Source organism: Ranitomeya variabilis, chromosome 4 (assembly GCF_051348905.1).
Source record: "Ranitomeya variabilis isolate aRanVar5 chromosome 4, aRanVar5.hap1, whole genome shotgun sequence".
Lineage (NCBI taxonomy): Eukaryota > Metazoa > Chordata > Amphibia > Anura > Dendrobatidae > Ranitomeya > Ranitomeya variabilis.
This window is the reverse complement of record NC_135235.1, coordinates 219,846,402-219,990,580: the sequence shown is the minus strand read 5'-3', so window position 1 is coordinate 219,990,580 and position 144,179 is coordinate 219,846,402. Positions and strand designations below refer to the sequence as shown.

The 144,179-nt window shown below is 44.8% G+C and overlaps 1 protein-coding gene across 1 annotated transcript; it reads left to right on the top strand.

The window, feature by feature from the left end:
- The first annotated feature begins 66,545 nt into the window (after positions 1 to 66,545).
- On the top strand, positions 66,546 to 122,802 carry KCNN4 (potassium calcium-activated channel subfamily N member 4). The gene is made up of 8 exons (XM_077260027.1): positions 66,546 to 67,152; positions 101,899 to 101,994; positions 112,306 to 112,718; positions 114,463 to 114,589; positions 114,793 to 114,903; positions 120,396 to 120,514; positions 120,755 to 120,824; positions 120,914 to 122,802. Exons 1-8 carry the CDS (start codon positions 66,862 to 66,864, stop codon positions 121,058 to 121,060), a joined length of 1,374 nt encoding a protein of 457 aa, XP_077116142.1. The 5' UTR covers positions 66,546 to 66,861; the 3' UTR covers positions 121,061 to 122,802.
- The last annotated feature ends 21,377 nt before the right edge of the window (positions 122,803 to 144,179 follow it).

The following is a 144,179-nucleotide window of genomic DNA, read 5'->3' as shown; positions in this document are numbered from 1 at the left end:
AAACCACTTAATGAGAGCCGGAAGGTTGAAGCTCAGCTTTATTTAGTTGAGGACAACACCAGGGAGGGGCAGAAGCCGTTAGTAGGCCCTAACCACCATTTTTTTTTTTAAAACCACTTAATGAGAGCCGGAAGGTTGAAGCTCAGCTTTATTTAGTTGAGGACAACACCAGGGAGGGGCAGAAGCCGTTAGTAGGCCCTAACCACCATTTTTTTTTTTAAAACCACTTAATGAGAGCCGGAAGGTTGAAGCTCAGCTTTATTTAGTTGAGGACAACACCAGGGAGGGGCAGAAGCCGTTAGTAGGCCCTAACCACCATTTTTTTTTTTAAAACCACTTAATGAGAGCCGGAAGGTTGAAGCTCAGCTTTATTTAGTTGAGGACAACACCAGGGAGGGGCAGAAGCCGTTAGTAGGCCCTAACCACCATTTTTTTTTTTAAAACCACTTAATGAGAGCCGGAAGGTTGAAGCTCAGCTTTATTTAGTTGAGGACAACACCAGGGAGGGGCAGAAGCCGTTAGTAGGCCCTAACCACCATTTTTTTTTTTAAAACCACTTAATGAGAGCCGGAAGGTTGAAGCTCAGCTTTATTTAGTTGAGGACAACACCAGGGAGGGGCACACAGACAGACACCTTTAGTAGGCCCGAAAAGCCTATTGCATTTTTCAAAATGGTAATTTGGAGCAGAAGGTTGAAGCTCAGCTTTATTTAGTTGAGGGCAACACCAGGGAGGGGCAGAAGCCGTTAGTAGGCCCTAACCACCATTTTTTTTTTTAAAACCACTTAATGAGAGCCGGAAGGTTGAAGCTCAGCTTTATTTAGTTGAGGACAACACCAGGGAGGGGCAGAAGCCGTTAGTAGGCCCTAACCACCATTTTTTTTTTTAAAACCACTTAATGAGAGCCGGAAGGTTGAAGCTCAGCTTTATTTAGTTGAGGACAACACCAGGGAGGGGCACACAGACAGACACCTTTAGTAGGCCGGAAAAGCCTATTGCATTTTTCAAAATGGTAATTTGGAGCAGAAGGTTGAAGCTCAGCTTTATTTAGTTGAGGGCAACACCAGGGAGGGGCAGAAGCCGTTAGTAGGCCCTAACCACCATTTTTTTTTTTAAAACCACTTAATGAGAGCCGGAAGGTTGAAGCTCAGCTTTATTTAGTTGAGGACAACACCAGGGAGGGGCAGAAGCCGTTAGTAGGCCCTAACCACCATTTTTTTTTTTAAAACCACATAATGAGAGCCGGAAGGTTGAAGCTCAGCTTTATTTAGTTGAGGGCAACACCAGGGAGGGGCAGAAGCCGTTAGTAGGCCCTAACCACCATTTTTTTTTTTTAAAACCACTTAATGAGAGCCGGAAGGTTGAAGCTCAGCTTTATTTAGTTGAGGACAACACCAGGCAGGGGCACACAGACAGACACCTTTAGTAGGCCGGAAAAGCCTATTGCATTTTTCAAAATGGTAATTTGGAGCAGAAGGTTGAAGCTCAGCTTTATTTAGTTGAGGGCAACACCAGGGAGGGGCAGAAGCCGTTAGTAGGCCCTAACCACCATTTTTTTTTTTAAAACCACTTAATGAGAGCCGGAAGGTTGAAGCTCAGCTTTATTTAGTTGAGGACAACACCAGGGAGGGGCAGAAGCCGTTAGTAGGCCCTAACCACCATTTTTTTTTTTAAAACCACTTAATGAGAGCCGGAAGGTTGAAGCTCAGCTTTATTTAGTTGAGGACAACACCAGGGAGGGGCAGAAGCCGTTAGTAGGCCCTAACCACCATTTTTTTTTTTAAAACCACTTAATGAGAGCCGGAAGGTTGAAGCTCAGCTTTATTTAGTTGAGGACAACACCAGGGAGGGGCAGAAGCCGTTAGTAGGCCCTAACCACCATTTTTTTTTTTAAAACCACATAATGAGAGCCGGAAGGTTGAAGCTCAGCTTTATTTAGTTGAGGGCAACACCAGGGAGGGGCAGAAGCCGTTAGTAGGCCCTAACCACCATTTTTTTTTTTTAAAACCACTTAATGAGAGCCGGAAGGTTGAAGCTCAGCTTTATTTAGTTGAGGACAACACCAGGCAGGGGCACACAGACAGACACCTTTAGTAGGCCGGAAAAGCCTATTGCATTTTTCAAAATGGTAATTTGGAGCAGAAGGTTGAAGCTCAGCTTTATTTAGTTGAGGGCAACACCAGGGAGGGGCAGAAGCCGTTAGTAGGCCCTAACCACCATTTTTTTTTTTAAAACCACTTAATGAGAGCCGGAAGGTTGAAGCTCAGCTTTATTTAGTTGAGGACAACACCAGGGAGGGGCAGAAGCCGTTAGTAGGCCCTAACCACCATTTTTTTTTTTAAAACCACTTAATGAGAGCCGGAAGGTTGAAGCTCAGCTTTATTTAGTTGAGGACAACACCAGGCAGGGGCACACAGACAGACACCTTTAGTAGGCCGGAAAAGCCTATTGCATTTTTCAAAATGGTAATTTGGAGCAGAAGGTTGAAGCTCAGCTTTATTTAGTTGAGGGCAACACCAGGGAGGGGCAGAAGCCGTTAGTAGGCCCTAACCAAAGTTGAAGGCCAAATGCAGTTTAATTTCTGATACTATAGGCCGAAAGCCAGAAGGTGGAAGTTCCGATTTAGACAGTGGAGGACAATTTGAATTAGGGACTGCAGACAGACTTAGTAGGCTGTCCCCTGTGGACCATGCATCCACCACATTAACCCATTGCGCCGTAATGGACACGTAATCTTCCGTGGCCATGCCTACAGGTCCATGCGTCTGTTGTCAGGTGCACCTTTGTACTCACAGATTGCCAGAGTGCATGGACAATGCGGTCTTCTACATGCTGGTGGAGGGTTGGGATGGCTTTTCTCGCAAAAGAAGTGTCGACTGGTTAGCTTGTAGCGTGGTACAGCGTAGTCCATCATGGCCTTATTAATAGTAAATAAAATATATAACTAGGCTCTATGAACTTTTAAATAGGTTCCAGGGGTACACGGGCAGCATTGGTGTGGTCAGTGGAGGAGTATTGCAAGTAGGGGCTGCAGACAGGCTATCAAAGGCCTAAAATAACAAACAGTAGGCAGTCATGGCAGTTTTACATCGGTTACATGGATACACAGGCAGGCACTCCAGGCAGCATTGTGGTCAGTGGAGGAGTATTGCAAGTAGGGGCCGCAGACAGGCTATCAAAGGCCTAAAATAACAAACAATAGGCTTATGGCAGTTTTACAGCGGTTACATGGATACACGGGCAGGCAGCTTGGTGGTGGTGAGTGGAGGAGTATTTAAAGTAGGGACCGCAGACAGGCTATCAAAGGCCTAAAATAACAAACAATAGGCTTATGGCAGTTTTACAGCGGTTACATGGATACACGGGCAGGCAGCTTGGTGGTCAGTGGAGGAGTATTTAAAGTAGGGACCGCAGACAGGCTATCAAAGGCCTAAAATAACAAACAATAGGCTTATGGCAGTTTTACAGCGGTTACATGGATACACGGGCAGGCAGCTTGGTGGTGGTGAGTGGAGGAGTATTTAAAGTAGGGACCGCAGACAGGCTATCAAAGGCCTAAAATAACAAACAATAGGCTTATGGCAGTTTTACAGCGGTTACATGGATACACGGGCAGGCAGCTTGGTGGTCAGTGGAGGAGTATTTAAAGTAGGGACCGCAGACAGGCTTCAAAGGCCTAACATAAGAAAATGGGCTGGCTGTAGGCACTTTATAATTGGTTCCAGGGGTACACGGGCAGCAGTGGTCTGGTCAGTGGAGGAGTATTTAAAGTAGGGACCGCAGACAGGCTATCAAAGGCCTAAAATAACAAACAATAGGCTTATGGCAGTTTTACAGCGGTTACATGGATACACGGGCAGGCAGCTTGGTGGTCAGTGGAGGAGTATTTAAAGTAGGGACCGCAGACAGGCTTCAAAGGCCTAACATAAGAAAATGGGCTGGCTGTAGGCACTTTATAATTGGTTCCAGGGGTACACGGGCAGCAGTGGTCTGGTCAGTGGAGGAGTATTTAAAGTAGGGACCGCAGACAGGCTATCAAAGGCCTAAAATAACAAACAATAGGCTTATGGCAGTTTTACAGCGGTTACATGGATACACGGGCAGGCAGCTTGGTGGTGGTGAGTGGAGGAGTATTTAAAGTAGGGACCGCAGACAGGCTATCAAAGGCCTAAAATAACAAACAATAGGCTCATGGCAGTTTTACAGCGGTTACATGGATACACGGGCAGGCAGCTTGGTGGTCAGTGGAGGAGTATTTAAAGTAGGGACCGCAGACAGGCTATCAAAGGCCTAAAATAACAAACAATAGGCTTATGGCAGTTTTACAGCGGTTACATGGATACACGGGCAGGCAGCTTGGTGGTCAGTGGAGGAGTATTTAAAGTAGGGACCGCAGACAGGCTATCAAAGGCCTAAAATAACAAACAATAGGCTTATGGCAGTTTTACAGCGGTTACATGGATACACGGGCAGGCAGCTTGGTGGTGGTGAGTGGAGGAGTATTTAAAGTAGGGACCGCAGACAGGCTTCAAAGGCCTAACATAAGAAAATGGGCTGGCTGTAGGCACTTTATAATTGGTTCCAGGGGTACACGGGCAGCAGTGGTCTGGTCAGTGGAGGAGTATTTAAAGTAGGGACCGCAGACAGGCTATCAAAGGCCTAAAATAACAAACAATAGGCTCATGGCAGTTTTACAGCGGTTACATGGATACACGGGCAGGCAGCTTGGTGGTCAGTGGAGGAGTATTTAAAGTAGGGACCGCAGACAGGCTTCAAAGGCATAACATAAGAAAATGGGCTGGCTGTAGGCACTTTATAATTGGTTCCAGGGGTACACGGGCAGCAGTGGTCTGGTCAGTGGAGGAGTATTTAAAGTAGGGACCGCAGACAGGCTATCAAAGGCCTAAAATAACAAACAATAGGCTCATGGCAGTTTTACAGCGGTTACATGGATACACGGGCAGGCAGCTTGGTGGTCAGTGGAGGAGTATTTAAAGTAGGGACCGCAGACAGGCTTCAAAGGCCTAACATAAGAAAATGGGCTGGCTGTAGGCACTTTATAATTGGTTCCAGGGGTACACGGGCAGCAGTGGTCTGGTCAGTGGAGGAGTATTTAAAGTAGGGACCGCAGACAGGCTATCAAAGGCCTAAAATAACAAACAATAGGCTTATGGCAGTTTTACAGCGGTTACATGGATACACGGGCAGGCAGCTTGGTGGTCAGTGGAGGAGTATTTAAAGTAGGGACCGCAGACAGGCTTCAAAGGCCTAACATAAGAAAATGGGCTGGCTGTAGGCACTTTATAATTGGTTCCAGGGGTACACGGGCAGCAGTGGTCTGGTCAGTGGAGGAGTATTTAAAGTAGGGACCGCAGACAGGCTATCAAAGGCCTAAAATAACAAACAATAGGCTTATGGCAGTTTTACAGCGGTTACATGGATACACGGGCAGGCAGCTTGGTGGTGGTGAGTGGAGGAGTATTTAAAGTAGGGACCGCAGACAGGCTATCAAAGGCCTAAAATAACAAACAATAGGCTCATGGCAGTTTTACAGCGGTTACATGGATACACGGGCAGGCAGCTTGGTGGTCAGTGGAGGAGTATTTAAAGTAGGGACCGCAGACAGGCTATCAAAGGCCTAAAATAACAAACAATAGGCTTATGGCAGTTTTACAGCGGTTACATGGATACACGGGCAGGCAGCTTGGTGGTCAGTGGAGGAGTATTTAAAGTAGGGACCGCAGACAGGCTATCAAAGGCCTAAAATAACAAACAATAGGCTTATGGCAGTTTTACAGCGGTTACATGGATACACGGGCAGGCAGCTTGGTGGTCAGTGGAGGAGTATTTAAAGTAGGGACCGCAGACAGGCTTCAAAGGCCTAACATAAGAAAATGGGCTGGCTGTAGGCACTTTATAATTGGTTCCAGGGGTACACGGGCAGCAGTGGTCTGGTCAGTGGAGGAGTATTTAAAGTAGGGACCGCAGACAGGCTATCAAAGGCCTAAAATAACAAACAATAGGCTTATGGCAGTTTTACAGCGGTTACATGGATACACGGGCAGGCAGCTTGGTGGTCAGTGGAGGAGTATTTAAAGTAGGGACCGCAGACAGGCTATCAAAGGCCTAACATAACAAACAATAGGCTCATGGCAGTTTTACAGCGGTTACATGGATACACAGGCAGCTTGGTGGTGAGTGGAGGAGTAGTGCAAGGAGTGTCTGTCCCAGTACTCCCAAAATATAAATAGATGTTAATGTCTCGCAAAACAACCAAAACAAAAAAAAAGGTGGCATACTTAGGTACAGGGGTGGGCTCATCTACTGAGTTTCTGACATAGTAATTTGGCAGTAACTATTTAATGGTGCCAATATAGGACACAGACACAGACTAATTTAAGTTGCATCATAGATGTCTACAAATTTGTATTGTCAGTGCCAGACATTGAATGATGTCAGCGAATAGACTAAAGATTGGTGGAGCTGTGCGACATAATTTTGGACGTGGTAGAGCACATTTTGAGCTGGGGTAGGGGGGAACTCTCTTGAGGCCGGCGGGACCGCCCCAGGGCCCCTCATGTTACAACGGTGTGTCTGACGTTGGGTGCGCACCACCACCGCCAGAGACACTACATTGTACTATGAGGGACCCAGTAGCAATGCCGTCAACCAAAAGCGAGCACACCCACCTCTTCAGACAAACAGCAGTCTCACGGGTGCTTGCGCCAAGTCGCGATACCACGGCCCCGTGTGGGGAGTTTTGCCATTTAGGGAGGTGTAAACATGTCGTATGCTGTACAATCAGCTGCAGCAAATTAGACATTAGAAAAGTAATTCACAGGCAAGAGCTTTTCATAGGAAAGCTAGGTGTCGGCCGGGCAAGGTGGGGCAAAAGATTTCGAAATCCAGTTGTGGTTCATTTTAATGAATGTTAGATCGTCAACATTTTGGGTAGCCAGACGAGTCCTTTTTTCGGTTAATATTGAACCTGCAGCACTGAATACTCTTTCTGATAGGACACTTGCTGCCGGGCAAGCAAGCTCCTGCAATGCATATTCTGCCAATTCTGGCCAGGTGTCTAATTTGGAGGCCCAGTAATCAAATGGGAATGACGGTTGAGGGAGAACATCGATAAGGGATGAAAAATAGTTAGTAACCATACTGGACAAATGTTGTCTCCTGTCACTTTCAATTGATGCAGCAGTACCTGTCCTGTCTGCGGTCATAGCAAAATCACTCCACAACCTGGTCAGAAAACCCCTCTGTCCAACGCCACTTCTGATGTGTGCACCCCTAACACTCCTAGTCTGCTGCCCCCTGGAGCTCGTGTGAGAACGATCACGTGCGCTGTGTGCTGGGAATGCCTGAAGCAAACGGTCAACAAGAGTTGATTGTTTGGTTGCTAATATTAGTTCCAAGTTCTCATGTGGCATAATATTTTGCAATTTGCCTTTATAGCGTGGATCAAGGAGGCAGGCCAACCAGTAATCGTCATCGTTCATCATTTTCGTAATGCGTGTGTCCCTTTTTAGGATACGTAAGGCATAATCCGCCATGTGGGCCAAAGTTCCAGTTGTCAAATCTCCGGTTGTGATTGGTTGAGGGGCAGTTGCAGGCAAATCTACGTCACTTGTGTCCCTCAAAAAACCAGAACCCGGCCGTGACACGCAACCAATTTCCTGTGCCCCCGGGAAAGGTTCGGCATTAAAAATATACTCATCCCCATCATCCTCCTCGTCCTCCACCTCCTCTTCGCCCGCTACCTCGTCCTGTACACTGCCCTGACCAGACAATGGCTGACTGTCATCAAGGCTTTCCTCTTCCTCTGGTGCAGACGCCTGCTCCTTTATGTGCGTCAAACTTTGCATCAGCAGACGCATTAGGGGGATGCTCATGCTTATTACGGCGTTGTCTGCACTAACCAGCCGTGTGCATTCCTCAAAACACTGAAGGACTTGACACATGTCTTGTATCTTAGACCACTGCACACCTGACAACTCCATGTCTGCCATCCTACTGCCTGCCCGTGTATCCTCCCACAAATAAATAACAGCACGCCTCTGTTCGCACAGTCTCTGAAGCATGTGCAGTGTTGAGTTCCACCTTGTTGCAACGTCTATGATTAGGCGATGCTGGGGAAGGTTCAAAGACCGCTGATAGGTCTGCATACGGCTGGCGTGTACAGGCGAACGTCGGATATGTGAGCAAAGTGCACGCACTTTGAGGAGCAGGTCGGAGAACCCAGGATAAGTTTTCAATAAGCACTGCACCACCAGGTTTAAGGTGTGAGCCAGGCAAGGAATGTGTTTCAGTTGGGAAAGGGAGATGGCAGCCATGAAATTCCTTCCGTTATCACTCACTACCTTGCCTGCCTCAAGATCTACTGTGCCCAGCCACGACTGCGTTTCTTGTTGCAAGAACTCGGACAGAACTTCCGCGGTGTGTCTGTTGTCGCCCAAGCACTTCATAGCCAATACAGCCTGCTGACGCTTGGCAGTAGCTGGCCCATAATGGGACAACTGGTGTGCAACAGTGTCATCTGCCGATGGAGTGGTTGGCAGACTGCGTTCTGTGGAAGAGCTGTAGCTTCTGCAGGAGGACGAGGAGGAGGAGGAGGAGGGGGTGCGAACGCCTACAGCCAACTGTTTCCTAGACCGTGGGCTAGGCACAACTGTCCCTAAATTGATGTCGCCTGTGGACCCTGCATCCACCACATTCACCCAGTGTGCCGTGATGGACACATAACGTCCCTGGCCATGCCTACTGGTCCATGCATCTGTAGTCAGGTGCACCTTTGTACTCACAGATTGCCTGAGTGCATGGACGATGCGCTGTTTAACATGCTGGTGCAGGGCTGGGATGGCTTTTCTGGAAAAAAAGTGTCGACTGGGTAGCTCGTATCGTGGTTCAGCATACTCCATCAGGGCTTTGAAAGCTTCGCTTTCAACTAACCGGTAGGGCATCATCTCTAACGAGATTAGTCTAGCTATGTGGGCGTTAAAACCCTGTGTACGCGGATGCGAGGATAAGTACTTCCTTTTTCTAACCAGAGTCTCATGTAGGGTGAGCTGGACTGGAGAGCTGGAGATCGTGGAACTTTCGGGTGTGCCGGTGTACATGGCAGACTGAGAGACGGTTGGAGACGGTATTGTTTCCGCCGGTGCCCTAGATGCAATATTTCCTCCTACAAAACTGGTGATTCCCTGACCCTGACTGCTTTTGGCTGGCAAAGAAACCTGCACAGATACTGCCGGTGGTGCGGAAAATGGTGGCCTTACAGTGACGGAAGGGATGTTGCGTTGCTGACTAGCTTCATTGGCCGAGGGTGCTACAACCTTGAGGGACGTTTGGTAGTTAGTCCAGGCTTGAAAATGCATGGTGGTTAAGTGTCTATGCATGCAACTAGTATTTAGACTTTTCAGATTCTGACCTCTGCTTAAGCTAGTTGAACATTTTTGACAGATGACTTTGCGCTGATCAGTTGGATGTTGTTTAAAAAAATGCCAGACTGCACTCTTCCTAGACTCGGATCCCTTTTCAGGGATTGCAGACTGAGCTTTAACCGGATGGCAACGCTGTGCTCCAACAGGTTTTGGCTTTGACACGCGTTTTGGGCCAGATACGGGCCCGGCAGATGGAACCTGTTGCGATGTTGATGCCTGCTGCGGCCCCTCCTCCACCTCCGCTTCTGAACTACTGCCGCCTGCACCCTGTTCCCCCAATGGCTGCCAATCGGGGTCAATAACTGGGTCATCTATTACCTCCTCTTCGAGCTCGTGTGCAACTTCGTCTGTGTCACTGTGTCGGTCGGTGGTATAGCGTTCGTGGCGGGGCAACATAGTCTCATCAGGGTCTGATTGTGGATCTGTACCCTGAGAGGGCAATGTGGTGGTCTGAGTCAAAGGAGCAGCATAGTACTCTGGCTGTGGCTGTGCATCAGTGCACTCCATGTCAGAATATTCTTGTAATGGGCATGGCCTGTTAAATGTTTCACTTTCTAAGCCAGGGACGGTATGTGTAAAGAGCTCCATGGAGTGACCCGTTGTGTCGCCTGCTGCATCCTTCTCTCTTGTTGTAGTTTTTGCTGAGGAGGACAAGGAAGCGACTTGTCCCTGACCGTGAACATCCACAAGCGACGCGCTGCTTTTACATTTACCAGTTTCGGAAGAGGAGGCAAAAGAGCTAGAGGCTGAGTCTGCAATGTAAGCCAAAACTTGCTGTTGCTGCTCCGCCTTTAAAAGCGGTTTTCCTACTCCCAGAAAAGAGAGCGTTCGAGGCCTTGTGTAGCCTGACGACGAAACTGGCTCCACAGCTCCAGACTTAGGTGGAATATTTTTATCCCCACGACCACCTGATGCTCCACTACCACTACCATCATTACCAGCTGACAATGAACGCCCACGACGACCTCTTGCACCAGACTTCCTCATTGTTTTAAAATCTTAACCAAAGTAACTTTATTTGTTGCTGTCAAACAACTTACACGGTGAGCTATAACTTCAGTATGATTTCAATATCCCTTAACAGGTTGGTGAGACCACAAGGAAAATCAGGCACAATGTTACACACTCTGTTTTCTGTGGCACAAAATCACAGAGATGACACACACGCAGGACTGTCACTCAAGCACTAATGTCAATATTAATCTCCCACCTAATTTATGTTTTTTTTTTTTTCAGGGAGACTTTAGAAACCAAATAATATTAAAAAAAAAAAAAAAAAAAAAAAAAAAAAGGCTTTCTATGGCCCACAATTAGAGAGAGAGAGGTGGCACACCCAGGAGTCAAGACTGGCACACAAGCTGAAAGGGCAATATTACTCTCCCACTGTTTTTTTATGTATTTTTTGTTTTTTAAGGGAGACTTTAGAAACCCAATAATATTTAAAAAAAAAAATAAATAGGCTTTCTATGGCCCACTGAATGAGAGGGAGAGAGGTGGCACACCCAGGAGTCAAGACTGGCACACAAGCTGAAAGGGCAATATTACTCTCCCACTGTTTTTTTAGGTTTTTTTTTTTTTTCAGGGAGACTTTAGAAAGCAAATAATATTAAAAAAAAAAAAAAAAAAATAGGCTTGCTATAGCCCACTGAATGAGAGATAGCACACACAGCAGTGGCACACAAGCCCTGACTGAGGCCAATATTTTTCTCCCACTGATTGATGTAGTGTTTTTGTGTTGAGGTAGAATTTAGAACACAAATCACGGAAAAAATAAATAGGCTTTCTATGGCCCACTGAATGAAAGGGAGAGAGGTGGCACACCCAGGAGTCAAGACTGGCACACAAGCTGAAAGGGCAATATTACTCTCCCACTGTTTTTTTATGTATTTTTTGTTTTTTCAGGGAGACTTTAGAAACCCAATAATATTTAAAAAAATAAATAAATAGGCTTTCTATGGCCCACTGAATGAGAGGGAGAGAGGTGGCACACCCAGGAGTCAAGACTGGCACACAAGCTGAAAGGGCAATATTACTCTCCCACTGTTTTTTTAGGTTTTTTTTTTTTTTTCAGGGAGACTTTAGAAACCAAATAATATTAAAAAAAAAAATAAAAAAATAGGCTTGCTATAGCCCACTGAATGAGAGATAGCACACACAGCAGTGGCACACAAGCCCTGACTGAGGCCAATATTTTTCTCCCACTGATTGATGTAGTGTTTTTGTGTTGAGGTAGAATTTAGAACACAAATCACGGAAAAAATAAATAGGCTTTCTATGGCCCACTGAATGAAAGGGAGAGAGGTGGCACACCCAGGAGTCAAGACTGGCACACAAGCTGAAAGGGCAATATTACTCTCCCACTGTTTTTTTATGTATTTTTTGTTTTTTCAGGGAGACTTTAGAAACCCAATAATATTTAAAAAAATAAATAAATAGGCTTTCTATGGCCCACTGAATGAGAGGGAGAGAGGTGGCACACCCAGGAGTCAAGACTGGCACACAAGCTGAAAGGGCAATATTACTCTCCCACTGTTTTTTTAGGTTTTTTTTTTCAGGGAGACTTTAGAAACCAAATAATATTAAAAAAAAAAAAAAAAATAGGCTTGCTATAGCCCACTGAATGAGAGATAGCACACACAGCAGTGGCACACAAGCCCTGACTGAGGCCAATATTTTTCTCCCACTGATTGATGTAGTGTTTTTGTGTTGAGGTAGAATTTAGAACACAAATCACGGAAAAAATAAATAGGCTTTCTATGGCCCACTGAATGAAAGGGAGAGAGGTGGCACACCCAGGAGTCAAGACTGGCACACAAGCTGAAAGGGCAATATTACTCTCCCACTGTTTTTTTATGTATTTTTTGTTTTTTAAGGGAGACTTTAGAAACCCAATAATATTTAAAAAAATAAATAAATAGGCTTTCTATGGCCCACTGAATGAGAGGGAGAGAGGTGGCACACCCAGGAGTCAAGACTGGCACACAAGCTGAAAGGGCAATATTACTCTCCCACTGTTTTTTTAGGTTTTTTTTTTTTTTCAGGGAGACTTTAGAAAGCAAATAATATTAAAAAAAAAAAAAAAAAAATAGGCTTGCTATAGCCCACTGAATGAGAGATAGCACACACAGCAGTGGCACACAAGCCCTGACTGAGGCCAATATTTTTCTCCCACTGATTGATGTAGTGTTTTTGTGTTGAGGTAGATTTTAGAACACAAATCACGGAAAAAATAAATAGGCTTTCTATGGCCCACTCAGTGAGAGATGGCACACACAGGGATGGCACTGTAGCAGAAATGCCAATCTTAATCTCCCACAAAAAAAAACAAAAAAAAAAAAAAAAGTGTCCTACAATTACTATCTCCCTGCAGTAATGTAAGCCAGGTATGGCAGGCAGCAATAGGAGTGGACTGATGCACAAATTAAATAAAAAGTGTGGACAAACAAAAAAGATAGGTGTGCAGAAAGGAAGGAACAAGAGGATATGTGCTTTGAAAAAAGCAGTTGGTTTCCACAGTGGCGTACACACAGCAATACAGCTATCACGGAGCCTTCTAGGGCAGCCCAATGAGCTACAGCGCTGAGGGGAAAAAAAAAAAAAAATAGCTTCCACAGTCCCTGCACACCGAAGGTGGTGTTGGACAGTGGAAATCGCTACAGCACAAGCGGTTTGGTGGTTAGTGGACCCTGCCTAACGCTCTCCCTGATTCTGACGAAGCGGCAGCAACCTGTCCCTAAGCTCAGATCAGCAGCAGTAAGATGGCGGTCGGCGGGAACGCCCCTTTATAGCCCCTGTGACGCCGCAGACAGCAAGCCAATCACTGCAATGCCCTTCTCTAAGATGGTGGGGACCAGGATCTATGTCATCACGCTGCCCACACTCTGCGTTCACCTTCATTGGCTGAGAAATGGCGCTTTTCGCGTCATTGAAACGCGACTTTGGCGCGAAAGTCGCGTACCGCATGGCCGACAAGCACAGGGGTCGGATCGGGTTTCATGAGACGCCGACTTAGCCAAAAGTCGGCGACTTTTGAAAATGATCGACCCGTTTCGCTCAACCCTAGAGGCAGCCGATCACTGTCACTGTCACTGAGGACTGTCACAGAACCAAACTCTTCTCCATAAACACCTCTCCCCCAGGCATCGCACTTTCAACTGTATCGGCTTCCCTTCATCATCATTCTCACTGAGCGTCTAAACTCTGTCTCAGCGGGCACAATGATGTCACTAGGTCGCACCCGCTCTACTGAGCAGTGCAGGTTTTCAGACCACTTGATATGGAGACTGGGGCAGTGGGGGAGATGTGAAGATTTTTTTTTTAAACATATATAGCTCAATGGGGGTCTGTTATACTCTTTGCAGGGCTATGTGGCGGCCATTATAGCGTGTGGAGAGCTGTGTGGGGGCCATTATAGCGTGAGGAGGGTTATGTGGGGGTCATTATAGCATGTGGAGGGTTGTGGCGGCCATTATAGCGCATGGAGGGTTGTATGGGGGTAATTATAGCACGTGGAGGGTTATGTGGTGGTCATTGTAGCATGTGGAGGGTTGTTTGCTGGCCATTATAGCACGTGGAGGGTTATGTGGTGGCCATTATAGCGCGTGGATGTGACAACCCAGGGTCCTAGTCATCACGGTGGCATTGTTTTCCTCATGGGGAGAGTGATGTCACGCTTGGAAGCAAAGAAAGACCTCTTTTATCAGGTGAACACAAGCATACAACATGTTCACACTCCAGGCCAGAAGGGGGAGCCCTGATCCAGTTTGTGGGTGGCTCATATATATATATATATATATATATATATATATATATATATAAAGTAAAAAAAGGAAGGCAGCACTCCAATTCTTGTAAAGGTGAAAAAGCTGTGACGTTTATTTCAGACCCACATCATGCGACGTTTCGGCTCACACTGAGCCTTTCTCAAGCAGTGGGAGGTTACAAATAAGGTGCTTATATACATGTGATCCACAATCATTTACATATCAGATAGCCATATTAGTGTTTACAGTAATAATTATATAAAATTTTGTATATAAAATTCCATATGTGTCTCATTGGTATACAAAGTGCATAGTGCTAAGGTGCTCCAATGGACTACCTTGACTTCATAATTCCTCAGGTATTATCATTTTTAGTCTGTTTCATTTATGTTAATTATTCATCTATTTCCATAATGAGTCATACTTGCAAATATCAATAAGTTTTGGCGCTTACCCTACCAGATGAAGTGAAGCCACATGGAGGACTGTAGGAACGCCGAACTCAGCGTTCCCTATATCTTACTGCGCATGTCAGAATATCCACTTCCTGATACGCAAGCCAGTGAGATTCCAGAGACTGCCTATTGTTTGCGCCTGCGTATAGATACTTTATCAGCGCCGCACCACCATTTTGGTTGTGGCATTCCGGCATATGTTACTTTCTATCCAGCACATAAGCGCATAGGCACTATATATATACCGCCCCACCATCTTGGTTGTGGCTGCGGCGCACGGCAATGATAATTTTAACTCTTCTATTGATCTTTTAATTTTTTCACAATGTTATTAAGGCTATTTATCAAATTCACTTTCGGCTAGCCGGACAACACCTTATTCAGGATGTCTCCCGCTGCCGATGAGCCTCTACGCCGACCCATGTCCTTTTCAGGTCACATGATCACCGCAGCAGAAGAGATGCATACAATTTCTAGATGTATTGATAAAACAAGGGAATGGAGAGTTAACAACGACCCTATTTGTTAAAGAGACGGACAGAAACAATCTCTTAGCATTTGACAGCCAGCACCCTCGCAGCATGGTGAGATCAATTCCTCTCAGCCAACTGCTGAGGGTACGTAGAATTGTTAAAGAAGAAAATGAGGTTTAGGGAGTCATAGGTGGTCTAACAAAAAATTTTTTAGAGAGAGAGTATCCGAAGGAATTATTAAATAGAGTAAAAGATAACACCCTAAAAAGAAATAGAAGGGAGTTACTTAAAAACAGTACAGAGAAAAAAAGATTGAATAGAATACCATTCGTTATGACATACACGGAAGAAAGTGGGTCCATAGCAGAGGTGATTAGGAGACATTGGGACATGCTGGGGAAATGCCTTCCAAAAATTAAGGAATTTGGGGAACCCCCACTCTTCTCATATCGGAGAAGTAAAAATCTCAAAGATCAGATAGTTAAATCAGATATCGGCCCTCTAAAAGCTGCTGGCCAAACCACAATAACGGGTGTTAAACAACATGGTTGCTTCCCGTGTCTATCATGCGTAAATTGCAAACACATGATAAAGGGGTCGAACTTCAGTCATCCAGTAACAAAGAAACAATACACAATCGAGGAATATGTCACATGTGACTCAGACTATGTTATATACTTACTGGAATGCCCCTGCAAACTATGGTACGTTGGGGAAACAACGTGTGAACTTAAAACCCGCATGAATAACCACAGGCACACAATAAGAAAGAAAAGACAAGATTTGCCAGTTTCAAAACACTTTTTAGACTTTAAACATACGGAAAAAGATCTAAAATTTAGAATTATTGATAGAGTCCCTATCCAAAGGAGAGGGGGGGGGATAGAACATACCTCTTGAAAAAGCTAGAACTTCGTTGGATCTATGAGTTGGACACACTGAAGCCGAAAGGCCTAAATGTAGAATTTAAAATTCATTAATGTATGGTGCAACCTTAAAATAATATGCTTCTCAGATTCGGTGTCTATACACTTTGAGATATGATATGGAATATATAGAATGTGGACTGTTCTATTGCTTCTTTTTTAATAAGTGTAATGTTTGTATATTTTTTTAGATACGACTCCATCCTCAACAAAAAGGCCCTTGCCCTACCGATTTATGGATTGAAATCCACAGAGGAGGACATATATGGCTTAATCTTTATAAATTCCTCATTATCAATAAAAAGAAGAAAAGAAAAAAAGAAATAAAGGAAAAAAGTAAAGAATAAAAGAATTGGTCTGCTGGCCAGTGAGATTAAAATGTAGAGAATAATACAAAAATGGGTGGATAATTATATCAGTATGGCATGAATAAAATGTTAATATCAGTTACTTTAGCCTGAGCAATTTTTTTCAGTTCTAATATCGATACACTTATATGGGTCCTGCTGCGGTGATCATGTGACCTGAAAAGGACATGGGTCGGCATAGAGGCTCATCGGCAGCGGGAGACATCCTGAATAAGGTGTTGTCCGGCTAGCCGAAAGTGAATTTGATAAATAGCCTTAATAACATTGTGAAAAAATTAAAAGATCAATAGAAGAGTTAAAATTATCATTGCCGTGCGCCGCAGCCACAACCAAGATGGTGGGGCGGTATATATATAGTGCCTATGCGCTTATGTGCTGGATAGAAAGTAACATATGCCGGAATGCCACAACCAAAATGGTGGTGCGGCGCTGATAAAGTATCTATGCGCAGGCGCAAACAATAGGCAGTCTCTGGAATCTCACTGGCTTGCGTATCAGGAAGTGGATATTCTGACATGCGCAGTAAGATATAGGGAACGCTGAGTTCGACGTTCCTACAGTCCTCCATGTGGCTTCACTTCATCTGGTAGGGTAAGCGCCAAAACTTATTGATATTTGCAAGTATGACTCATTATGGAAATAGATGAATAATTAACATAAATGAAACAGACTAAAAATGATAATACCTGAGGAATTATGGAGTCAAGGTAGTCCATTGGAGCACCTTAGCACTATGCACTTTGTATACTAAAGAGACACATATGGAATTTTATATACAAAATTTTATATAATTATTACTGTAAACACTAATATGGCTATGTGATATGTAAATGATTGTGGATCACATGTATATAAGCACCTTATTTGTAACCTCCCACTGCTTGAGAAAGGCTCAGTGTGAGCCGAAACGTCGCATGATGTGGGTCTGAAATAAACGTCACAGCTTTTTCACCTTTACAAGAATTGGAGTGCTGCCTTCCTTTTTTTACTTGTTATGATATTTGGGTGGATGAGTGGACCGTCCTACCTGGGAGGCTTGGCACCCACTGGTGAGCTGGTGCTGTTTCCATTTTTTATACTTATATATATATATACACATATACATTCTGGTCTGGAGGGAAAGTCAGTTGGTGAGAGGACTGTGAAGCAGGAAGATGTGCTAAGTAGGAGCTCCCTGTCAGAGGGGGCTAAAGAGAGATTGCCAGAAGGGAGCTTGTCGAGGAACTTCAGCTAGGTGGAGCTGGTAAGAAAGGAGTATAGCTGAGCAAAAGTGGGAGTCTGCAGCTCCTGGCAAAAAGGGAGATAAAGGACTGAGGGGCCGTGCAGCCAGAGTTGCGGAAGTTCCTGGATAGTGAGGTACAGAAGGAAGAACAGCGTTTAGTGAGCGTGCAGGAGAACAAAGCACAGGCAAGTGACACCAGGGGAGGACAGCTACGATTGGGCTATCTCCCTGCGAAGTGCAGATTCCGGTAACCGGAAGACCGAGGTTGTGAGGGACTCCAAGACTTACAGCAGAAACCGGCAGGACAGCTGAATTACACGTAACCTGTCCGTCTGAATACCCAGGAGACACAGTGGCGCATAAAGCCTGGGTCGTGGTAGAGACCCTGTAAAAAGGCTTGAGCCACCTGTCATAGGGGTTTTTGTCCCACCTTTATGGAGGACAGAGATTTCTGTGAGGACCTTGCCAGAAGCCATAGGCAGTAAGGGACTACAACACCACGACGCTAAGAGGAAGGCTTTTAACTCCACCTGGTAAAGGGGACTCTGAATTTGCTTCCAAGCTGGCCGGACCCAGCCTGTACCTGTGATCTGGTGCCCCGGACTGCGGTTGCTTGAAGCCTTCAGTAAACCAGGTAAAGAGACTGCAAACCTGTGTCCCCCGTTCTTTACTGCACCATCTCCATCTACACACGGAAGCCCTGGGGATACACTTCACCTGTGGGAAGTTATACCATCTAGCTGCCATAACATCACCCCGGAGGACTCCTTTAAGCAGCGTTGGTCCCCACTGACCGAATACCACAGGTGGCGTCACGAACACAAACTTTATTCAAAACCCCTTTAAGGACATTCCCTTTTACATGGGTGCCCAGGGCTACCGACCGGGTCGCCACCACCATCACATCCCTCTTTAAGACAACCGGATCCGGGGCCGAGTACCCCACGGCCGTGGCGGGCGACACATGGAGGGTTACGTGGTGGCCATTATAGCACATGGAGGGTTGTGTGTGTGTCATTATAGCATGTGGGGGGCTATGTGGCAGCCATTATAGCACGTGGAGGGTTATGTGGGGGCCATTATAGCGTGTGGAGGGCTGTGTGGGGGCAGGAGGAAAATTACTTGGTAAGGCTTGCAAAGTTGTGAGATATGCTCTTCTGTACCAATGCTGAATACTAATTTTTTTTGTTTGTTTGTTTTTGGTGGTGGGCCAATTGCGACTACTGCTATGGGTCCCTATGATTTCTATGTCCATGCTTGCCACTACTTGGTAGTAGGGTTGAGCGAAACGGATCGGACAAATTGAAAAATCGCCAACTTTCGGCAAAGTCGGGTTTCATGAAACCCGACTCGATCCCAGTGTGGGATCGCATGCTGTCGGCGATCTTCGCGCCAAAGTCGCGTTTCGTATGACGCTTTCAGCGCCATTTCTCAGCCAATGAAGGAGGACACAGAGTGTGGGCAGCGTGATGACTAGTGTTGAGCGATACCGTCCGATACTTGAAAGTATCGGTATCGGAAAGTATCGGCCGATACCGGCAAAGTATCAGATCTAATCCGATACCGATACCCGATACCAATACAAGTCAATGGGACTCAAGTATCGGACGGTATCCCTGATGGTTCCCAGGGTCTGAAGGAGAGGAAACTCTCCTTCAGGCCCTGGGATCCATATTAATGTGTAAAAGAAAGAATTAAAATAAAAAATATTGCTATACTCACCTCTCCAACGCAGCCTGGACCTCACCGAGGGAACCGGCAGCGTTCTTTGCTTAAAATGCGCGCGTTTACTTCCTTCCGTGACGTCACGGCTTGTGATTGGTCGCGTGCCGCCCATGTGGCCGCGACACGACCAATCACAGCAAGCCGTGACGTAATTTTCAGGTCCTCAATGCCTAATTCTAGGCATTCAGGATTTTAAAATTACGTTCTGGCTTGTGATTGGTCGCGTCGCGGTCACATGGGCGACGCGACCAATCACAAGCCGTGACGTCACGGGAGGCAGGAAACGCACGCATTTTAAAATTACGTCACGGCTTGTGATTGGTTGCGTGCCGCCCATGTGACCGCGACGCGACCAATCACAGCAAGCCGTGACGTAATTTTTAGGTCCTGAATGCAGAATTAGGCATTCAGGACCTGAAATTACGTCACGGCTTGCTGTGATTGGTCGCGTCGCGGCCACATGGGTGGCACGCGACCAATCACAAGCCGTGACATCACGGAAGGAAGTAAACGCGCGCATTTTAAGCAAAGAACGCTGCCGGTTCCCTCGGTGAGGTCCAGGCTGCGTCGGAGAGGTGAGTATAGCAATATTTTTTATTTTAATTCTTTCTTTTACACATTAATGTTGTTTCGATACCGATACCTGATACCACAAAAGTATCGGATCTCGGTATCGGAATTCGGATACCCGCAAGTATCGGCCGATACCCGATACTTGCGGTATCGGAATGCTCAACACTAGTGATGACATAGGTCTCGGTCCCCACCATCTTAGAGAAGGGCATGACAGTGATTGGCTTGCTTTCTGCGGTGTCACAGGGGCTATAAAGGGGCGTGCACGCCGACCGCCATCTTACTTCTGCCGATCTGAGCATAGGGAGAGGTTGCTGCAGCTTCGTCAGAACCAGGGATATACTTAGGGAGGGAAGATTAACCCCCAAACCGCTTGTGCTGTAGCGATTTCCACTGTCCAACACCACCTTTTCTTTGCAGGGACAGTGGAGGCTATATCTTTGTGCATCAGCTCTGTAGCTTATTAGGCTGGCTTATAAGGCTCCCTGATAGCTGCATTGCTGTTTGTACGCCGCTGTGCAAACCAACTGCTTTTTTAAAAGCAAAAATCCTGTTGCTCCTTTCTGCACAGTTCTATTGTTTATTTGTCCACACTTTTGTGTGCAGCAGTCCTTTTTATTGCTGCCATACTTGTCCTGAGATCATTGTAGGGGGATTGTTATTGTAGTACAGCCCCTTGTTTTTATATATATATCTTCCAGCCACGTTCTGCCACTTACATTGTGTAGTGTAATACAGTGGGCCTGGTTTTTGTCTCCCACACAAAAAAGGGAGATTGGCTGCCACATAGCCCCCCACATGCTATAATGACACACACACAACCCTCCATGTGCTATAATGGCCGCCACATAAGTGGATCTACGTCAGTTCTGTTTGTCGTATATCTGCCAGCCACTTTCTGCCACTTACATTGTGTAGTGTAATACAGTGGGCCTGGTTTTTGCAGCAGTCTCCCACATAATAAAGGGAGATTTAAATTGCCCTTAAGTGGATCTGCATCAGTTCTGTTTGTCGTATATCTGCCAGCCACTTTCTGCCACTTACATTGTGTAGTGTAATACAGTGGGCCTGGTTTTTGCAGCAGTCTCCCACACAAAAAAGGGAGATTTAAATTGCCAACAAGTTTATATACACCTTCTACCTTCTTTTACAGTACCATATAACAGTTGTTAGTTTGGTTACATTTTCCCAAAAATGAGGAAGTCTGGTGGAATAGGCCGTGGGCGGTCATTGCCAGCTGGTAATGATGGTGGTGGTGGAGCATCTGGTGGTAGTGGGAAAAGCAAAATAGCACCTAAGGCTCGAGTTGTTCAGACAGCGTCATCGTCTGGCTACACAAGGCATCGAAGGCTCCCTTATCTGGGAGTAGGAAAACTGCTTTTAAAGCCGGAGCAGCAGGAACAAGTTTTGGCTTTCATTGCTGACTCAGCCTCTAGCTCTTTCGCCTCCTCTTCAGAAAGTTCGAAATATAAAAGCAGCGAGTCGTCAGTGGATGCTCCTGGTCAGGAACAAGTCGCTTCCTTGTGTCCTTCACCCAAAGCAAAAGTGAAGGATGCGGCAGGCGACACTGCAGTTTACTCCATGGAGCTGTTTACACATACCGTGTCAGGGTTAGAAAGGGAAATAGTTAACAGCCCATTACAAGATGAATCAGACATGGAGTGCACAGATGCACAGCCACAGCTAGATTATTATGCTGTTCCACTGACTCAGATCACTACATTGCCCTCGCAGTGTACTGAGCCAGAATCTGACCCTGATGAGAATATGGTGCCCCGTCCCGAACGCTATAGCACCTTACACGGTGACACAGAGGAAGGTGCACAGGACATTGAAGAAGAGGTGATAGATGACCCAGTTGTTGACCCAGATTGGCAGCCATTGGGGGAACAGGGTGCTGCTGGCAGTAGCTCTGAAGCGTAGGAGGATGATCCGCAGCAGGCATCAACATCGCAACAGCTTTCATCTGGCAGGCCCGTATCAGGCCAAAAACATGTGTCAAAAACAAAAACAGTTTTAGGACAGCGTGGCCATCTGGTGAAAGTAGCACAGCGTGCAATGCCTGAAAAGGTATTCGATAGTAGGAAGAGTGCAGTGTGGCAATTTTTTAACCAAGATCGAATGATCAGTGCAATGTTATCTGTAAGAAATGCTCAAAGACCTTTAGCAGAGGGAAGAATGTCCAAAATTTTAATTCAACGTGCATGCGTAGACATTTAACCAGCATGCACTTGCAAGCCTGGACTAACTACCAAACGTCCCGTAATGTTGGTGCACCTGCTCAGAATGAAGGTAGTCAGCAATGCTACATTGCTTCCCTCACTGTAAGCCCACCTTTTAGGACACCACCTGCAGCAAATGTGGAGGTATCGTCGCAAGGCCAAAGCAGTCAGGGAATCACCAGGTTCTTGGTAGGAAACACTGTATGTAGGCCATCATCAAGAATACCATCACCAACCCTCTCTCAATCTGCCATGTCCACCACCACCCCCGCTAGTTCCACCATATGCAGCTCTCCAGTCCAGCTCACCCTACAAGAGACTCTCGTTAGGAAAAGGAAGTACTCATCCTCTCATCCGCGTACACAGGGTTTGAACACCCACATTGCTAGACTAATCTCATTAGAGATGATGCCCTACTGGTTGGTTGAAAGCGAAGCTTTCAAAGCCCTGATGGCCTACGCAGAACCACGCTATGACCTACCCAGTCGACACTTCTTTGCGAGAAATGCCATCCCAGCCCTCCACCAGCATGTCAAAGACCGCATTGTCCATGTACTCAGGCAATCAGTCAGTAGAAAGGTGCACCTCACAACAGATGCATGGACCAGTAGGCATAGCCAGGGATGTTACGTGTCCATCACGGCGCACTGGGTTAATGTGGTGGATGCAGGGTCCACAGGGGACAGCCATAGTGGGACAGTTCTGCCTAGCCCACGGTCTAGGAAACAGTTAGCAGTAGGCGTTCGACACCCCTCCTCCTCCTCCTCCAGAAGTGAAAGCTCGTCCACAGAGCGCAGTCACCCTACCACTCCATCCGCAGCTGCCAGTGTTGCAGACGAGGTGTCCCATTATGGAACAGCTAGTGGTAAGCGTCAGCAGGCTGTGTTGGAAATGAAGTGTTTGGGCGACAACAGACACACCGCGGAAGTACTGGCAGAGTACTTGCAGCAAGAAACTCAGTCATGGCTGGGCAGTGTACATCTTGAGGCAGGCAAGGTAGTCAGTGATAACGGAAGGGATTTTATGGCTGCCATAGCCCTTTCAGAACTGAAACACATACCTTGCCTGGCTCACACCTTGAACCTGGTGGTGCAGTGCTTCCTGAAAAGTTATCAGCTCTGCTCCTGAAGGTGTGAAGACTTTGCTCGCACATCCTCCGGTCGCCCGTACACTCCAGCCGTATGCAGAACCATCAGCTGAAGCTTCCCCAGCACCGCCTAATAATCGACGTTGCAACAAGGTGGAACTCCACACTGCACATGCGTCAGAGGCTGTGCGAAAGAGGCGTGCTGTAATGTATTTGTGGGAGGATACACATACACGGGCAGGCACTTGGATGGCAGACATGGAGTTGTCAGGTGTGCAGTGGTCGAAGCTACAAGACCTCTGTCAAGTCCTTCAGTGTTTTGAGGAATGCACATGGCTGGTAAGTGCAGACGATGCCATCCTAAGCATGAGCATCCCACTAATGCGTCATCTGATGCAAAGTTTGATGCACATTAAGGAGCAGGCGTCTGCAGCCGAGGATGAGGGAAGCCTTGATGACAGTCAGCCATTGTCTGGTCAGGGAACTCTCCTGGACGAGGTGGCGGACGAAGATGAGGAGGATGATGGGGATGAATATTTATGGGAGGAGGATGCTTCTCAGGGGGCAATAGAAACGGGTGGCGTTGCAAGGTCAGGTACAGGGTTTTTGCGGGAGACAAGTGATGTTGATCTGCAAGAAAGTGCTCCTCAACCCAGCACAAGCAGTGAATTGACACCTGGAACATTGGCCCACATGGCTGATTATGCCTTGCGTATCCTAAAAAGGGACCCCCGCATTATAAAAATGATGACCGATGACGATTACTGGTTGGCCTGCCTCCTGGATCCACGCTACAAAGGGAAATTACAAAATATCATGCCACATGAGAAACTTGAGCAAATATTGGCTACCAAACAAGCAACTCTTGTAGACCGCTTGGTTCAGGCATTCCCAGCACACAGCGTCGTGATGGTTCTCACACGAGCTGCAGGGGGCAACATGGCAGAGGTGTTAGAGGGGCACAAATCAGAAGTGGCGTTGGACAGAGGGGTTTTATGACCAGGTTGTGGAGTGATTTCGCAATGACCGCAGACACGACAGGTACTGCTGCATCAATTCAAAGTGACAGGAGACAACATTTGTCCAGTATGGTTACGAACTACTTTTCCTCCCTTATCGATGTTCTCCCTCACACGTCATTCCCCTTTGATTACTGGGCATCTAAAATAGACACCTGGCCTGAATTGGCAGAATATGCATTACAGGAGCTCGCTTGCCCAGCTGCTAGTGTGCTATCAGAAAGAGTCTTCAGTGCTGCTGGTTCAATACTGACCAAAAAAAGGACTCGTCTGGCTACCCAAAATGTTGATGATCTAACCTTCATTAAAATGAACCAATCATGGATTTCTAATTATTTTGCCCCACCTTCCCTTGCTGACACGTAGCTTGCCTGAAAAATGTCTTGCTTTTGGCCTCCTCTTACTGACTTCTCCAATTCCTCCATTTGCAGCTGCTCAATGTCCACCATAGGCCATTTTTATACCTCCCTAAATGGGCTGACTCCCCCCACAGGGCCGTGGTCACCACCTGGCGCAAGCACCCGTGCGAGTGCCGTTTGCCTGGACAGGTGGGTGTGCCCACTCTTGGGCGACGGCACTGGCACAGGGTCCCTCATAGTACAATGAAGTGTCTCTGATGGTGGTGGTGCACAACCAACGTCAGACACACCGTCGCAATATGAGGGGCCCTGTGCCAGTACCGCCGCCCACGAGAGTGTTCTCCCCCCTGGTCGAACAGTGCTCTACCACTTGCAATACTTACCTCTCCCTGCTCCACCACAGTGTAGTCTGTGCTGATAAATCCATCAATGGCACTGCCAATACAAATTGGTTGAAATGATAGATGATAGTTAAAATATACAGGGTCCCTGGCCTCCATTTAGACCATTTAATACTTTGCGCCAACTACCACTGTCTGCTACTCAGCAGAGAAGCCCACCCCTGTACGTAGCTATGCCACCTGTTTATTTTTGAAAATTTTTTTGGCAGACATTTACCTCACTTTATTATTTTGGCCTACTAACTGTGTCTGCCACTCCTTACAATTGTCCTCCGCTGAACAATGCTATGCCGCCTGTGTACCCCTGTAACCAATTTTAAACTGCATTAAGCCTACTTTTTTATTTTAGGCCTACTAAGTCTGTCTGCGCCACTCATTACAATCGTCTTCCGCCGAACAACGCTATGCCGCCTGTGTACCCCTGTAACCAATTTTAAACTGCCTTGAGCCTACTTTTTTATTTTAGGCCTACTAAGTCTGTCTGTGCCACCCATTACAATCGTCCTTCGCCGAACAACGCTATGCCGCCTGTGTACCCCTGTAACCAATTTTAAACTGCATTTGGCCTACTTGTTTGGTTGGGCCTACTAATGGTGTCTGCCGCTGCTTGTTGTTCTCCTCCACTGAACAAAGCTGAGCTTCAATTTTCAGCCTATATCAAATATTAAACTGCATTTGGCCTACTTGTTTGGTTGGGCCTACTAACGGTGTCTGCCGCTGCTTGTTGTTCTCCTCCACTGAACAAAGCTGAGCTTCAATTTTCAGCCTATATCAAATATTAAACTGCATTTGGCCTACTTGTTTGGTTGGGCCTACTAACGGTGCCTGCCGCTGCTTGTTGTTCTCCTCCACTGAACAAAGCTGAGCTTCAATTTTCAGCCTACAGTTAGGTCCATATATATTTGGACAGAGACAACATTTTTCTAATTTTGGTTATAGACATTACCACAATGAATTTTAAACAAAACAATTCAGATGCAGTTAAAGTTCAGACTTTCAGCTTTCATTTGAGGGTATCCACAATAAAATTGGATGAAGGGTTTAGGAGTTTCAGCTCCTTAACATGTGCCACCCTGTTTTTAAAGGGACCAAAAGTAATTGGACAATTGACTCCAAGGCTATTTCATGAACAGGTGTGGGCAATCCCTTCGTTATGTCATTCTCAATTAAGGAGATAAAAGGCCTGGAGTTGATTTGAGATGTGGTGCTTGCATTTGGAAGGTTTTGCTGTGAAGTAAACATGCGGTCAAAGGAGCCCTCCATGCAGGTGAAACAAGCTATCCTTAAGCTGCGAAAACAGAAAAAAACAAGCCGAGAAATTGCTACAATATTAGGAGTGGCAAAATCTACAGTTTGGTACATCCTGAGAAAGAAAGAAAGCACTGGTGAACTCATCAATGCAAAAAGACCTGGGCGCCCACGGAAGACAACAGTGGTGGATGATCGCAGAATAATCTCCATGGTGAAGAGAAACCCCTTCACAACAGCCAACCAAGTGAACAACACTCTCCAGGAGGTCGGCGTATCAATATCCAAATCTACCATAAAGAGAAGACTGCATGAAAGTAAATACAGAGGGTTCACTGCACGGTGCAAGCCACTCATAAGCATCAAGAATAAAAAGGCTAGACTGGACTTTGCTATAAAACATCTAAAAAAGCCAGCACAGTTCTGGAAGAACATTCTTTGGACAGATGAAACCAAGATCAACCTCTACCAGAATGATGGAAAGAGAAAAGTATGGCGAAGACGTGGTACAGCTCATGATCCAAAGCATACCACATCATCTGTAAAACACGGCGGAGGCAGTGTGATGGCTTGGGCATGCATGGCTGCCAGTGGCACTGGGTCACTAGTGTTTATTGATGATGTGACACAGGACAGAAGCAGCCGAATGAATTCTGAGGTATTCAGAGCCACACTGTGTGCTCAGATCCAGCCAAATGCAGCCAACCTGATTGGTCGTCGTTTCATACTACAGATGGACAATGACCCAAAACATGAAGCCAAAGCAACCCAGGAGTTTATTAAAGCAAAGAAGTGGAATATTCTTGAATGGACAAGTCAGTCACCTGATCTCAACCAAATTGAGCAGCATTTCACTTGTTAAAGACTAAACTTCAGACAGAAAGGCCCATAAACAAACAGCAACTGAAAACCACTGCAGTGAAGGCCTGGCAGAGCATCAAAAAGGAGGAAACACAGAGTCTGGTGATGTCCATGAGTTCAAGACTTCAGGCAGTCATTGCCAGCCAAGGGTTTTCAACCAAGTACTAAAAATGAACATTTTATTTAAAATTATTGAATCTGTCCAATTACTTTTGGTCCTTTTAAAAACAGGGTGGCACATGTTAAGGAGCTGAAACTCTTAAACCCTTCATCCAATTTTAATGTGGATACCCTCAAATGAAAGCTGAAAGTCTGAACTTCAACTGCATCTGAATTGTTTTGTTTAAAATTCATTGTGGTATTGTCTATAACCAAAACTAGAAAAATGTTGTCTCTGTCCAAATATATATGGACCTAACTGTATATCACATATTAAACTGCATTTGGCCTACTTGTTTGGTTGGGCCTACTAACGGTGTCTGCCGCTCCTTGCTTTTCTCCTCCACTGAACAAAGCTGAGCTTCAATTTTCAGCCTATATCAAATATTAAACTGCATTTGGCCCACTTTATTATTTGGGCCTACTAACTGTGTCTGCCGCTCATTACAGTTGTCCTCCGCTGAACAAAGCTATGCTGCCAGTTTACTCCTGTTACCAATTTTGAACAGCATTTAGCCTACGTACTTTTTTGGGCCTACTAACTGTGTCTGCCACTCCTTACAATTGTCCTCCGCTGAACAAAGCAATTCCGCCAGTTTACTCCTGTTACCAATTTTGAACTGCATTTAGCCCACTTTATTATTTGGGCCTATAACTGTGTTTCCTCCTCATCCTGCCCATTACCCAGCCACTGCTAGATGAGTCTGCTGGTACATTGACCCAGACCACTACATTCCCCTTGCACTCAACACAGCCAGAATCTGACCCTGCTGAGAGTCAGGTTCCCCTTGCCGCATACTATACCACCTTACACGGGGACAAACAGGAAGGTGCAGATGAAAGTGCAGGTTCCTTCATCAGGTGGGGGGGCATACTCGTTGGCAACGTCACTGGCACAGGGCCTCTCATAGTACGCAAAAGTGTCTCCGCCGGTGGGAGGCGCCCCTACTGTCAAACACACCGCCGTACTTTGAGGGGCCCTGTGCCAGAGCCAATGCGAACGAGTGGGCCCCCCCTGCTTGCTCAGGATCACAGCACTTGCAAAGTTGAAATACTTACCTCTCCCTGTTCCACCGCCGTGACATAGTCCGCGTTTCCTGGGCCCAAATAATAAACGAAAAACTTGAACCAGCCCTACCCCCCCACAACTTTAGCCAAATGACCCCCAATTTTCAATGCCTAACTATTATTATAAGGTAAATTAAGATTGACAAGCTTCAGTAATAAGAATTGATGTTTTGGGCATTCAAATAGACACTGTAGGTGTTTTCCTGTCCTCCACTCTCTGCCGACTTTGATTCCCCATTGACTTGCATTGGGTTTCGTTTTTCAGTCGGCCCCCGACTTTTCGCAATAATCGGCTGATTTCACCTGACCCGACTTTTGCCAAAGTCGGATTTCGCGAAACCCGACTCTATCCTAACAAAGTAAAAGACGCTAAGCTTTACTTGGTAGCATACATCTCTATAACTAACACCGGGAGGAGGTAAACAACCTTTAAGTCACTCCTAAGTTCTTGCAGTATCACACGACCGAGCAATCCTCACCGGCGTACAATGTAGAATGCACGGCTCAAAATGACCAGACAAAACATAGACCTGTGCCCGGAGCAGACGTCCATGTGCAGGCTGGAAACAACCTATGAAATGTGTGTATCATTTTTTCTCTGGCAGGAACAATACAACATCATAGTGCACCAGAATAGCAGACACGAGGGAGGCCAGAGTCCACCTTCACCCTCCTGCATATGGATAATTGCAACACGCACTACTGTGTGCCTGCTTCTATAAAAATTATGACTTGTTAGTGGCAGCAGGGGGCAGTAGAACTCTACGTGATAAATGCAGCACATTAGCGAGTATCAATATCTTCCAAACCGTAAGCATTATATGATCGTATGTTAATAGCACATGACTATGTGTCAGTAAATGGTGAGAAAACTAGTAATTACAAAGGAAACTCCATCAGAGCCTAAACCCTATGAGAGACAGGGAGTCAAATATACTAAATATAATTTGTTTGAAACGGAACAAAAATGTATTATACAAAATGACACATACTGGCACAAAATACATGTATAAAAACAGTTCAAGGTGATGGCACACGATATCAAATTGCTGCAGTTACGCACTTATTATATAGTAGGTTTGGGCAGCAAAAACAAGCAAATGGGTGCAAAGAAGCCCAAAAATATGGTGACCATCTACATGAAGTCCCATGTGTGACCGCGATGAAAGTAGGCGATGGTGCTACATGGATACCGCAACATCATACATTTGTAGTAAACACCCTCCCAAATACTCTATATGTAAAATAGCACAATGTTGCAATAGATACATATCGCGGATATTAGGTGATGAAAAAAATCAAACAACATTAAGATGCATATAGAGATGGGGGAGCAAATAATGAAGGTAAGTACACTGCTCAAAAAAATAAAGGGAACACTAAAATCCCACATCCTAGCTATCACTGAATTAAATATTCCAGTTGCAAATTTTTATTCATTGCATAGTGGAATGTGTTCAGAACAACAAAACATAACAATTGTCAATGTAAATCACAACTAATATCCCATGGAGGTCTGGATTTGGAATGATGCTCAAAATCAAGGTGGAAAATCAAATTGCAGGCAGATCCAACTTCAGTGGAAATGCCTCATGACAAGGAAAAGATGTTCAGTAGTGTGTGTGGCCTCCACGTGCCTGTATGATCTCCCTACCACGCCTGGGCATGCTCCTCATGAGGCAGCAGATGGTCTACTGAGGGATCTCCTCCCAGACCTGGACTAAAGCATCCGCCAACTCCTGGACAGTCTGTGGTGCAGCGTGACATTGGTGGATGGAGCGAGACATGATGTCCAAGATGTGTTCAATCGGATTCATGTCTGGGGAATGGGCGGGCCAGTCCATAGCTTCAATGCCTTCATCTTGCAGGAACTGCTGATACACTCCAGCCTCATGAGGTCTGGCATTGTCCTGCATTACGAGGAACCCAGGTCCAACCGCATCAGCATATGGTCTCAAAAGGGGTCTGAGGATCTCATCTCGGTACCTAATGGCAGTCAGGCTACCTCTGGAGAGCACATGGAGGGCTGTGCAGCCCTCCAGAGAAATGCCACACCACACCATTACTGACCCACTGCCAAACCGGTCATGCTGAAGGATGTTGCAGGCAGCAGATTGCTCTCCACGGCGTCTCCAGACTCTGTCATGTCTGTCACATGTGCTCAGTGTGAACCTGCTTTCATCTGTGAAGAGCACAGGGGGCCAGTGGCGAATTTGACAATCCTGATGTTCTGTGGCAAATGCCAAGTGTCCTGCATGGTGTTGGGCTGTGAGCACAACCCCCATCTGTGGTCATCAGGCCCTCAGACCATCCTCATGGAGTCAGTTTCTAACCATTTGTGCAGACTGGAGGTCATTTTGCAGGGCTCTGGCAGTGCTCCTCCTGTTCCTCCTTGAACAAAGGCTGAGGTAGCGGTCCTACTGCTGGGTTGTTGCCCTCCTACAGCCCTCTCCACGTCTCCTGGTAGCGCCTCCAGCCTCTTGACACTATGCTGACAAACACAGCAAACCTTGCCACAGCTCGCATTGATGTGCCATCGTGGATGAGCTGCACTACCCGAGCCACTTGTGTGGGTTGTAGAGTCCATCTCATGCTACCACGACTGTGAAAGCACAACCAACATTCAAAAGTGACCAAAACATCAGCCAGAAAGCATTGGTACTGAGATGTGGTCTGTGGTCCCCACCTGCAGAACCACTCCTTTATTGAGGGTGTCTTGATAATTGCCAATAATTTCCCTCTGTTGTCTATTTCATTAGCACAACAGCATGTGAAATTGATTGTCAATCAGTGTTGCTTCCTAAGTGGACAGTTTGATTTCACAGAAATTTGATTTACTTGGAGTTAGATTCTATTGTTTAAGTGTTCCCTTTATTTTTTTGAGCAGTGTGTATCAAAAGGCTTCTGAGGAAGTGAGTCACAAAATGTGCGTCAGGGTGGTGGGGCACCTACATCAGACTCTGCTCATACAGTACTTGTAAGTTTATTATATTTCAACATGTTTAGCTTCTTGTGCACTTGGACCTAAAGTACATTGCATTTTTTTAAAAAAAGCCCTTTATATGATTTCACTATATATTATCTTCGTGCATGCTTCTTAGCAGCAGTTTTTTATTTACTAAGCGCTTTTCAGCATTCCATCATGCTTGTATTTCATGTGTATGTGAAGCCACAGCACACTACATTTATATTAAGTACTTCATGTGCATTTGAAGCTATAACACATTGTATGTACAATTAGCACTTTAGGATTATATTATATGCATTATTTTGCACGCTTCCTTAGCAGCATTTTTTATTGTTATTTTATTTTATTTTTGTTATTACATTTTTTAGCACTTTAAAATATATCCATGTGAACTAGGACTTAGTCTAAGATGAACTAAGGTCTCCCTAGACTGCTATCGGATTTGCAGCCTCTGATTTGGCACTAACTTTTCTATTTCTTCTGGAATGTTCTAATTCTAATCATGTTTAATAAAAAATATATATATATATATTAATTCTCTATTCTTGTACTTAAGCTCTTTTTCTTTTGAGGTTCTAGAAATATTTGATGCAAGAATTTCTACTTGACCCCCAGAGGTTTAATCCTTCCATAGTGTGCTACTTTTTTTCTGCAGTTTCCACCAATGACTCTTCTTTCATTAGGAATCCTGGCAGACATTAATTTGAATAAGCGGGGTAATAAAGGGTTAGAGATAAGGGGCGCAGATTATTGACCGAGATACCATGTTGCAGAGCACATATTTGATTATACAAGGACGTCCAAAAATAAGAGCTGAGCAAACACACTGGGAAAAGCTCCTAATGATAAGCATCGGCCGGGCTATAATAAACCATTATCAAAGCTCCTCAGGTGTAAAGTCAATTTTAGGGCAAAGTCAATTACACAGAGATCCAATAGTTCATAATGTCTGCCATATAGATAAGCTCTGGCACATACACGGCGTGAAGCTGAGACATTGGCTCTGTGCAGACCTCCCCTATGAGCCTTCTACTCTACCTGTTTGTCTGTGTCGGTCTTCACTGTGGTTCCGACATTCTATGTCAGGGATAACGAGTCAATTGGTAAAATAGGGACTTTGAGGCTTTGTCCCAGGAACAATCCGAAAAATCACACCAAAAAACTCACTTCTGGGTGGAGTCTTCATAAATATCTGCCCAGGACATGTCTAAACTTGGCAAGATTGTTTCTAAAAATTTTCGAAACAGTCCTGAAAAATTTGGGATTTGAGGGCATGTTGCGCCTTCCACTGTCTCAGCCTCTTTAGGACACAGTTTGATGTGGTGGTGGATCAGGGAGCCGTCGGCTCCTCTCTCCACCGTTCACTTGTGTCATCTGAGTCTCAGCACAGAAAGCGTATTGGGGTCACCACATCTCACCTGCTGCTCTGGACACAGACCCAGCGCGTAGCAAAGAACTTCTTTCTTTGGAGAAATGGAGCTAGGGGAGCATTTGTTATTGGGTTGGGGGGAGAAAGGGGCAATGTACTGTGTGTGGGGGGGATGTGTACTGTGGAGCATCGTTGGTGGGCATCATACTCTATCGCAGTGTTCCCCAACTTTGGTCCCCAAGAGCCACCAACAGGTCATGTTTTCAGGATTTCCTTACTATTGTCCAGGTGATGCAATTATCACCTCTTCAATACTAAGGAAATCCTGAAAACATGACCTGCTGGTGGCTCTTGAGGACTGAAGTCGGGGAACAATGCTCTATCGGAAAGCCATAATGTGTGGAAGGCACCGTGGGGGCTTCATACTACTGTGTGGGGGCACTAGAGTCAAGATACTGTGTGATCACAGTGGGGGCATCATACTGCACGGTGGTCTTAAAATGGGAATCAAATAACGCAAGTAAAATAAGGGGTAGTGATGAGCGAGTATACTCGTTGCTCGGGTTTTCTCGAGCACGCTCGGTTGGTCTCCGAGTATTAGTTAGTGGACATGATTACCAATGGGGTGGCCCGAGAATTTACACAGATCCCCAGTCACGGATCTTTTTCATTGTTTACCAGGCAGAGTGCCACACGCTCGGTGGTGGCTGCTAATGGTATTGCAGCTCAGTCCCATTCACTTCAATAGTACTGAGCTGCAATACCTAGAGCAGCCACTACTGAACATGTGGCGCTGTAAGTCGTATAGAGAGCACCACCATGGCTTCTTTAATCAGACGATCCCATAAAATATACTAAGGATGAAGAACCCCAAAGGGATCTGGGAAAGCTGTTAGCCCCCCATAAATGAACTGTAATTGAGGCTTTATCTTGAGATTTTATTGATTATAGTGGAAGATTAATGATTTATAGCCCAGAATTGATGTAGCCATAACTGTCTGCAGGCGTGCGGCACAGCTGCTGATGACACGCGGGATGTGGGAATATTCATCCTCTGATAAACAAAGACATTAATGCATCAGGTGCAGTAAATGAATGGGAATCATTGATCGTCAGGACGACTTATTAGCCACTTGTCACTTTACACACCCGGCTATGAATAAGTCCTTTGTTGGTGCAGGTCGTTGCGGACATAAATGTGGTGAGATGTGAGAACCGGTCTTGACGTGTGATTGTTATTTCTTAATTATGTCGCTTCACGTTCCAAAACACACAGACAATGGAAAATTTACTCTTGTTTGGAAAAATCGCCAAACGTGAAAATTAATTTCCTCCTAGAATTGGCACTGTTATACCAACATTGTGATGGGGACATTTTGCTTGCGAGTGTCCTACTTTGGCTTCCATAGCTTGGGACATAGTGTGGTGGGTCCTTGGTTGGTATTGTGGGTCCTTGGTTGGTATTGTGGATCCATGGCACTGCCGTAAGGGTACTCAAAAGAGGGGCAATTGTTGGTACTGTCATACTGCCACTATGGTAATGGAAATATGACATAGCTTATACAGTTATGGGCACACTGGATAAGAGGGGTTCTTATGGCGCATACAGGCTGGCACTGATACCGGGCTAAAAGGGAAGGCATATTTCCGCGTCAGCTGCTGTTGGTATTTCTAGGGTGATAGTGTAGCTAAAATATTGACATTGCAGAATATATTGCATTGCAGTACTGTTACGGGGGTATAGTCTTGGCTGCCACTTGTAGGGTGGTCTCCCCTGGTAGTTGCCCTGTTTTTGGCACTGTTACAGCAATATTGTCTGGCTCGTGGCCGGCTAGTCCTTTTTTTTTTATCTAGAACTTTTTTTCTAATATCATCATATCATCAGTGTTGTTAGTACTGTCATAACAACATCCTAATAAAAAAAAGAAAAGACAAATTATGCATAAATAGTTTTATATTCAGAATGTATTATTTTTAATGATCATTCATGTAAAAAAGTGTACAAAAATAACACCCCCCAAAAATGAAAAACAAATAAAAGGGCCGGACACCCTCATAGCGTAATGTGATAATTACTGTACTTGCAAAAAACTCAAATCCCAGAGAAAAGAAGCAAATATGCACGTACAAAACTATGAATCCTCTCTGAATAAAAAAAAAAATTCACTTACACAATATATATAAGGTGCAGGTTACCAGGAATCAAACAATTAAATAAATAACAAAAACCCCTGAGGAAGCCGAGTTATGGCAAAACGTGTAGGATCATCCTTTCCCTCACAGCGATTTCCTTCTTATACCCTGGATTTAGTAATTATTTGGTCTAAGGAAGATGCTCATAGAATCCTAGAATGTCAGAGTTGGAAGGGACCTCCAGGGGTTACATAGTTACATAGTTATTAAGGTTGAAGGAAGACTTTAAGTCCATCTAGTTCAACCCATAGCCTAACCTAACATGCCCTAACATGTTGATCCAGAGGAAGGCAAAAAACCCCATGTGGCAAAGAGTAACTCCACCATGGGGAAAAAAATTCCTTCCCGACCCCACATACGGCAATCAGACTAGTTCCCTGGATCAACGCCTTATCAAGGAATCTAATATATATACCCTGTAACATTATACTTTTCCAGAAAGGTATCCAGTCCCCTCTTAAATTTAAAGGGAACCTATCACCCCGTTTTTTTCGGTATGAGATAAAAATACTGTTAAATAGGGCCTGAGCTGTGCATTACAATAGTGTAGTTTGTGGACCCCGATTCCCCACCTATGCTGCCGAAATACGTTACCAAAGTAGTCATTTTCGCCTGTCAATCAGGCTGGTCAGGTCGGATGGGCGTGGCTTCTTCCCCCAGATATTGCGTAGTTTTCCGTTGGTGGCGTAGTGGTGTGCGCATGTCCAAGGTCCCCAATCCTGCACGGGGGGGTGAAAATAGCAGCGATGTCCGTTATTCCATTGGTGGTCGGTGGGCGCGGCCATCTTCCTTTGGCCGCGCGTGCGCAGAAGCGGCGCTCTGCTGGCCGCGGCTTCAGGAAAATGGCCGCGGGATGCCGCGCGTGCGCAGATGGAGATCGCGGCGGCCATTTTCCTGAAGCCGCGGCCAGCAGAGCGCCGCTTCTGCGCACGCGCGGCCAAAGGAAGATGGCCGCGCCCACCGACCACCAATGGAATAACGGACATCGCTGCTATTTTCACCCCCCCGTGCAGGATTGGGGACGTTGGACATGCGCACACCACTACGCCACCAACGGAAAACTACGCAATATCTGGGGGAAGAAGCCACGCCCATCCGACCTGACCAGCCTGATTGACAGGCGAAAATGACTACTTTGGTAACGTATTTCGGCAGCATAGGTGGGGAATCGGGGTCCACAAACTACACTATTGTAATGCACAGCTCAGGCCATATTTAACAGTATTTTTATCTCATACCGAAAAAAACGGGGTGATAGGTTCCCTTTAAGTAATGAATCACTCATTACAACATCATACGGCAGAGAGTTCCATAGTCTCACTGCTCTTACAGTAAAGAACCCGCGTCTATTATTATGCTTAAACCTTCTTTCCTCCAGACGTAGAGGATGCCCCCTTGTCCCTGTCACCGGTCTATGATTAAAAAGATCATCAGAAAGGTCTTTGTACTGTCCCCTCATATATTTATACATTAACATAAGATCACCCCTTAGCTTCATTTTTCCAAACTAAAAAGCCCCAAGTGTAATAACCTATCTTGGTATTGCAGACCCCCCAGTCCTCTAATAACCTTGGTCGCTCTTCTCTGCACCCGCTCCAGTTCAGCTATGTCTTTCTTATACACCGGAGACCAGAACTGTGCACAGTATTCTAAGTGTGGTCGTACTAGTGACTTGTATAGAGGTAAAATTATGTTCTCCTCATGAGCATCTATGCCTCTTTTAATGCATCCCATTATTTTATTTGCCTTTGTAGCAGCTGCCTGACACTGGCCACTGAATATGAGTTTGTCATCCACCCATACATCCAGGTCTTTTTCATTGACGGTTTTGCCCAGAGTTTTAGATTTAAGCACATAGTTATACATCTTATTACTTCTACCCAAGTGCATGACCTTACATTTATCCCCATTAAAGCTCATTTGCCATTTATCAGCCCAAGCTTCTAGTTTACATAAATCATCCTGTAATATAAAATTGTCCTCCTCTGTATTGATTACCCTGCAGAGTTTAGTGTAATCTGCAAATATTGAAATTCTACTCTGAATGCCCCTTACAAGGTCATTAATAAATATGTTAAAAAGAAGAGGGCCCAATACAGACCCCTGTGGTACCCCACTGCTAACCGTGACCCAGTCCGAGTGTGCTCCATTAATAACCACCCTTTGTTTCCTATCCCTGAGCCAGCTCTCAACCCACTTGCACATATTTTCCCCTATCCCCATTATTCTCATTTTATGTATCAACCTTTTGTGTGGCACCATACCAAAAGCTTTTGAAAAGTCCATATACACTACATCTACTGGGTTCCCTTGGTCCAGTCCGGAACTTACCTCTTCATAGAAGCTGATCAAATTAGTCTGACATGATCGGTCCCTAGTAAACCCATGCTGATACTGGGTCATGAGGTTATTCCTCTTCAGATACTCCAGTATAGCATCCCTTAGAATGCCCTCCAGGATTTTACCCACAGTAGAGGTTAAACTTACTGGCCTATAATTACCGAGTTCAGTTTTTGTCCCCTTTTTGAATATTGGCACCACATTTGCTATACGCCAGTCCTGTGGTACAGACCCTGTTATTATGGACTCTTTAAAGATTAAAAATAATGGTCTATCAATGACTGTACTTAATTCCTGCAGTACTCGGGGGTGTATCCCATCCGGGCCCGGAGATTTGTCAATTTTTGTGATTTTTAGACGCCGCCGTACTTCCTGCTGGGTTAAGCAGGTAACATTTAATTGGGAATTTTTATCACTAGTCATATTGGCTGCCATGGGATTTTCTTTTGTAAATACTGATGAAAAAAAGTCATTTAGCATATTGGCTTTTTTCTCATCCTCATCCACCATTTCACCCAGACTATTTTTAAGGGGGCCAACACTATCATTTTTTAGTTTCTTACTATTTATGTAGTTAAAGAATATTTTGGGGTTATTTTTGCTCTCTCTGGCAATGAGTCTCTCTGTCTCAATCTTTGCTGCCTTGATTTGCTTTTTACAGAATTTATTTAATTTTTTGTATTTATTTAATGTCTCTTCACTACCTACTTCATTTAATTCTCTAAATGCTTTCTTTTTGTCACTTATTGCACCCCTTACAGCTCTATTTAGCCATATTGGTTTCCTCCTATTTCTAGTATGTTTATTCCCATACGGTATATACTGTGCACAGGTCCTATCCAGGATGCTAATAAACGTCTCCCATTTTCTTTGTGTACTTTTATGTCTCAGGATATCGTCCCAGTTAATTGAACCAAGATCCTCTGTTATGATTTTCCCAATGGCAGGGAAATCAAAATAACAACGGACTAGCTCTCGGGTGATGGGAACTAAAGTGACCGTGACCTGAACCTGACACGACACTGGAAGTAGCCGGGGAGTGTTTCCTACGATGCCCTAGACACCACGCGCCAGCCGGAGATCTAACTACCCCTATCAGAGGAATATACAGGCCTGCCTTACCTCCAGAGATGAACCCCAAAAGGAGATAGCAGCCCCCCACAGATATTGACGGTGAGTCAAGAGGAAAAGACATACGTAGGATGAACAGCAGATTTAGCACAGTGAGGTCCGCTTACTAGATAGCAGAAGTACAGGAAAGAGTTACTTCACGGTCAACTTCAAAACACTACTCAAAAACACCATCCTGAAATTACTTTAAAACTCCAGTGACAACTCATGCCACTGGAGTGGCAATTCCAGTCCACGAGAGCTTCCAGCTACAGAGAGTTACATTACAAATAGCTGGACAAAAATAGAATAAACTAGAAACAAAATTCAACTTAGCTGAACAGGATCTTGAGGCAGGAGAATGCAACAGAATGCTACTGATACATTGTTGGCCGGCATCAGACCAGCAGCCAAGCAGCCTTAAATAGGAAACTCCCCTAATGGGTGTCAACAGGTGATCAAGGATAGAAGAAGGCAAATAAGTGGCACTACCATAAAACACCACCGGGGGAGCCCACAAACAGAATTCACAACAGTACCCCCCCCTTAAGGAGGGGGCACCGAACCCTCACCAGAACCACCAGGGCGATCTGGATGAGCACTATGAAATGCACGAACCAAATCAGGAGCATGAACATCAGATGCTGTCACCCAAGAATTATCCTCCTGACCATAGCCTTTCCACTTAACCAGATACTGAAGTTTCCGTCTGGAAACACGGGAGTCCAAGATCTTTTCCACCACATACTCCAACTCACCCTCAACCAGCACAGGAGCAGGAGGATCAGCAGACGGAACAACCGGCACCTCATACCTCCGCAACAATGACCGATGAAAAACATTATGAATAGTAAAAGATGCTGGGAGGTCCAAACGAAAGGACACAGGATTGAGAACCTCCAGAATCCTATAAGGGCCGATAAACCGAGGCTTAAACTTAGGAGACGAGACCTTCATAGGAACAAATCGAGAAGACAACCAAACCAGGTCCCCAACACAAAGACGAGGACCGACACGCCGATGACGATTAGTGAACTGTTGAGTCTTCTCCTGGGACAACTTCAGATTGTCCACAACCTGTCCCCAAATCTGATGCATTCTATCAACCACAGCATCTACTCCAGGACAATCCGAAGACTCCAATTGACCGGACGAAAAGCGAGGGTGAAACCCTGAATTACAAAAAAAATGGAGAAACCAAAGTGGCAGAACTGGCCCGATTGTTAAGGGCAAACTCTGCCAATGGCAAAAAATCAAGCCAATCGTCCTGATCAGCGGACACAAAACACCTCAAGTAAGTCTCCAAGGTCTGATTAGTACGCTCAGTCTGGCCATTAGTCTGAGGATGGAATGCAGACGAAAAAGACAAGTCGATGCCCATCCTGGCACAGAACGCCCGCCAAAATCTAGACACAAACTGAGTACCCCTGTCAGACACTATATTCTCAGGAATACCATGCAAACGCACAACATTCTGAAAAAATAGAGGGACCAGCTCAGAGGAGGAGGGCAATTTGGGCAAAGGTACCAAGTGAACCATCTTGGAAAAACGGTCACACACCACCCAGATGACGGACATCCTACGAGAAACAGGAAGGTCAGAAATAAAGTCCATAGAGATGTGCGTCCAAGGCCTCTTAGGAATAGGCAAGGGCAACAACAACCCGCTGGCCCGGGAACAGCAGGGCTTAGCCCGAGCACAAACATCACAAGACTGCACATAAATACGTACATCTCGAGACAAGGAAGGCCACCAGAAGGACCTAGACACCAGATCCCTGGTGCCAAAAATTCCAGGATGACCTGCCAACGCGGAAGAGTGAACCTCCGAAATAACTCTACTGGTCCAGTCATCAGGGACAAACAGTCTACCAGGCGGACAGCGATCAGGCCTATCCACCTGAAACTCCTGCAAAGAGCGCCGCAGGTCTGGGGAGACAGCTGACAATATCACCCCATCCTTCAGGATGCCAGTAGGTTCGGAATCACCAGGCGAGTCAGGCTCAAAACTCCTAGAGAGGGCATCCGCCCTCACATTCTTAGACCCAGGCAGATATGAAACCACAAAGTTAAATCGAGAGAAAAACAACGACCAGCGCGCCTGTCTAGGATTCAGACGCCTGGCTGACTCAAGATAAATTAGATTTTTGTGGTCAGTCAAGACCACCACCTGGTGTCTAGCACCCTCAAGCCAATGACGCCACTCCTCAAATGCCCACTTCATGGCCAAGAGCTCCCGATTTCCAACATCATAATTTCGCTCAGCGGGCGAAAACTTGCGAGAGAAAAACGCACATGGTCTCATCACTGAGCAGTCAGGACCTTTCTGCGACAAAACTGCACCTGCTCCGATCTCGGAAGCATCTACTTCAACCTGGAACGGGAGCGAAACATCAGGCTGGCGCAACACAGGAGCAGAAGAAAAGCGGCGCTTAAGCTCCCGAAAGGCCTCCACAGCCGCAGAGGACCAATTAGCAACATCAGCACCCTTCTTGGTCAAATCAGTCAAAGGTTTAGCAATGGCAGAAAAACCCGCTATGAATCGGCGATAGAAATTAGCAAATCCCAAGAATTTCTGAAGACTCTTTAGAGAAGTAGGTTGTACCCAATCACAAATAGCCTGAACCTTAACAGGGTCCATCTCCATAGATGAAGGGGAAAAAATATATCCCAAAAAGGAAATTCTCTGAACCCCAAAAATACACTTTGAGCCCTTCACAAATAGAGAATTAGCTCGTAAAACCTGAAAAACTCTCCTGACCTGTTGAACATGAGATTCCCAGTCCTCCGAAAAAATCAAAATATCATCCAAATACACAATCATAAATTTATCCAGATATTCACGGAAAATATCGTGCATAAAGGACTGAAAAACGGAAGGGGCATTCGCGAGACCGAAAGGCATTACCAAATACTCAAAATGGCCTTCAGGCGTATTAAATGCGGTCTTCCACTCATCCCCCTGCTTAATCCGCACCAAATTATACGCACCACGTAGATCGATCTTAGTGAACCACTTCGCCCCCTTTATGCGAGCAAAAAGATCAGTCAGTAAAGGTAACGGATACTGGTATTTAACTGTAATCTTATTCAGAAGTCGATAGTCGATACAAGGTCTCAATGAACCATCCTTTTTACCCACAAAGAAAAACCCTGCCCCCAGTGGAGACAAAGAGGGGCGAATATGACCCTTTTCCAAAGATTCTCTGATATACTCCCGCATAGCAGTATGTTCAGGTACAGACAAATTAAACAAGCGACCCTTAGGAAATTTACTACCGGGAATCAACTCAATAGCGCAGTCACACTCTCTGTGAGGGGGGAGAGAATCAGTTTTAGGCTCCTGAAAGACATCATAAAAATCTGACAGAAATGCTGGGATCTCAGAGGGAGTAGATGAAGAAATGGGAACCAAAGGTGCATCCCCATGAATCCCCTGACATCCCCAGCTCAGCACAGACATTGATCTCCAGTCCAAGACTGGATTATGAATTTGTAACCATGGTAATCCAAGTACTAATACGTCATGTAGATTATATAACACAAGGAAACGAATAATCTCCTGATGGTCTGGGGAAAGATGCATAGTCACTTGTGTCCAATATTGTGGTTTATTGCTAGCCAAAGGTGTAGAATCAATACCCTTTAAGGGAATAGAAACCTCCAGAGGCTCTAAATCAAACCCACAACGCTTGGCAAAGGACCAATCCATGAGACTCAGAGCGGCGCCAGAATCCACATAAGCATCCACAGTAACAGATGATAAAGTACAAATCAATGTCACGGACAAAAGAAACTTAGACTGCAAGGTACCCATAGAAAAAGATTTATCAACCTTTTTATCAACCTTCTTTATGCGTTTAGAGCATGCTGATATAACATGAGCTGGATCTCCACAATAGAAGCACAACCCATTTTTGCGCCTGTAATTCTGTCGTTCGCCTCTAGACAATACACTATCGCATTGCATATGCTCTGGTGCCTTTTCAGAGGTCACCGCCAAATGATGCACAGGTTTTTGCTCAGAAGATACCGCCATATGGTGCACAGGTTTTTGCTCAGAAGATACCGCCATATGGTGCACAGGTTTTTGCTCAAAAGATACCGCCATATGGTGCACAGATTTTTGCTCAGAAGATACCGCCATATGGTGCACAGATTTGCGCTCCCGTAAACGCCGATCAATCTGGGTAGCCAATTTCATGGCATCATTCAGACCTGTAGGCACAGGGAACCCCACCATGACATCCTTCACGGCATCAGAGAGACCTTCTCTGAAATTAGCTGCTAGTGCGCACTCATTCCATTTAGTAAGCACCGACCATTTACGAAATTTTTGGCAGTATATCTCAGCTTCATCTTGCCCTTGGGAAAGAGCTATCAAGGCTTTCTCAGCCAAAATCTCTAAATTAGGTTCTTCATAAAGCAACCCCAAAGCCAGAAAAAACGCATCTACATTTAATAACGCAGGATCCCCTGGCGACAATGCAAATGCCCAACTTTGTGGGTCACCCCGCAATAGAGAAATAACAATTTTAACCTGTTGCGCAGGATCACCAGCAGAGTGAGATTTCAGAGACAAAAACAATTTACAATTCTCTCTGAAATTCAAAAAACGGGATCTGTCTCCGGTAAAAAATTCAGGCATAGGGATCTTAGGTTCAGACATTGGAGCACGTATAACAAAATCTTGTAAGTTCTGGACCTTTGTAGCCAGGTTATTCAGACCTGCAACCAAACTCTGTGGATCCATGATTCAAACAGGTGTAACCAAAGCCATTCAGAGATTAAGAGGAGAGGAGAAAAAAAAAAAGGCTGAAGACTGCAGTTTAAGCAAGGAGTACAAATAAGCACTAAGGTGCACTTTCCAAACACAGAAGGAAAAAAAACCTTTTCATATCCTTTCCTGCTTTAGTGCATAGTTTTAACACATGTGGCCGGCCAAACTGTTATGATTTTCCCAATGGCAGGGAAATCAAAATAACAACGGACTAGCTCTCGGGTGATGGGAACTAAAGTGACCGTGACCTGAACCTGACACGACACTGGAAGTAGCCGGGGAGTGTTTCCTACGATGCCCTAGACACCACGCGCCAGCCGGAGATCTAACTACCCCTATCAGAGGAATATACAGGCCTGCCTTACCTCCAGAGATGAACCCCAAAAGGAGATAGCAGCCCCCCACAGATATTGACGGTGAGTCAAGAGGAAAAGACATACGTAGGATGAACAGCAGATTTAGCACAGTGAGGTCCGCTTACTAGATAGCAGAAGTACAGGAAAGAGTTACTTCACGGTCAACTTCAAAACACTACTCAAAAACACCATCCTGAAATTACTTTAAAACTCCAGTGACAACTCATGCCACTGGAGTGGCAATTCCAGTCCACGAGAGCTTCCAGCTACAGAGAGTCACATTACAAATAGCTGGACAAAAATAGAATAAACTAGAAACAAAATTCAACTTAGCTGAACAGGATCTTGAGGCAGGAGAATGCAACAGAATGCTACTGATACATTGTTGGCCGGCATCAGACCAGCAGCCAAGCAGCCTTAAATAGGAAACTCCCCTAATGGGTGTCAACAGGTGATCAAGGATAGAAGAAGGCAAATAAGTGGCACTACCATAAAACACCACCGGGGGAGCCCACAAACAGAATTCACAACAATCCTCTCTCATCCGTTGGAAATTTGCCCTCCTGAAGTTTAGTGTCCTTGTCACCCCTCTACTACACATCTTATTAAAGGAGACATGAAAACTTATTATTTTGTGATCACTATTCCCCAAGTGACCCCCAACCCTTATATTTGATATGCGGTCTGGCCTGTTGGTTAATATTAGGTCTAGCAGTGCCCCCCTTTTTGTTGGGTCCTGAACCAGTTGTGAAAGGTAATTGTCTCTCATAGTTGTCAAAAACCGATTACCTTTACTGGAACTGCAGGTTTCTGTTCCCCAATCTATTTCAGGGTAGTTGAAGTCTCCCATAATAATGACTTCTCCTTGAGTCGCAGCTTCATCTATTTGCTTTACGAGGATATTCTCCATTGCTTCCATTATTTTTGGAGATTTATAACAAACCCCTATCAGTAATTTATTAAACCCCTATCAGTAACCCCTTGCTCAATGCAGGATTCACGAAACTATCTCAGACAGATATCTGTCCAGCCTTCCATTGAAGAAGAACTCACCACCTCTCGTGGCCGCCTGTTTGTCTCATTAATCACCCACACTGTCAAAAAGTTTTTCCTAATATCTAATCTGTATCTTCTTAGTTTCAAAAAGTCTTTTTTCTTGTCAGAACCTCCCCAAGGTTTCAATCCCACAACTGTCCATATCCCAGGCAGGAGCTGAACATATTGAGCCAAGAGCTCAGGTCATAGAAGATTGAAGATAAAACATAGCCACTCGAAGGACCAGAGGCATCCGGTCACTTACGGAGATGCCGGGGAGTGTGAGTCTTCTTTTTTTATCTCTTCCCCACAGTTTCAATTTGCAGCAAATTCATTCGATGCAGATCAAATTTTTCTTTTGGATCGGGGAGAATCTTCACAAATCGAATATTCTATCAGCGATGTATCTGGGCCACCCTTCCATGAGTGTATGACTAGCTACGTAGCAGCCAAAAGTCTATCTTATTGAAATAATTATATGATCCACAGACCTGTTGTCTTTTATTCTGAAGACATCCATCGAGCATGTGCCACCCAGTGCCAAAAATACAATTTCTCGTTAGTCCAGCGGCATAATGTCCAGGAAAATCTTTACCGCTAATTTAAGGGCCACTGTCTACGGAACTCGCTTTCAGGACAGCTTCACTCTCACGTGAAATGGCTTTCTTTATAGCCAGTTCTTATACGACTTCCAACAATAATTCAATGACTCAGAAAGACATGCGATTGATCTAATTTCCTTCCTCGGAAACTTTTTCGGCCTGTGCGGGTGGTTAATGAAGTTATATAGTCATGAAAAGAGTAGAGAAGTGTCACCTACGTGACTGACAAAACAATAATAAATCATTTCCAGGCGGAGTGAGGATCTCATGATTGCGAGTGACACGTTTTATTTTCATTGTGGATGCCTCCATCTTGTAACGTAAAGACCAGATGTGACAGATCTGGATTGATTATGATGGGTTTACCCTCTATACCATGACTATATTAGCCATTGTGCTTCCTATATATACCGAAGAAGTAAAACATCAAACTATGTTTCTTTGGGAAAAAGTGACGCCATCATGGTTGACCTGATCTGCATTGCTTTGACTGGAAGAACTCCCAACCGGAATTGGAAGGAGGGCTATAGGTTTGGGGAAACCTTATCACAGTAGCCTTAAATGTAGGTCCCTTTAAATCCAGACATGTGTGCGGACCACCACCCAGTTGTCACATCATGCTTTTCCTGCACGACAGCTCTGAGAACCAAGAAGACGAGGCAGAACACAAACAAGGGTTAAGACGAGTTTCCTGTTCCTGCCCTAGGGGACACTTGACATTTTTCCTCACCTGTCTGCGTCTTCCCTCTCACTTCCTTTTGGAAAATTACCCTGAATCAAGTGCACACTTTGTTTTACTTAAGATCTTGAACCTTACAAAATGAGGCACGAGGATTAAACGAAGGAACCAACGGATGAGACTCCAGATATAATCTACGTGATGTTTTTATGGGAGTTATTCCCATCTTGGCCGATAATACATGAATGAAAACAATTCATAACGCATCGTTACACAATACCAGTCTGTAAGTATTTGGAAAATTTTTAGAAGCCTACGAGGAGGGCTACTCGGAGATTTGGTTGCTCGACTTAAAAGTCCTTATGAATTTGGATGTCGTATGACTGTTTTAGATTTATAATTTGGCTCTAAAGACATAAAAAGAAAAACACAAAGAAAATGGCAAAGCAGTCGCAGTCCATCAGATCTTACATTGCGGTCCACGATAGCAAAGTCAAGTCTAGAAGGTTTGGATTTTTGCATTGGTCACATTGCAGTCAAGCACATTGACCAACATCAAAAATGATGCTACGATGTCGCTCATCTAAAGGCAACCCAAATTTGTTGATTCTAAAGAAACATCTGGCTGGCACACAATATGAAGACCCGACAGCCACCACCAACATACTGTAGTATGCTGCCTTCATTATGTCCCCAAATAGTATACTGCCACCACAGCGGTTCCACATTTCTATGATGCCCTCAAAGTTCCCAAGACATAATATAATGCCTCTACACCCCCCACACACATTATGATGCCCCCACAGTTCCCCAGATGGTATACTGCCTCAGTGATGACCCTAAACAGTGTGATGGACCACACATACCCCTACACAGTATGATGTTCTCACAGTATCTCCCAGACAGTATGATGCCCCCATCTGTGCCACCAAACAATATGATTCCCCCAGAAAGCATAATGCTCACACATTCTTTGATGTCTCCACAACAAACCCCCCACATTTTGTGATGCCCTTATGTTCCCAAAGAGTATGCTGCCTCTACAGCATCCCTCCCCCCCACACAGTATGATACCCCCATAGTATATTCCCCACATCCACAAAATGGTGCCCCTACACCCAATGACAGTCTTTATAATGCATTTGCTGAAGAATTTATAAAAAATTCACCCATTCGTGCTCTCGCGATGAGTGGAGCAGATGTAAAGGTCTTCTCCAATCTGTGCTCTGTGTGGTTTCGTCCGGCGGGTGTGATTTAGTGACGCCATCACCCTCGCTGTGCCAAGCTGTAGATGTAGGGCACTGGCTGCATGTTGGCTCGGGGAGCTGACCTCAGCTACCCATGTTTGCCAATACTCAAATTTAGAAGCACTGGCCCAATTTTTCAGAAAAATCCTGTTTGCTTAAAGGGCATTGCAGCATCGTCGCAGCCTATGAAAGACGTGGTTGCTATGGGAGCTGGGGCCTAACTATGGCCACCAGACCTGTCATCTTCGCACACCTATTAGTCTCTGCACTATAAAAATGGAAAATGAACTAAACATATGTTTTATTAATCACTCGAGCTCTTACATTTAGTGCACTAGGCCTTGCCAAATAAATGCCCCCACGAGCCCTTGTTGTTGGACGTGGTCTGGCAGCCATCCATAAACATTACTGACAAATCCTTGAAGTCACATCTACGATGCAGATCGTGGCTCACAGAGAGTTCCTCCTGTCCGCACTGACAGGATGGGCACCTGGGTTATTGACGCCCACAGGCATAATTACTAGGGTTGAGCGACTTTCATTTTTTTAAGATCGAGTCGGGTTTTGCGAAACCCGACTTTGTCCAGAGTTGAGTCGAGTGCAGTCGGCCGATTATCGCTAAAAGTCGGGGATCGACCGAAACACGAAACCCAATGCAAGTCAATGGGGAAGCATAGTTGACAGTGAGTGGAGGCCAGGAAAACACCTACAGTGCCCATTTTAATGCCAAAAACATCCATTCTTGTTTCTGAAGCTTGTCAATCTTAATTAACTTTATAATAATAGTTGGGCATTGGAAATTGGGGGTCATTTGGCAAAAGTTGTGGGGGGTAGGGCTGGTTCAAGGTTTTAGTGGGCCCAGGAAACGTGGACTACGTCACGGCGGTGGAGCAGTGAGAGGTAAGTATGTCAAGTTTGCAAGTGCTGTGATCCTAAGCAAGCAGGGGGGGCCCACTCGTTGGCGTTGGCACTGGCACAGGGCCCCTCAAAGTACAGCGGTGTGTTTGCACGGCGGGGGCGCCTCCCACCAGCAGCGACACTTTTGCGTACTCTGAGGGGCCCTGTGCCAGTGGCGTCGCCAACGAGTATGCCCCCCCACCTGATGAAGGAACCTGCACTTTCATCTGCACCTTCCTCTTTGTCCCTGTGTAAGGTGGTATAACATGCGGGAAGGGGAACCTTACTTTCAGAAGGGTCAGATTCTGGCTGTGTAGAGTGCAAGGGGAATGTAGTGGTCTAGGTCAATGTACCAGCAGACTCATCTAGCAGTGGCTGGGCAATGGGCAGGATGAGGAGGAAACACAGATATAGGGCCAAAGAATAAAGTAGGCTAAATGCAGTTCAAAATTGGTAACGGGACTAAACAGGTGGCATTGGTTTGTTCAGTGGAGTAGCAAACCCAGGAGCAGCAGACACTGTTTTAAGGGCCCAACCACACTAGTAGGCCAAATGCAGTTTAATATCTGCTACTATAGGCCAAAAGCCTAAAGACTGAAGCTCAGCTTTATACAGTGGAGGACAACACCATGGAGCGGCAGACACCGTTAGTAGGCCCTAACCACCAATTTTTTGTTAAAAAAGCACTTAATGAGAGCCAGAAGGTTGAAGCTCAGACAAGGCAACCTGGAGGAGAACACCAAGGAGGAGGAGAACACTCAGGAGGAGGACAACACCAGGGAGCGGCAGACACCGTTAGTAGGCCCTAACCACCAATTTTTTAAAAAACAGCACTTAATGAGAGCCAGAAGGTTGAAGCTCAGCTTTATACAGTTGAGGACAAACGCCAGGGAGCGGCAGACACCGTTAGTAGGCTGTAACCAAAGTTGAAGGCCAAATGCAGTTTAATATCTGATACTATAGGCCGAAAACCAGAAGGTTGAAGCCCAGCTTTATACAGTTGAGGACAAACACCAGGGAGCGGCAGACAGAGTTATTAGGCCCCAACCACCAATTTTTTAAAAAAAAGCACTTAAGGAGAGCCAGAAGGTTGAAGCTCAGCTTTATACAGTTGAGGACAAACGCCAGGGAGCGGCAGACACCGTTAGTAGGCCGCAACCAAAGTTGAAGGCCAAATGCTGTTTAATATCTGATACTATAGGCCGAAAACCAGAAGGTTGAAGCTCAGCTTTATACAGTTGAGGACAAACAACAGGGAGCGGCAAACAGAGGTATTAGGCCCCAAACACCAATTTAAAAAAAAAAAAAAAAAAAAAATGAGAGCCAGAAGGTTGAAGCTCAGATTTATTCAGTTGAGGAGAACACCAGTGAGCGGCAGACAGAGGTATTAGGCCCCAAACACCAATTTTTTTTAAAAAAAGCACTTAATGAGAGCCAGAAGGTTAAAGCTCAGATTTATACAGTTGAGGACAAACACCAGGGAGCGGCAGACACCGTTAGTAGGCCCTAACCACCAATTTTTTAAAAAACAGCACTTAATGAGAGCCAGAAGGTTGAAGCTCAGCTTTATACAGTTGAGGACAAACACCAGGGAGCGGCAGACACCGTTAGTAGGCCGCAACCAAAGTTGAAGGCCAAATGCTGTTTAATATCTGATACTATAGGCCGAAAGCCAGAAGGTTGAAGCTCAGCTTTATACAGTTGAGGACAAACAACAGTGAGCGGCAAACAGAGGTATTAGGCCCCAAACACCAAATTTTTTTAAAAAAAGCACTTAATGAGAGCCAGAAGGTTAAAGCTCAGATTTATTCAGTTGAGGAGAACACCAGGGAGCGGCAAACAGAGGTATTAGGCCCCAACCACCAATTTAAAAAAAAAAAAAAAAAAAAATGAGAGCCAGAAGGTTGAAGCTCAGATTTATTCAGTTGAGGTCAACACCAGGGAGCGGCAGACAGAGTTATTAGGCCCCAACCACCAATTTTTTAAAAAAAAGCACTTAAGGAGAGCCAGAAGGTGGAAGCTCAGATTTAGACAGTGGAGGACAATTTGAATTAGGGACTGCAGACAGACTTAGTAGGCTGTCCCCTGTGGACCATGCATCCACCACATTAACCCATTGCGCCGTAATGGACACGTAACCTTCCGTGGCCATGCCTACAGGTACATGCGTCTGTTGTCAGGTGCACCTTTGTACTCACTGGTTAGCTTGTAGCGTGGTACAGCGTAGTCCATCATGGCTTTATTAATATTAAATAAAATATATAAATAGGCTCTATGAACTTTTAAATAGGTTCCAGGGGTACACGGGCAGCATTGGTGTGGTCAGCGGAGGAGGATTGCAAGGAGGGCCCGCAGACAGGCTAACGAAGGCCTAAAATAACAAAAGATAGGCTCAAGGCAGTTTTAAATCGGTTACATGGATACACAGCATTGTGGTCAGTGGAGGAGTATTGCAAGGAGGGACCGCAGACAGGCTAACGAAGGCCTAAAATAACCAAAAATAGGCTCAAGGCAGTTTAAAATCGGTTACATGGATACACAGGCAGCATTGTGGTCAGTGGAGGAGTATTGCAAGGAGGGACCGCAGACAGGCTAACGAAGGCCTAAAATAACAAAAAATAGGCTCAAGGCAGTTTTAAATCGGTTACATGGATACACAGGCAGCATTGTGGTCAGTGGAGGAGTATTGCAAGGAGGGACCGCAGACAGGCTAACGAAGGCCTAAAATAAATAAAAATAGGCTCAAGGCAGTTTAAAATCGGTTACATGGATACACAGGCAGCATTGTGGTCAGTGGAAAAGTATTGCAAGGAGGGACCGCAGACAGGCTAATGAAGGCCTAAAATAACAAAAAATAGGCTCAAGGCAGTTTTAAATCGGTTACATGGATACACAGGCAGCATTGTGGTCAGTGGAGGAGTATTGCAAGTAGGGACCGCAGACAGGCTAACGAAGGCCTAAAATAAATAAAAATAAGCTCAAGGCAGTTTAAAATCGGTTACATGGATACACAGGCAGCATTGTGGTCAGTGGAGGAGTATTGCAAGGAGGGACCGCAGACAGGCTAACGAAGGCCTAAAATAAATAAAAATAGGCTCAAGGCAGTTTAAAATCGGTTACATGGATACACAGGCAGCATTGTGGTCAGTGGAGGAGTATTGCAAGTAGGGACCGCAGACAGGTTAATGAAGGCCTAAAATAAATAAAAATAGGCTCAAGGCAGTTTAAAATCGGTTACATGGATACACAGGCAGCATTGTGGTCAGTGGAGGAGTATTGCAAGGAGGGACCGCAGACAGGCTAACGAAGGCCTAAAATAACAAAAAATAGGCTCAAGGCAGTTTTAAATCGGTTACATGCATACACAGGCAGCATTGTGGTCAGTGGAGGAGTATTGCAAGGAGGGACCGCAGACAGGCTAACGAAGGCCTAAAATAAATAAAAATAGGCTCAAGGCAGTTTAAAATCGGTTACATGGATACACAGGCAGCATTGTGGTCAGTGGAGGAGTATTGCAAGTAGGGACCGCAGACAGGCTAATGAAGGCCTAAAATAAATAAAAATAGGCTCAAGGCAGTTTAAAATCGGTTACATGGATACACAGGCAGCATTGTGGTCAGTGGAGGAGTATTGCAAGTAGGGACCGCAGACAGGCTAATGAAGGCCTAAAATAAATAAAAGTAGGCTCAAGGCAGTTTAAAATCGGTTACATGGATACACAGGCAGCATTGTGGTCAGTGGAGGAGTATTGCAAGGAGGGACCGCAGACAGGCTAACGAAGGCCTAAAATACATAAAAATAGGCTCAAGGCAGTTTAAAATTGGTTACATGGATACACAGGCAGCATTGTGGTCATTGGAGGAGTATTGCAAGTAGGGACCGCAGACAGGCTAACAAAGGCGTAAAATAAATAAAAATAGGCTCAAGGCAGTTTAAAATCAGTTACATGGATACATCGGCAGCATTGTGGTCAGTGGAGGAGTATTGCAAGGAGGGACCGCAGACAGGCTAACGAAGGCCTAAAATAACAAAAAATAGGCTCAAGGCAGTTTAAAATCGGTTACATGGATACACAGGCAGCATTGTGCTCAGTGGAGGAGTATTGCAAGGAGGGACCGCAGACAGGCTATCGAAGGCCTAAAATAACAAAAAATAGGCTCAAGGCAGTTTTAAATCGGTTACATGGATACACAGGCAGCATTGTGGTCAGTGGAGGAGTATTGCAAGGAGGGACCGCAGACAGGCTAACGAAGGCCTAAAATAACAAAAAATAGGCTCAAGGCAGTTTTAAATCGGTTACATGGATACACAGGCAGCATTGTGGTCAGTGGAGGAGTATTGCAAGGAGGGACCGCAGACAGGCTAACGAAGGCCTAAAATAAATAAAAATAGGCTCAAGGCAGTTTAAAATCGGTTACATGGATACACAGGCAGCATTGTGGTCAGTGGAGGAGTATTGCAAGGAGTGTCTGACACAGTTAGTACTCACAAAAAATAAATAGATGTTAATGTCTCGCAAAACAACAAAAAAAAAGTGTGGCATACTTAGGTACAGGGGTGGGCTCATCTGCTGAGTTTCTGACAAAGTAATTTGGCAGTAAGTATTTACTGGTGTCAATATAGGACACTGACCCAGACTACTTTAACTAGCATCATAGATGTCAACAAATTGGTATTGTCAGTGCCAGGCATTGAATGATGTCAGCGCATAGACTAAACATTGGTGGAGCTGTGCGAGATAATTTTGCACGTGGTAGAGCACAGTTTGAGCTGGGGGGGGACTCTCTTGTGGCCGGCGGTACCGTCCCAGGGCCCCTCATGTTACAACGGTGTGTCTGACGTTGGGTGCGCGCCACCACCGCCAGAGACACTTCATTGTACTATGAGGGACCCAGTGGCAGTGCCGTCGACCAAAAGCGGGCACACCCACCTCTTCAGACAAACGGCACTCTAACGGGTGCTTGCGCCAAGTGGCGAGACCACGGCCCCGTGGGGGGAATTTTCCCATTGAGGGAGGTGTAAACATGTCGTATGCTGGACAAACAGCTGCTGCCAATTAAGAGATTGGAACACTCAGTAAGACCAGTCCACAAGCAAGACCTTTTTATAGGAAAGCTAGGTGTCAGCTGGGAAAGGTGGGGCAAAATAATTCGAAATCCAGGAGTGGTTCATTTTAATGCAGGTTAGATCATCCACATTTTGGGTAGCCAGACGAGTCCTTTTTTCGGTTAATATTGAACCAGCAGCACTGAATACTCTTTCTGATAGCACACTAGCTGCTGGGCAATCAAGCTCCTGCAATGCATTTTCTGCCAATTCAGGCCAGGTGTCTAATTTGGATGCCCAGTAATCAAATGGGAATGACGGTTGAGGGAGAACATCGATAAGGGATGAAAAATAGTTAGTAACCATACTGGACAAATGTTGTCTCCTGTCACTTTGAATAGATGCTGCAGTACCTGTCCTGTCTGCGGTCATTGCGAAATCACTCCACAACCTGGTCAGAAAACCCCTCTGTCCAACGCCACTTCTGATCTGTGCACCCCTAACACCTCTGCCCTGTAGCCCCCTGCAGCTTGTGTGAGAACCATCACCGGCGCTGTGTGCTGGGAATGCCTGAATCAAACGGTCTACAAGAGTAGCTTGTTTGGTTGCTAAGATTTGTTCGAGGTTCTCATGTGGCATAATATTTTGCAATTTGCCTTTATAGCGAGGGTGAAGGATGCAGGCCAACCAGTAATCGTCATCGCTCATCATTTTAATAATGCGTGGGTCCCTTTTGAGGATACATAAGGCATAATCCGCCATGTGGGCCAAAGTTCCAGTTGTCAAATCTGCGGTTGTGGTGGTTTGAGGGGCAGTTACAGGCAAATCTACATCACTTGTCTCCCTTAAAAATACAGAACCCGGCCTTGCAACGCCACTAATTTCTGTTGGCCCAGGAGAAGCTTCCTCATTAAAAAAGTACTCATCCCCATCATCCTCCTCGTCCTCCTCCTCCTCTTCGCCCGCTACCGCGTCCTCTACACGGCCCTGACCAGACAATGGCTGACTGTCATCAAGGCTTTCCTCTTCCTCGGCTGCATACGCCTGCTCCTTTATGTGCGTCAAACTTTGCATCAGCAGACGCATTAGGGGGATGCTCATGCTTATTATGGCGTTGTCTGCACTAACCAGCCATGTGCATTCCTCAAAACACTGAAGGACTTGACACAGGTCTTGTAGCTTCGACCACTGCACACCTGACAACTCCATGTCTGCCATCCAACTGCCTGTCCGTGTATCCTCCCACAAATACATAACAGCACGCCTCTGTTCGCACACTCTCTGAAGCATGTGCAGTGTGGAGTTCCACCTTGTTGCAACGTCGATGATTAGGCGATGCTGAGGAAGGTTCAAAGAACGCTGATAGTTCTGCATACGGCTGGAGTGTACGGGCGAACGGCGGATATGCGAGCAAAGTCTGCGCACTTTGAGGAGCAGGTCGGGTAACCCCGGATAACTTTTCAGGAAGCACTGCACCACCAGGTTTAAGGTGTGAGCCAGGCAAGGAATGTGTTTCAGTTGGGAAAGGGCTATGGCAGCCATGAAATTCCTTCCGTTATCACTCACTACCTTGCCTGCCTCAAGATGTACAGTGCCCAGCCATGACTGAGTTTCTTTCTGCAAGAACTCGGACAGAACTTCCGCGGTGTGTCTGTTGTCGCCCAAACACTTCATTGCCAATACAGCCTGCTGACGCTTGCCACTAGCTGTCCCATAATGGCACACCTGGTGTGCAACAGTGGCAGCTGCGGATGGAGTGGATGTGCGACTGCGGTCTGTGGACGAGCTCTCGCTTCTGCAGGAGGAGGAGGAAGAGGAGGAGGAGGGGCAAACGCCTACAGCCAACTCTTTCCTTGACCATGGGCTAGGCAGAACTGTACCAATATTGCTGTCCCCTGTGGACCCTGCATCCACCACATTCACCCAGTGTGCCGTGATGGACACGTAACGTCCCTGGCCATGCCTACTGGTCCATGCATCTGTTGTCAGGTGCACCTTTGTAGTCACAGACTGCCTGAGTGCATGGACGATGCGGTCTTTAACATGCTGTTGGAGGGCTGGGATGGCTTTTCTAGAAAAGAAGTGCCGACTGGGTAGCTCGTAGCGTGGTACAGCGTAGTCCATCAGCGCTTTGAAAGCTTCGCTTTCAACTAACCGGTAGGGCATCATCTCTAATGAGATTAGTCTAGCAATGTGGGCGTTCAAACCCTGTGTACGCGGATGCGAGGATGAGTACTTCCTTTTCCTAACAAGAGTCTCATGTAGGGTGAGCTGGACTGGAGAGCTGGAGATCGTGGAACTAACGGTGGTGCCGGTGGACATGGGTGACTGAGAGAGGGTAGGAGATGGTATTCTTGCCGGTGCCCTACATGCAGTGTTTCCTACTACGAACCTGGTGATTCCCTGACTGCTTTGGCCTGGAGACAAAAGCTGCACAGATACTGCAGGTGGCGCGGGAAATGGTGGGCTTACAGGGAGGGAAGGGATGTAGCGTTGCTGACTAGCTTCATTGGCCGAGGGTGCTGCAACCTTTAGGGACGTTTGGTAGAGAGTCCAGGCTTGCAAATGCATGGTGGATAAATGTCTATGCATGCAACTTGTATTTAGACTTTTAAGATTCTGACCTCTGCTTAAGGTAGTTGAACATTTTTGACAGATGACTTTGCGCTGATCATTTGGATGTTGTTTAAAAAAATGCCAGACTGCACTCTTTCTACTATCGGATACCTTTTCAGGCATTGCAGACTGAGCTTCTTTAACCGGATGGCCACGCTGTCCTCCAACTGGTTTTGGTTTTGCCACGCGTTTTTGGCCAGATACGGGCCCGGCAGATGGAACCTGTTGTGATGTTGATGCCTGCTGCGGCTCCTCCTCCTCCGCTTCAGAACTACTGCCGCCTGCACCCTGTTCCCCCAATGGCTGCCAATCGGGGTCAACAACTGGGTCATCTATGACCTCCTCTTCTATGTCGTGTGCAACTTCATCTGTGTCACCGTGTAAGCCGGTGGTATTGCGTTCGTGACGGGGCACCATAGTCTCCGCTGGGTTTGATTCTGCCTCAGTACACTGCGAGGGCAATGTTCTGGTCTGAGTCAAAGGAACAGCATAGTAATCTGGCTGTGGCTGTGCATCTGTGCACTCCATGTCCGATTCAACTTCGAATAGGCATGGCCTGTTAACTGTTTCACTGTCTAACCCAGGAACGGTATGTGTAAAGAGCTCCATGGAGTAACCTGTTCTGTCGACTGACGCATCCTTCACTGTTGTTCTGGGTGAAGGACACAAGGAAGCGACTTGTTCCTGACCGGGAGCATCCACTGACGATGCACTGCTCTGACATTTGGCACTTTCCGAGGAGGAGGCGAAAGAGCTAGAGGCAGAGTCAGCAATGAAAGCCAATACTTGTTCCTCCTGCTCCGGCTTCAAAAGTGGTTTTCCTACTCCCAGAAAAGAGAGCGTTTGAGGCCTTGTGTAGCCAGACAACGAACCTGGCTCAACAACTCGAGACTTAGGTGCTGTACTGCTTTTACCACGACCACCTGATGCTCCACCACCACTACCATCATTACCAGCTGACAATGACCGCCCACGGCCACGACCTCTTCCACTAGACTTCCTCATTGTTTGCAAAACGTAACCAAAGTAACAGTATTTGTTACTGTAAAACAACTTATAAGGTGAACTCAAACTTCTGTAGGATTTATATATACCTTTATAGGTGCCTGACACTGAAAGGAAAATCAGGCCCAATGTTACACACTAGGTTTTCTGTGCCCCAATAATTTGAGACAGATGCCACACACAGGACTGGCACAGAGGCAGACTTGCCAATCTTTATCTCCCACTAATTATTATTTTTTTTTACAGGGAGAATTTACCCCCCAAAAATAAATGGCCAAGTATTACACAGTGGTTTTTGGTGGCACACAATGAGAGACAGATACCACACACAGGACTGGCACAGAGGCAGACTTGCCAATCTTTATCTCCCACTAATTATTTTTTTTTTTACAGGGAGAATTTACCCCCAAAAAATAAATGGCCCAGTATTACACAGTGGTTTTCGGTGGCACACAATGAGAGACAGATGCCACACACAGGACTGGCACAGAGGCAGACTTGCCAATCTTTATCTCCCACTAATTTTTTTTTTTTTTAAAGGGGGAATTTAGAGAAAAAAAAAAAAGGCCCAGTATTACACAGTGGTTTTCGTTGGCACACAATGAGAGACAGATGCCACACACAGGACTGGCACAGAGGCAGACTTGCCAATCTTTATCTCCCTGCAGTAATCTCAGAAAAGTATGGCAGGCAGCTATAAAAAGGACTGCTGCACACAAAAGTGGGGACAAACACACAAGATAGCTGTGCAGAAAGGAAGGAACAACAGGATTTGTGCTTTGAAAAAAGCAGTTGGTTTGCACAGCGGCGTACACACAGCAACGCAGCTATCAGGGAGCCTTCTAGGGCAGCCCAATGAGCTACAGCGCTGAGGAAAAAAAAATGTAGCTTCCACTGTCCCTGCAAACAAAAGCTGGTGTTGGACAGTGGAAATCGCTACAGCACAAGCGGTTTGTGGCTTTATGTACCCTGCCTATCACTATCCCTGCTTCTGAAGAAGCGGCAGCAACCTCTCCCTACGCTCAGATCAGCAGCAGTAAGATGGCGGTCGGCGGGAACGCCCCTTTATAGCCCCTGTGACGCGGCAGAAAGCAAGCCAATCACTGCAATGCCCTTCTCTAAGATGGTGGGGACTGAGATCTATGTCATCACGCTGCCCACACTCTGCGTCCACATTCATTGGCTGAGAAATGGCGCTTTTAGCATCATTGAAACGCGACTTTGGCGTGAAAGTCGCGTACCGCATGGCAGACCCCACACAGGGATCGGGTCGGTTTCATGAGACGCCGACTTTGCCAAAAGTCGGCGACTTATGAAAATGAACGATCCGTTTCGCTCAACCCTAATAATTACATCCGCCATTTATAGTTCCGTGTCTGCATGTGGTGAATTTTCTTTATTTCGGACAGCAAAGGCAAATGAGACACTTGGTTTTCGTGCAATTCCCATCATTATTAGACGCTCTTATGTGGACTCATTTTTTTAAAATATTTGACATTGTTATAGGCCGTAAATTCCTAGGAGATGTTTTTACGCCTAAAGAAATATTTAAATATGTTGCAAGTCTGCATGGCGTCTGTGGCACTGAGGACATCAGTACTGCACCTACAGCACTTATCTACCATAACAATAATCCTTTAAAGAGCACGAAATGTCTGGTCTGGGGTTTGCACTTGTTCAGGGAATCTGGTCTATTTTGGTCAGAGGGTCCCGCCTGGGTCTATGTTTGATTAGACGGTCGGGTCTGGGGACTGTAATTGTTAAGGGGGGTCTGGACTGGAGCCTATATTGGTTTGGGATCTGGTATGAGGGCCATAATTGTTTACTGGTTCTGGTTTGGGGTGTGCAATTGTTTAGATGTCCTAGTTTGAGGTCTAAATTTGATTAGATGATCAGGTAGGGGACTGTAATTGTTCAGGGGGTCTAGTTTGGGTTCTGTATTTGTTCAGAAGATTTTGTCTGGGGTCTATATTTGTTCAGAGGGTCTGGTCTGAGTACTGTATTGAATTGGGAGTCTAGTCTGGAGCCTATATTGGTTTGGGGTCTGGTATGAGGGTCCTAATGTTTACTGGTTGTGGTTTAGGGTCTGTAATCATTTAGACGTCCTAGCCTGGGGTCTGTGTTTGTTCAGAAGTCTGGGCTTAGTTTTTTCATTCAGGGGTCTGGTCTGGTATCTGTTTATTTAGAGGGTCTTGTCTGAATACTGTAATTGTTCAATGATCTGGGGTCTGTATTTGTTTAGAGGGTCTGGTCTGGGTACTGTAATTGTTCAGGGGTCCGTATTTATTTAGAGGGTCTTGTCTGGGTAGCGTAATTGTTCAGGGGTCTGTATTTGTTTAGAGGGTCTTGTCTGGACACTGTCATTGTTCAGGGTGTGGTTTGGGGTCTGTATTTGTTTAGAGGGTCTTGTCTTGGTACTATAATTGTTCAGGAGGTCTAGTGTGGGGTTTATTTTTGAACAAATAGTCTGGTGTTGGAACTGTAATAGTATACGGGGTCTAGTCTGGGTTCTGTATATGTTTAGAGGATTGTCTGGGATCTATATTTGTTCAGACGGTCTGGTTCGATCATTGTAATCAATCAAGAGGTCAGGAGTCTCTATTGGCTTAGGGGGTCTGGTATGGGGGCTGTAATGTCCACACGGTGTAAGGTGTTATGACCCCAATGGCGAGGGTCTCAGAGGAACAAGTAAGTCTGCGAAGTACAAAAATCCAGCTCATAGGGCAGTGGTAACTGGGTTGACCATATATCTACTCCTAACGCCAACACTAGAAGTAGCCGGGGAACATGCCTACGTTGGTCGCTAGATGTCTCGCGCCAGCCGGAGGACTAACTACCCCTAGAAGAGGAAAACAAAGACCTCTCTTGCCTCCAGATAATAGACCCCAAAAGTTGGATACAAGCCCCCCACAAATAATAACGGTGAGGTAAGAGGAAATGACAAACACAGAGATGAACTAGGTTTAGCAAAGAGAGGCCCACTTACTAATAGCAGAATGTAGTAAGATAACTTATATGGTCAACAAAAACCCTATCAAAATTCCACACTGGAAATTCAAGAACCCCCGAACCGTCTAACGGCCCGGGGGGAGAACTCCAGCCTCCCTAGAGCTTCCAGCAAGGTTAGGATACAGATTATGTACAAGCTGGACAAAAATGCAAACAAAAACAAATAGCAAAAAGCAAGAAAGCAGACTTAGCTTAATCTAGCAGGAACCAGGATCAGTAGACAAGAGCACAACAGATTAGCTCTGATTACAACGTTGCCAGGCATTGAACTGAAGGTCCAGGGAGCTTATATAGCAACACCCCTGAACTAACGGCCCAGGTGAGCATACAAGGGATGACTGACATACCCAGAGTCAAATCACTAGTAACCACTAGAGGGAGCCAAAAAGCAAATTCACAACAGTAAGGAATTTAAGAGAGAGTAAGCTTTAACTGTATTTTATTCTTCTCTTTTCCTCCAGCACACAGCATACTAGCAGCATAAGATTTCCTCCTCAGGCTAGAACTGAAACAGAAACTAAACTCAACTCCCGCCCTCCTTTCTTAAAGAGACAGATCTAATTCTTATACATTACATCATCCCCTTTTTTATATATATATATATATATATATATATATATATATATATATATATATATTAACAACATAAAACAAATATTGACAATGTAACAACACGAAAATGACCAAGAAAAACCATATGTTTGCATTGTCTTATTCCCCCTTTTTTTTAAACTATATCTCTTCAATAAGTCTCGATGGAGCCCTTCTTTCCCGTGTAGGGTAATGTCTGGGTTCATTGGGGGTGTCCAGTGCTGACAGATCAGTCACCTCTTGTTGGTCCTCTCCACCGTCGGGTATCAAATCTTCCACTGGTGGGAGTTCATTACCATTGTTCTGCGGTATGATTTTAAAATGTGAGGAATTTCGAGTGATGGAGTGTCTGTCTCGCTCAGCCGTGACCATACTGCCTTTTCTCTCAGTAACATTATATTTTGCAGGACTATATACAGCTGAGGTTTTGTTGGTTGATTTTTGACGCACAACAACCATATCACCTCTTTTGATGGCACATGGCTGTGCCCGTCGCCTTCTGTCTGCATAATGTTTCATGGCTTGCTTGTTAAAGAAATCTGTTGATCGCACTGAAGAGTCATTTGGTAAGGGATGACTGGTCACATCAGGGATCCGTGTACGAAGAGTTCTGCTGAACATTAGATGAGATGGAGCAGCATTAGTGGTGGAATGTGGCGTGTTGCGGTAATTGCGCAGGAATTTGTATAGTGACTGTTTCAGTGGGGTGTGCTCCAGACTAGCTGCCTTGATTCGTTTCCTCATGGTGCGCATGAAACGTTCTACGATTCCATTAGCTTGCGGCCAGCAAGGTGTGATTTTTCTGTGGCTGAACCCCAAGTATTCAGAAAACTGTGCAAACACATGTCCATTGAATGGAGGTCCATTATCTGTTTTGACCACTCTTGGAATGCCATATGCAGAGAATATGTCGTCCAGTTCTGGTATGACACTATTAGCAGACGTTGAAGAGATGAATGAAATGACAGGGTATCTAGAATATTCATCAACTGTTACTAGAATGTATTGGCCATTTGGTAATGGTCCATATATGTCGACTGCCACTTCCTCCCATACAGCAGTGGGTAACAGAGACATTTGTAATGGCTCTAGAGTTGATGATGGAGTAATTAATTGACAAGTGGAGCAATGTCTAATCTTCTCTTCCACCAATTTATTCATATTTGGGAACCACACTTTTTCTCTGAGTAATTTTTTTGTGCCAACAATTCCTAGATGACCTTCGTGTGCTATCTGTATGACTAGGTTGCGCAAGGCCTTAGGTACAACCAGTTTGGTACCACGAAGGATGAGTTGGTCTTCAGTGACTGATAATTCCTCATGTACATTTGAAAATTGTTTTAACTCTTTCAGATCAATCCCATCTTCAGGAAATTTTTCTTTTGAATTTCATGCCACCTTCTATTTTGGATAATTTGTATTAAGGCACAGAGTGTCTTGTCACTTGTTGTTGTATTCACAAACTGATCAACAGAAAGTGCTTTTGGCATGGCGTGAGCTGCAACAAAGTGGATGTATTCTTCAATGGAGGAATGCACAGGTAAATCATCATTCGTAGGATGTCTTGAGAGATAATCAGCCGGATTGCTGTATTTTCCAGGTTTGTGAACAATTTTGTAATTATAGTCCTGTAGACGTAGACCCCATCGTTCAATCCGTGCCGGCATTTTAGCTCGGGGATTTCCAAAAGTTGTAAGGAGAGCTTGATGATCTGTGACAATAGTGAAGGGAGCGCCATAGAGAAATAAGTGAAAGTGTTCACATCCCCAGACGACTGCCAAGCTTTCTTTTTCAGGTTGTGAATACTTTCTTTCAGTGCTTGTTAAGCTTTTACTTGCATAAGAAATTATGTGGGGACTTTGATTGTCATCCTTGTATTGTGCTAAAATTGCACCCAGTCCCACGGGAATGGCGTCCACAATCAGTTCGGTTCGAAGAGCTGGATCAAAATAGGCCATGGTGGTTGTTGAGCAGAGTTCGTTTTTGATTGTTTCAAAAGAGGCCTGACAGTCTTGGGACCGTTGAAAAACGCAATTTTGTTTCGTAAGTTCCCTTAATGGAGTGCTGATTGTCAAAAAATTTGGAATATATCTAGCACAGTAACTTGCCATTCCAAGAAAAGAGCGCACTTCACTGGCATCCTGTGGAATTGAAGCTGCTCTGATGGATTCCACCTTCTTGGGATCAGGTCGTACTCCTTCCGCCGAGAAAATGTGACCATAGAACTCCAATGAATTTTTATCAAATTCGCATTTTTCTTTGTTTAAAGTGAGTCCAGCAGAAAGCAGACATTCAAAGATAGCATATAGAGCACGATTATGTTCAGCTTGAGTTTTCCCAAAAACCAGTATGTCATCACTGTAATTAAAGGCATTTGGAATATGTTGAATGACGCTCCTTATCGTATCTTGAAAAATTTCCGCTGCTGAGCAGACCCCAAACGTCAATCTTTTGTATCTTCTGAGACCCACATGGGTGGAAAATGTTGTTAAGTATCTGGATTCTGGACTCAATTCTAATTGATGATAGCCCTTATTGAGGTCGAGCTTTGAAAAAACGGTTGCTCCATTTAATAAATGAATAATGTCATCAATTGTGGGTGAGATATGTCTTTCCCTCTGAATATAGCAGTGTTGGGCAGGCACATGTCAACACACAGTCTTACCTGCTTTGGAGTCTTTGGTTTTGGAACTACCACAAGTGGAGAGACCCACGGAGTGGGACCAGAAACAGTTTCAATGACATCATCATCCATGAGTAATTGGAGTTCCTTTTCTACCTTCTTTCTCAGGTGAAATGGAATACGCCTGTGAGCCTGGGCTACTGGACGAACAGTGTCATCCACATGAAGATGCACTTGAGAGTCCTTTAATTTAAACTGTTCACCATGGCTTGTACATCCAGGTCCTTAGGGTCGGTTATGGTATGAACAATCTGGATGAGTCCTAGCTTCAAGGCAGTGTGATAGCTGAGAAGACAGCCTCCTGATCCTTGTAATGTGTGAAAAGTGGTTTTCTGCCTATTTTCTTTATAGCTCAGTTCAGCATCAAATTGTCCCATTGTAACTAGAGGTGTTTTAGATCCATATGGAAAGATTTTAGTATGCACTTGCTGTAAGACTGGCTTTGTTTTCAACTGTTCATAAGCATTGCTGTCTATGATATCCACCGAAGCTCCTGTATCTATTGTAAAGGTGAAATCCGTGTTGCAGATGGTGAGTGTAATACATGGAGACTGCACTGAGCCAGTGACAGAAGTTGTGAACACATAGTTCTCAGCCACAGACATTTCTTCTATATCCTGATTTACCATTTTTATATTTGCAGGCTTTGTCATTGGCAGAGGAGACTTGTTGGGCGCTGATTTGCAGACAACTGCAAAATGGTTCCCTTTTCCACATTTGCTGCAAGTTTGTCCTATAGCTGGACATTTGTTCATGTGGTGAGGGAAATCTTGTCCACATCTATAACATTTCTTCTGTTTCGGGGCTTGCTTGCCTTGTGCACTTTTATGTTTGAGATTATGCACATGTAAATTATCCCCATTCTCCATTGCAGTTGCCTGATGATCTGCTATCTCTATAGCACGGGCCATCTTGAGTAAATCATGCAGCGAGAGATCCTGCTGCAGAGCTTTACGCCTTATGTTATTAGACGAGCAGGTGACAATTACTTGAGTTAAGATTTCATCATCTACGTCAGTAAATGCACACCCATGTGCAAGTTCTTTTAGCCGGGTGACATAGGTGTCTATGGATTCTTCTGGAAGCTGCTTTGCAATCCTGAACTTGTATCTTTCATATCTGATGTTTTGTTTAGGGTTGAAGTAGTCAGTGAGAGCTTTGGAGCATTTGCTGTACGTGTCTGTCTCAGCTGCTGGTAATGTGCTGTATATGTCATAGACTCCTGTGCCCGCACAATGCAGGAACATGGCTCGCTTTCTTTTATCATCCTTTATATCTATTGCTTCCAGGAAATTCTCAAACCGATTTAACCATTTTCTCCAGTTATGAGAGAGATTAGTAACATCAGTCATATCAAACTGTGGGAACGTGTGCAAGTATTCAGCCATGATGGAGTCTCTCAGTGGCGCTGGCGTGTGAAGCGGTAAAGCAGTGGTCAGTACTCACAGTAGCAGGTGATTGGATCCCATCCTCATCGCCAGTTGTAATGTCCACACGGTGTAAGGAATTTAAGAGAGAGTAAGCATTAACTGTATTTTATTCTTCTCTTTTCCTCCAGCACACAGCATACTAGCAGCATAAGATTTCCTCCTCAGGCTAGAACTGAAACAGAAACTAAACTCAACTCCCGCCCTCCTTTCTTAGGGTACTGTCTCACAGTGCAATTTTCATCGCTATGACGGCACGATCCGTGACGTCGCAGCGTCGTATGATTATCGCTCCAGCGTCGTAGACTGCGGTCACACGTTGCAATCACGGCGCTGGAGCGATGCCGAAGTCCCCGGGTAACCAGGGGACAAACAAAACAAACAGTACATACTTACATTCCGGTGTCTGTCCCCCGGCGTTCTGCTTCTCTGCACTGTGTAAGCACCATAGCCGGAAAGCAGAGCGGTGACGTCAGACGTCACCGCTGTGTTCGCTTTCTGGCTGGCCGGCGCTCACAGTGCAGAGAAGCTGAGACGCCGGAGGACAGACACCGGAATGTGAGTATGTACTGTTTGTTTTTTTTACGTTTACGCTGGTAACCAGGGTAAACATCGGGTTACTAAGCGCGGCCCTGCGCTTAGTTACACGATGATTACCCTGGTTACAAGCGAACACATCGCTGGATCGCTGTCACACACAACGATCCAGCGATGTCAGCGGGTGATCAAGCGACGAAAGAAAGTTCCATACGATCTGCTACGACGTACGATTCTCAGCAGGGTCCCTGATCGCTGCTGCGTGTCAGACACTGCGATATCGTATGGATATCGCTAGAACGTCACGAATCGTACCGTCGTAGCGATCAAAATTGCACTGTGAGACAGTACCCTAAAAGAGACAGATCTAATTCTTATACATTACAGGGGCCATAATTGTTTACTGGTTGTGGTTTGGGGTCTGTAATCATTCAGGGTATCTACACTGGGGTTGTTATTTGTTCAGAAATTCTGGTCTGAGGACTGTCAATAATCAGGGGGTCTGGCCTGGGGTCTATATTCATTTACAGGGTCCGGAATGGGGGCCTTAATTGCTTATTGGGTGTGGTTTGGGGTCTGCAATCATTTAGGCGATCTGCTCTGAGGTCTGAATTTGTTCACGTGTTTGGTCTGGCCTTTGTATTTGTTTAGGGGGTCTGGTCTGGGGGCCTGAATTATTTAGTGGTATTGATGAGCGGCATCAGCCAAAATTCTAATTTGGTAGAAGATTTATATTGCATGGAATCTGGAGACCTCAGAGCATGAAAACATAGAGCAAATCTAAAAAATACATAACCCTATTGCTCCCCTGTTGTGCTTCTGCAGCTCCTAAATGGCCCTTTGCGCGGCTCCTGCAAGCTTCTTCTTGCATTTGCCACCACATGAGAGGTCCTCTTCCTGCATCTTTCCTCTGGTCCAGGTTTCTCGAGTAGGCCTTGGATATCATGACATTCGTCGTGCTGTCACAACTCCAGAAGTATCTGTGTCCTCAGGACAAAGATACAGTTGAACACAACGGTGGAGCAGGGAGCTGACAAATCTCTGCCCCACCGTTCCATCTATGTAGTCTACTGGCTAGTTTAACCCTTCTATGCAATCTACTGCACTTCCACTAGATGGCGCTGGGGACAACCTAATTTTTTAACCTATTCTTGTCTACAGGATAAAAAAATAAAAAGAAAATTTATTAAACAAAAGGGAAAAAAAAACGACGTTCGTCAAAATCTGATATGAGTTTAACAGTTTTCAAAATAAAAGAAATAACGGTAAAATCCCTTTTAATTCAAGGTCACTGGGTTCTGATAGGTGCCGGATTATCAAACATTCTGGATTAACGGACGGCCATAGAAAATGATATCAAACTCGCTTGTAAAGAAAGGGACGCTTCTAGAAAAGCACCCGAAATTAATATTAACCCCTCGATGTTTTGTTGGACCAAAAATACGGCTGTGTGAACGAGCCCTTACTAGCAGACCGTGACCCAGGGTATAGGATGCCTGGGTCCTACGGAGAGCATTGCTCAGGCCCCACCACCTCCAGCCCCGAGAATCCATTTATCACCCTCTATAACCACACAATAAACCTCAGTATTGCAACTATTCTTTTTTGTGTGTGTGTGTGCCGCCTCCTTCTCCCCTCCCATTCCCTGCAGCTAAACAAATAAGATATATTACAGGGCGAATACACCAGTCAGCGAGATATTGGTAAAGCGAGAGCTGACGAGGCTGAGCTGAAACAGTTAAAAAGTTCTAAAAAGTTTTGAAAACTTTGAAATGAAGAAAAGTTAAAGCGGAAAAAAAGTTTCGAAAAGTTTTCAAACTTTTCCCAAAGTTCTAGAAAAAGTTTTTTCTTGGAAGAGGAGGCAGGTAACAAGTGGTCGGAGTTCGGAGTCGGCTTTCCCCTCCCTATTGCCAAGCGAGAACACAGGAAACTGCGGTTTCCTTCGCTGTCTCTGGTAGCCGGACTGGGCCGGGGCTCAGGAGACGGTGCCAAGGCTGCACATGGGAAGGAGCGGCTGGCCTCTGTTTACAACATGCCTTCCTGCATCCCGAGGGAAAAGAGCCCGCAACAACATGCAGACCAAGGAGCTCATCGAGATCTCCATCCTCAGCTCCAAAGCCAAGGTGGACATCCTCCGGCAACCTGCCTCCGAGAACCTGAGGAAGCTGAAGAAGAGGAAAGTCCTGGTGGAGCAGAAGAAGAGGTTGTCCGCCTGGATTCTGTTCTTGGCGCTGCTGGGCATCGTGCTCATGGTCGTACATACCGAACTGCTGCGCTTCGCCAACTGCCAGGTAAGAGAATGTTTGCCCCCCTGGTGAAGGAACGTTTCGCCAAAAGTCTGGGCTGAACTTTCAAACTTTTCACAAGTCAAAAGTTGGGATCGGTGGAGATCCATATGTCTCCAGGCTCACTTGTCCTCGGGGAAGGAGAGACCCTTTATTAATGATTTTATGGAATTGTCTCTTAAGCGATTCCCTATGAATAATGTCATTATATGTCTACCTCGGTGAAATAGCACAGGAGCATCCAGCTGAGGATGATTTCCTTTATCCTGTTTTTTTTTTCTTTCTAACTTAAAACTGCTTAGAGAAACCTAATTGATGATATTATGGAATTGCTCTTTAAGCGATTTCCTAATATGATGTTACTAATCGTACAATGAGCGACCAGCTGGGTACCCTGTCTTGCTTCAAATTGACCATTACTACTTTAGTAACGAAGTTATGGAATTACCTTATAAGCGATTGCCTATGATGATGTAATTAGGAATACGCAGTTATTACGAGTTTCGCTGGGTTCATATCCTGTATGGTGTCCGACCTCCAACTGTTCTGAGCAAGTTTAAGAATATTATGGAATTGCCTTAGAAGCAATTTCCTACTATTATATTCTTACGTGTACAGGTAGCTGGGCTTTCTGTCTAACCTCAAACTGTTTAGAGCAATGTTAATATTAGTATTATGGAATTACTATATAAGCAATTTCCTAAAGTGGTTTTATTACGGGTGCAGCTTCCCCGGAGGAACGACCAGCTGCCTATGATATCCTCTATTCTGCTTAACCTGGGAGCAATGTAAAAAAAAACATATTATGGAATTACCTTTTAAGCGATACTGACATATGACGTTATGACAGGTGCAGCTTCCTGGGTATGAGATCCTGCATCCTGCGTATTCTGCCTTCTCTGAAAATGCCCAGAATATGAAATTATGGAATTACCTCATAAGCAGTTCCCTAAAATGATGTTATTATCGGTACCGCTCCCTTAAGTGGCGAACTGGGGGCCAAATGTTGTATCCTGTCCATTCTGTGTGACCTACGCATCTTTAACAAGGATATTATGGAATTGCATTGTAAGCGATTTCCCAATATGATGATATTAGGGGAACAGCTCCCTGAAGGGGCACAGGTGATGTTCTGCCAATACATTGGCTCTTGGTAATATCCATCTACATGGAGGCTGCTGTTAACGGAGCCCGGATTCTGATGCTGGATCCTGCAAGGAAATGACGCCCGGCCCCTTGTTTCCATAGTGAGGAGTTGCTAATTGAGCGATTGTCTTAAACTGAGCCATTTTTGGAGACCACCATTATTTCAGGCATCAGGTTATTCTTGATGATGTAGCAGAGCCGAGCGGGAGAGTATTCTGTTCTGCAAACTAAACGTGACCTGACGGACACAGTAAATCTTGTGCAGTAAAGCTGAGTGTGTCATTTGGTTAAAGGAGAGGAAACAGCGAACGCAAACTCGACCCTGCTACATCGGTGCCTCATCTCTCTGTTCCAGGTGTCTTTTCACACAAAAAAGCCACTAAAGTGTTTATCCACAGATTAGTTAAGAAAATGAAATTTCAGGGGACGTGCCAAATGACAAACTCCAAAAAAAGATTTTCAGACGTGAGTTACAGAAGAAATGACACACTCGGCTCTGCTACATCTCAGCATAAATCTACCAGCTGTTCGGCATTGTTCTTGCTGATGGCGTCCTGACACGCTGACTTTCTGCTCGTGTATCCTGAGCACCGGGAGACATTTCTTCCCAGTCTGTGGTGACATTTCTGTGCTTTGATATTTTTTTTATTCTGCACGAGAACCGCTAATGCGCCTGGTCTGTGCACATCACACGCTGCGGGGTCTCACGGGACCCCTCTGTCACATAGATCTTGAAAAATTAGGACTTTTGCATAAGTCTTTATATAAAGTAAAACATTTCATGTTTGTAAAGAAAAAAAAATATTTGAAGTGAATCTAAACTTTTACTAAAGTTTTGATATGTTGTTGCCCCCATTAAGTATTGTTGATTATTGGGGGTTCGAATCTTGAGACCCCCCCCCCCATCGACCGCTCAAATCTATAGGTGGAAGTTCAGAAATTATGTATGGACTTTGTTTAGATCGCTATGTGCATGCTCTTGGGTGGGTGATCCATGAGGGTCTTAGCATGTGGACCCCCACAGAGATGTATATGCTCTTGGGTGGGTGATCCATGGGGTTCTTATCACCTGGACCCCCACAGAGATGGATATGCTCTTGGGTGGGTGATCCATGGAGGTCTTAGCACCTGGATCCCCCAGAGATGTGCATGCTGTTGGGTGGATGATTCATGGGGGTCTTATCACCTGGACCCCCAAAGATGTGCATAGTCTTGAGTAAGTGATCCATGAAGGTCATATCGCCTGGACCCCCAGAGATGTGCATGCTGTTGGGTAGCTGATACATGGGGGTCTTAGCATCTGGACCCCCCAGATATATATATACTCTTGGGTGGCTGATCCATGGAGGTCTTAGCACCTGGACCCCCCTAGAGATGTACATGCTCTTGGGCGGATGATCCATGGGGGTCTTATCACCTGGACCCCCCAAAGATGTATATGCTGTTGGGTGGATGATCCATGGGGGTCTTAGCACCTGGACCCCCAGAGATGTATATGCTGTTGGGTGGATGATCATGGGGGCCTTGTCACCTGGACCCCTCAGAGATGTATATGCTGTTAGATGGATGATCCATGAGGGTCTTAGCACCTGGACCCCCCAGAGATGTATATGCTGTTGGGTGGATGATCCATGAGGGTCTTAGCACCTGGACCCCCCAGAGATGTGCATGCTGTTGGGTGGATGATCTATGGGGGTCTTATCACCTGGACCCCCCAGAGATGTATATGCTGTTGGGTGGATGATCCATGGGGGTCTTAGCACCTGGACCCCCCAGAGATGTATATGCTGTTGGGTGGATGATCCATGGGGGTCTTGTCACCTGGACCCCCCAGAGATGTGTATGCTGTTAGGTGGATGATCCATGAGGGTCTTAGCACCTGGACCCCCCAGAGATGTATATGCTGTTGGGTGGATGATCCATGAGGGTCTTAGCACTTGGACCCCCCAGAGATGTACATGCTCTTGGGTAGCTGATACATGGGGGTCTTAGCATCTGGACCCCCCAGAGATATATATACTCTTGGACGGATGATCCATGGAGGTCTTAGCACCTGGACCCCCCAGAGATATATATACTCTTGGGCGGATGATCCATGAGGGTCTTGGCACCTGGACCCCCCAGAGATGTACATGCTCTTGGGTGGATGATCCATGGGGGTCTTAGCACCTGGACCCCCCAGAGATGTATATGCTGTTGGGTGGATGATCCATGGGGGTCTTGTCACCTGGACCCCCAGAGATGTATATGCTGTTAGGTGGATGATCCATGAGGGTCTTAGCACCTGGACCCCCCAGAGATGTATATGCTGTTGGGTGGATGATCCATGAGGGTCTTAGCACCTGGACCCCACAGAGATGTGCATGCTGTTGGGTGGATGATCCATGGGGGTCTTATCACCTGGACCCCCCAGAGATGTATATGCTGTTGGGTGGATGATCCATGGGGGTCTTATCACCTGGACCCCCCCAGAGATGTACATGCTCTTGGGTGGATGATCCATAGGGGTCTTAGCACCCGGACCCCCCCAGAGATGTGCATGCTGTTGGATGGATGATCCATGGGGGTCTTAGCACCTGGACCCCCCAGAGATGTGCATGCTGTTGGGTGGATGATCCATGGGGGTCTTATCACCTGGACCCCCCAGAGATGTATATGCTGTTGGGTGGATGATCCATGGGGGTCTTAGCACCTGGACCCCCCAGAGATGTATATGCTGTTGGGTGGATGATCCATGGGGGTCTGGTCACCTGGACCCCCCAGAGATGTATATGCTGTTAGGTGGATGTTACATGAGGGTCTTAGCACCTGGACCCCCCAGAGATGTATATGCTGTTGGGTGGATGATCCATGAGAGTCTTAGCACCTGGACCCCCCAGAGATGTGCATGCTGTTGGGTGGATGATCCATGGGGGTCTTATCACCTGGACCCCCCAGAGATGTATATGCTGTTGGGTGGATGATCCATGGGGGTCTTATCACCTGGACCCCCCCAGAGATGTACATGCTCTTGGGTGGATGATCCATGGGGGTCTTAGCACCCGGACCCCCCCAGAGATGTGCATGCTGTTGGATGGATGATCCATGGGGGTCTTAGCACCTGGACCCCCCAGAGATGTATATGCTGTTGGGTGGATGATCCATGGGGGTCTGGTCACCTGGACCCCCCAGAGATGTATATGCTGTTAGGTGGATGTTACATGAGGGTCTTAGCACCTGGACCCCCCAGAGATGTATATGCTGTTGGGTGGATGATCCATGAGAGTCTTAGCACCTGGACCCCCCAGAGATGTGCATGCTGTTGGGTGGATGATCCATGGGGGTCTTATCACCTGGACCCCCCAGAGATGTATATGCTGTTGGGTGGATGATCCATGGGGGTCTTATCACCTGGACCCCCCCAGAGATGTACATGCTCTTGGGTGGATGATCCATGGGGGTCTTAGCACCCGGACCCCCCCAGAGATGTGCATGCTGTTGGATGGATGATCCATGGGGGTCTTAGCACCTGGACCCCCCAGAGATGTATATGCTATTGGGTGGATGATCAATGGAGGTTGTAGCACCTGGATCCACTAGAGATGTGCATGGTTTTGGGTGGATGATCCATGAGAGTCTTATTACCTGGACACCCCAGAGATGTGCATGATCTTGAGTGGGTGATCCATAAGGGTCTTATTACCTGGATGCTGCAGAGATGTGTATGCTCTTGGGTGGGTCATCCATGGGGGTCTTATCACCTGGACCCCCCGCCCAGAGATGTGCATGGTCTTGAGTGGGTGATCGATGAGGGTCTTAGCACCTGGACCCCCCCAGAGATGTGCGTGGTCTTGTGTGGGTGATCCATGAGGGTCTTATCACCTGGACCCACCAGAGATGTGCATGCTGTTGGGTGGGTGAACCATTCCATGGAGGTATTAGCACCTGCATCTGAGATCAGTAGTTATCTGGTAGAGACTTTGCTTTGGTTCCAGTTCCTCAGCCATGTTATAAGGGATCTCCAGACGGTGGCGCTAGAGAGAGACAGCTGTTCTATTTCCAGGAGGAAAGCTCATTTGCATAACTGTTTTCCCAGGGAGCATTGCCTGGTTGGCAAACTCCACAAGGAAAGCATTACTCCACTTTGTGACAAGCGATAATTCAGGGGTGCTGTTGGGGGCAGTTACTTCCCAAAGTCAAGTACAAAGGATTCTGCTCTGCACATTGTATGAACTTGTCCTCTTCCCAAAGTGGGATCTTAGCGGGGCCCATAATAATGTCTGTCACCCTGATGTATCGACCGCCGCGAGTCTGAATGGACTTGGGATAAAAGGAAGCGAATCCTGAATGCTAATTAGTAACATAATGCTGCTCGAGGATCCGTGCGGTGCCGGCTCTCAACTCCGGCGCAGACAGATTGTGGGCGCAGATCCCAAGATCTAAATCAGCCGATCAATATACACAAACAGGACGGCGGAGGAAAGCACTGCACACAATCACCATTGTACTGCCCGAAATCCTGCCGCTCACTGACTGCCTGCGACTTCAGGAAAATGATGGGAACTGACATCAGAAAGGGACGGCAGTGCAAGAGGTTGTGAGGCAGCTGCACAGTGTCATATACAGAGGGTGTATAATGGTGGTGATTGTCTGTGGATGACGGGATTTCTGGACACCAAGGACAGTAATGAAAACTGCTGCAAAACACAACACACTATTTTGTCAATGATGACATCCATTACTAATCCTGTACTGATCCCGAGTTACATCCTGAATTATACCCCAGAGCTGCACTCACTATTCTGCTGGTGCAGTCACTGTGTACATACATTACATTACTGATTCTGTACAGATCCTGAGTTACATCCTGTATTATGCTCCAGAGCTGCATTCACTATTCTGCTGGTGCAGTTACTGTGTACATACATTACGTTACTGATCCTGAGTTACATCCTGTATTATACTCCAGAGCTGCTCTCACTATTCTGCTGGTGTAGTCACTGTGTACATACATTACATTACTGATCCTGAGTTACATCCTGTATTACACTCCAGAGCTGCACTCACTATTCTGCTGGTGTAGTCACTGTGTACATACATTGCAATACTGATCCTGAGTTACATCCTGTATTATACTCCAGAGCTGCACTCACTATTCTGCTGGTGCAGTCACTGTGTACATACATTACATTACTGATCCTGAGTTACATCCTGTATTATACTCCAGAGCTGCACTCACTATTCTGCTGTTGCAGTCACTGTGTACATACATTACATTACTGATCCTGAGTTACATCCTGTATTATACTCCAGAGCTGCACTCACTATTCTGCTGGCGCAGTCACTGTGTACATACATTACATTACTGATCCTGAGTTACATCCTGTATTATACTCCAGAGCTGCACTCACTATTCTGCTGGTGCAGTCACTGTGTACATAAATTACATTACTGATCCTGAGATACATCCTGTATTATACTCCAAAGCTGTACTCACTATTCTGCTGGTGTAGTCACTGTGTACATACATTACATTACTGATCCTGAGTTACATCCTGTATTATACTCCAGGGCTGCACTCACTATTCTGCTGGTGCAGTCACTGTGTGTATACATTACATTACTGATCCTGAGTTACATCCTGCATTATACTCCAGAGCTGCACTCACTATTCTTCTGGTGCAGTCACTGTGTACATACATTACGTTACTGATCCTTTGTTACATCCTGTATTATGCTCCAGAGCTGCACTCACTATTCTGCTGGCGCAGTCACTGTGTATATACATTACATTACTGATACTGAGTTACATCCTGCAATATACTCCAGAGCTGCACTCACTATTCTTCTGGTGCAGTCACTGTGTACATACATTACATTACTGATCCTGAGTTACATCCTGTATTATACTCCAGGGCTGCACTCACTATTCTGCTGGTGCAGTCACTGTTTACATACATTACTGATCCTGAGTTATATCCTGTATTATACTCCAGAGCTGCACTCACTATTCTGCTGGCGCAGTCACTGTGTATATACATTACATTACTGATACTGAGTTACATCCTGCATTATACTCCAGAGCTGCACTCACTATTCTTCTGGTGCAGTCACTGTGTACATACATTACATTACTGATCCTGAGTTACATCCTGTATTATACTCCAGGGCTGCACTCACTATTCTGCTGGTGCAGTTACTGTGTACATACATTACGTTACTGATCCTGAGTTACATCCTGTATTATGCTCCAGAGCTGCACTCACTATTCTGCTGGCGCAGTCACTGTGTACATACATTACATTACTGATCCTGAGTTACATCCTGTATTATACTCCAGAGCTGCACTCACTATTCTTCTGGTGCAGTCACTGTGTACATACATTACATTACTGATCCTGAGTTACATCCTGTATTATACTCCAGAGCTGCACTCACTATTCTGCTGGTGCAGTCACTGTGTACATACATTACATTACTGATCCTGAGTTACATCCTGCATTATACTCCAGAGCTGCACTCACTATTCTGCTGGTGCAGTCACTGTGTACATACATTACGTTACTGATCCTGAGTTACATCCTGTATTATACCCCAGAGCTGCACTCACTATTCTGCTGGTGCAGTCACTTTGTACAAACATTGCATTACAGATCCTGAGTTATCTCCTGTATTACACTCCAAAGCTGCACTCACTATTCTGCTGGTGTAATCACTTTGTACATACATTACATAACTGATCCTGAATTATATCCTGTATTATTCTCCAGAGCTGCACTCACTATTCTGCTGGTGCAGTCACTGTGTACATACAGTTATATGAAAAAGTTTGGGCACCCCTATTAATCTTAAGCTTAATGTTTTATAAAAATTGTTTTTTTTGCAACAGCTATTTCAGTCTGATATATCTAATAACTGTTGGACACAGTAATGTTTCTGCCTTGAAATGAGGTTTATTGTACTAACAGAAAATGTGCAATCTGCATTCAAACAAAATTTGACAGGTGCATAAGTATGGGCACCTCACCAGAAAAGTGACATTAATATTTATTAGATCCTCCTTTTGCAAAAATAACAGCCTCTTGTCGCTTCCTGTAGCTTTTAATGAGTTCCTGGATCCTGGATGAAGGTATTTTTGACCATTCCTCTTTACAAAACAATTCCAGTTCAGTTAAGTTTGATGGTCACCGAGCATGGACAGCCCTCTTCAAATGATCCCACAGATATTCAATGATATTCAGGTCTGGGGACTGGGATGGCCATTCCAGAACAGTGTAATTGTTCCTCTGCATGAATGCCTGATGTTGTGAACTCCGCTCTTGGGCTCCCTCCGGTGCTTGTAAGTGGCACTTTTGTGAGTTCTGCTCTTGGGCTCCCTCCGGTGGTTTTGAGTGGAATGGCTGCTTCTTGGATTTAGCATCAGCAGCTGCTTCCACTGATCGTCTTTCTGGCTCGGCTATTTTAGTCTGGCCTTATCCCTCAGTCAATGCCAGTTGTCAATTGTTCCTGCTTGGAGTCACAGCTCTTTTGGATTTCCCTGACACTCTGACCAGTTCAGCAAAGATAAGTCCTTGCTTGTCCTTTTGCAGTCCACTGGTTGTGGACTTATTGTTCTGCACATTCTATGTTTTTCTCTTTAGTCCAGCTTATCAGTATAGATCTATTCAGCTAAGCTGGAAGCTCTGGGCAGCAGATTTTGCCCTCCACACCTTTAGTCAGGTGTGGGGATTTTTGCATTCTCTGCGGTGGACTTTTTCTAGTTTTTATTACTGACCGCACAGTGTCCTTTCCTGTACTATCTATCTAGCTAGTAGTGGCCTCCTTTGCTACATCTTGTTTCATTCTACGTATGTCATTTCCTTCTCCACTCACAGTCATTATTTGTGGGGGGCTGTCTATCCTTTGGGGAATTGTTGTGAACTCTATTTTTGGGCTCCCTCTAGTGGTCACAAGCGGTACTGTGTAGTGTTGTCTTTCTGCAGGTTGCAGCATCAGCTGGTTCGTTATCCTTGGTTGGTTTCCTATTTAGCTCACCTGGATACTCAGTTCCTTGCCTGCTATCAATGTATTCAGTGCTCTTCAGATTCCTTGTGTCTACCTTGCTCCCAGTCTCTCCAAGACAAGCTAAGTTTTTGTTTGATCATTTTTTGATTATCAGCGTTCATTATGTTTTTAGTCCAGCTCGCTAAAATGTGATTTCCTCGCTTGCTGGTTGCTCTAGGGGACTGAGTTTCTCCCCCCACACCGTTAGTTGGTGTGGGGGTTCTTGAAATCTCAGAGTGGATATTTTGTAAGGGTTTTTTACTGACCGCATAGATTCCCTTTTCTATTTTCTGCTATCTAGTATTAGTGGGCCTCATTTGCTGAATCTGCTTTCACCCCTGTGTATGTGCCTTCCTCTTACCTCACCGTTATTATTTGTTGGGGGCTTCTATATCTTTGGGGATTATTTCTCTGGAGGCAAGAGAGGTCTTTCTTTCTCTCTAGGGGTAGTTAGTTCCTCAGGCTGGCTCGAGACGTCTAGGATTTTTAGGCACGTTCACCAGCTACTTCTAGTGTGTTTGGATAGGTTCAGATTTGCGGTCAGTCCAGTTTGCCACCTCCCTAGAGCTTGTCCTATGTTTGTTACTTAGCTGGAGTAATTTGTGATCCTCAACCACTAAGGATCATAACAGGGAATTTCTCTGAGGCAAGATAGCTTTCCTGTTTCTACCTTTAGGGGTAGTTAGCTCTCAGGCTGTGACGAGGTGTCTAGGGAGTGACAGGAACACCCCACGGCTACTTCTAGTGTTGTGTTAAGATCAGAAACTGCGGTCAGTATAGTTCCCACCTGCTCAGAGCTCGTCGCATGTCGCTCCTAAATCACCAGACCATAACAGTACAACTGGCCGAAGATGAGTTAAATGCATCTCAAAAGAAGGAAAAAAAAAAAGAGTTCTGAGCCATTTTTTTCTCTGCAGCCTGTTTTGTCTTTTTTTTCTTCCTCTTAATCTCTGGGTGGTTCAGGATTTTGGCGCGGGCATGGATGTTCAGGGTTTGTTTTCTCGTGTGGATCAGCTTGCTGCAAGAGTACAGAGTATCCAGGATTATGTTGTTCAGACTCCGGCTTTAGAGCCTAGAATTCCTACTCCAGATTTGTTTTATGGGGATAGATCCAAGTTTTTGAACTTTAAAAATAACTGCAAATTGTTTTTTGCTCTGAAACCTCGTTCCTCTGGTGATCCCATTCAGCAAGTTAAAATAGTTATTTCTCTGCTGCGTGGTGACCCTCAGGACTGGGCATTCTCCCTTGAGTCAGGGGATCCGGCATTGCTTAACGTAGATGCATTTTTTCAATCGCTCGGATTATTGTATGACAAACCTAACTCTGTGGATCATGCAGAAAAAACCTTGTTGGCCCTGTGTCAGGGTCATGAAGCGGCAGAATTATACTGCCAGAAATTTAGAAAATGGTCTGTGCTCACTAAATGGAATGAGGATGCTCTGGCAGCAATTTTCAGAAAGGGTCTTTCTGAAGCCCTTAAAGATGTTATGGTGGGGTTCCCCACGCCTGTTGGTTTGAGCGAATCTATGTCTCTAGCCATTCAGATTGATCGCCGCCTGCGCGAGCGCAAAGTGGTGCACCATATGGCAGTGTCCTCTGAACAGAGTCCTGAGCCTATGCAATGTGATAGGATTTTGACTAGAGCAGAACAGCGGGGATACAGATGTCAGAATGGGCTGTGTTTTTACTGTGGTGATTCTGCTCATGCTATTTCTGATTGCCCTAAGCGTATTAAGAGGGTCGCTAGATCTGTTACCATCAGTACTGTACAGCCTAAATTTCTCCTGTCTGTGACCCTGATTTGCTCATTGTCATCCTGTCATCCTTTTCTGTCATGGCATTTGTGAATTCATGCGCTGCCCTGAACTTAATGGACTTAGAATTCGCCAGGCGCTGTGGTTTTTCTTTGCAGCCTTTGCAGAGCCCTATTCCTTTGAGGGGTATTGATGCTACACCGTTGGCCAGGAATAAACTTAAGTATTGGACTAAGCTGACTATGTGCATGGCTCCAGCACATCAGGAAGATTGCCGTTTTCTGGTGTTGCATAATTTGCATGATGTTGTTGTACTGGGTTTTCCATGGTTACAAGTACACAATCCAGTGCTGGATTGGAAATCTATGTTTGTGACTAGTTGGGGTTGTCAAGGGGTACATAGTGACGTTCCTTTGATGTCAATTTCCTCTTCCCCCTCTTCTGATGTTCCTGAATTTTTGTCAGATTTCCAGGATGCATTTGATGAGCCCAAGTCCAGTTCCCTTCCTCCACATAGGGACTGTGATTGTGCTATTGACTTGATTCCTGGCTGTAAGTTCCCTAAAGGTACTGTCACACAGTACCATTTTAATCGCTACGACGGCACGATTCGTGACGTCGCAGCGTCGTATGATTATCGCTCCAGCGTCGTAGACTGCGGTCACACGTTGCAATCACGGCGCTGGAGCGATGCCGAAGTCCCCGGGTAACCAGGGTAAACATCGGGTTACTAAGCGCAGGGCCGCGCTTAGTAACCCGATGTTTACCGTGGTTACCAGCATAAAAGTAAAAAAAAACAAACCGTACATGCTCACCATCTGATGTCCGTCAGGTCCCTTGCCGTCCGCTTCCTGCTCTGTCTGAGATCCGGCCGTACAGTGAGAGCAGAGCGCAGCGGTGACGTCACCGCTGTGATCTGCTCTCACTTTCCGGCCGGCAGTCAGTCAGAGCGGGAAGCGGACGGCAAGGGACCTGACGGACATCAGATGGTGAGCATGTACGGTTTGTTTTTTTTTACTTTTACGCTGGTAACCACGGTAAACATCGGGTTACTAAGCGCGGCCCTGCGCTTAGTTACCCGATGTTTACCCTGGTTACAAGCGAACACATCGCTGGATCGCTGTCACACACAACGATCCAGCGATGTCAGCGGGTGATCAAGCGACGAAAGAAAGTTCCAAACGATCTGCTACGACGTACGATTCTCAGCAGGGTCCCTGATCGCTGCTGCGTGTCAGACACTGCGATATCGTAACGATATCGCTAGAACGTCACGAATCGTACCGTCGTAGCGATCAAAATGGTACTGTGTGACAGTATCCTTAGGGACGACTTTTCAATCTGTCTGTGCCAGAGCATGCCGCCATGCGGAGTTATGTCAAGGAGTCTTTGGAGAAGGGGCATATTCGGCCGTCTTCGTCACCATTGGGAGCAGGATTCTTTTTTGTTGCCAAGAAGGATGGCTCCTTGAGACCCTGTATTGATTATCGCCTTCTTAATAAGATCACGGTCAAATTCCAATACCCCTTACCTTTGCTTTCTGATTTATTTGCTAGGATTAAGGGGGCTAGTTGGTTTACCAAGATTGACCTTCGAGGGGCATATAATCTTGTTCATATTAAACAGGGTGACGAATGGAAAACTGCATTTAATGCGCCTGAAGGCCATTTTGAATACCTTGTGATGCCTTTCGGGCTTTCTAATGCTCCTTCTGTGTTTCAGTCCTTCATGCATGATATTTTCCGCAATTATCTTGATAAATTCTTGATTGTGTATTTGGATGATATTTTGATTTTTTCCGATGATTGGGAGTCTCATGTGAAGCAGGTCAGGATGGTATTCCAGATCCTTCGTGATAATGCCTTATTTGTGAAGGGGTCTAAGTGCCTATTTGCAGTTCAGAAGGTCTCTTTTTTGGGGTTTATTTTTTCTCCTTCGTCTATAGAAATGGATCCTGTTAAGGTCCAAGCCATTCATGACTGGATTCAACCCACATCTGTGAAGAGCCTTCAGAAATTTTTGGGCTTTGCTAATTTTTATCGCCGTTTCATTGCCAACTTTTCCAGTGTGGTTAAGCCCCTGACCGATTTGACGAAGAAAGGCGCTGATGTGACGAATTGGTCCTCTGCGGCTGTTGAGGCCTTTCAGGAGCTTAAACGCCGATTTACTTCTGCCCCTGTGTTGCGTCAGCCGGATGTTTCTCTTCCTTTTCAGGTTGAGGTTGACGCTTCTGAGATTGGGGCAGGGGCCGTTTTGTCACAGAGGAATTCTGATGGTTCCTTGATGAAACCGTGTGCCTTCTTTTCCCGAAAGTTTTCGCCTGCGGAACGCAATTATGATGTCGGCAATCGGGAATTGTTGGCTATGAAGTGGGCATTTGAGGAGTGGCGACATTGGCTTGAGGGAGCCAAGCACCGCGTTGTGGTCTTGACCGATCATAAAAATCTGATTTACCTCGAGTCGGCCAAGCGGCTGAACCCTAGACAGGCTCGATGGTCCCTGTTTTTCTCCCGTTTCGATTTTGTGGTCTCATATCTTCCGGGATCTAAGAATGTTAAAGCGGATGCCCTCTCTAGGAGTTTTTTGCCTGATTCTCCTGGAGTCCTTGAGCCGGTTGGCATTCTTAGGGAAGGGGTGATTCTTTCTGCCATCTCCCCTGATTTACGGCGGGTGCTTCAGGAATTTCAGGCTGATAAACCTGACCGCTGTCCTATGGCGAAGCTGTTTGTTCCTGATAGATGGACAAGTAAGGTAATTTCTGAGGTCCATTGATCGGTGTTGGCCGGTCATCCTGGGATTTTTGGTACCAGAGATTTGGTTGCTAGGTCCTTTTGGTGGCCTTCCTTGTCACGGGATGTGCGTTCGTTTGTGCAGTCCTGTGGGACTTGTGCCCGGGCTAAGCCTTGCTGTTCCCGCGCTAGTGGGTTGCTTTCGCCTTTGCCTGTCCCTGAGAGGCCCTGGACACATATTTCCATGGATTTTATTTCGGATCTTCCTGTGTCCCAGAAGATGTCTGTTATCTGGGTGGTTTGTGACCGGTTCTCTAAAATGGTCCATTTGGTACCTTTGCCTAAATTGTCTTCCTCCTCTGATTTGGTTCCATTGTTTTTTCAGCATGTGGTTCGTTTGCATGGCATTCCGGAGAATATTGTGTCTGACAGAGGTTCCCAGTTTGTTTCTAGGTTTTGGCGGGCCATTTGTGCTAGGATGGGCATTAATTTGTCTTTTTCTTCGGCGTTCCATCCTCAGACAAATGGCCAAACTGAGCGAACTAATCAAACTTTGGAAACCTATTTGAGATGCTTTGTGTCTGCTGACCAGGATGATTGGGTGGCTTTCTTGCCGTTGGCCGAGTTTGCCCTTAATAATCGGGCCAGTTCGGCTACCTTGGTTTCGCCTTTCTTTTGTAATTTTGGTTTCCATCCTCGTTTTTCTTCAGGGCAGGTTGAGCCTTCTGATTGTCCTGGTGTGGATTCTGTGATGGACAGGTTACAGCAGATTTGGACTCATGTGGTAGACAATTTGATGTTGTCTCAGGAAAGGGCTCAACGTTTTGCTAACCGCCGTCGGTGTGTTGGTCCTCGGCTTCAGGTCGGGGATTTAGTCTGGTTATCTTCTCGTCATGTTCCTATGAAGGTTTCTTCCCCTAAGTTCAAGCCTCGGTTTATTGGTCCTTATAAGATTTCTGAGATTATCAATCCAGTGTCTTTTCGTTTGGCCCTTCCAGCCTCTTTTGCCATCCACAATGTTTTCCATAGATCTTTGTTGCGGAGAAATGTGGTACCCGTTGTTCCCTCTGTTGATCCTCCTGCCCCGGTGTTGGTTGAGGGGGAGTTGGAATATGTGGTTGAGAACATTTTGGATTCTCGTTTTTCGAGGTGGAGTGTTGTGAATTTGGATTCTGGGCTCCCCCGGTGGCCGCTTGTGGAATTGGACTTGTCATCCTCTTTCCTTTTTCACCTGGTTCCATCAGTAGTGGGTGTCGCTATTTAAGCTCATTTCTCTGGTGGTTTCTTGCCGGTCAACAATGTTATCTGATGCCTCTCAGTGCTTGTTCCTGCTTCTAGACAACCACTAGATAAGTTGGACTTTTGTCCATGTTTTGTTTTGCCTATTTGTTCCAGTTCACAGCTGAAGTTTTGTTACTGTGTCTGGAAAGCTCTCGTTGATCAGGGATTGCTACTCTGGCGTTATGAGTTAATGCCAGAGTTTAAGGTAATCTCTGGATGGTGTTTTGTTAGTGTTTTTCTGCTGACCATGAAAGTATACTATCTGTCTTCTGCTATCTAGTAAGCGGACCTCAAATTTGCTAAGACTATTTTCCTGCTGCGTTTGTTGTTTCATCTGAACTCACCGTCATTATATGTGGGGGGCTACTGTCTTCTTTGGAATATTTCTCTAGAGGTGAGCCAGGTCTTATATTTCCCTCTGCTAGCTATTTAGGTCTTAGGCCAGAGCTGGGCATCTAGCGATAAATAGGAAATGCTACCTGGCTATTTCTAGTTGCGCGGCAGGCTTAGTTCATGGTCAGTATAGTTCCATCTTCCGAGAGCTTGTCCCTCTATAGGCTTGCTATGATCTCTGCCTGCAGAGATCATGACAGTGGAGGCTTCAGTATCTTGTCAAGTAGAAGGGTTATGGCCAGGAGGACAATTCTTGGGTTGTTGCCTCCGATGTCCATGCCGCCGATTTGGTTCGTGCTTTTCACTTGGCTCGTCCCGATCGGCCTGGGGGCTCTGGTGAGGGTTCGGTGACCCCTCCTCAAGGGGGGGTACTGTTGTGAATTCCGCTCTTGGGCTCCCTCCGGTGGTTGTAAGTGGCACTTTTGTGAGTTCTGCTCTTGAGTTCCCTCCGGTGGTTTTGAGTGGAATGGCTGCTTCTTGGATTTAGCATCAGCAGCTGCTTCCACTGATCGTCTTTCTGGCTCGGCTATTTTAGTCTGGCCTTATCCCTCAGTCAATGCCAGTTGTCAATTGTTCCTGCTTGGAGTCACAGCTCTTTTGGATTTCACTGACACTCTGACCAGTTCAGCAAAGATAAGTCCTTGCTTGTCCTTTTGCAGTCCACTGGTTGTGGACTTATTGTTCAGCACATTCTATGTTTTTCTCTTTAGTCCAGCTTATCAGTATGGATCTATTCAGCTAAGCTGGAAGCTCTGGGCAGCAGATTTTGCCCTCCACACCTTTAGTCAGGTGTGGGGATTTTTGCATTCTCTGCGGTGGACTTTTTCTAGTTTTTATTACTGACCGCACAGTGTCCTTTCCTGTACTATCTATCTAGCTAATAGTGGCCTCCTTTGCTACATCTTGTTTCATTCTACGTATGTCATTTCCTTCTCCACTCACAGTCATTATTTGTGGGGGGCTGTCTATCCTTTGGGGAATTTCTCTGAGGCAAGATAGCTTTCCTGTTTCTACCTTTAGGGGTAGTTAGCTCTCAGGCTGTGACGAGGTGTCTAGGGAGTGACAGGAACATCCCACGGCTACTTCTAGTGTTGTGTTAAGATCAGGAACTGCGGTCAGTATAGTTCCCACCTGCTCAGAGCTCGTCGCATGTCGCTCCTAAATCACCAGACCATAACAGCCTGAGTAGATTTGGAGCGGTGTTTTGGATCATTGTCTTGCTGAAAGATCCATTCCCTGCATAACTTCAACTTTGTCACTGATTCATGAACATTATTGTCAAGAATCTGCTGATATTGAGAGGAATCCATGCGTCCCTCAACTTTAACAAGATTCCCGATAACGGCATTGGCCACACATCCCCAAAGCATGATGGAACCTCCACCAAATTTTACTGTGGGTAGCAAGTGTTTTTCTTGGAATGCTGTGTTTTTTGGCCGCCATGCATAATGCCTTTTTGTATAACCAAACAACTTAATCTTGGTTTCATCAGTCCACAGGACCTTCTTCCAAAAAGAAATTGGCTTCTCCAAATGTGCTTTTGCATACCTCAGCCGACTCTGTTTGTGGCGTGCTTGCAGAAATGGCTTCTTTTGCATCACTCTCCCATACAGCTTCTCCTTGTGCAAAGTGCGTTGTATAGTTGACCGATGCACAGTGACACCATCTGCAACAAGTTGATGCTGCAGCTCTCTGGAGGTGGTCTGAGGATTGTCTTTGACTGATCTCACCATTCTTCTTCTCTGCCTTTCTGATGTTTTTCTTGGCCTGCCACTTCTGGCCTTAACAAGAACTGTACCTGTGTTCTTCCATTTCCTTACTATGTTCCTCACAGTGGAAATTGACAGGTTAAATCTTTTAGACAGCTTTTTGTATCCTTCCCCTGAACAACTATGTTGAATAATCTTTGTTTTCAGATCATTTGACAGTTGTTTTGAGGAACCCATGATGCCACTCTTCAGAGGAGATTCAAACAGGAGAACAACTTGCAAGTGGCCACTTTAAGTAGCTTTTCTCATGATTGCATACACCTGGCTATGAAGTTCAAAGCTCAATGAGGTTACAGAGCCAAAAAAAGTGCTTTAGTAAGTCAGTAAAAAGTAGGTAGGAGTATTTAAAACAAGAAAATGATAAGGGCGCCCATACTTATGCACCTGTCAAATTTTGTTTAAATGCAGATTGCACATTTTCTGTTAGTACAATAAACCTCATTTCAAGGCTGAAACATTACTGTGTCCAACAGTTATTAGATATATGAAACTGAAATAGCTGTTGCAAAAAAAACAATTTTTATAAAACATTAAACTTAAGATTAATAGGGGTGCCCAAACTTTTTCATATAACTGTACATTACATTACTGACCCTGAATTACATCCTGTATTATTCTGAAGAGCTGCACTCACTATTCTGCTGGTGCAGTCAGTGTGTACATAGATTACACTACACCTGTTCTCTCCACCTGCTCCTGACCTGCATAGACCATTATTTTTACATTCCATTGGAGGAATGGTCTTCTGTCATCATGTTCATTGTGACCTTCCTTATGTATAGGGTAACTGCCCATCACATGCATACAGGGCAGGTACCGGATTCCAGTGATTTCTCTGTTATGTTTTAGAACTTGTTTCTCCGGTTGTTCTGGAGCAAACTTCAAGGAAACTTTGATTCCTGTGTATTGTAGAATTCTATAGAATTTTGATCTTTACCCTCTCGTATCTCTAAATCTTTAAATTTTTCCTACCTTTACATAATTAGTGAGGTTTCCCTGTTGTTTAGAATAGATTATACATGTATCAGATTACATAATTATACAACATTTAATTGCCCCATCCTAATATTGAATGTCGCCCTTTGGGCAATCTAATGATTTGGATGAGGATAGGTTACACTTTTATATATTCTCCATCTCCGGGAATGCCGACATACAGAATACCTTCCTCTATGGGATGTTTTCGATCCTCATGGGGCTGTTGACATATTATCCGAAGGGGCTTCGCTGGTGGATGAATCCCATATTCACTTACATAAGACACAGCCCATGAACTGGGATCATGATTTACACATGGAAGGGATGAAAGAGCCTTCTGTTATCATGATGGAAATGAGACCCAAGATTTGCATGATGTAGGGAAAGCAGTCAGTAAAAAACACACATCACATGGACTGACCTGCTAAAGGGTTTGTTGGCATCACTGAGTATCGTGGGCAATATAGAGAACATGGGGATTTGGGTACCACCTTTAAGAGAACCTGTCACTTGTATAAATATGTAACATTCTTACTCGGTATAAATGCCACTGTTCTCCCGAATCCGGCAATGTTTTTCTTGTCTTCCTGCGCCTCTTCGTTCCTGAGATATGGTCTCCTCTTTCCTGTGTGTAAATCTAGTGTTGCTAGTTAAGTGGGAGTGGTCTTCAATAAGCCACTCCCATTTAAGAGCTTGAAACCATGCCTAGTTGGCTAACAAGACTAGATTTATATGCATGATATTCTTGGCCATATCTCAAGAATGGAGAGGCTCAGGAAGAAAAGAAAAGTAACGCCGGATTCAGGAGAAAAGGGGCTTTTACGCTAGGTACAAATAATATATATTTAGACCAAGTGACAGGTCATCTTTAAAGAGATATTCACATCTAACATGATTGCATATCTCTAGGATTTGTCATCACTTATGATCGGTGGAGTCCAACCTTTGAGACCACTGATCCTGAGGATGTAGGATGGCAAGAGAAGCTCCGTTCAGAATAATTTCCGAGATGATCTCACAAAATGGATTTTAGGCAAATCTGTTCCAAAGTGGGCTTTTCGGGGTTTCCTGGTGGGTGAAGCTTGAAGAGGTCATCCCAGTTAAAATATATATCAGTTATCCCCGGGATAGGTGATAAATTCATGATCAGGGGGAGTCCAACCTCTGGGACCACTAGAGATCACAAGATGTCAATAACCACCATTTAGATTCCATTTTTTTATTGTTTCTCCTTGGTCTTTATGTCTCTGGCAGTGCAATGGCAGTCCATGGTATTCTGCACATTTTTAGCTATGATTTTTAATCTTCCATTCCCAGCCCCCCAATTGCAGCCAAAAGGTCTTGTCGCTGATAAGAATATTTCATTGTTCGCTATGGAAAGCTACAAATAGCAGATACATTTCCCTTTGTAGGAAACAATGGGCATGGTTTGTCGTCTGCGACCAGAATGTGTCGTGGCTTGTAAAAAAAGCAAAAAACTTCAGCTGTTTAGGTAGAGATTCAGCTGGTCTACATGATCATATGGGGAAAAATGTAGCATGAGATCTTTAGGGCTATGCCCAACGGCATTGTCAGTGGGCACCAGGTGCATGTAGCCGAGGTGGCCATGTTGCCAGCATCAGCTAGTATCTGGGTAAGCCTACAATGTGTTCAAGCAAAAAAGAATTAGAGGCTGGCAAAGAGGTCATATTACCCGTCATTGTGGCACATTGTCACGCTGGGTGAAGGAAAAGCAAGTGCACAACAATGGGGAGAGGGAGGGGGAGCCCAAACACTAGGAAAGTGGGGAGTGGAGATCCCTAGGCAGATCTAAAATCACCCTGTCTGCCCTAACCATCCCTATATAGGTTCTGCACCTATCGCCGAGCAGGAACCTTATCCCTGCCTGACCTTAGCGATAGGCCCTGGTTGGGGAGTCACACTAGTCAGTCCCCACTACAACTAAAGAGGGTAGACAAACAAGGTTAACAATTAGCTTGAGAAGACAACCGTGATTTCACGCCAGCAATCCTCCAAGAGTCCTTCGAGAAGGAACTAACCGACTGTTAGTATATCCAACTAGACAGAGACAAGTAAGAGCTAACACCAGCACCATGCTGCAGCAATTGAATGTATTTAAACCTTCAGCACAGGTGTGTGATTAGCAGCAGAAGGTTGAGGTAAACTGTTGGGTCCTAGAGGGAGAAGGATATCGCTCCATAACAAAGATGCAAAAATCAAGAAGGTGCTTGAGCTAATTGCAAAGACCTTCTACAGCCGGATCCAGGGTGACTGTCTGTCACACCTGACACATATTGGCAGCTATTGGGGACAATGGGGCTAGTAATGACGGCACTACTGAGCATATTTTGTTTTACGGGACATTAACATACTTGCCAACTGTCCTGAATTTACTGGGACTGTTCCAAATTTATCCATATTATCCCGTCAAATTCAAAGCTGAAGGAAGATGACGCAGCACTGGCCAGCTCTCTCATATTCACTTTTATGGAAGAAATCTGGCAATACCATTGTTGGACACTAGATGTGCAGCACCTTTAATGAACTGATTGGCAGAGGTGCCATGAATCCGGCCTCCACCCTTGATAACCTATGCTAAAATACTTGGCCACACAAAAAGTTAAGTGACCTCCAAAGGTGTCAATTACAGGTGCTCTTTAGGATGACTTACTTATTGTCTGGCACAGATTTGTGCCAAAATTAATTTAGCCATATAATGTGCCACTCACAAATGTACCCAAGACTGTATATGGGCCCACGGGGTGAATTTGACGTTATCATGGCCTTTTATCTTTAACCCCTTACCGACCTCCGCCGTAGTAGTACTGCAGAGGTTGGATCTCTTCCTTTGATGTGGGCTCCGGCGCTGAGCCTGCATCAAAGCTGGGACATGTCAGCTGTTTTGAACAGCTGACATGTGCCCGTAATAGCGGTGGGTGGAATCACGATTCACCTGCCGCTATTAACTAGTTAAATGCCGCTGTCAAACGCTGACAGCGGCACTTAACTACCGTTTCCGGCCATCGGGCAGGAAATGATCGCAATGATCACATTGCTGACCCACATCACGTGATCAGGGGTCAGCGATGCATCGGCATGACAACCTGAGGTCTATTGAAGACCTCTATGGTTGTTGATGCCGGCTTGCTGTGAGCGCCACCCTGTGGTCGGAGCTCATAGCAAGCCTGTAATTCAGCTACATAGGAGCGATCTGATGATCGCTGCTATGTAGCAGAGCCGATCGAGTTGTGGCAGCTTCTAGCCTCCTATGGAGGCTATTGAAGCATGGCAAAAGTAAAAAAAAAATGGTTACAAAAAAAATGAAAAAAAAACAAAAATATAAAAGTTTAAATGACCCCCCTTTCGCCACATTCAAAATAAAACAATAAAAAAAAAAATCAAACCTACACATATTTGGTATCGATGCATTCAGAATCGCCCGACCTATCAAGAAAAAAAGGATTAACCTGATCGCTAAACGGCGTAGCGAGAAAAAAATTCGAAACGCCAGAATTACGGTTTTTTTGGTCGCCGCAACATTGCATTAAAATACAGTAACAGAATGGTATCATTAAAAATGTCAGCTCAGTGCGCAAAACATAAGCCCTCAACTGACCCGAGATCAAGAAAAATGGAGACGCTACGGGTATCTACGGGTATTAGTAATTACTAATACATCTGTCTTTTGCTGCCATCTGAGACTCACTAGGACAATTACTCAGCCAGGGTGGGCAGCCCACCTCAACCCCTGCTGTTCTCTTGCAGTGCTCACCTGGGTTATAGCCACCAGACCTTACATCCCAGACTTGGGGATCAGTTATGGTAGAAGCCCCAGGAGAGTGTATGGCGTCCCTGGGATCCTAGTGAAATGCTGGCCATAATGAGTAGAATGAAAGACCCTGGAATATTTCCCATGTCATTGGTTACAGAGGATAATGAAAAAAATAGTAATGCTTTCTGCTGTTGCTGGTGAGATTTAGAGGAACAGATTAGCCTCCCAGACAGTCATTCTTCATGATATCCAACAGGATTCTACTGAATCAGGAGAAAATATTATACCCGGCTCAGGCAAAGTTAAAGATTTAAAGTCTGTGATTATAGAGCCACTAATAATGTCCCACTCAGAGTATTAAAGTCATATTCCCAGCTCTGATAACGCAAAAACCTGGTCCAGAGCCCCTGTTACGTAGACCAGGGAAGAGCAAAGAATTTAATGTGTAAAGTAGAAAAATATTTAGAACTGGGAGTCCTCAGTGGTTGATACCTTTTACGAAGATATATATATATATCTTTCCTATATGTGTAAACAGGGGCGGATTATCAGAGGGTCAATATGGGCGGTAGCCCAGGGCCCAGTGGCTTGGGGGGGCCCTGGGCCACCGCAGATTGACCCTCTGATAATCCGCCGGAGTGTGACTGAATGCCCGGCCCGCCGGCATTTATGTGCCCCGCCCCCCGGACCCGGTGGGCAGAGAGAGGGGGTCCGCATCGGGCCCCTTCTCATCTGCTCACCGGGCCCCTTCCGGCGCTGCGGCACTTTCCTATTGAGGTGCGTGCACGCGCCCGCACCTCAATAGTTAACAACAGCCGCCAGCCAGCCAATTGGAGGCTGGCAGCTGAAGTCGGCCGCAGCTCACACGTCGCCGGCGTCTGACGTCATTGTCAGTCGCCAGCGAGTGTGCGCTGCTGGAGGGAGCTCGCCGCATGGAGCGCTGGTAAGGTGGGGAGACTGTTTGTTTTTTTTTGTTTTGTGTTTTAATAAGCTAACGGTGGACAGTGGACACACTGGGGGCAATGCTGGAGGACACACTGGGGCAATGCTAGAGACACTGGGGCAGATTGCTGGAGACACTGGGGCAGATTGCTGGAGACACTGGGGCAGATTGCTGGAGACACTGGGGGCAATGCTGGAGACACTGGGGCAGATTGCTGTAGACACTGGGGCAATGCTGGAGACACTGGGGCAATGCTGGAGACACTGGGGCAGATTGCTGGACACACTGGGGGCAATGCTGGAGACACTGGGGCAGATTGCTGTAGACACTGGGGCAATGCTGTAGACACTGGGGCAATGCTGTAGACACTGGGGCAGATTGCTGGACACACTGGGGCAGATTGCTGGACACACTGGGGCAGATTGCTGGACACACTGGGGCAGATTGCTGGACACACTGGGGCAGATTGCTGGAGACACTAGGGCAATGCTGGAGACACTGGGGCAGATTGCTGGAGACACTGGGGCAATGCTGGAGGACACACTGGGACAGATTGCTGTAGACACTGGGGCAATGCTGGACACACTGGGGCAGATTGCTGGACACACTGGGGGCAATGCTGGAGACACTGGGACAGATTGCTGGAGACACTGGGGCAGATTGCTGGAGACACTGGGGCAGATTGCTGGAGACACTAGGGCAGATTGCTGGAGACACTGGGGCAATGCTGGAGACACTGGGGCAATGCTGGAGACACTGGGGCAGATTGCTGGACACACTGGGGGCAATGCTGGAGACACTGGGGCAGATTGCTGGAGACACTGGGGCAATGCTGTAGACACTGGGGCAATGCTGTAGACATTGGGGCAGATTGCTGGACACACTGGGGCAGATTGCTGGACACACTGGGGCAGATTGCTGGACACACTGGGGCAGATTGCTGGAGACACTAGGGCAGATTGCTGGAGACACTGGGGCAATGCTGGAGACACTGGGGCAATGCTGGAGACACTGGGGCAGATTGCTGGACACACTGGGGGCAATGCTGGAGACACTGGGGCAGATTGCTGGAGACACTGGGGCAATGCTGTAGACACTGGGGCAATGCTGTAGACATTGGGGCAGATTGCTGGACACACTGGGGCAATGCTGGAGGACACACTGGGGCAGATTGCTGGAGACACTGGGGCAATGCTGGAGGACACACTGGGGCAGATTGCTGGAGACACTGGGGCAATGCTAGAGACACTGGGGCAGATTGCTGGACATACTGGGGCAGATTGCTGGACACACTGGGGGTAATATGCTGGAGACAATGGGGCAGATTGCTGGACACACTGGGGGCAATGCTGGACAATTGGACATACTGGGGCAGATTGCAGGACACACTGGTGGTAATATGCTGGACACACTGGGGCAATATGCTGGACATACTGGGGCAGATTGTTGAACACACTGTCTGGGGGCAATATGCTGGAGTCAGACACTGGGGCAGATTGCTGGAGACACTGTCTGGGGGCAATGCTGGATACACTGGGGCAGATTGCTGGTTACTGGGGCAATATGCTGGACATACTGGGGCAGATTGCTGGACACACTGGGGGTAATATGCTGGACACACTGGGGCAGATTGCTGGACACACTGGGGGCAGGACTGGAGGCATGGGCAGAATGTAGACACGGGGCAGAATGAAAGACATGGGGCAGGATTGGATCATGGGGCAGGAGAATACGATGGAGACAGATGGGGAGATCACATGGGGTAGAATGGATACTCATGAGTGCAGGATGGGAGAACATATGGCAGGAGCCAGGAATGAGACACACGGGGCCAGGGTGGGGAATATTATTACCATAGGGGCTAATTAAGGGATATTATTACTGCAGTGATGTATTTATTTTATTTTTTGAGTATACTGTTTTAAATGGGGGGGCGGTCCTGTTACTGTTCAGAGTGACTCTATATCGCCTTTTTTTCTCCATGTGTAATGTAGAAGTTGTGAAAAATTAAGTAATGTGTTCTGCAAGCAGAGCTCGAGATAACTGTGTTATTTCCTGCGGAAACGAGTCCTGGCTGGAAGAAATGATGGTGGTCTGTGCTGGATGAAAGATGAAGGACTTCACCTAGAGACGTCATTGGTGAGTCAGTGTTACCTATACATTGACACTATACACTATACTATATACAGAGGTCCTGTGTACAATGTCACCAGTGATCACTGTATTACCTATACACTATATACAGAGCTCCTGTGTATAATGTCACCAGTGATCTCTGTATTACCTCTACACAGACACTGCATACTAAGTATAGATCTCCTGTGAATACTGGCACTTATGGTGATAGTATTGTGTTTTTTTTTTTATTATTACTGATCAGTATTGTAGTATTCAGTCACTATGTGGTGGTAATATGTGGTCTGGAAATGGTGTATGGTATTTGTCCCTTGAATGTGCTATTTGGTCACCAAGTGGTGGTAATATGTGGTCTTGACCTGGTGCGATGGTATTTGTTCCTTGTATGTGATATTATTCGATCACTGTGTTTGTAATTTGTGGTCTGGTCATGGCGCGGTGGTATTTGTTCCTTGTATGTGATATTATTGGTCAAAATATACCTAAATTATATTGCAGATTTTAACAAATATTTAATAGGTTACAGTAGAGTAGGGCCCGGCCATTTTTCTGGAATAATCTGGTTCGGGTATAATATGATGCCCCCCCCCCCCCGTCACATGACCCCCCCCCGTCACATGACCCCCGTCACATGACCCCCCGTCACATGACCGGGGGGGCCCACGGTGTCTGAACAGCCCGGGGCCCTGGCTACCCTTAATCCACCCCTGTGTGTAAAGTATGCACACAGAGCCTATCCTGTAGAATGTAAGCCCGCAAGGGCAGGGTCCTCTTGCCTCTGTACCAGTCTGTCATTGTTAGTTTTGTTTACTGTAAGTGATATCTGTAACTTGTATGTAACCCCTTCTCATGTACAGCACCATGGAATCAATGGTGCTATATAAATAAATAATAATAATAATTGCGCGCATTTTTTTTTTTTTTTTTTTTTAGCAAAGTTTGGAATTTTTTTTACCACTTAGATAAAACATAACCTAGACATGTTTGGTGTCTATGAACTCGTAATGACCTGGAGAATCATAATAGCAGGTAAGTTTTAGCATTTAGAGAACCTAGAAAATAAGCCAAACAAAAACATGTGAAGTTTCGGATTGCACTTTTTTGCAATTTCACTGCACTTGGAATTTTTTTCCCGTTTTCTAGTACACAGCATGCTTAAACCAATGATGTAGTTCAAAAATGCAACTTGTCCCACAAAAAAACAAGCCCTCACATGGCCATATTGACGGAAAAATAAAAAAAGTTATGGCTCTGGGAAGGAGGGGAGCGAAAAACGAGAACGCAAAAATGGAAAAGGGCTGCGTCTTGAAGGGGTTAAGCAACTTGTTCGATGGAACAATTGCCACATTCATGGAGGACAATTTGCCGGATTATCATTTTCTCGAAACTATTACACATGGAACTGTCCCTCTATCCGTCCCTGTATCATAGATCTGTAGTTGTCCTGGGGGAGCGGCTTTACTGTCAATTCAGGAAACAAACCTCAACTATTCCTGAAGCTCAGGAAACCAGTCAGTGGCAAACCACAGAAAGACACTGCGAACGAATCCCGGACATCGTTATTACTCCACGCGCATGGTTATATGGATAGTAGCATAGTAGACAGATGGAAAGATTGATAGGTAGAAACACATAAAACATATTCCCAGTGAAATAAGTACACCATTAATTCACATACATTAATTTAATGAACCAGAATGTGAAGTACAAGGCATATTGTCTAATAAGGCATTTCCACTTGACAAAGCATTATGCGAAACGCGTGTTAGTTCTGTTTGGAGGATTAAATAAACATCACTTTAAATGGGAAAGCATTGCCTTTTACATACTACCTACTATATGGATATTTTCCTTAATTATTAGGTGATATTGTTTTTATCTTAGCTGTTAACTAGAAGTTTCGTCGGTGGCAATGGCGACCTGCAGTAAGCAGTAGACGTCTGCGAAACTGTGGCATTTGTAAGCCTTGATCACATTTCCCATAATGGATTGTTTCACAGACAACAGTCATTTTTTGTTATCAGATTGTTTTGTGCTGTGAACTGAAAACTTCGGGTGTGAGTGCCGCTGTTTATGCAGATTGTGGCTATCTGCCCACAACCATCACCCTGTGGTCTTAGATCAGCATAATCTTCATTACTGGTATACACAAACACAAAACAAAAAAGTTACATGGTGCAATATCAAAGAAAAAAACTAAAAAAAAAAAAAAAAGATGTAGCACCAGAATCATTACTGTATTTGCATTGTTTTTTATTTTTGCTCAAAGTTTCAATTTTTTTCTCCTGTTTTTTTTATTTGCTTCTTTTTCTTTCTATTTGATCCCTTTTTAATATGTATTTTCTATGTGATTACTTGATTTTATTTTATGTTTGCCATTGTAGGTGAGGTTCGGGGTTTTCAGTTGAATCATCAATTGTGACTTTTTAAAAAGTTGCTTTTTTTCGCAAACGTGCTACAAAAGGGATTCTACGGAATGAACATTTAAAATTTTTTTTTTTTGCAAAAATGTTGCCAGATTTTAGCAGACAAGGCAACTTTTTTATGCTAAAGAATCGCAAAAAAAAAAAAAAAATATAAAGAGCGGTTTTGATTTTGAAGAATTTGGCACCAAAAACATCAGCGGATGAACAAAACATAAAAAAGAAAAGTTTTCTAAAAAAAAATAAACAAGGCCAAAATGATTATATGTTTGTTTGTTTTTTATCCCAAAAGTCATAACTTTTTTTTTGACAATGTTGTAATAATAACAAATCTAAAAGATTCCAAAATTGCTGTTTTTGCATTTTTCTTTGTACCACATTCTACGAGCCATACTTTTTTTTTTTTTTTACTTATTCCTCAGCAATGTTGAGTGAGAGCTTAGATTTTGTGGGATGAGTTGAAGTTTTCATTACAACTTTTTGATAACTTTCATTCCATTTTTTTTTTTTTTTTAGTGGTGAGATGATCAAAAAACAGCAATTCTTGAATAGCTTTTCTTTTTAAATTTATATGTCGAGTCGTTATGAACATGCCAATTACATGGTTTTCTTTTTGTTTGTTTTTTTTTAAAGTATTTTTTGAATGAATATATGTCAAAAAATACATGTACATATATTTTATATAAAAAGTCACAATTGGTGAATTAGTCAAAAACATCCTGAATCCTCCAAACAGGCAAACACATCAAATAGACTTTTAAAAAAGCAGAAACTAAAAAAGAATGAGGCAGAAATGAAAAACACCAAAAAGTAGACAAAAAAAGAAGCCGAGTTGTTGGAGCCAATGAGATTCCTGAGCTCAGCGTTATAATTTGGCACCTGCTACTTTGTATAATGAGAAAAATAATAATAATCTCAGACTTTCTCCAATTTCCTTGTCCCAGGAGAGCCCTTGTAGGTAGAGCCATTGTTGGATAACCGCGTGTTAGAGCCAAGTCTCAGCCATGCGTGTGGGAAGCGGCTCTTGTTTAGATGACGTCCCCCGCTCTCTACGTTGGAAAGCTTCTGTTTTTAACTCTCTTCGGAAGCAGGAACTCCCCATTGTTTTAGATCTTGTGGGAGAGATAACGTTTGTTATAGAAGAGGCCGAGTTTATTTAGATACACAGGAAACCGAAATGTGTGAAATCAGAAAGCGCCCGCCGGGACGGGAGGTGAACAACACTTGGTCCAAGCACACTGGATTGAGTAAAGTCAAAACTTTCAGTTTGGGAAGTTTTTGAAAAGTAAAAAATTAGTAGGCAAGTCTATAATGATGGGGATAATTGATTGCACCTGGTGGCCCACTCTTGGCCCTTGAGAGGGCACAAGAACGTTGTTGGCTATAACTCCCCGGCAATTTAAAAGCTAGTGGACAGGATGGTTGAAAAAAAAACAAAATGGTAAACTCTAATTTTCATGAAAGTTAATCTTTTAGAGGAATCTCCATTTTTTTTTTAGCACCAAACACTTCTTTGGACGAGATCAAACTTGCCCGATTTGCCCTTATGTCTTGCCTTACAAAACAAAAGGCTTGGGCAGTTGAAATCCAACATATCAAGTCAGGTATGAGAGTTTAACGTAGATATTACAAGTTTGATTGGTCCTCAAAGAATAGTTGGATTATAGCAGCTGGTGTACCTGAGCACTTTACTCCTGGTTGTCCATGGTTGATGTCCTTGTTAACGTCTTCAAAACATTTGTGAGACCCATGAAAAAGGAGAATTTCTGGACTTTAAGGAGAGTTAGTAAAATTCCAATGCATTGCTTAAACCTCCCAGAAAACTCCTAGAAACCAGCATTTCCTGGGCTTGTCGAAGATCTGGTTTGTTCCATTGTCCAATGGGGACTTGGAGGGGAAAGAAAGGTCGGAAGAGTAGATGAGGGGTAGCCTCAAGAATGGAGAGTGCTTTCCGATAAAGTTTCACTCTCAACTCTCAGAAAGCTGGCTCTGAAAGTTAATAGCATCCTATATACTGCAGATGCCTTGCCTTAGGTTTGGGGACAATATGTGGGTTTAGAGGTGCAACGTTTAGATATTCAGGCCATTTTCGCCAATGATGAACCTTCAATACTGATTGTGGTTATAAAAAAGGAGAATCCTAGCTACCATATTTCTTATATTAGATACATACAGTATGTCCTTTTTATAATCTAGATTTCAAGAAAGTCCTGAATTCTTGCAGTTTCACACTGACACTCATGTTAGGCTGAGATCACAGCTCACGTCCTCCTGTACAATGTCTGTTAACACAGGATTCACCACTCACAATAGATGATGTCAAAGCTCACCTCCTCCTCCTCTTGTACAATGTCTGATAACACCTCTATATACAGTACATAACACAGGATCCATCATTCACAATAGGTGATGTCACAGCTCACCTCCTCCACCTGTACAATGACTGATAACACCTCTATATACAGTAGATAACACAGGATCCACCATTCACAATAGGAGATGTCACAGCTCACCTCCTCCTCCTGTACAATGACTGATAACACCTCTATATACAGTAGATAACAGGATCCACCATTCACAATAGGTGATATCACAGCTAGCCTCCTCCTCCTGTACAATGACTGATAACACCTCTATATACAGTAGATAACAGGATCCACCATTCACAATAGGTGATGTCACAGCTCACCTCCTCCTCCTGTACAATGACTGATAATACCTCTATATACAGTAGATAACACAGGATCCACCATTCACAATAGGCGATGTCACAGCTCACCTCCTCCTCCTCCTGTACAATGAATGATAACCAACCAGCATCTCCGGTCTCTTGCTTCCTATAGGTTATGCAACTGCTGGAAACCAAATCTCTGTATGATATTTACAAAAGAACAGGCAATAAGGCCGCCTCCATAATCATGTACAGAAAGTAGAAAAATGGCTACTGTCGTAATAGAAAAACAGATAAAAAACACTGGATAATACAATCTGTTTTTAATTATTAAAAACATATACAGATGATACATTTTCTTTAAGTCCACTTAAAAGGCTGTTGTTCAAGGACCGAGTTCCCTTCTCTACACCCCAATCTGGTTCTGCAGAAGATGCAGCAGATATAGGACTTCCGAGTACATTAGTTACGTGGCGACTGCTTTCAGTGGGACGGGTGTACTATAATTGCTATCTCTAGTGTTCTAGGTTGTTAGTGCTAAACTTTGATTGCCCGTTATTTTGCGGTTGCCAAAAATCCATAATTCTGGCATTTTGTTTTTTTCTCGTTACACATTTTACCTATTAGGTTAATTTACTTTATATTTGTATTGATCTTGCATTTCTGAACGCAGCAATACCAAATATGTGTACTTTTGATATTTTATATTGTTTTCATTGGGCAAAAGGGGGGTGATTTGAACTTTTATATTTTTTTTATATTTAAAAACATTTTTTTTTTTACTTGCTTCAATAGTCTCCTTAGGAGACTTGAAGCTGCGATTGTCTGAATTCACTTCTAAACTGCCAATCACAGCGATTTGAATGTTTCGTCATATGAAATTGCCTAAAACATTGATGTTTATGTATGATCGGTGTTATAACAACACCGAAAATAAGCTGGAACTAGAAACAGCAATGCCATCAGCCCCAGCACTGATCGGAATGATTAGTGCGATCGGACATCATCATCCAATCAGTGAGCATTAACACAGTCTGGCCTCACAGTGACCACTCTGCACCATCTCATTTAAGCTTGGTGACATGTGCAGAACGGTCACTGTATCGTTCTGCTGGGGATCTGCTGGGCCTTGTTGTGCCACATACAATTTTAGCCTGTGCCATCACTTCTGCTGCTGCTTGAAGACCTGACGAAAAGAAGATAGATTGTCTTCCTGATCAGTTCCTGTCCTAGTCCTGTCTCATTTTTTGCTAATCCACTCTGATCCCTCTCTCCCTAACCCCTTTCCCACCCCCTTCTGCTTCCGAGTACTCATCTGTACTTGATCGCTCGATTTTTGGCAGTTTTTCCTTTCCACCACCTTTGTGCGTGCGTCCTGCAGATGCCGAGTGCTGATCAGTTATGCACATCACTGATCGGCATCCGTGCTCACTATTGACTTAGAAAGTTTTTTCCTGTCCATTTTCCCCCCTCCCTTCACACTATCACTGAGCGGGAGTCCTGAAGCCGCTGAAACGCTGATCAGTGACGCACATCACAGGTTCCCACAACTACCTGATGCTGATTCTATTTATATATTTAGGAAAAATTACTGCAGTATGAGAATTACTATAGTGTATTTTGGGGCCTGGCTGTGCGCCCAAACAGTAGCTTTCCCCCACATATGGGGTATCGGTGTACTCAGGAGAAAATGGACGATAGAACTTGTTCTGCAATTTCTCCTGTTACCCTTGTGAAAATGAAAAATTTGGGGCTAAAGGAATATTTTGTAGTAAAAAATAAAATGTTTATTTTTTCCTTCCACATTGCTTTAATTCCTGTGAAGCACTTCAAGGGTTGATAAACTTACTGAATGTGGTTTTGAGCACTTTGAGGGGTGCAGTTTTTAGAATGCTGTCACTTTTTGGTATTTTCTGTCACATAGGCCCCTCAAAGTCACTTCAAATGTGATGCGGTCCTTAAAAAAAATTTTTGTACATTTTGTTGGAAAAAGGAAAAATTAGAAATTACTGATCAACTTTTAACCCTTCTAACTTCCTAACAAACAAAAAATTGCATTTCAAAGATGACGCAGATGTAAAGTAGACGTGTGGGAAATGTTATTTATAATTTATTTTGTGTGATGTAACTCTCTGGTTTAAGGGAGTAAAAACAAAAATTTGGAGAATAGCAACATTTTCAAAAAAATTTCCAAAATTTTTTGATATTTTCACAAATAAACACAATAACAAATCTACCTAAATTTACCACTAACAGGAAGGTTAAAACCAGCTGGGTAATGAAGGGGTTAAATTCTCGTGCCAGTTGGGTTTTTATTGCTATGATGCTGCAGATGCCAAACAACAGATGCCACTATGGTCACCTCAGTCTTATTACTTCTCTGCACCGAGTGGAGCTTTAATTTTCATCATGTCTCCCACAGTCACTAAGGGAATGTTGACATACGGCACATGAACAGGTTCCTCCTCTGCGAGCAAACATATACATTTCTTCAGACAATGCCCTGGCTGCTCACCAGCGTTCTGCATCCTGAACCGCTGATCACAGATTATCCAACGGTGCTGTGTTTAAACAGCGCTCTGCCACAAAGATCCCATTGTAATGCCAGCAGGAGAGATCCTTCAGGCTTTCTGAGCAGAGGATACATATAAAGGCTCATAAAACATTTTTCCACTTAAATGAATTTGTAAAGAAATTATACAATTTAAAAAAATATATAAAAATCTCCGACCGTTTTGTGTATGCAGCCCCCATGCAGATTTATGTGTCTTTGTGGCTACAGAGTACAAAAAACCCAGTGTGTATTCAGATTCTGTAGTTCAGTTTCCTTTTGCACTAAACATGCTTATAGGTGTTATACATAATATGATATCGTTAATGTTTGGAATGCTAGCAATGTGATGGAGCCAACTAAACCCCTACATCTGTCTAACTGCTTAGATGCTACACTTAACGTTGGAATCTAAGCAGTTGAACAGCTGTGATCTGAGTTATTGGATTAATAACTCCCAAGGCAATGCCGTCACAGTGATGTCTGCTGTAGACAGAACTCCCTACCTCTGTATAACCGCTTAGATGCTACAGTTGACGATGGAACCTAACTGGTTGAACGGCCGTGATCTGAGTTATCGGATTAACAACTCCCAGGACCATACCATCACAGTGTTGTACATGTGTATATATGTATTCAAGTTGCTGCCATTAGGGGTCCTGTAAAATTAGCCACACATGCACAACTCTGTGACGGCATGATCCTCGGAGTTTTTAATCGGATAACTCTGATCACGGCCATTCAATTGCTTAGATTCCAGCATCACCTGTAGCAACTAAGCAGTTATACAGAGGCAGGGAGTTCTGTCTACAACAGACTTATCACTGTGAAGGTATGGTCTTGAGAGTTGTTAATCGGATAACTCTGATCACGGCCGTTCAACTGCTTAGATTCTATTGTCACCTGCAGCATCTAAGCAGTTACAAAGAGGTAGGGAGTTCTGTCTACAACAGACTTATCACTGTGATGGCATGGTCTTGGGAGTTGTTAATCCGATAACTCAGTACACGTCCATTCAACCGCTTAGATTCCAATGTCACATCTAGCATCTAAGCAGTTAGACAACGGTCGGGACTCCTGTCTACAACAGACTTATCACCAATGTGACGGCATGGTCTTGGTGTTCTCTACTTGTTGGTCTTGGAAACCTTGTGATATGTGGCATTAGAGTCTACATTTTTTTTTAAAGAGCATTACGCCAAATTTTTTGAAAAAATCTGACGGACAAGAACTAATGTTGTGCAGCTCTGGACTACGTGACATGTGGGTTTGTTGAGAGTATATAACATCTGGAGAAGGGGCAGTGTCTGTATATAGAGGAAATATTAACAGGAAAGCTGCAGAGACCAAGCACACGTCCGAGAGGTGAAGGACGGGGGACTCGATTCTGTCAGTCAGCAAACAGAATGTTTATCTTAGTATCAGGTAGGAATGTCGCTTCCTTCCACGGCCCAAAGTCAATAGCACGCGCCATTAAATGAACTGGTGTAATATAAAAATATATATATTTAAAGAGTACTTCCCCATTAAATTTAAAAAAAATAATCAGTAAATATTAGAAACACAAGAAACTGTAATGTGCCACTGTCTGACCAAGCTAGATGTAAGTGATGACTATGCCTGACCCTATGAAAGTGAACAGATCAAGACCTCTCTTAACCTATGGATATAGCAAGTGCCCAGCTGTGAGTAGAAATATCATCATGTTACCAGATGGCATCAGGTCACATCAGAAATGTGACCCCTAGTGGCCTTCTTTATGTAAAATTGAAATATAAGCTGTGAAAAAGCCTAGGTCCCGTGAACAGATTAATCTCCCATGTAATGTCTTCTATTTCATCCTGTGACTTCTACACAAAGCACAAGTTATGTTATAAATCCAGAGTAAATGTCATGGCATATCACTTTTATAGGTACCACTTTTGTGCCAAGATAGACAAAAAAGTTCATGGTGTTTGGAAAAGGTCACAATCTCTCATCCTAAAGGGACAGAACTGATAAAGGTTCCTCAGGGGCATCAACCTGCCTTCAGAGACCCACCCGCGAGCAGATCCTTGACCCAGATCAATGCATAAATTGAATAAATTATTATAATAATGTATTTTTTTTCATCAGGCTGGATGTGCCTCATTTATATCATCTTCTAACACACTATATACTGTATGTTCTTTTTTTTCTTTCAGTGGTTTGTTTATCTGTACCTGATGAAATGCACCATCAGCATCTCCACCGTCATTCTTCTCATCCTCATCATTGCCTTCCATATCAAGGAGATCCAGGTATCCAAATCTACCATTGACTGATAATTGATTGGGGAAATAAAGGGTAATTCCTGGTACAACATGTAATTATATATTTGTGTTAGGGGGAAGAGGCTCCTGAAGGGTCATCTCATCCTCAACTTAGCCTTTTGGTAAAGGGGTGGAGCATGACACGAGTGCAGAGCGAATCCTTGAGTTATGCTCCACCCCTGCAGAGCTCAAGTCAAGATATTGTATTACTTGTGTCTGGAGGGTTCCTCAGAGGCGTAAAGTTGGTTGCGAACACCTGATGCAAAGGAAGAACTCTGTAACCTCCTAAAAGTGAAGGGTTAGCGCTCTTAGTCTCTTCCACCACTCCAGTATTGAACCCCATGCTTCCCAAGCACATGTTTTATATTATAATACTGGTGTACTTCAAGGTTGCCTTAAAGATCTTTAATGTTTTTTTCTTCATGGTGAAATCTGGCCAAAAAATAAAAGAATAAAAGTTATACATTTCTTATAAAACTTTTTTTTACGTTTTTAAATATTTTGTATTATATTTTGTACGGTTTAATTTTATGTATCTGTTTTATTACCCTAAAGTGTGTAAGAATGAAAAAGTTATTATAATATTACTGTTTTTATTACAGGACAGTATGTCTTTGCTACTTCTTTCATAAAATTAAAAGTGAGAGGAAAGGCAGGGAGATGTGGACATGATTAATTAGCTACTCACTCTCGGCTGCTGCCTATACAGAGTGCAGCTGGCAAGGTGAGCTTGTCATCGGCTGCAGGGCTGTGCATAGGAGTCAACTAAGAAAATTAAGATACCAGAAAAAAAAAACTTGGTCACAGGAGTGCTGAAGGAGACTCAAACACCAGGTGAAGTTTAACCACAACGCCTTTCGACGGAAACACCGTCTTCCTAAGGTGGGAGTAAAACTTTTTTTTCTGGTACTTCTGTCCTACCTTGGAGGTGTTCGGCTGGAGCTGCGGTGGTGCTCGACACCCCCCCATTCTTCACTCTTGGCTGCTTCCTCGGCGCTCCCTTGAGACCGCCTTCATTGACCCTGAACTAAGAAAATGAAGCTCATTTCATTATACTAAGACCTTTGTCATCTAGGTCACCGCCTATGCAGAGCGAAGCAGCTGATGACCAACTCATCTTGACTGCTGCACTCTACATAGGAAGTGGCGGCAGAGACCAAGATAACAAAGCCGGTTGCTTAGCTCAATCATGTCACAGGCCGCAGGGTGGGTTCCCACGCCACTTATGTGCCACCCAATATAGAGGAGATTCCAGAGCTCTAGTCCTCTTGAGACATTAGACAGGGTTGAGGGAGCTCAAAGTTTTACCCTTCCCATATAGAGGCTCTTGAGGCAACCTCCCCGATGCATCCATGCCCATGTTACGGCACTGGTGATCTTTTATAAGCTTTATAGTACATTTTGTTAGGAAATATAAATTGTGAAAAATTCCCAGAAACAAAGAAAAATAGGCAATGAACGCAATTTCAGATTTGGGACGGTGAGTTCTTGGTGGCTTCATTTGGCTGCGGGTTTTACTGCTATTGTTGCTTTTGTTTTTCGAAGTTGCACTAAACCCTGTACAGACCGTGAAATATGAAGTGTGCTACTTTTGGAGGCCAAGCCCGATGGCTGTGCCAGGAGATCTGCTTGGTATATTTGCGTGCTAGTATCGAGGTACTTAATGTCTTGGCCCTGAGTCAATGTTTTATATTGACTTTTTGACGATTTATAGACTCGCTGAGGACAGAGGAATGAAGAACCTCGACATTAACGTCAACACTATGAAAGAAATTCTCTGTTCATCTTGTCATTAATGATGCCACTTGGCTATGCAAACAGAGAGTAACAGCTGGTAGGGGCAAGTGCCATCCTGTACCCTAATCCAGTGGGAATCTACATGGACAAAGAAGTGGCTATTAGATTTGTACTTAACTGGACGCACAGACCACCTAATGAACACTTCTCAACGTGGAAATTGCAACTCCAAGAAGGAAAAGTCATGGAATGATGGAAATCGTATACATCTTACTGATCTGCAAAGGATCAAAAATGGAAACAAAATTTTCAAACCTTCTTAATGGTTGTCTGAGTAATGTTCCGACACGTCAAATGCACTTTGACAAATCATCAAGATCTGCTGCTGGCAGCTCCTGTGTAATCACCAACCAATGATGTCCGAGGAGTACGATAGCTGTTGGCTGACAGCTATGAAATGTATATAGAATATGACTAGATGTTATCACCAACACAGAGCAGAGCTGTCAAACACTTAGAAGTGCCACCACCGCTGAGCTGCTCAACAGTGACAATGGGGTCATCACAGATGTCCTTTTATGATCGCTTGTCCTCCTAATACAACATGTTATATGTCATTCTTGGAGCCTCCCGGAATTATTATAGCCCCGCCATATAACTGTGATGGGATTACCATGGTTGTGCCTGCCATCTGCTGTATTTGAAAACAACATCTCAGTTGGTAGAGCGCCAGGGGCCAATATAGGCGAATAAGAGGGTATTAAAAAGCCTCTTCCTACAGGACATATTCATTTTAGATTAGGCCATTTTTAGCTTATTGCCGCAGTACATCCAAAACAATGAAAAATTGCTCAGATACGCCCTCACGGTATAATAGGAGGTGTCTGACCTCTGGGACCTCCCGCGAATCTGAAAATCAAGAGGTACAGCAACATTTTATTACTGCAAAGCTTTGAGGCTTTAGCTTCCGAGCAGCGCTCCAACGTCTGGCTGTAAACTGGGAAAGGATGACACCAGCAATGTAATTTGGTGTGTGACGCCACTGTTTGAGATCCGTATTGTTATTTATTTCTGTTGATGGACCTGTTATTAGGAGTTGTTTTTTTGCATGATGATCTGAAGATTTTATAGGTTGACTTTAAGGTACATACGATGTTCCAAATGCTTTTTACTGCATTTTTGAAGGGGAGTTACAGCCATCGAAAAACAATAATTCCGCAATTTTTTCTCTTACTGTTATTTATATATTTTCATGCATCAGATTTTTAACAGATGCAAAGATATACAATATGTCTATTTTTTCTTTTATATATCTGTAATGCCTGCTGCAGGCAGTAGCACACAACCTCCACTAGGGGTTGTGGTGAAGCCAAACAGGTACACTCACAGAGAAACCACAGAGCAGCAGGCAGAAACCACTAGGTGGCAGAAGAGTAGTCAGAAAAGCCGGGTCAGCAACAGAGCGGGAACAAAGTACCAGAGGTCACAGGAATACACATGGTCAAAAACAAGCCAAAGAAGTCAGAACTGGTCGGGAGCAGGAAAGCCAAAGGCGGAAGACAATCAAACAAGTCAGGGGACAAGCCGAGTCAAATACCAAGAGGTCACAACACAGAGAACGAGTACTACGATGAACGAAGTCACAGGGGAAAGCAGGAATGGGACCTAGGTAAAAGGGCAGAGGACAAACTAGGGTATAATGAGGTCAGCTACTCAAGCCAGAGACAAACTATAACTGACACTGCTTGCAGGTAACAGCACACTTAAATAGCCAGATAGATACCAAAACAAGGCAGGGAAGATTAACCCCCGCATGACCATCCTGGGGAGAGAGTAATCAGAAACAAATCCCGGACTGGATCATGACAATATCTATATATAATTATTTTTATATATGTTATTTTTGAAAAAAGGGCTATAAGACAATTTGCTGCAGAAGGAGCCTTTGCCCTCTACCTTGTCTGCAGTAGCAGAAAATGACCATATGGCATTTTAATTTCTTTAATCACCTAATATCCACACTCATATTAGGAAATTGTATACCATCATTGCTCCCCCCAAAATTACCTCTTGACCTCCAGAGCTTTCAATACAGAAATGGGAAGAATCGGTTTGCTGGTGTTTAAATTTTAGTTCTTGTTATAGCACAGTCCCATTTTTCACATTTCACTGGATAAAACTACATAAAATATTAAGTACATTCTCAAATTCAGCATACAATTACATCCAAAGCTGATTTTAAGTATTTGGAGAATTCTTTCATATTCTATATAAACTTATACTGCAAAACAAAGGGATGATATACGATATTACACTGTATTTTATAGCTTTTGTAATCCATACACTTAAGAGGAGTTTTTGCTTTAACTTTATTCCTGCAGCTCCCCAGAGTATACCGTTGATTTTTCTTTAATCCTCCTTATGGTTCCAGAGAGATGGGCCATTATATTAAGGGCAAATTTTTATGGTCTTACAACATCGCATGTCTCAAAAGATCCTCTGGGGCGGGTCTCACAGATTTCTCTGGGGCGTGTCTTTTGGCTGCTCTGTGTAAGATCTCAATGAGCCACGCCTCCTTGTAAAATGAATACTAAATAAATAGACTCATAAGGTGGATTTAAAAAAAACAACCAAGAAACAAATTGCTCAGTGGAGCAGCATGTTACACAAAGATGAGAGGTGAGGTGGATTCTCTAAGCCTAAGGTCCGGGTAGGCAAATGGCCCACAGGCGTCGGTGCAGTAGGTGGGTGTTGCAAGAGGGATAAAACAGAGTTACTGGAGGCAAATTAAAAGTCTTAAAGGTGTCCTGGAGATCCCAAGTGGACAGGGGATGTCTTGGAAGCCACAGACGGACACATAGAGGCAAACTGAAAGTCTTAAAAGGGTCCTGGAGATCACTGACAGGTAACAACGTTTCTGGAGGCCATAGACAAACAGCTGAAGACCACAGACAGGTACCAGGGTTACTGGAAGCCACAGACAAACAGGTAAAGTCCTGAAGACCACTGACAGGTAGCAGGGTTACTGGAAACCACAGATATGTGTAGTACTGAAGAACACTGAAAGGTAACAAGATTACTGGAAACCGCAGACAAACAGGTGAAGTTCTGAAGAACACTGACAGGTAGCAGGGTTAGTGGAAACCACAGATAAGTGTAGTGCTGAAGACTACTGACATGTAGCAAGATTACTGGAAATCGCAGACAAACAGGTGAAGTCCTGAAGAACACTTGACAGGTTGCAGGTTTAATGGAAACTACAGAAAAAATTAAATTCCTGAAGACCACTGACAGGTAGCAAAGTTACTGGAAACTGCAGACAACCAGGTGAAACCCTGAAGACCACTGACAGGTAGCAGAGTTACTGAAAAGTGCAGACAACAGGTTGAAACACTGAAGACCACTGACAGATAGCAAGGTTACTGGAAACTGCAGACAACCAAATGAAGTCCTGAAGACCACTGACAGGTAGTAAGATTAATGGAAACCAGAGACAAGGGAAGTCCTGAAGACCACTGACAGGCAGAATGGTTACTGGAAACCGCAGCCAAGTAATTCATGCACTGGAAACCACAGACAGCCAGGAGACTGGAGCTCTGCACAGACAACTAAGAGTTACAATCAAGTCTTAATACCAAGACCCAGATGTGTGACTCGGGAGGCCTTATTTAGGCCTAGGAAATACAACAGATGGGAGTACGCCGGGCTACTTGCAAAGCCTGACGTGGAGCACAAGAACATCTAACGCACCAGGGCCGAAGTGTAACATGGCAGGTATAACATAAGAGCAAGAACTGGCCAATTTTGACTGGTGAAGAGTCTTCTTCAGTTTGCAATCTTTACACATAAACATCCCTTCCACTGCAGGCACGTGTAATTAATCCGACCACTTCTAGCAGTCTGTGCAGTCATTATAGAGGCGGATGTGAGTGAGCCATTAACTCGGATGACTGTGTGCTTAGCAGGTGTGGCCGCTCCCCGCGCTGCCAAGTCCTCGCCGCTAGAAAGGGAGGCTGCAATTAGCAGAGCGCCGGATCACATCACGGTCTGCGGCTGTTTAAGAATATAACGTGTCGTTATTAGTGGGTGAATGGAAAGTGCACGTCTGTGAAGACTGAAGAGGGAGACAGGGAAAATGGTCTATTAATATCCTAAGCAGCCATTCCTATGTTATATCGGTCATGGTTAACAACCATCATAGAAAATAGAGCAGATCCAGCATCATCTGGTGCACGCTGAGCAACTGGGAAAGATGACCGATGGAGGAGATACTGTATATGGAGAGAAGCATTGGACACGGCTTAAATCATTAAATTATGTTTTCTTTTTAATTTGCATCACCTTGGATGAATAATATTCGGCTCCCCCCCTCAGTGTATAACATCCAGCACCCTCGCCCCCTCCCAGTATATCACATCCAGCACCCTCACCCCCCAGTGTATAACATCCGGCCCCTCACCCCCAGTGCATAACATCCAGCACCCTCGCCCCCAGTGTATAACATCCTGCCCCTTAACCTCCAGTGTATAACATCCAGCCCCCTCCCCCTCGGTGTATAAATTCCAGCACCCTCCCCCTCAGTGTATAACATCCAGCACCCTCGACCCCCCAGTACATCACATCCAGCCCCTTCATCCCCTGGTGTATAACATCCATCCCCCTCACCCCCGATGTATAACATCTGGCCCCTCACCCCCTAGTGTACAACATCCAGCCCCTCACCCCCCAGTGTATAACAGCCGGCCCCTCACCCCCCAGTGTATAACATCCTGCCCCCTAACCCCCAGTGTATAACATCCTGCCCCCTAACCCCCAGTGGATAACATCCAGCACCCTCGCCCCCAGTGTATAACATCCAGCACCCTTGCCCCCAGTGTATAACATTCAGCCCCCTCACCCGCCAGTGTATAACCTACAGCACCCTCACCCCCAATGAATAACATTCAGCCCCCTAACCACCAGTGTATAACATATGGCCCCTCCCCCAGTGTAAAACATCCAGCCCCCTAACCCCCCGTGTATAACATCCATACCGCTCACCCACTGGTGTATAAAATGCTGCCCCTTCACCCTCCGGTATATAACATCCAGCCCCTCACCCCTAGTGTATAACATCCGGCCCCTCCCCCAGTGTAAAACATCCAGCCCCCTAACCCCCCGTGTATAACATCCATACCGCTCACCCACTGGTGTATAAAATGCTGCCCCTTCACCCTCCGGTATATAACATCCAGCCCCTCACCCCTAGTGTATAACATCCGGCCCCTCGCCCCCCAGTGTATAACATTCAGCCCCATCACCCTCCCAGTGTATAACATCCATCCCCCTCACCCCCTGGTGTACAACAACCAGCCCCCTCACCCCCCGGTGAATAACATCCGGCCCCTTAACCCCCAGTGTATAACAATCAGCCCCCTCGCCTGACAATGTATAACATACAGCCCCCTCACCCCCCAATATATAACATTCAGCCCCCTAACCACCAGTGTATAACATATGGCCCCTCCCCCAGTGTAAAACATCCAGCCCCCTAACCCCCCGTGTATAACATCCATACCGCTCACCCACTGGTGTATAAAATGCTGCCCCTTCACCCTCCGGTATATAACATCCAGCCCCTCACCCCTAGTGTATAACATCCGGCCCCTCGCCCCCCAGTGTATAACATTCAGCCCCATCACCCTCCCAGTGTATAACATCCATCCCCCTCACCCCCTGGTGTACAACAACCAGCCCCCTCACCCCCCGGTGAATAACATCCGGCCCCTTAACCCCCAGTGTATAACAATCAGCCCTCTCGCCTGACAATGTATAACATACAGCCCCCTCACCCCCCAATATATAACCTTCAGCCCCCTAACCACCAGTGTATAACATCTGGCCCCTTGCCCTCCAGTGTAAAACATCCAGCTTCCTAACCCCCAGTGTAAAACATCTAGCCCCCTAACCCCCAGTGTAAAACATCCAGCCCCCTCACCCACCAGTGTATAAAATCCTGCCCCTTCACCCCCCGGTGTATAACATCTGGCCCCTTGCCCACCAGTGTATAACATCCAGCCCCATAACCCCCAGAGTATAACATCCAGCCCCCCCTCAACCCAGGGTGTATAACATCCGGCCCCTCACCCCCCAGTGTATAACATAAGGCCCCTCACCCCCAGTGTATAACATTCAGCCCCCTCACCCTCCAGTGTATGAAATACAGCACCCTCACCCCCAATGTATAACATTCAGCCCCCTCACACCCCAGAGTATAACATCCAGCCCCCTCCCCCTTGGTATATAACATCTAGCCCCCTCGTCCCCAGTGTATAACAGTCGGCCCCCCTCAATCCCCGATTTATAACATCCAGCCCCTCATCCTCCAGTATATAACATTGTGCCCCCTGTACAGATGGTGGAGGAGGATAATACTATGGGCTGTTATCAGGGGTCAGATTATTAGTTAAAGTTATGGGAAATCTTAATGCTTCAGCATAAAACATTGCGGACAATAGTAGCTTCCAGCTTTCTGGGAGAAGTTTGGGAACATTATTTTACCATTTAAACTACATAGATAAAATAGAAAACGCAGAATTAGCACAGGGCCCGCATGGCACACACAGTGGCAGACACAACCTCAGTACCCCTAATTGTTGGACTACAGTTGTCAGACATTATTCCATAAATCCTATATAAACACATTCCAGATTCTTTTCCTTTTTTGATCCAGAAATACTAGACATTTATGGTGCAGTGAGCCATGTGTAAGGCATTAATGGTTTTCCTGCAATGCGCCCATCCCGGTGACTCAGGTTTCTGTCGCTTTGTGGTCATTTCTGCCTTTTTATGTAAAGATGGATATTTTGGCAGAAGAACTATTATTCTAGGTGTGTCATGCCCTCCATGGTCTAGTTACCCCATGCCGGGTTTGTTGGCACAATGTAAGAAGTTGGGTGGTGCCTGCTCCATGTATTTACTGGCTACTGAGAAGATACGTTGACCGCACCCTATCGTCTGTGTGTTCATGATAGGACTCAGCCATATCTGCTTTGTTCAGAGAGGGAACACCCCATAAGATCTGCCATACACCAAGGACATCCCACAAGACCTGCTGTAAACTAGTAATACCCCACAAGATCAGCCATATGGCGGTAACACCCCACAAGTACTGCCATGTACGGAAGTCACGCCACAAGATCTGCCATAGTGAGCATCCCACAAGACCTGCAGTGTACCAAGGACACCACACAAGACCAGCCATATGCCGGTAACACCCCACAGGACCCAATGCAAACCAGGAACACCCCCATAAGATCAGCCATATGCCTGTAACACCCCACAAACACTGTCATGTACCAAGGTCATCCCACAAGACCTGAAGTGTATCAAATACACCACACAAGACCACTCGTATACCAGGAACACTTCCTAAGACCTGTCGTAAACCAGGAACCCCCTACAAGGCCTGCCATGTACGGGAACACCCCACAAGGCCTGCTGTATACTGGGGACACCCCACAAGACCTGCCGTATATCGGGAACATCCCACAAGACCTGCCGTATACCGGGAAAGTCCCACAAGACCTGAAATATACAGGGAACATCCCACAAAACCTGCCGTATACCAGGAACACCCCACAAGACCTGCTGTATACTGGGAACACTCCAGAAGAACTGCCGTATGCCGGGAACATCCCACAAGACCTGCTGTGTCCTGGGAACACCCCACAAAGCCTGCCGTATACTGGGAAAACCCCACAAGACCTGCTGTATACCAGAAATACCCCACAAGACCTGCCATATACAAGGAACACCCCACAAGACCTGTTGTATACAAGGAACACTCTACAAACCCTGTTGTATACCAGGAACATCCCACAAGACCTGCTGTATATGAGGAACACTCTACAAGGCCTGTCGTATACCGGGAATATCCCACAAGACTTGACGTGTACTGGAAGAACTCACAACACCTGCCATATCCTGGAAGCATCCCAGTAAACATGCTGTCTACCAAAAATGCCCCACAAGACCTGCCATATACAGGGAGCACCCCAATAAATAAGCCGTACATCAACAACACCCCACAAGACCTGCCACATCCAGGGAACATCCCACAACCCTTCCAACACATCATCGTGAAGAACCTTAGTAGCTCTTGACGTGTTTCCTAATATATCCCACCCTAGATGCCATTGTTCCAAGATAATCAGTATTATTCCAATGTATAAATTTAATCTTATAGTGTATATATGTATGCTTATGAATACAAGAGTGATCAGACCTTTATTTTCTCATACAGAGCTCCAAATCGTCAGCATAAATATTGCAGTAAAATATAAAGTTCTTCCTACCTACAACCACCACTAGGGGGAGTGCAAGATATACAGATCATACATTGAACTGAATAAGAAAACTGTATGCAGTGAGCTCCCCCTAGTGGTGGCTGCTGAAGATAAGATCTAACGATTGAAGCAGCTGCTTCCATGTTACATACATCTTTGCTTCTAATAAGTAGGGTGCCTAGATTAATGAGGCCTCGTTATACAAGAACTAAATCCATATTTTATGTCTTTTCAGCTCTTCATGACAGATAATTCTTTAGTGCATTGGCGCATTGCTGTGAATACTAGGAAGTCGGCATGGATTTTTCTAGAAATTCTAGTATGTGCCATCCACCCGTTTCCCTTCGAGCGACGGTGTGAAGAAAACAAGGTACCCGACTCGGAGAAACTGGTCTTCCTCTCACAAGCCGAAATATTCCTGTCCATCCTGATGTTCCTTCGTGTTTACCTGTTGCCCAGGACGGTGCTGCTTCATAGTAAGGTGCTGGTGGACGCCTCTTATCGGAGCATCGGGGCCCTAAACAAGATCAAATTTCAGTACCAGTTTGTTATAAAGATCCTGATGAACACCTGCCCAGGTCGGGTCCTGCTCATCCTGACCGTCAGTCTCTGGATTGTGTCTTCTTGGGTCCTGTCCGTGTGTGAGAGGTAAGAGGGCAACTAATGATTCCTCATTGGGGGCAAATAAAGGTTTGGTGCAAGTTCTCTAGGGGGAAATACACTAATTATCTGCTAATAGATTACCATGCCACCTAAATATGTGTTCAGGTGTGATAGAGGTAAATCTAAAGGTACCTTCACACTAAACGATATCGCTAGCGATCCGTGACGTTGCAGCGTCCTGGCTAGCGATATCGCTGAGTTTGACAGGCAGCAGCGATCAGGATCCTGCTGTGATATCGCTGGTCGTTGGTTAAAGTTCAGAACTTTATTTGGTCGTCAGACCGGCGTGTATCGTCGTGTTTCACAGCAAAAGCAACGATGCCAGCAATGTTTTACACTGGTAACCAGGGTAAATATCGGGTTACTAAGCGCAGGGCCGCGCTTAGTAACCCGATGTTTACCCTGGTTACCATCGTAAAAGTAAAAAAAACAAACAGTACATACTCACCTTCTGATGTCTGTCACACGTCCCTCGCCGTCCGCTTCCTGCACTGACTGAGTGCCGGCCGTAAAGTAAAAGTACAGCACAGCGGTGACGTCACCGCTCTGCTGTTAGGGCCGGCGCTCAGTCAGTGCAGGGAAGCGGACGCCGGGGGACGCGAAGGTGAGTATGTACTGTTTGTTTTTTTACATTTTACACTGGTAACCAGGGTAAACATCGGGTTACTAAGCGCGGCCCTGCGCTTAGCAACCCGATGTTTACCCTGGTTACCCGGGGACCTCGGCATCGTTGGTCGCTGGAGAGCTGTCTATGTGACAGCTCTCCAGCGACCACACAGCGACGCTGCAGCGATCGGGATCGTTGTCTGTATCGCTGCAGCGTCGCTTAGTGTGAAGCTACCTTAAAAGAGCAGTATTATAGTAGTTATATTCTTGTACATGGAAGCAGTATTATAGTAGTTATATTCTTGTACATAGGAGCAGTGTTATAGTAGTTATATTCTTGTACGTAGGGGGCATTATTATAGTAGTTATATTCTTGTACATAGGAGCAGTATTATAGTAGTCATATTCTTGTACATAGGGAGTAGTATTATAGTAGTTAAATTCTTGTATGTAGGGGCAGTATTATAGTAATTATATTCTTGTACATAAGGGCAGTATTATAGTAATTATAGTCTTGTACATAGGGGCAGTATTATAGTAGTTATGTTCTTGTACATAGGGGCAGTTTTTTAGTAGTTATATTCTTGTACATAGGGGCAGTATTATAGTAGTTATATTCTTGTACATTGGAGCAGTATTACAGTAGTCATATTCTTGTACATAGGGGCAGTATTATAGTAGCTATATTCTTGTACAAAGAGGCAGCATCATAGTAGTTATATTCTTGTACATAGGGGCAGTATTATAGTAGTTATATTCTTGTACATAGGAGAAGTATTATAGTAGTTATATTCTTGTACATAGGCGCAGTATTATAGTAGTTATATTATTGTACATAGGAGCAGTATTACAGTAGTTATATTCTTGTACATAGGGGGAGTATTATAGTAGTTATATTATTGTACATAGGAGCAGTATTATAGTAGTTATATTCTTGTACATAGGGGGAGTATTATAGTAGTTATATTCTTGCACATAGGGGGCAGTATTATAGTAGTTATATTATTGTACATAGGAGCAGTATTATAGTAGTTATATTCTTGTACATAGGCGCAGTATTATAGTAGTTATATTCTTGTACATAGGGGGCAGTATTATAGCCGTTATATATTTGTTTTCACAGAGATACAACAGCTGATCTGACCAGTGCTATGTGGTTGATTCCTATCACCTTTCTAACCATTGGCTATGGAGATTTGGTGCCTGTAACGGTGTGTGGGAAGATGGTGTGCCTTTTCACTGGAGTTATGGTAAGACAAAACACTCGGGTTCTCGAAGGACAGGCAAAAGCTAGGACATGATAGAAGCCATATCATGAACATTTTTTCCTATTTGCTAGATGAAACTATTTTTTATATTATCCCATATCCTCATGACACAACTCTTCATGGCTCCATGTTCATTATGTGACACTGACTTTGTAGGGGGGTTTCACCTCGTGTGTCTTTTTCAGGGGGTCGGATGTACGGCTTTAATCGTTGCTGTAGCTGCTCAGAAACTGGAATTTACAAAGGCAGAGAAGCACGTCCACAACTTCATGATGGATATACGTTATATGAAACAGGTAAGTGTTGCATTGCAGAATAATTAGTGTATAGATATTTTTTTATAGAAACGGCTTTTTTTTTTTCTTGGGTGTATCAAATAAAACTTGCACGTTCACTTCACATTGTCTTCCATTTTCATACACTGTGGGTGACAATTGCATTAAATGGTCCGTCTCTAACAGCAGCAACCAGAGCTGGCGCAGATTGCTGCTGTTAACTATTTAGATGCTGCTGTCAATCTCTGACAGCAGCTTTTAAATTGTTGCAATTCGTCTTCATGGTATTGTGATTGCGGGGTGCTAATGATCAAGCGATGGTCGGTTTAAAAATAAGATAGAAAGTAATAGTTAATAAAATAAGCTTTTTTAATTAAATATTAAGATAATAAAAAATGGAATCACCTTTTTACGCCAATTTAAAAATAAAGAAACGAAAAAAATAAACATTTGAAGCCCAATTTATTATAGCCCATGTGCTTGTATTTTCATTTTTTTCTGTTTCAAGATTCTTTTTTATTTTGTGACACTATTTTTTTTTCTAAATTGCACCTTTTTTTTAAGTTTTTTTTACTTTAGCTATTTTTTCCTGCTGTTTGCCATTATGTTTTTGGAAATTCACAAGCTTGCAGACGATTTGTTATTTTTAACTATTTTAATAAGTCGCAACATTTTTTACCCGAACGTTTTCCAATTCCTTACAAAGTGATTTATTTGCATATTGGAAAGTTTTGCGCGTATTCTTAATCCAATTTTAATGGATCATGTAAGTGGCTTCGGGCTGTCAAAAATGTCATCCAAGGCCTCTTTCACACTAGCGTCGTGCACTGCACGTCGCTATGCGTCGTTTTGCAGAAAAAATGCATCCTGCAAAATTGCTTGCAGGATGTGTTTTTTCTCCATAGACTTTTATTAGTGACGCAGTGCGACGGTTGAGTTGTGTTGCGTCGGACCGTCGCCACCAAAAAACGTTGCTTGTAACGTTTTTTGGTGCGTAGTCTGCAGCATTTCCAACCGCACATGCACGGCCGGAACTCCGCCCCCGCCTCCCCGCACCTCACAATGGGGCAGCGGATGCACTGAAAAACAGCACCCGCTGCCCCCGTTGTGCGGCACTTGCACAGTATGCGTCGGTGCGCTGCCACATTGCATTGCGACGTGCAGTGCACGACGCTAATGTGAAAGTAGCTTAAACAGGTAAAAGAAATAACTAAAAAAATGCAGTTTGCTTGGTTTTGTGCAAAATGCATGAACCAGTGTGCGCTATTTTGAAGAATTTGGTACCAAACAAAAAAAAAAAAAAAATCAGCAACCAATATAATTAGAGAAAAAAAATACTTAAAAAAAAAAAATAAAAAATTAGTTAAAGTCCGATCTATGAAAATATAAACTTAATAAACCAATATGGTAAATGGTGTTAAAAAAAAAAATTAAATGCTGAATTGAGTTTTTGGGGGTCATTTTGCAATAAAAAGTGGTTAAAACGTTGTATATATCCCCAAATGACAGGGAAAACATCTGCTTGCTGACAGTGAAGGGAAACCTTCCGACAGATGGCAATCAGCATAGATTAACCCTTAATGCACCCTTACGCCTAAATTCTTCTGCCTTGGACGTGTTGTCCTCCATCATAGCAACCGTTGGCACAACACACCGGTGGGCTCAGCAAACAATACAGATCCGGCTCTGGGACCAGCAGGAGCCGTCAGCCTGAGAAATGACCTTACCGAATACAATAGTGATCTCATCTGCCAGCAGGTTCCTGACCGCGTGCTACCTGCGCTGCACCCTGGGAATCGAGTTCTGCACTTAGTGGCAGTATGCTGTGATGCCGCCACTGTTACACATCACATGTATGAAGCCATCAATGTGAAGAAACTCCCAGTGGTGCCTCATGAGATCAAGAATCATGTGATGGGGCAAAAACGTAACAATAACTGCCCTGACCATTTTTCCCAGAAAGGATAACCTCCAAATTGTGCTGGTAAATAGTGGGAAGATAATACTGATGTCTAAAGGGACAGGGTGCAGTGCAATAGGGTTATACAATGTCTATATTAACTGTACCATACTGTGCCTGGAGCAACACAGAGAGATGAGAAGTAACATGTAATTCCTAAATAAAGCCACCACACATGTGCATGATAATATTGCCAGATCAATAGCGCCATACAGTTCCCAGATTAAGAGCATAATATAGCATCCAGATCAAGTGCCACATAGGGTCCAGATCACAGGCATCAGAGAGTCTAGATCAATCGTGCCATAGCGTCCAGATTAATAGCGCCATTCAGTGTCATGATCGATGGCGCCATGCAGAGTCCGGCTCAATAGCGCCATACAGTACCAAGACTAAGAGCATAATATAGCATCCAGATCAATGCCATATAGGGCCTAGATCAATTATTCCATAGTGTCCGGTTTGATAGTGCCATACAGTGTCGGGACCAATAGCACCACTCAGTGTCCGGATCAATAGCGCTATAGTGTCCAGATCAATAGTGCTATACAGTGTCTGGATTGATAGCGCCACGCAGTGTCCAGACCGACAGCTCTACACAGTGTCCGGATCGATAGCGCCATACAGTGTCCAGATCGATAGCCCCAGTGTCTGGCTCAAGAGCGCCATACAGTGTCCGGATCGATACCGCCATAGTGTCCAGATCAGTAGCGACATACAGTGTCCGGATTGATAGCGTCACACAGTGTCCGGATCGATAGCGCCATACAGTGTCCGAATCAATAGCCCCAGTGTCTGTCTCAGGAGCGCCAGTGTCCAGATCGATGGCGCCATAGTGTCCAGATCAATAGCGCCATACAGTGTCCAGATTGATAGCGTCACACAGTGTCCAGATCGATAGCGCCACACAGTGTCCGGTTCGATAGCGCCCTACAGTGTCCAGATCGATAGCGCCATAGTGTCCGGATCGATAGCGCCACACACTGTCCGGTTCGATAGCGCCATACAGTGTCTGGATCGATAGCGCCATAGTGTCCGGATCAATAGTGCCATACAGTGTCCAGATCGAGAGCGCCACACAGTGTCCGATTCGATAGCGCCATACAGTGTCCGGATCCATAACGCCACAGCTTCAAGACGAATGATGCCATACAGTGTCCAGATCAATAGTGATAGTGTCTAGATCAATAGTATCATACAGTATCCTAATGAATAATGCTATAGTGTCCAGATCAATAGTATCATACAGTGCCCAAATCAATACTGCCAGTGTGCATCGACAACATATAGCACCCCAGCTATACAATGTCCATAGCAATAGCGCAACATTAAGAGTACCATATAGTATCTCGGCCAGTAATGCCCAGATAAATACTGGAGAGCCCAGTAGTGTCAGGTGTATAGTACCGTACAGCATCCCTTTGGCTTACTACTCTTACATCTATACGTTTATACCACAGGCATCTTCTGGTTACCTCCCGCAGTACCTCACCCATTCAGTAACATGACCCTGCCGGTTGTGTTGTGCTGGCACACTACCCGCCACATAGTGCGTTCTAAAGTTGTACAATAGTTAAGGAAACTTCAGTCACACCACCGGAGGGACCAAATGTCCTGCGACCTTCTGATAACGACCTTGCCTTTCTACTTCTATTACGGGCAACAGAGGCTTTTTCTCCATCTTTCTCAGCATCCCAAAAGGTGCCCTTGGTAGCCGCACAATACCGGGAGGCCCCAAAGGGCGCGACCTGTGGATTCTTATTATAGCTGGGTCAGAAGACTTCAGCTTCCACACAGGAAACAATTAAGATTTCCATACAGGAAGAGAGACATTTATGAATCATGTTATGGCAGATCCACAATGGAGACAATCGGGGGCATTAATACGCATCGGCCGGTGGCCCGTCTTCCAGATTTGACCTCTTGGGAACCCATCTTTTGAAAAGCCATAGTGAACATTAAACACTATTCTCCTGAAATGGCCGGATTGACTCATTTCCAACAAAAAAGGAAAGCTTTTTTATAGTAAAGCGGGAAGTTTGTTCCTAATTGGTGCCTGTTGGAAAGTTCGCTTCCTGTTCTTCATTACTTTTTATTTACTTAAATGCATTTATTTAGGGTTATAAATAATTTTTGGAATTGGATAATTTTTGGAATTGGGTTTCATTCCAAATGTATTACTGTTTGGCATTACAGTTTTATTCCTGACTGCAGAACGAGTTAACGGAGTATTCATTGGTAAACTCTTTCTAAGAGGGAACGTTTAACTCTTGTCTGAACTCCCCTGTGTCTATTTATGACCACATCAATGTTGGGCAGAACTTTGATGTGGTCATAGATTTAAATGAGGAGAGCTCAGAAAACACAGATAAGCCTTTCAAAATTTAAATCAGGATCCATGGGATAACATTTCTTTTTGTGGCTAGTGACATGTCAAGATTGGCATGCCAAGGTGAGGAGACTTTTAAGCCTTGCAATGCTCTTCTGCGAAATTAAATATACAAATAGTCTCTTCAGAGAGGAAGAGGACAGGAACTTTAGAGCCATCTATTTGAAGTAGCAATCCTAAAAGCCAATATCGACCCTTGCCACATGGCTTAGGATAAAAGCCAAACCATAATCTCAATTTGCAGACACTGTGTTTCGGGGTACTGCCCCTCGTCAGTGCAAAGTATGAGATCTGGTTTGACTGTGTGAGAGGTGTCTGACCAGGATCCAAGGGGTAACGTTTTGCATTCCTTAGAATGAATTTATCCTAAGTCATATGGCAAGGCTCGTTAAAGAATCGGTATTGACTTTTAGGATTACTACTTCCACTAGGTGGTGCTAGAGTTCGACTCCTCTTCCTCTCTGAAGAGGTAATTTGCATATTTAATGTCCCAGAGGAGCATTGAAATGCTTTTAAGTCTCCTCAGCATGGCATGGCAGTCTTGACATGTCAATTTCCGCAAGGAGAAACCTTACCCCTTGCATCCCAGTCAGACGCCTCTCATCCAGCCAAACCAGATTTCACACTTTGCACTGATAAAGGGCAACAAACACAGTGTCTGCACATTAAGATTATGGTTTTGGCTTTTATCCTAAGTTATGTGGCAAGGCTCGTTAAAGGGTCGATATTGACTTTTAGGTTTGCTACTTCCAATAGGTGGTGCTAGAGTTCTAGTCTTCTTCCTTTAAAACAGAATAAGCTCACTTACTGGTTCTCAGTTAGCTTATTCTACAGCCAGCAATGTTCAGGGAAACAAAGAGCCTGTAATAGACAAAGGTGCCAATTTTTTTTATGAAATCCAATTGAGAAAATATGTTTTGGGGAAAATCATAAACTGAAGAAACACCTGCACTTATGTTGAACTTGACGAACAGGCGTAGCCACGCTCTCTTCTACCCCCTTCCTAACTCCCCCAATTTTTGCAGAGCTGATAAAAACTGATAAAACTGGCAGGAAAATTTTGGCAACTCCGCATTACAGAAAAAGTTTGAAAACTTTTCAAAGCATTTTATACCAGTTTTCTGGTGAAAACACTTTTATAAATCTCCCCCTTTTCTCTTTCAGATTAAATGTGCAGCTGCCAATGTATTGCGAGAGGCCTGGCTGCTCCACAAGCACACGAAGCAGGGAGACATGGCCAAGATCCAAATGCACCAGCGGGAGCTATTAGGAGCCATTCATATGTAAGTCCAACGTCACAAGCCCCATTTATTGCCCTTTGGATCCAAGGTCTTTCCATAACTTATACCCATACAATTTTAGAAGTTTTTTTCAATAAAAGTTCAAAATTAAGGGATACCAAGTAGGACAATAGTGGCATCAGAGAGGGAGGAGTAGCTACCTTTTTCTACTTGGGTTCACATATGTCATTGTTCTTTGATTTTTTTGTTTGGAGGTTCAAAAATTCATATTTATTTTTACAGATTCCGTCGAAAAAGAATAAAGCACAAAAATCTGAAGGATCAGGTAAATGCCATGGTCGACATTTCCAAAGTAAGTGGAAGAATTGGTGGTAATCATTATTTGGTGTTCTTAAAGCCCAAATGTATGGGTGTCCTTCAATAATGTCCTATGTTGTCTAGATGCAGATGATCATGACGGACCTTGATTATAACTTTACCTCCTCACACCAAGACCTGGAGAAGAGGATCGACCAACTAGATAAGAAACTGGATGAGATCAGCCGTTTAATATTGACAGCCATAGAGTCTCCCCAGTTGACACACTGACACGGACAAGCCAAGACATTTGGAAGGTCCTCTTGAAACTCTCGGACATCTCTCTCGTTTTGTTTACCATTGAATAATTGTCTTCCACCTCCCCGCCTTCATTGTTCGAAGGGTTAAGAGGAAAATAACACTATTTGTCTGCTTGGAGCCTCGAGAGGATTGGTTACTACTAAATAAACTTTGTTGTAGTTGACTCATCTTCAGAACTACTGATGAGGTCTTCAAAGGAGATAAGGTCAAATGGTGGTCTTCATGGACATCTTGTACTACACATTTGAAGCATGGATCATAAGGTTTTATGTCCATCTCTGAAAGGAGTATATGTCATTTTTAAATAAGAGATTATTTTTGTAGATCTACAGTAGATGAGTACAAAATATGATTATTGGCCAACATGAAGTGAAAAGATGGGATAAAGACAAAGCTTGGTTCAAAAACTGAAGCCAAGGTGGGATTATAATTGGAAAGATGTAGCCAAGGCTGTGCTATGGTTGACAAGGTGGAGCCAAAGAGGGACCCAAGGTAGAACCTAATTGGGTCCTTGGTTAAAAAAGTGATGCCAAGGGGGCTTCTTGATTAAAAAAAGTGGAGCCAAGGTTGAGACTTTGTTGAATATATAGAACCAAGGTTAAGCTTTGGGTGAATTAACATAGCCAGGATGGGGCCATGGCTGAAAAGTGGTAAAGCCAAGGTTGAGCTGTGAATGATAAGCTTTGGGAAGATGCATCCTTGGTTTAAAAAAAAAAAGCACTGAGATCAGATCTTCTCGAAAAATGTTGGAGCCAAAGTTAAGAATTGATTGAAAAGTTAGGTCAAGGGTGAGCCTTGGTTAAAAAGCTGATCCAAAAAGCAGCCTCTTGATTGAGAAACTGAAGCCATGGTGGGATCTAAATTGGAAAGGTGTAGCCAAGGCTTTGTTATAGTTGATAAGGTGAAGCCAAAGATAAGTCTTGGTGAAAATGGTAGAACAAATGTGGGTCATTGGTTAAAAAGATGATCGCAAAGTGGCTCTTTGGTTTAAAAGGTGAAATCAAGGTTTAGCTGAAAAAAAAGGAGCACGGGGCTAAGCTTTGTGTGAATTAGTCTTGCCGAGATGGAGTCCTGGATGAAATGGTGAAGCCTGGGTTGAGCTTTGAACAAACAGGTTGAAACGGGTCTTTAGTGGAAAAGGTGGTGCCAAGATGGGCTCTTGTTTAAAGATGGTGGGCTTAAGTTTAATCCTTTATTTAAAAGATGGTGTCTGGATTTAAAACATTTAGCCATAGTTGAGCCTTACTAAAGAAAATGATGCTTAAGTGGGGTTCTTGGCAAGGTGGGGCATTGTGAAGCCACAGTTAAGTCTTAATCTGTAGACGTTAGTAGAGGTGGAGAACTCTAAAGTAAACTTGATATTGGAAGGAGGTTTGCTAACATAGTAAATGAGATGCTTTACAAATCACTACAACTTTTAGGATCGGAAGTCCAGATCCAAGAAATTAAGTGCTTGTAGATAAAAAGTTCAGAATTCACAAATTTCACAGGATTATAACTGCCTGAAAAATGGGACCAAGTTCCATTTAAAAAGGAGAATTCTTCTGAAATGTTAAAGCTATATTTGATGTTTGTCTGTTTATTGACAATAGGGCAGGGTCATGTTTTCAAATAATATATAGATGTAACTAAGAGAACTTTCAGATTCTGACCAAACCCATAAAAAAACTATGCAGAATAACAACAGAGTAATAAAGAATATTTTAGCTCTTGTTTGTCATCTTATTGTCTTGTCTACCTTTGAGGGATTTTCCAGGAATAACAATGTTTTGCCTATCCTTAAAGTGAGCATACTCATTAGATGACTTTTAAGCCAAACCGGTTAATTTTAGCTATGGTCACAAGGGGGTATTCTCTGCGTATAGAGGAGAGAACGTTTTTCCACCAACATAGAAGAGGATTCTTTACTGTTAGGGTAGTGAGAGGCCTGGATGTCATTCTGGAGCACAACAATATTGTATCTTACAGTTATTATGTTCTTTAGAAGGACGCAGAGCTGGGGATTTTTTCTGATGGAATATAGGCTGAATTGGATGGACAAATGTCTTTTTTTGGCCTTGCTAACTATGTTTGCAGGAATTGTAGACCATCTAATGTTAATGGAGGTATCCAAACTCTCCTCCAAGGCAGATATTTAGGGAAAAGAAGGATTGGACATGTTGAATTTTAACATGCCTGATCTTTTTGCTCTCCTGGGGAGATATGCCATTGCTTACTACACTATTACCTATTACAACTGAAAACATTCATGCTCAGGGTACTTTACTTTAGCCTGTGACATCTGTGCTGGCGCCTGCCCAGTTTCTGCTTCTGTCACCGGACGGCGCTGCACTTTTCATGAGGGCAACAACTTTGTGGTTCTGTGTAAATCTCTGTCACTTGTGCTGCCGGCCAGGCTTGGAGTTTGTTGGCTAACTTCTGTTTTGTGTTGGCTCCCTGCTATTGGCTGATGGCTATTTCAGCTCCTGAGTTCCTGTCTACCACGGCCAGTTATAAACTCTGCCTGACCTGGTTAACACTGTTATTCTGACTTTACTCTGATAAGTAGATTCCGGACAGAATTAAGGTCAAGTAAAACCTATAACCGGCAATGAGAGGAAGGGAGCTTGGGGTTTTCGTAGTATGAGCCACGCCTGAGGCCATACGTCTATCAATTCCAAGAAGACCTTGGCCTTCACCCTGTCAACTTAAACAGGGCACAATGGGTTGAGTCCATGAAGGGGCTGCTGGCCAGTAGAATGGGTTGGCAGAGAAAGGTTTAAAACAAGAGAAGAAACCAAATCAGAATTGTCAAATAATGCAAGGTCAGCAACTTTATAACATACGTCAGCACAGCAGACATATATGGACAAAACCAAGGTCAAGTAAAACCTATAACTGGCAATGAGAGTAATGGAGCTAGGGGTTTCCGTAGTATGAGCCTCACCCGAGGCCTACGGAAAAGAGATAATGAAAAGACCAAGTTAGGAACTTACCCACAAGCTGATGACGGAGCACAGATGAGGTTGTAACACTATTCAGTAAAATAAAGGGGTTAGCCAAAGCAGAGACATTTTTCAGGTGACTAAGACTTAGGTTCGAGAAGAACATGCCTCCAGGTTGATATTTTTTTCCTCGATTCTACAATAGAAGTGTTTTTCGTTTGTCCCTCACGTCCTCCAATGTTATCTTGCTTCTTCGCCTTGAGATCACTGTTAATGTCTCAGACACAATATAGTACAGATAAAGGAAGGGTCAAATACACTTTGGAAGTTTATCCCTAAAAAGTATCACATTGCACTCTTCATCCGCCCCAGGCATCGGAAACTCTCCGAACCAAAACTTTGGGGGAAATATCATCCAATGCTACGCATCATGTAAGCAAACAAGAAGCCTTGAGTAGGACCAAATGACTTGACTATAAGGGGTCACAAAACTATCAGGGGGAGGACATTGGGTCTCTCAGATCTGAGAATTGACTGATTTTAGCCCCTGTTGTTAATGTAGACATGTCTGTACATGTTGCCAATGTAAGTTAAAGTGTTTTTCCCCTTTTTTATACCTCAAATGCATAGAATTTGGGATACATTTGGCAGTTGGGTTCAAATACAAATTTTGCACAATTTGCCTTCTACAGCCTCTGCGTGGCACTGATTATTACTGGCTGAGGAATGAGCTAACTGAGAATCCGCCAGCGCGATTGTTTTGATGGGAGTGCTTGTAACTTTTTTCTTGAGCTCCTTTCGGCTGATTTATGACCACAGACCACATCAAATGTTGAATGTGCCGGAAATAAATAAATAAATAAAAATAGTAATAGCCAAAAAGGGACAACATTTTCATTGAAAAAAAATTGCAAAAATAAATAAATAAAATGGTCCCCAAAAGTGAACAACCACCCCCCAAAAAACAAAAAATAATCAGAAATAGTCCTCTGCTAGAAAAATGCTAGAAATACTTAGAAATATCAATTTCAAGAGAAACTTGGATAAACAATTCGTAATAGTAAAAATTCAATCACACATATATAATAGCAAACCTTTTGACCTTTTTTGCTATAAAAACGTGATAAAACTGTGAAAAAAACCGCATACATTAAGCATCCTATTATTAGAATGCAATCCGCACTTTTTGTGCACATGTTGCATTTTTTTCCGCGGCGGAATCGCATTCCGGAAAAAAATGCAGCATGTTCATTCTTTGTGTGGAATCGCGGGGATTCCGCACACATAAGAATGCATTGATCCGCTTACTTTCCGCATGGGGCTATGCCCACCATGCGGGAAGTAAGCAGATCATGTGCGATTGGTACCCAGGGTGGAGGAGAGGAGAACAAACTATGTTTGACAAGTGTGACCAACCTGTCAGTTTTCCAAGCGATGCTACAGATCGCTTGGAAAACGCTAGCATTCTGCAAGCTAATTACGCTTGAAAAACGCTAGTGTTTAGCGGGAAAACGCATGCCAATTCCGCATGCGATATACCCGCAGCAGGAGTTGCAGAATTGGCGCGGAAATTTCCGCGGCAATTCTGCAACGTGTGCACTTAGCCTTAGGCAGGTTTCACACGTCAGTGGCTCCGATACGTGAGGTGACAGTTTCCTCACGTACCGGAAACACTGACACACGTAGACCCATAAAAATCAATGCATCTGTGCAGACGTCATTGATTTTTTGCGGACCGTGTCTCCGTGTGCCAAACACGGAGACATGTCAGTGTTCGTGGGAGCGCACGTATTACACGGACCCATTAAAGTCAATGGGTCCGTGTAAAACACGGACCACACACGGACCTTCTCAGTTTGCAGTCCGTGTGGCATGCAGGAGACAGCGCTACAGTAAGCGCTGTCCCCCCCACTGGAGCTGAATCCGCGATTCATATGTTCCCTGCAGCAGCGTTTGCTGCAGAGAAAATATGAATAATAGTGTTTAAAATAAAGATCTATGTGTCCGCCGCTCTCCCACCCCCTGTGCGCCCCCCGCTGTTCTGAAAATACTCACCCGCCTCCCTCGCAGTGTTCTGTGCTGGCCAGCCCTTCTACTGTATGCGGTCACGTGGGGCCGACGATTAGAGTCATGAATATGTGGCTCCACCTCCCATAGGGAGCGGCCCCACGTGACCGCATACAGGAGAATATGGGGCCAGACCAGGAAGCAGCGACAGCCAACGAGGGAGCGGGTGAGTCTTTTCAGAACAGCGGGGGGGGTGCGCACAGGGGGTGGGGGGGCGGCGGACACATAGATCTTTCATTTAAACACTATTATTCATATTTTCTCTGCAGCAAACGCTGCTGCAGGGAACATATGAATTGCGGATTCAGCACCAGATGCTGGTAGTACGTGTGGTACCCAGCACGGTGCGTGTGGTACCCAGTGGGCACACGTGTGCCACACTGATGTTCACCAGAAACGCAGGGGCACACGGACACGGATAATTCCGGTACCGATTGTTTCCGGTACCGGAATTATCTGGACGTGTGGGACAGCCCTTAGGGTGTGGACCAGGTTCAGGAGCACATCCACTAATTAGTCCAGCATTTCAAACCACATCCTGATCAACATGAATGCAAAAAAAACAAAAAACACACTTCAAAAAAAAAAAAAAAATTGAAAAAAAAAAAAAAAAAAGAATAAAAAGTTTTTAAAACAAATAAAAAATAAATTAAATTCTCTCTATAATATCATTCAAACCATTTGGATATAACGTTCCCAAACGATATATCCAAAATGTTTCTTTTCGATTTCAAAGAGCATTCCTGTTTGTAACACCAGAGGGTATCTGCTCCACCGGGGTTACTTGTATGTTAAAAATTGTATTGTTTAATTAGCAAATGCCTTGAAAGACTATGCTTCAAAAAGCCATTTTTTGGTCTATTTCTGTGTCCATTAATGCGGGACCGCAGTCTCTGCATGGTGCATCCCACATATTACATAGTAACATAGTTAGCAAGGCTGAAAAAAGCCATTTGTCCTTCCAGTTCAGCCTATATTCTGTCAGAATAAATCCCCAGATCTACGTCCTTCTAAAGAAGCTAATAACTGTAAGATACAATATTGTTAGGCTCCAGGACGACATCCAGACCTCTCTTGAACTCCTCGACTGAGTTCGCCATCACCACCTCCTCAGGCAAGGAATTCCAGATTCTCACTGCCCTAACAGTAAAGAATCCTCTTCTATGTTGGTGGAAATACCTTCTCTCCTCCAGATGCAGAGAATGCCCCCTTGTGCCCGTCACCTTCCTTGGTATAAACAGATCCTGGGAGAGATATTTGTATTGTCCCCTTATATACCTATACATGGTTATTAGATCGCCCCTCAGTTGTCTTTTTTTCTAGACTAAATAATCCTAATTTTGCTAATCTCTCTGGGTATTGTAGGTCCCCCATCCCCTTTATTAATTTTGTTGCCCTCCTTTGTACTCGCTCTAGTTCCATTATATCCTTCCTGAGCACCGGTGCCCAAAACTGTACACAGGGCTCCATGCGCGGTCTAACCAGGGATTTGTACAGAGGCAGTATAATGCTCTCATCCTGTGTATCCAGACATCTTTTAATGCACCCCATGATCCTGTTTGCCTTGGCGGCCGCTGCCTGGCACTGGTGGCTGCTCTAGGTAAGTTTACCATTAACTAGGATCCCCAAGTCCTTCTCCATGTCAGATTTACCCAGTAGTTTCCCTTTCGGTGTGTAATGGTGATATTGAATCCTTCTTCCCATGTGTATAACCTTACATTTATCATTGTTAAACTGCATCTGCCACCTCTCGACCCAAGTTTCCAACTTATCCAGATCCATCTGCAGCAGAATACTATCTTCTCTTGCATTGACTGCTTTACATAGTTTTGTATCATCTGCAAACATCGATATTTTACTGTGTAAACCTTCTACCAGATCGTTAATAAATATGTTGAAGAGAAAAGGTCCCAACACCGACCCCTGCGGTACCCCACTGATCACCCAGTTAGAGACTATATCATTTATAACCACCCTCGGCTTTCTATCACTAAACCAGTTACTTACCCATTTACACACATTTTCCCCCAGACTCAGCATTCTCATTTTGTGTCCCAACCTCTTGTGCGGCACGTTATCAAACGCTTTGGAAAAATCAAGATATACCACGCCCAATGACTCACCTTGGTCCAGTCTATAGCTTACCTCTTCATAAAAACTGATTAGATTGGTTTCACAGGAGCGATTCCTCATAAACCCATGCTGATATGGAGTTACACAGTTATTCTCAATGAGATAATCCAGAATAACATCTCTCAGAAACCCTTCACATATTCTACCAACAATAGAGGTTAGACTTACTGGCCTATAATTTCCAGGTTCACTTTTAGAGCCCTTTTTGAATATTGGTACCACATTTGCTATGCGCAAGTCCTGTGGAACAGACCCCATCGCTTTAGAGTCCCTAAATATAAGAAATAATGGCTTGTCTATTACATTACATAGTTCTCTTAGTACTCGTGGGTGTATGCCATCCGGACCCGGAGATTTATCTATTTTAATCTTATTTAGCCGGTTTCGCACCTCTTCTTGGGTTAGATTGGTGACCCTTAATATAGGGTTTTCTTTGTCGCTCGACATTTCACCTAGCATTTCATTTTCCACCGTATACCGTGGAGAGGATGGTGTTTAACCCCTTACTGACGTCTGACGTCAGTACCCCCGCTTTGAGGTGGGCTCCGGCTGTGAGCCCACCTCAAAGCAGCGACATGTCAGCAGTTTTCAACAGCTGACATGTGCCTGCAGTAGGCGCGGGTGCTATTGCGATCCGCCCGCGCCTATTAACTAGATAAATGTTGCTGTCAAACTGATAGCGGCATTTAACAAGTGCTTCCGAAAAAAAATAAAAAAAAATATAAAAGTTCAAATACCCCCCCTTTCGCCCCATTCAAAATAAAACAATTAAAAAAAAAAAAAAATCAAACCTACACATATTAGGTATCGCCGCGTTCAGAATCGCCCGATCCATCAATAAAAAAGAAGCATTAACCTGATCGCTAAATGGCGTAGCGAGAAAAAAATCGAAACGCCAGAATTGCTTTTTTTGGTCGCCGCAACATTGCATTAAAATGCAATAACGGACGATCAAAATAACGTATGTGCACCAAAATTGTATCATTAAAAACGTCAACTCGGCGCACAAAAAATAAGCCCTCACCCGACCCCAGATCACGAAAAATGGAAACGCTACAGGTTTCGGAAAATTGCTTTTTTTTTTTTTTTTTTTTAAAGCAAAGTTCGGAATTTGCTTTCACCACTTAGATAAAAAACAACCTAGACATGTTAGGTGTCTATGAACTCGTAATGACCTGGAGAATCATAATGGCAGGTTAGTTTTAGCATTTAGTGAACCTAGCAAAAAAGCCAAACTAAAAACTAGTGTGGGATTGCACTTTTTTGCAATTTCACCGCACTTGGAATTTTTTTTCCTGTTTTCTAGTACAAGACATGCTAAAACCAATGGTATCGTTCAAAAGTACAACTCGTCCAGCAAAAAACAAGCCCTCACATGACCATATTGACGGAGAAATAAAAAAGTTATGGCTCTGGGAAGGAGGGGAGCGAAAAGCGAAAACGCAAAACCAAAAAAAGCTCCGGGGGTTAAGTGGTTAATATGTTAGTCTTTTCCTTGTCATCTACAACCGTCTTTCCTCACAATTTTTTAAGGGGCCTACACTTTCACTTATGATTCTTTTACTATTGATATAGTTGAAGAACAGTTTGTGATTAGTTTTACTCTCCTTAGCAATGAGCTTCTCTGTTTCCGTTTTCGACAGCTTTAATTACCGTATTTTCTGGCATATAAGACGACTGGGCGTATAAGACGACCCCCCAACTTTTCCAGTTAAAATATGAAATCTTCTTAAAAGTCGGGGGTCTTCTTATATGCCGTATGTCGTCTTATTGGGCCGGTGACTAATGTGCCTTTTGGGGTGGGGAGTGGTCCCTATGATGAAGAGGGGGCGTCTCACAGGAAAGTGTGAGTGGAGTAGCCCCGTTACCTCATTGCGGCAGCGTGGGGGTCTCTGTGCTGGGGAGCGGCGGCTCCTCATTGCGGTAGCATAGGGTTTCTGTGCTGGGAGCGGCAGCTCCTCTTCGTGCCGTGGGGGCTCTGCGCTGTGGGGCGGTACATCTTCTTGCAGCGTCGGGGCTCCTCCGGCATCTCCTCAAGGCCCGGAGGCACCGGCAGCTCCATTGCTGCGATGCGGTGGCCTCCGGGAAAATGGCCGCTGGGGGCGGCGCATGCTCAGATTCAGATGCACCGCCCCACAGCACAGAGCCCCCACGGCACGAAGAGGAGCTCCCGCAATGAGGTAATTTTAGAGGCGTCAATTTGCCGACTAGAAACGTATGTGGTTGTTAGCGGAAGAAATGCGCCAAAAAAATGCATTGCTGTCTATGTGAACGCATGCGGCCGCAAGCACATGCGTTTGCTTGCGTTAGTGAACGCATGCGTTGCACCAGAGAAAAACATGTCTAGACACTAAATAGCCACCCCCCACATGCAAGGTGATAAAGGGAGGGAGTGGACAGTTGCAGGTCACTACTCAGCAGACAGAGAAGCTTTCCAGACGCAGCAGAGCAGACACAGGAAGGAATCTACACTCAGAACAATGTGAGTATATCCCAGCCAATGCCTTTATTTTCTATTTTCTGTCTCTACATGTCCTAATTTCTTCCATTTCTTTCTTTCTGCATGCATCAGAATGTCTTCTTCTTCTGATGAGGAGCAACGTCCTGGGCCTTCTGAAGCCGAACATGTCAGTGAAGTGAGTACTCACCTCCTCAGATTGGTAAGTATTCACTGTCACATCAACACATATGACAATTTTTTTTCTTCTTTTTTTTAGAGCACTACTTCTACTGCGGCAGAGGCTGGGCAGGAGCAGCGGGGTCACGGTCGAGTGTCACGGCGGCAGCGTGTAAGTATACAAGGCTGACTGTTTACTGTATCCTCACTTTAATATTCTTGAATCTTCCTTTCTTTTCTTTACTCTTTTTTTTACAATTTTCTTCTGGACTCCTTTTTTATCATGACTTTCCTTATTCATGCCATTTCTCAGCCTCGGTTTTCTTTCTTTTCCTTATGTTAATGTATACAACATTTAATGTCTTCATTTATGTTTTAGGTTCCAGAACGGGATGAGGACCTCATTGACAACGATATCCTCATCTCCCTGGTCCATGAGCGAGTCCCATTGTGGGACACCCGGGTTCCGCAGCACTCGGACAACGTGACGATCTGGCGCCTATGGAATGAGGTGGCCAAAGCGATGTGGAAAGGCTGGGACAACGCCCCGACTCGGGTCCGAAATGCATTTTGCAAGTATTGCAATGCAGTGTGAAGCAGCAGAGACCTTGGCCGTGCTCACACAACTGTGTGTGATGAGAGAAACTCTCAGGAGTTTCTCTCATCACACACAGTTGTGTGAGCACGGCCAAAAGTACATTGTCTAACCATTATGTTTTGTTTTTTCAACAGTGCTCAAAGTCAAAACACATTGGCGTTCGATGAAGGACCGCTTCAACAAGGACCTGCGTCAAGAGAGCCGTGTTCCCAGTGGTTCTGGAGCAAGAATCCGAAAGTATAAATACCATCGCATTCTGGCATTTTTAAGACCGGTCCTTGCCCAGAGAACGTAAGTATTTCTCCTGTGCATTAGGTTGTGTTGTATTGCCATAATCTATATGTTTCTATTCAACAGGAGTTGGCGTTTGGTACATTTTTGGTATTAATTTTTTTTCCTTTCTTCACAGCACATAGAGCAGCACTGTTGGCCCAGGTTCTGGAGCGGTCCTTCATCAGACAGCCACGGACCTATCCCAGCCATCCAGCAGCGCTGCAGCAAGTGGGCCTGCCACACTAACTGGAGACCAGGAAGCTGGTCCATCAGGTGTTCCCCTTTCCCAGTCCTCTGCCCCTTTTTTGGGGGGCTCCTCCCGGCAGCGGCAGAGGGCATCGGACAGGTCACTCATGCCCGAATTTTTGCACTTGAGCTCGGTTTTTCACGATGGACTCAAGGCTTTGGGTGACCGACTGGATTCTGCCATTAGCCATATGAATACACGTCACCAAAAGCCTTGAACGCCGACCTCCAGAGGCCAGCACATCATTTTTTTAACCAAATTGAGCAGGGCATGTCGGAACACCTTACTCCTGATCTCCAGCTTAGTGTCATGCAGGCCTGCAATGCTGCTTACGTGCAGGCTATTCAGCAGAGTCGGTATTTTTAGCAGACAGTGGTGGCATATCCACCTGTGCCTTCACTGTCACGATTAACCTCAATGCCGACCTCTGCTGCATACCACTGCATGGCCACCTCTATTCCTAGCACTGCCGAACACCAGTACAGCACCACCACCATGCCGAGTGCTGTAGGACAGCCCACCGCCACCACCATGACAACCGCTGCTCCTGCTTGGACCTCCTCCACTGACACCACGATGCAGCAGCAGGACCCTGGCATGGCCTTCCGTACCGCCACCACGATGCAGCAGCAGGACCCTGGCATGGCCTTCCGCTCCACCACCACCACGATGCAGCAGGACCCAGGCATGGCCTTCCGTTCTACGAGCACAATGGACCCTGGCATGGCTTTCCGCTCCACCACCACCACGATGCAGTAGGACCCAGGCATGGCCTTCCGCTCTACGAGCACAATGGACTCTGGCATGGCCTTCCGCTCTACGAGCGCTATGGACTCTGGCATTGCCATCCGCTCTACAAGCACTATGGACTCTGGCATCGATGCACGCTCTACGAGCACTATGGACTCTGGCATCGATGCACGCTCTACGAGCACTATGGACTCTGGCATGGCTGCATGCTCTACGAGCACTATGGACTCTGGCATGGCTGCACGCTCTACGAGCACTATGGACTCTGGCATGGCTGCACGCTCTACGAGCACTATGGAATCTGGCATGGCTGCACGCTCTAGGAGCACAGTGCAGCCGGACCCTGACAGGTCACCCACCACGACCATGCCACGACATATGAGCCCACCGAGGCTTCCCAGAACCCGGCGATCCCAGAAAGGGAGAAAAAAAAAAAAACAGCGTACTATCAGTATTCCTCCCCCCTCACCTCCCAGTGTGTCTGTAATGTCAGGTTTGTCTCACCCTTCCAGTGCGTCTCAAGCCTCTTATGTGTCAAGCCCCATCCCCGAACTACCAGACCCCACTAGTTTAATTGCCCCTTCTCCTGCCACCCCTGCGTCGTCCACACTTAGCCAGGCCTCACAGCTTCACACCCCCCATTTCCATCACTCTACCCCAAGCAGGCGTAGTTAATTAAAAAAGTTTGGTTTCTAAGAAAATAAATAATATTGTTTTTTGCCCCCAATTATGTGTGGTTTAATTGTGTCTTTCGCCGCCGGCAATACACACCGGTCGCCGCACACCTAATTTTTTGGCCACATCATAGCTCCTGTACTTAGCAAGTAAAAAACTGCAGCTTTCTGTGTCTTTAGTATAGATATATGAGGTTGACCAAAAAATTAAGACTTGTATTTTCTCCATATCTCTTTGTTCTGCTTAGTCTGTGACTAGTGTTGCAGACTGAAGAGAAAATGGTGGCAATACAATGCAGATGTATACTCAACAGGTCAGGTGTCCAAAAACTCATTAGTTAGGACACCTGACCTGGTGAGCAGAGAACTGCCTTGTATAACCTCCATTTTCTCTTCTGTGTAAATAATCTATTTCACACAAAGTGAAGGGATGATGGCGGTCATACAAGGCATATCTATGCTCACCTGGACATGTGTCAGAAATAGTGAATTCATGAGGCTGTTATATGTGCATCATGAATTCATTATTTCTGACACCTGACTTGAGTATAGATCTGGTTTGTATTACAGCCATTGTCTCTTCAGTCTGCGTCCAATGGATAATGCAGAACAGAATCAGGACGTAATGATGTCAACAACCTTACCACTAAAACAACATGGCTGCCGTCACACTAGCAGTATGTGGTCAGTATTTTACATCAGTATTTGTAAGCCAAAACAAGGAGTGGAACAATTAGAGGAAAAGTATAATATTAACATATTTAGCACCTCTGCATTTATCACCCACTCCTGGTTTTGGCTTACAAATACTGATATTAAATACTGAGCAAATACTGCTAGGACAGCCTTGGTTTGTAGAGGAAATACATAGGAGACACGGTCAAGATACCAAAAAATAAAGTTTATTAACGAGAAATATTAGTAACATTTAAGAAAATAACTGGTACAGATAAAATCCCAACAGGACATTTACACAACATTGTCCTGCCATGACACACATCCAATATCTGATTCAAAAAAGGCAGCAAATTGGTTCCGCATGTGGCCAACTTCAGCAGTTGACCGCAGTGGGTGATGCTGGTAATCGGGCAATGGGTGTACAACTGGTTCATCCAGTTCAATGTTGGGCCGCTCCTTAGCCATAATGTAATTGTGCAGAACGACACAAGCTTTGACCACCTTGTCGACTGTCTCCATTTTTAGATTAATGGCTGATGCAAGAATGCGCCATTTTGAGACTAGAATCCCAAAGGTACACTCTACAGTTCTTCGGGCCCTGGCCAGTCTGTAGATAAAGATCCTTTTAGTGTGGTTCAAGTCCCGACTGGAATATGGCTTCAGTAGGTTTTCACACATCTGAAATGCCTCATCCCCAACCATAACAAATGGCATCGGTGGACCTTGAGTGTTGGGGAGAGGTCATGGCCGTGGAAAATTAAAATTTTTGCCATACAAACGGCGGCCCATATCCGAGTTTTTAAAAGTCTGGGAATCGTTGCCACGACCAAAAGCTCGAATGTCCACGGCGATGAAGCGACAGTCCGCATCAGCTATTGCCATGAGGACAACAGAAAAATAGTTTTTTATAATTGAAGCACTCCGATCCTGTTCTGGCTGGTTTGATAATGCGTATGTGCTTTCCATCCACCGCTCCCAAACAGTTGGGGAAATCACACACACTCCAGAATTTTTCAGCAATTGCCATCCACATGTCCGCGGTGGGTAGGGGTATAAACTTATCCCGGAGAACATTCCACAAAGCCCGGCAGGTGTCCGCAACTATTCCAGACAGGGTGGAAATAGCAAACCGGTATTGGAAGTGGAGGGATGATAAACTCTCTCCGGTTGCCAGAAATCTGGAATAAAAAAAAAAATAAAATAAAATCAATTCTATGTATGGTGTTGTTATGCTAAAGACATAAAGGAAAATACCAAAAATATACATGTCAGAACACCGAAAATTAGCACTGTCATTTGTTTAGATTTGTTATGTACCTTAATGTAACCAGCAGACGTTCCTCTAGTGGAATCGCTCGACGGAGCTGGGTGTCCTGTCTCCATATGGCTCCTTGGACACGAGCAAGCAAATCCCGGAAAGAGTCTTGCGACATCCTTGTATATTCCTGGAATTTGTTCGGGTTGGCATTAAGCTCGCCATACAGCGTGTGATAGGCTCCACGGCTCTCACGTAGTTCAATAATGGGGTGTCTCCAAAAACGCCTACGACGTCTCCTTCTCCATCTTTCGCGATTTCTGTCTTGCTCCCAAGCAAACGCACAGGCAAGAAACAGCTTGATGCTTAACTCCAGGTTGAAATAAAAGTTCTCCATGCAAAGATCCATCATGATACAGGAGCAAAATCTGAAGATTTCAGCTGTTCAAGGGTCTATATAAAGATATCCCATAATACAAGCCCTCTGTAGTCCCATTCGCGGTGTCTGGTTATCTAGATTTTTCTCCTGTAAAGTTTGTCACCATGCGCACCAAAAACACAAACGCAGAAAAAAACGCATGGAAAAGCGTGCAAACGCGGCGTTCCCGCATGCGTCTAAAAAACGCCACGTTTGTACGTGTTTCTATGCGTTTTTTCCTGCACTTGCGGATTAAACGTGGATTCCAACGCAAATGCGAAACTAGCCTAAGCTGGTCAAAGTTTGCCTTCCTAAAGTTCAGCGTTTTTGTGACTCCCTGACAAGTCCCCCTAGCGAAAGACAAGTGAAACTGTACAATATTGTGGTCGCTATTTCCTAGATGCCCAATGACCTGCAGATTTGTAATTTTGTCGTGTCTATTAGATAGTATTAGGTCTAAAATTTTTAAAATTAGGTCTAATTTTTTTCCCACTATAGCTGACCCTCCAGATCAAGAAACGCCATTTTTACTTTGTTGATTTGTGATGTGAAGGTGATCCCCCAGGTGTTATTATTAAAGGGAACCTGTCACCCCCAAAATGGCTGGTGAGGTAAGGTAAGCATTACAGAATGCTGTAGATAAGCCCCTGATGCCGGTGAGCTTACCTCACCAGCCATTTTGGGGGTGACCGGTTCCCTTTAAGCTCCTTTATTAATTGTGCGGCTTCCTCCTCTGTCCCCTTCCACCTGATAATCAGATCTTCTATGAAGCGCTTATAAAACCTTATTTTATCATGGAAAATAGTCTTAGGCTACGTTCACATTTGCGGTCAGCGCCGCAGCGTCGGGCGCCGCAGCGGCGCCGCATGCGTCATGCGCCCCTATATTTAACATGGGGGCGCATGGACATGCGTTGTGCTGCGTTTTGCGCCGCATGGCCGCAAGCGTTGGACGCAAGAAACGCTTCAAGTTGCATTTTTTTTGCGTCCAACTTTCGGCCAAAAAGGACGCATGCGGCGCAAAACGCAGCGTTTTAGCGTGCGTTTTGCCGCGTTTTTGTTTGCGTTGTGCGCTGCGGCGCACAACGCAAATGTGAACGTAGCCTTAGCGAGTGATGATGAGGACTCGGATCGCCCCATGAATAAATTTGCGAATCTTGGTGCGACCGGAGCCCCCATCGCGGTGCCAAGCAACTGTACATACAGTACTCCTTCAAAAGTGAACACGTTATGTTCAAGAATTAATTTCAGACCCCTTAACAAAAAATCCCTTTGTTCGGGAAACTTGGAGACATTGGTGCTCAATAGGGCTAAATGGAAATTCAGGAGTCGGGAAAACGTACGCGATATTCCCTCTGGGAATTTAGATTTTACATAAATGATTATTGTTTTATACTTTTAGATCTTTTTTTTTTTTTTTAAGTTGCATTTCTGTGTTTAGAAACTCTGCTGCGCCACCTGGTGACAGAGCAGTATTACTGCAAGCCAAGGAATAGCCCGCTACAAAGTAAAGGGGGTTGGAACAATTTTTTTTTCTTATTTAAATACATTTATTTGGGGCTTAAATTCATTTTTGCAATTGGGATCCATCAAAAACGTTGCACAATTTGGCTTTTTCAGTTTTTGCACATTGAACCAAATGGGACTGGCAGGTCTTTGCTAAAAAATACATTTTATTTTTTTTTTAAATAAAGAGGATCCTCCCCAAGAGCAGCTTCAAGAACATTGGCAAAACTCTTCCCACTCGTTTGCTATTCATATGCATTTTTTGTGGGGGCTTAAGAGGTTTGAAAACTGATGGAAAAAAAGAAAAAGCACCTGTTACTTCTTTAAAAATTATTCTTAAGGAATCCCCTTTCAAACTAGAAATTGTTCAATCAAAAGGCTGAAAAAAACCTTCAGGAAAAATAAAAACTTTTGAAAACCTTTTAAAACAAAAAGAAGAAAAAAGGAGCATTTCTTGAACCACTTACTGCTTGAAAAAGTTTGTTTATGAAAGGCTCAATAGACGGCCTTAAACTCTGTTCATATGTCGGAACGATGGTTAATAGTCATGTGACCATTACATCATCAGAGGTCCTTTTAACCTTAGAAACTACACTTGAGAGGGGAGAGAGCAATGATGCGCTGTTATAAAGCATGTGCTTAGTGTTTGATCTCAAGTAAACCCATCCTATCGTGTTTATACACGCTCTTACCCATGGTCAGATGTGGGTGATGCCACACACCTAGCCCCAACACACGTTTCACTTTGGCTTCCTCAGGGGACCATGTCTCGTCGTGTCTCTAATAAGCATTAAATATGAATCCCTCCAAGTGTAGAGAATTTCCACAGTGTATAATTGTCCACGCAGAAATTTGCGTCACTTCTGGAGGCTTCAATGACGTTGCAGGTCACGAGAAGAACCCCGATGATGTCAATGACCCGCACACGTCATAACTGGGCGCCATCGGTGATGCTCCGGACCGCGTCATGTTCAACACATGTGCACATTCAACAGGCTGGGGGACTCGGCATGAAGGCAGGATCCGTCCATATTCCCGCTCTCACATGCAAAGGTAACGTCCCTCCAGACACAATAGGTCCAGGACGTAACTTGTCACCGCCACATGTATTTAGAAAAAGTAACAACAGAGAATTGCAATACTCCTTGTAAATGTTAGATTATAGGGAAACAATAATAATGTGCAACCTATGACATTAATTACTGTAACAAACACACGTACCATCCGTATAATAAAGTGCAATGTGACACCAAGCCTGCGTCAGAAAACCGCAAGACCAGACAATTGCATAATATGGATACAGATCATAAAGTGCTAGTGCTACATGAACTATGTAAATATATAGCCACAACATTATATACATCATAGACAGGTGAACGGCATTATCAGAAAATATCAGCAATAAATGCAGATAACATACGGTAAACCCTGGTGTAAGTAAAAATATACAGATATTGTGAAAAACAGGGAAATGACGGGAAGGAGAATGCAAGGGGGAGGAAGAGGACAAGGGGGGAGGAAATGAGCATATCATCTGCCATAATTCATATCAATGCATGTATTGTCCAAGAATATGATCAGAGGATTGGGAGGATGAGAGAAGACCATTCAATGCCTGAGGATTGCTCACAAAGTGGACCCTTTCAGTCAGACTGAATACTACTGTTCATCATAAGAGAAACCAGACTATAAAAGAAAGAAGAAGGGGAGGAAAAAACACATATTAAAATTAGAGTTAAAAAACATCCCAGACAACATGGAATATTTAGGTCATGGGGTTATCGCGACGGAGAGGCGCTAGAAGACCGCAGCGCCTGGTTGCTCCTACTCCGCCGCTTCTTCATCTTATTAAATGTGTTTATTTCTTCTGGCAGAACAGGGGTTAATCGGCCATGTTGAAAATTCCAGTTCTCAGCTGTGCTCAGCCTCTCCTCCCTATATAATTTGGGCTCTATTACTAATCCTCAGCAGAGTTAGCTTTTTGCTGCATGGCTAAAGGAGGGAGAGAACTTGGTAATGCCTTAGGCTAGTTTCACACTAGCGTTAACTGCAATACGTCGCAAATGCGTCGTTTTGCCGAAAATACGCATCCAGCAAAAGTTCTTGCTGGATACGTTTTTTCGTCATAGACTAACATTAGCGACGCATTAGCGACGCATTGCAAAACGTCGCGTCCGTTTTGCGACGCTTGGGCGTGTGTTAGCGGACCGTCGGGAGAAAAAAACGTTACATGTAACGTTTTTTGCTCCCGACGGTCCGCTTTTTCCGACCGCGCATGCGCGGCCGGAACTCCGCCCCCACCTCCCCGCACTTCCCCGCACCTCACAATGGGGCAGCGGATGCGTGGGAAAAATGCATCCGCTGCCCCCGTTGTGCGGCGGAGACCACGCTAGCGTCGGGTTGTTCCCGACGCTAGTGTGAAAGTAGCCTTATCCTTCCCTATTTTGGTTTCTTCCCCTTCCTCCACACCCCGGTGGATTCCTCTGTTATATGTGAGTGAATATTATGTGTATATGTGGAGTTTTCAGTTTCCCCTTGTCTTTGTTGCCCTGTTTGTCGGGTTGGTGTTCTCAGTTGCACAGTAGCGCCTCTATTCCCCGGGTGGGGGAAGACAACAGACGGAGGGCTCTCTAAGGAGATAAGGAAAGGGCGAAGGCCCCGGCGTCTTCACCATCTGAAGCATTCCAGGGAACAGGGCGAGCTAGGGTGCCCCCTAGTGTTAGGGCCAGGAAAGGAGCCCCTGGCCCTGGGTCACTCAACAACTGTGTCGTGACAATTTATAGGAAGGAGGTAAAGCTTAATTGTTTGTTTAGACCAGTGTTTCCCAAACTCCAGTCCTCAAGGACCCTACAGGTCATGTTTTCAGGATTTCCATAGTGTTGCACAGGTGAGAGAATTCCTGAGGGCTTGATGAAGCTTCCACCACCTTTGCAATACTAAGGAAAATCTGAGAACATGACCTGTGGGATCCGTGAGGACTGGAGTTTGGGAACCACTGGTTTAGACCCACCAGAGTCGTTGTAACTAAAAGCGATCCAACGGCATTCTCTCTGTGCAAGGGTATGTTTGATATCACCACCCATTAAGCCAGCACGTATCCTGTCAATTCCCCAGATACGCAGATCTTTTGGATTGCATTTGTGGTGTTCTCGGAAATGCCTCAGAATAGTTTTTAGGGTACTCACATCCTTCACATCACGGGCAGGCTGAATATCTCTTACATGCTGGCGTGTGCGAACACGTAGTTCATGAGATGTAAGGGTTGTGAAGAAATCAAAGTATGTTACATGGGGAGAAGGAAAGCCCCAGCCTTTAAGATTCATAGAAAAGTGTATTGTGCAATATGAGTGACAAGAAACCAAGGGTAAGATGGTGGAAGGAGCAATGATACCCTGTTATAAAGCATGTGCTTAGTGTTGCATCTCATGTAAACCCATCCCACTGTGTCTATACATGCTCTTACCCATGGTCAGGTGTGAGTGATGCCACGCGCCTAGCCCCAACGCGCGTTTCTGTTGGCTTCTTCAGGGGGCCATGTTTCTTTGTGTGTCTTTAACAGGCATTAAATATGAATCCCTAAAGGTGTAGTGAATTTCCATAGGTGGCACATGTGTAAAGTCGTCCGCGCTTGCATCACTTCTGGTAGCCCCAATGACGCTGCGGGTCATGGGAAGAATCCCGATGACGTCAATGACCCGTACACATCATAACTAGGTGCAATCGGTGATGCTCCGGACCGCGTCACGTTCAAGACAATCGGACAGAAAGACATTTTGGTTAATAGCCACTATGTCACCATATCCCCAGACCCTTTCAAAGCAGGAAAACTAAAAGTGTAAGAACTTGATTCAGGCTACGTCCTTCACATCATCGGATGGCTTGCGAGAATTTAATATCGGAGAATATATCACCTGCAGTACTACATGTGGTTTACTATGCGGTTTGCACCTGCGGGTTGATATAAGTCGGACTTACATCTCGTGAACTACGCGTTCACTCATGCGAGCATGTAAGGCTAGGTTCACATTACGTTAATGTGTGTCCGCTAGCGGACTGCGTTGCACGACGAAATTGTCGCAATTAACGCCGTGCAACGGGTCCGTTAGCGCACCCATTGACAGCAATGTGATTTTTCCCTGTAGCGCATCGCTAGCGCATGCCATTTTCGGCACGCGCTAGCGATGTGCCGTTCTTTTGTGACGCAAGCAGCGTCCGAGGTGCGCCCGAGGTCCGTTCCTCGCTGGCGCAGATCGGGGATCTGCGCTAGCGGGGACGGCGAATGTGGACCCTAGAGAAACATTGCGTTAGCGCAATCCGCTAGCGCTATGCGCTTAACGGATTGCCCTAGCAATGTGAACCTAGCCTAAGAGATATCCAGGTCGCCCGTGATGTGGAGGATGTGAGTACCCTAAAAAACTATTCCGAGAACACAATTGCAATCCCAAAGATCTACGTATCTGGGGAATCGATAGGATATGTGCCGGCATCAGGGGTGGTGATATCAAACGTACCCTTGCACCGAAAGAATGCCGCTGGATCTCTGTTCTAGGTACAATGACTCCGGCGGGTCTAAATGGACCATTAAGCTTTACCTCCTTCCTATAAATATTCCATGTTGTTTTTTTTTTTGTTTTTTTTACTCTAATTTTAATTTGTGTTTTCTCCTTCCCTTTTATTTCTTTTATAGTCCCGTTTCTCTTTTGATGATCAGTAATATTGTTTGACTGAAAGGGTCCATTTTGTAAGCGATCCTCAGCCATTGAATGGTCTTCCCTCATTCTCCCAATCCTCTGATCATGTTCTTAGACAATACATGCATTGATATGAATTATGGCAGATGATATGCTCATTTCCTCCCCCCCTTGCTGTCTTCCTCCGCATCCCCTTTGCATTCTCCTCCCCATCACTTCCCTGTTTTTTACAGTATCTGTATATTTTTACTTACACCAGGATTCATGTTATCTGCATTTATTACTGGTGTTTTCTGATTATGTCGTTCACTAGTTTATTATGTATATAATGTTGTGGCTGTATATTTACATAGTTCATGTAGCACTAGCACTTTATGATCTGTATCCTCATTATGAAATCGTCTGGTCTTGCGGTTTTCTGACGCAGGCTTGATGTCACATTGCACTTTATTATATGGATGGTACGTATGTTCGTTACAGTGATTAATGTCATAGGTTGCACATTATTGTTTCCCTATATTCTCACATTCACAAGGAGTATTGCAATTCTCTGTTGTTACTTTTTCAAAATACTCACATGTGGCGGGGACAAGTTACGTCCTGGACCTATTGTGTATGGAGGGACGTCTCCTTTGCATGTCAGGGAGGGAATATGGATGGATCTTTCCTTTGTGCCGAGTCCTCCAGACCGTTGAATGGGCGCATGTCTTGAACGTGACACGGTCCGGAACATCACCGATGGTGCCCAGTTATGACGCGTGAGGGTCATTGACATCATCAAGATGCTTCCCATGACCTGCAGTATCAATGGGGTCGCTGGAAGTTATGCAAATTCCTGCGTGAACAATTTTACACTATGGAAATTTGCTACACCTGGAAGGATTCATGCCTGTTAGAGACAAGATGAAACATGGCCCACTGAGGAAGCCAACGCAAAAGGCGCGTTGGGTCTAGGTGCGTGGCATCACTCACATCTGTAAATATAGGAAAACTGACTTAGAGTAAAATTGAGTGCAGCCATTGATCTATTTGCTATGACTTTTTTGGTTATGCACCAGTTCAGACTAGATTGCTGTTCAGTCAGTTTTCCTATATTTACGATGTACTATTTTTTCAGACTTGAACGCCCCACCCTTCACCATGCTGTGATTTTAATTACATCCAAACACAGTTGGTTCCGACCTTCCTATAAACGCAGGCTTTACCATGTTATTAGCCATAGGTAAGTGTTCACACTAGGCAGACAGGTCAGGTACCCATCCGATCTGAGATTACCTTGACGTTTGGTGGATGGGCTCACAATTTTTGGCCAAATCTTGTGCTAAGCATCTCATGTGTTTTTTCATAGATTTCACAAGCCATTATGCTATTCACATTTCATGTATCGCACATTTCCTCACTCACATCTGACCATGGGTGTGTATAGACACGGTGGGATGGGTTTACATGAGATCCAACACTAAGCACATGCTTTATCAAAGAGAATCATTGCTCCTTCCACCATCTTACCTTTGGTATCTTCTCACTCATATAGCACTATGCACTTTTCTATGAATCTTAATGTTTCCAGATGTAGTAAGTGATGCACGTGCTGTTGTCTACTTGATCCTTATGCTTTGGTTTACTCTGATACTTTTCTACCTGTTGTTTTTATATGATTATGTTTTTGTGATTTCAATACATTGTTTTTTTTTTTTACACACATACTTTCTGGACATTTACTCTGTGAATTCAGTGTATAATATATTTTGGAGTGTCCTCTCCCTGCCTTATACTGGATTCACCTATGTAGGTATTGGGTCCAGGTAGAGTGGGGGAAATAAGTATTTGATCCCTTGCTGATTTTGTAAGTTTGCCCACTGACAAAGACATGAACAGTTTATTATTTTAAGGGTAGGTTAGTTTTAACATTGAGAGATAGAATTATAGAAAATAAAATCCCGAAAATCACATTGTATAAAGTATATACATTTCTTTGCCTTTTGCAGTGAGAAATAAGTATTTGATCCCCTACCAACCATTAAGAGTTCCGGCTCCTACAGACCAGTTAGACGCTCCTAATCAACTCGTTACCTGCATTAAAGACAGCTGTCTTACATAGTCACCTTTATAAAATACTCCTGTCCACAGACTCAATTACTCAGTCAGACTCTAACCTCTATAACATGGGCAAGACCAAAGAGCTTTCCAAGGATGTCAGGGACAAGATCATAGACCTGCACAAAACTGGAAGGGGCTACAAAACCATAAGTAAGAGAC

Coding starts and splice junctions, on each gene's coding strand:
- KCNN4 (XM_077260027.1), top strand. CDS start 66,862: ATGGGAAGGAGCGGCTGGCCTCTGTTTACAACATGCCTTCCTGCATCC. Junction 67,153..101,898: donor TGCGCTTCGCCAACTGCCAG/GTAAGAGAATGT, acceptor TTTTTCTTTCAG/TGGTTTGTTTATCTGTACCT. Junction 112,719..114,462: donor GTCCTGTCCGTGTGTGAGAG/GTAAGAGGGCAA, acceptor TTGTTTTCACAG/AGATACAACAGCTGATCTGA.